General features: G+C 43.4%; 7 protein-coding genes and 2 pseudogenes across 24 annotated transcripts; 7 read left to right on the forward strand and 2 right to left on the reverse strand.

Moving 5' to 3' along the window:
* Positions 1-21,744: 21,744 nt before the first annotated feature.
* On the forward strand, positions 21,745-22,683 carry LOC308642590 (olfactory receptor 13J1-like; the record flags this gene model as incomplete). Its single annotated transcript, XM_081281712.1, has 1 exon — positions 21,745-22,683. One exon carries the CDS (start codon positions 21,745-21,747, stop codon positions 22,681-22,683), a length of 939 nt encoding a protein of 312 aa, XP_081137838.1.
* Positions 22,684-30,575: 7,892 nt separating this feature from the next.
* Positions 30,576-31,634, forward strand: LOC308642594 (olfactory receptor 13C7-like; the record flags this gene model as incomplete). Its single annotated transcript, XM_081281716.1, has 1 exon — positions 30,576-31,634. One exon carries the CDS (start codon positions 30,576-30,578, stop codon positions 31,560-31,562), a length of 987 nt encoding a protein of 328 aa, XP_081137842.1. The 3' UTR covers positions 31,563-31,634.
* A 9,244-nt stretch (positions 31,635-40,878) lies between these two features.
* LOC308642836 (olfactory receptor 13C7-like) lies at positions 40,879-42,021 on the forward strand (annotated as a pseudogene). Its single transcript has one exon. The product of its transcript is annotated as an olfactory receptor 13C7-like (transcript).
* Positions 42,022-51,636: 9,615 nt separating this feature from the next.
* LOC308641212 (olfactory receptor 13C8-like) lies at positions 51,637-54,815 on the forward strand (annotated as a pseudogene). Its single transcript has one exon. The product of its transcript is annotated as an olfactory receptor 13C8-like (transcript).
* Positions 54,816-55,511: 696 nt separating this feature from the next.
* TMEM8B (transmembrane protein 8B) lies at positions 55,512-91,969 on the reverse strand. Of its 13 annotated transcripts, none has more exons than XM_081279578.1 (14): positions 91,930-91,969; positions 91,518-91,661; positions 74,287-74,476; positions 73,705-73,912; positions 67,316-67,449; positions 66,724-66,992; positions 65,780-66,105; positions 64,510-64,603; positions 64,196-64,319; positions 63,980-64,122; positions 63,628-63,806; positions 58,324-58,470; positions 58,042-58,158; positions 57,319-57,790 (listed from the first exon to the last, which is right to left on the reverse strand). In XM_081279578.1, exons 1-14 carry the CDS (start codon positions 91,934-91,936, stop codon positions 57,455-57,457), a joined length of 2,418 nt encoding a protein of 805 aa, XP_081135704.1. In that variant the 5' UTR covers positions 91,937-91,969; the 3' UTR covers positions 57,319-57,454. The 13 variants fall into 13 exon arrangements, with proteins under 13 accessions (XP_081135702.1, XP_081135704.1, XP_081135708.1 ...); XM_081279582.1 differs by lacking the exons at positions 91,518-91,661; positions 91,930-91,969 and adding exons at positions 79,131-79,209; positions 79,797-79,869 and having other exon boundaries at positions 74,287-74,406; XM_081279581.1 differs by lacking the exons at positions 91,518-91,661; positions 91,930-91,969 and adding exons at positions 79,131-79,209; positions 79,725-79,788.
* FAM221B (family with sequence similarity 221 member B) lies at positions 82,738-90,829 on the forward strand (the record flags this gene model as incomplete). The annotated part of the gene is made up of 6 exons (XM_081268291.1): positions 82,738-83,350; positions 83,506-83,649; positions 87,719-87,829; positions 88,029-88,226; positions 88,423-88,542; positions 88,686-90,829. 6 exons carry the CDS (start codon positions 82,738-82,740, stop codon positions 88,856-88,858), a joined length of 1,359 nt encoding a protein of 452 aa, XP_081124417.1. The 3' UTR covers positions 88,859-90,829.
* A 569-nt stretch (positions 91,970-92,538) lies between the features above and the next one.
* On the forward strand, positions 92,539-94,923 carry HINT2 (histidine triad nucleotide binding protein 2). The gene is made up of 5 exons (XM_081279587.1): positions 92,539-92,750; positions 94,123-94,263; positions 94,350-94,454; positions 94,560-94,632; positions 94,746-94,923. The coding sequence occupies exons 1-5, from the start codon at positions 92,670-92,672 to the stop codon at positions 94,835-94,837; spliced, it is 492 nt and encodes a 163-aa protein (XP_081135713.1). The 5' UTR covers positions 92,539-92,669; the 3' UTR covers positions 94,838-94,923.
* A 753-nt stretch (positions 94,924-95,676) lies between these two features.
* On the forward strand, positions 95,677-98,184 carry SPAG8 (sperm associated antigen 8). Of its 2 annotated transcripts, XM_081279586.1 has the most exons (7): positions 95,677-95,781; positions 95,883-96,891; positions 97,013-97,187; positions 97,386-97,431; positions 97,514-97,628; positions 97,748-97,810; positions 97,914-98,184. In XM_081279586.1, exons 1-7 carry the CDS (start codon positions 95,744-95,746, stop codon positions 98,106-98,108), a joined length of 1,641 nt encoding a protein of 546 aa, XP_081135712.1. In that variant the 5' UTR covers positions 95,677-95,743; the 3' UTR covers positions 98,109-98,184. The 2 variants fall into 2 exon arrangements, with proteins under 2 accessions (XP_081135712.1, XP_081135711.1); XM_081279585.1 differs by having other exon boundaries at positions 97,013-97,431; positions 97,748-98,056.
* A 142-nt stretch (positions 98,185-98,326) lies between these two features.
* Positions 98,327-117,028, reverse strand: NPR2 (natriuretic peptide receptor 2). Of its 3 annotated transcripts, XM_081279570.1 has the most exons (22): positions 115,476-117,026; positions 114,437-114,642; positions 107,833-107,946; positions 107,392-107,527; positions 107,062-107,156; positions 106,714-106,846; positions 106,399-106,483; positions 105,786-105,906; positions 105,549-105,623; positions 105,264-105,341; positions 104,946-105,050; positions 104,719-104,790; positions 102,642-102,801; positions 102,330-102,485; positions 102,083-102,251; positions 101,790-101,936; positions 101,207-101,330; positions 100,937-101,005; positions 99,327-99,501; positions 99,156-99,254; positions 98,796-98,887; positions 98,327-98,666 (listed from the first exon to the last, which is right to left on the reverse strand). In XM_081279570.1, the coding sequence occupies exons 1-22, from the start codon at positions 116,140-116,142 to the stop codon at positions 98,601-98,603; spliced, it is 3,144 nt and encodes a 1,047-aa protein (XP_081135696.1). In that variant the 5' UTR covers positions 116,143-117,026; the 3' UTR covers positions 98,327-98,600. The 3 variants fall into 3 exon arrangements, with proteins under 3 accessions (XP_081135696.1, XP_081135695.1, XP_081135697.1); XM_081279569.1 differs by having other exon boundaries at positions 99,156-99,501; positions 115,476-117,028; XM_081279571.1 differs by lacking the exon at positions 105,549-105,623 and having other exon boundaries at positions 99,156-99,501; positions 115,476-117,028.
* Between the last annotated feature and the right edge of the window lie 21,404 nt (positions 117,029-138,432).

A 138,432-nucleotide genomic window follows, 5' to 3' on the forward strand; every position in this document is an offset into this window, starting at 1 on the left:
ATCATGGAAGAGCCTCCCATATAGGGTGTTGGCATCATGGCAGAGCAAGGAAGACCCGGGAGAACCAGGAGAGGTGGGTTCACCACCCCTGCCAGAGAAGGGGCTGAGAATGGAGTAAGAGGTGTCTTTCCTTGTAAAATGCAGCAGTGATTTTGTCCATCACACTCTGAGTGAAGCCTACTTTTTAAAAAAGAAATAAGGATAAAGAGTCAGGCACAGTGGCACACACTTGTAATCCCAGAGGCTTGTGAGGCTAAGGCAGGAGGATCGCGAGTTCAAAGCCAGCCTCAGAAAAAGCGAGAAGCTAAGCAACTCAGTAAGACCCTGTCTCTAAATAAAATACAAAATAGGGCTGGTGGAATGCCTCTGAGTACAATCCCCAGTACCATTAAAAAACAAAAACAAAAAATAAAAATAAAAAAACAGCTTAAGCTATTTCAAAGAATTTTTTTAAATTCCTTTTTAAAAATTTATATAATTTACCTAATAAAATTAGCAAAATCCAAAATCCAAACCTAACAATCATTGCACAAAGCACTACACACAAATCTCAAAATTCTAATAATTACTTTATGTATATCCCTAACAGAATGTAAGAGACGAGTATTCCACAAACAAGTAAAGTTTATTCTAAAAATATGAGGGTGGTTTGATATTTTTTAAAAGCTATTATAATTAATTCTAAAAATGGAAGAAAAAAATTTTAAATGTGATCATCTCAACAGATGGCCAAAAGATATTTGATAAAATTCACTGCGTTCCTGATAAATATTTCAAATGAACAAAAACAATGAAAGTATAACATGATTCCATGGAAAAATGTCTTAAATCAGTAGTGGACATCCTGATCAATGGTTTAAATAAAATAGGCATTTCCATTAAAACCAAGAACAAACTAGAATACTTACTCTATTTTTACCTGATTTCATATCAGTTAAACACCGCACATTTAAAAAAAAGCAGAAATATTGGAGATAATATGATTGCATACCTAGAAAACTTAAAGAATATGCTGGGAAACTATTAACACTAAGTGTTAGATCATTTAAAAATAAAAATACAATGATTTTCTTCCATCACAGTAATGAGTTAAAAAATGTAACAAAATAAAGACATCATTAAAATTCACAACAAAAATAGAAAACTTATAACAATCAACTTAACCAAAGATGCAGAAGACCAATAGGGGAGGAGCAAAATATTTTCCTGAGAACCACAAAGAAACATTTTAATAATTGGAGTAGCACCATCCAGAGCCAGCTTCACACTTCAGGGAGCACTAATCATATGAAACTAGCAAACAGCTGCCCCAAACACCTGTTCAATGGGTTGTTTGTGTGATAAAAGTAACGTTTTAAAAGAGATTCATGTAATTTTTAAAATTTGACTTCCCAGATGTCATTTAGTCCCTTCACAAGGGACCAGAGCATCTGTCTTGAGAGGAGTTGAACTATCGCAGAAAGAATGCAAAGGGAAGGATTCCTCTTTGACCTTCAAAATAGTCCTTGGCCTTGTAAATCAAGCCATTTTCTTGAAAGGATTATCTCCATTCTTTTTTCTCTCCCTTTCAACATGCTGAATAAAGAACCAAGCAGAGGATCCAGCCTCTGAAGTTCTCCCACTGTGTAGAAAGCCACCACCCCACTGGGATAGGCAAGTGGCAGAAGTATGAAGCTCTAAGATAGATAGAGGTCGTCATAATGTCCTTCTGGCCCCAAGAGATGACAGAGAGAAAAGAAAGAGGAATGAAGTGTAAAATGTGTCCAAAAAATTAATGTAGAGACTGCGGAGGATGGGGGGAAAGATGAATAAAGGGAGACATGATATTGTTTGGATGGGGAGTATTGTCTACAAAATCTGAGTATTCATGAAACTGACCTCGTTCATACATACAGGGTGGTTAGTGCTGGGAAATCTCATATAACAAATATAAACGTGCATAGACAAAGTTTGGACAGCCAGACAATGCAAGAACAGTGCTTCTTTTCAAATGGTGAGGTTTCAGAGGATTGTTTTTTAAATTTGGCACTTTTATATTTCTAAAACTTGCAACAGTGAGCACTTTTCTTGCTTAATACTGAGAGCAACAAAATTTACAGCATCTTTAAGAAAATATTCAGAAACCATGCCTACCCAAAATAGGTCTGAATCCTAGCCAGGTGATCTGATTCATTCACCAAAGATGAGAGCAGCCAGACCCCCCAAAATAAACTTGATTGATGTCATCTTAAAAATACCAAGTGGAAGAAGTGTCCCAGACTAGCTGTCCTCAGGGATGTGTGGAACTGATTAACCCAAAGGGACTGCTTATTCCCATCTCCCCTAAATGGCTTGCCCATGGGTTTCTAGAATGTGCAAATGCAGTAAAGATAGTAAACTTTCTTAATCCTCAATTTCCCCTCATCCACAATGAGGGAAAGACAAGATAAATTTAATTTGTGCAGTGTAAGTTTCCTTGTTCTCTGACTTTCCAAGCCTTCCTTCCTTCCTTCCTTCCTTCCTTCCTTCCTTCCTTCCTTCCTTCCTTCCTTCCTTCAGTGCTAGGGATTGAACTCAGGGCTTCTAGCATACTAGACAAGTGCTCTCCCACTGAGCCACAACCCTAACCCTTTTGTTTTGTTTTGTTTTGTTTTGTTTTGAGTCAGGGTCTCACTAAGTTGCTGAGGCTGGCCTTGACTTATGATCCTCCTGAGAGGATGGACTTTTGTCCTAAATTTTAAAAACTCTTCATGAAGTTTTTGTAGAACAATGTTTAAAGAGATAATAAATAGTTTCATGAGTGGTTTTCCAACCTACCCTAAACACACACACACACACACACACACACACACACACACACGAGAAAAAAAAAAGATCTTCTCAAAAGAAGGCACTAATTGAAAAAAAATATGGATAGATAGATAAGACAGATTAATATGAGATAAAGCAAATGTCTTAAGTGGTTAACAATTGTAGAGACTAGGATTAAGTATATGACTATTCATCATACAGAATTCTTTCAACCTTTCTATTAAAAAAAAAAAAAACCAAACAAACACACAGACACAGTTGAAAGGGGAGGAGGGCAATAGTTGGGGGAAAGTGCAGGTGAACAGTCTTCTCATGCCATCCAATATGGCAGCCACTGGCCACAAAACTATTGAGCATTTGAAATGTGGCTAGAGATGCTCTGCAAGTATACTATACACTCCAGGTTTCAAAGACTAGTTTATGAAAGAATGTAAAATAGGTCATTAATAACCTTTTTATCTTGTTTACATGTTGAAATAATATTTTGATATATTGTGTTAAATAAAATATATTATTGAAATTCATTTCACCTATTTCTTTTTACTTCTTCACTATGGCTACTAAAAAAATTTTTAATTACATATGTGGCTGTCATTGTATTTCTACAGGACAGCACCATACCTCACACCAGGTGCTCAGGACCAAGCCCTGTGCTGGGGAAAGCAAAGATGAATCCAACACAGTCACTGACCTCAAAGAGCTGACAGTCTAGAGACAGACCCAAAAACATCAGGTGATTTCAGCACCTGGAAATCTCAGTGACTTCCTTGCTTGAGGATGTACCCTCTGTGCCTTTGGATCAGGTATGGGCATAACCACCTTCCTAGAGAACACTTGGAACTATACGGGGGAATTTGGAGTTGGAGTTGTCAGGATGACTAAGCCAGCATTTAATGTGCAGGGGCCAGGGATGGTAAATATCCTGCAATGAGGGTGACTGTACTGCAGAAGGAAGACTGGCCCTGTCCAAACACCTGTGGTGCACCTGTTGCGAAACCTAAAAGTGGAGGAAAGCTAACACACCTGTTTCTGTCCTCTGGTTGAGGACTCTGAGACCTGTTCTCCAACGTACACTGAGGTGACACCATAATTTATGAGGGTAAGAACAAGGAAGTTCCTGAGTTATTGATTCACATAATCCAATTCCATACCTCTATAAGGATAGAAAAAACTCCTGGGACAATCAGGAACACCCAAGGGCTTGGCTCCCAGCAGGAAACCTTTCTGATTATGAAGATTACCAATAGCAGGGTTTAATTATCCCAGCCTAATTAACCTTCTGGGATGCTGTCCCCAGAGCTCAGCATACCAGTCTCTAATATCAGGCCCTGAAATGCCACAGCCACAGAGCATCTGTGGGAGTGGTTCCCAATGGAAATGAGTATTTCCCTAGTTTAATCTTAGGGACTGGAGCTATGGGAGCAGGAAAGTGTGAATGGGTGTCTATGAAACTCAGGTTGACGAACTTGGAAGTCCCCGAACTCAGATGATCCCAGAAAGCCTCAGCTAAGGAACAGGTAAGGATGTGAAGACTCAGAAGGATGTGGATCTCTGCCAGCTTGTGGTAGGATGGGAAATCCTGTCCTAGAAGGTCCAGGGGTCCAGGTGAGACATGATGGATGCCCACGTCACAGTAGAAGCAGGGAGAGGAGCAGGTGGAACAGATGTAAAATATGTTTTTGAGATGAAATTAAGAGGACAGAGTCATTTGATCTGGAAAATTGAGGAGAAGGAGGAGCCAAGCATAACTCATGTGTATCTATATGGAACAATGGAGTGATAGAACAGCCAGGAGAAACTTTCTGAGAAACCTGTCAGTAAAAGGAAAGGGAGAGATGAAGCAACGGGTGCAGGAGGACATTGCATAAAAGGAGGTTTTACTTAAAAGTTTAAGAACTTTTATATTGTTGGGAAAGAGGACTGGGACTCATGGAACGAGGTCGCTAAGGGATGAGGGTCAGGGGCAGAGATGAGCTGGGATGTTTTGAGATTAAGTCTCTGTCCTAGTGCCTGACATCGTGAGCCTCCCATTTGCTACAGCTTTTACAAGTGACCCTACCTGGGCCTCATTGTTTTGTTGGAAGAATTACTTTTAAGCTATGTGCTGTTTGTTAGAAAAATTTAAAACATAAGGTTTCAGAAAGTTGAAAGCAAATGGTTTCAAAAGATATGTAAAACAACTACTAACCAAAAGGCAGATGGTATGATTACATTAATAATAGACAAAATAAGTTTTAAGGCACAAAGCATTACTCAAGATAAAGAGGAAGGGTCTCCATATAAACGGAAAAAATAATTTTCACTAGGAAGGTATACTAGCATCAATATTATGTCTTACATATACCTAATAACATAGTTTCAAAATATGACACAAAATTTTGTAGAACTATAAGGATACTTTGACAAATTCATAAAAAAAAGAAAAAATATTCTAACATATCTTGAAGTCATTGTGAGACCAAAAATCAGTAAAGATTTAGATTCAAACAAGATAATTATGAAGTTTGCTAAAATGGACATATGTAGAAACACTACCCTCAACAGAGAAGCAACTATTTTCAAGTATGTCTTCAAGTACACAGAAGATATTTGTGAAAAAAAAACCAACAACAACAACAGAGTAGGTCATAAAGCAAAATTCAACAAGTTTTAATGAGTAAACATCATACAAACCATTTTCTCTGACCACAATTAAATTATATTAAAAATCAAGCTGTATTTAATTTTAAAAAATAAAAGGTTTAGCCTCCAAATCTCCACTTGTTTGAAATTAAGAAGTACCCTTCTAAAATAATTAGGAGAAATAATAGAAATGAGAAAGTATTTAGAACCAAACAGAAACAAAACCACCATATATCAAAGCTTATGGGATGAAATAAAAAGAGCATTTACATTAGAAAAAAAAGGTCTGGAATTTAATGAGCTTTATATTTGAGAAAAGACAATAGAATAAATGTAGAAAAATAGAAGGAAGGAAATAATTAAAATAAGAGCAGTTAACAAAGCCCTAAGGTTGGAAAGAATTAAGAAAGCTCTGAAAAGATTTCTCAAGGAACAAATAGACACCATATCTTTATTATATTTAATAATTTTTTAAAAATTTAAAGACTACTACTACAGGTACTGTAGAATTTTAAAACTAATAAAAAGATCTTGTAGCAAGATGATGAAAGGAAATAATAAAGATTAGAGATTAAATTGAGAATAAAAAGCCCATAGAAAAATCAACAGAACTACAAGATTTTTTTTGAAATGATAAAATTTTATAATTTTAGCTCAACTGACCAAGATAAAAAGAAAGAAGACTCAAATTGCTGGAATCAGAAATGAAGAAAGAGACATTATTACTGACTTTACAAAAACAAAAAGGTTTATAAAGGAATACTATAAAAATTATATGCCATAGAAAAAAATAAAATCCTGCAATTTGTAATACTATAGATGAACCTAGAGGTTATTACACTAAGCGAAATAAGACAGGCACAGAAAGACAAATATCACATGATCTCATTCATATGTAGAATCTAAAAAAGTTGATCTAATAGAAGCAGAGAGTGTAATGGTGATTGCCAGAGGCTCAGGTAGGAGGAGATGGGGGATGGGGGATGGGGAGATGTTAGTCAAAGAATTCTACAGGTCAGTGGAAAGAATAAATTTCAAGAAATATACTGTATAGCAAAGTGACTATAGCTAATGACAATGTATTATAGAAAACGTGAAGAGAATGGAAGTTATGTGCTATCACAAGACTATGTGAGAAAATGCATGTATTAGTCAAGTTTAACTATCCTACTGTGTATATACATATTTCATAACAACATTTGCTAATGAGCTGTTTAACCATGCTACAGTGTGTGTGTACAGACAGACCATAACATCATATTGTTCAAGATAAAATATACAATGATATATTTCAATTAAAAAATAAATTTTAAAAGTTATATGCCTAAGCTGCAGTTATGGCTCAGTGGTAGAGCACTTGCCTCCTCACACATGTAAGGCACTGGGTTCGATCCTCAGCACCACATAAAATAATATATGTATAATAAAGATATTGTGTCTATTTACAACAAAAAAAATATTTTTAAAAAAGTTGTATAACAGGGGCTGGGGATATAGCTCAGCTGGTAGAGTGCTTGCCTCACATGCACAAGGCCCTGGGTTCAATCCCAAACACACACACACAAAAAAAAAAAAAAAAAAAAAAAGTTGTATACCAGAAAATTAGATAACTTAATCACTGGACAACCATCTAGAAAGACAAAAACTATCAAAGTGACTCAAGAAGAAATAAAAACTCTGAATAGACCTATAATAAGAGATTGAATGAGTAATCAAAAAATTATCCACAGAGAAAAACACAGGCCCAGATTGCTTTGCTGATGAATTTTACCAAAAACTTAAAGAATTAATATCAATTCTTCACGGACTCTTCTAAAGGTTAGAAGAAGGTGCCAAAAGCATTTAAGGGAAAAGAAGAGTCCTTTCAACAAATAATGCTGGGACAATTGAATGTCCACAAGCAAAGAAGGAAGTTGGATCCTTACCTCACACTAAATACAAAATAGATCAAAGACATAAATGTTAGAGGTAAAACTAAAAATTCTGAGAATAAAACATATGAATAAATTTTTGTGACTTTAGATTTAGCAATGGAGTTTTAAATCCAACCCAAATGCACAAGCAACAAAAGAAAAACAGTTAAATTGTACTTCATCAAAAATAAGGTTTTGTGTTCCAAAACTATCATTTAAATTGTGAAAACAATCCACAAAATGGAAGAAAATATTTGCAAATAATATATCTGATAAGGGACTATTAGCTATAGAAAGAACTCTTTTTTTTATTCGGTTTTCTAAAAAATATATACAAAACAGTAGAATGTATTTAGACATATTATGCATACATGGGAGTATAATTTCCCATTCTTGTGGTTGTACATGATGGGGATTACACTGGTTGTGTATTCATATATGAACACAGGAAAGTCATGTCTGATTCATTCTACTGTCTTTCCTATTCCTCCCTTATGTTCATTTCCTTTTGTCTAATCCAGTGAACTTCTATTCTTCCCCTCCTCACCCTCCCTTGTTGTAGGTTAGCATCTACATATCAGAGAGAACATTCAGCCTTTGGATTTTTGGGACTGACTTATTTCACTTAGCATAATATTCTCCAGTTCCATCCATTTACCAGCAAATGACATAAGTTTATTCTTATTTATGACTGAGTAATATTCCATGTGTATATATGCCACATTTTCTTTATCATTGGCACCTAGGTTGGCTCCACAGTTTGGCTATGGTAAATAAACACATTAACAGAAAGATGAAAAATCTAATTTTTAAATAGGCAAAGAATTATTTCTTTAAAGAAGATATAGAAATTATCAATAACCACATGAAAAGATATACAATGCTATTAGTCATTAGGATGCAAATCTAAACCATAATGAGATACCATTTTACAACCATTAGTGTTGACCAAAATTTAAAAGTTAGATAGTAGTAAGTACTGACAAAGATATGAAGAAAACAGAAATACATTGTGGTGGGATGAAAAATTGTGCAACTGCTTTGGAAAACAGTCTGGCAATTCCTCAAAAAGTTAAATATAGAGTTACTATATGACCCAGCAATTCTACTCCTAGGTGGGAGCCCAAGAAAAATAAAAACATTAAGTCTATACAACAACTTGAACATAAATATTCATAACAGCATTAATCATAAAAAACTAAAAGGTGATTACTATCCAAATATCCATCAACTGATGAATGGATAAGATGGAGTATATACATATTATTTAGCCATAAAAAAGGAATGAAGTACTGATACATAGTACCACACAGGTGAAACTTAAAAATATTATTCTAAGTTAAAAAGCCTTAATTGTGAAAGATGACATATTATACAATTCCATTGATAAGAAATGTGACAAATAGACAAATCTATAGAGACAAAAAGTAATGTTTGCTTAGGAATTGGAGGACGGGGGCTCAGGAGAATCTCTGAAGTGTATTGAATTTCTTTTTGGAGTGATGAAAGCATTCTAAAATTGACTACAGTGATGGCTGCACAATTGTGAATGTACTAAAAACCATTGAAATGCACATTGTAAATGATTGCATTGTATATGAATTATTTTTCAATAAAACTATTTCCCCCAAAATTAAAATATTTCAAATAAACTTGAAAACTCAGATGAAGCAGATAAAGTCCCCATGCAATCTACCTAAAGTTATTTGTGATGAAATAGAAAACTTATAACCATTTTAAAAACTAAGTCAATAGCTAAAGTCTTCATATAAAGTAAACTCTAAATGCAAATAATTTCAACTTGCACAAACTCTTCCAGTGTGGAAAAATATTATAAGCTAGCATAATCTTGAAACCATAACCTAATAAGACCCTGTTTAAAAGGAAAATTATGAACATGACTTATGAATACAGTTCTAAAAAAATCTGAAAAACATATTAGCAAATTAAATCCAGAAGCGTATGGAAAATTTTATAAATCATGCCAAAGCTTAATGTCTTCCAGTAATAACAAGATGATTTACCACTAGGAAATCAATTAATGTAATTAATGTAATTAATATTAACAAAATAAAGAAGAAAAATCACATTATCATCTCAACAAATGCATACAAAATACTGGATAAAATTCAACATCCATTCATGATTTTTAAAACTTTTAGAGAAAAAAAAATCAAGTAATAACATATATGTCTTCATTTGGGTGGGAAAAATAAAAGGAGAATGTGCGCATGCGTGTCTGAGTAGAACGTCTCCAATGACTGTTACCATAGTGTGCCCAGGAGGGGAAGTAGGTTATAAAGTGACGTGAGCAGGAGGAAGACTTCGTCTGTATATCCTTTTCTACCTTTTAAATATTATACCACAAAATAAACTGCTTATTAAAAATAAATTTTAATTTAACAAGCAGTTAAATTTGTTAAAATTCTTAGCAAATTAGAAACAGAATCTTTCTTAACAAAGAATACCTAAAATCGCAAGTCATTCTAAATTTGATATTGGAGAGGATTCTGAAAGAGCAAAAGCCTGAAAAAGGAGGCTGGTCTTGCCATTTCTTTTCAACATTATTCTCAAAGATCTTAGCCAGTTGAGGAAGCAAGATAAAATGTATACCAAAAAATAAAGATTGCAAAAGAAGAAACAAACTTGTCATTATTTGCAGATGATGTTATTATCCATAGGAAATTCCAAAATAAACTGTAAATTATTGCAATTAATAAGACACTGTAATAATATCTTTTACCTTAGAATCAATAAATAAAAATTAGTTATATTCCAATAAAACAGTAATAAACAGCAAAAATCTAATTTCTAAAAATAGTTCCCTTTCCAATTTCAAATCACTGAAATACATTTAAATAAAACAAAAACAAATGAAGCAATATGCCATGTTCATAGACTCAATCTCATAAAGATATCAGCTATTCCCAAACTGATTTATAGTCAATGCAATTCTAATCAAAACTATAAGAAGTCTTTTAAAGTTTCAAGCTGATTCCAAAATATATATGAAATCAAGTCTCTCATAAAAAGAGAATAAAAAGTGAGGGTACTTTTTCTTGCCAAATATCAAGAATTATTCTAAAGCTCTTGTAATCGAGGTGGTACAATAATGTTGCAATAATAGAGCACAATAAAGATCTCAAAAAAGATCCACACTGTCAAGAAAAGTTGATTTAGAGCTAGCATTGCAAATTATCAAGAAGGGGTGAGATTCTTAACAAATCTACTAGGAAACTTGGTTTTGCATATAGAAAAATGTACTGTGAACATCTTCCTGATGTGTGCAATAACTTTTGAGCTGAGATCTGAAAGAAGAGTCAGCCAAGGAAATACCTAGAGTCAGAGGTGAGGGTTCCAGGAGTTTTCCAAGTAGAAGGGGCAATTTTTTTTTTTTTTTAACTACGAATGAGCTTGGCTTGTCGTCAGGCAGAAGAGAGGGACTACATGTTAGAGGAAGAGAGTGTCATGAAGTACACAAGGGAAAGATGGAGGGAGATGATCACCACCAGTCAGGTGGTCTGGGATGGATGACATTGGGTGGGACTGGGTGGTAATGAAAAAGGAGAAAAACAGGCAGAGTCAGCAACATGGTTTGCTGGTACAGTCTGTAAGGCATGTCAATGGAGTAACTGGAAGGATAAGGGAAAGAGAGATCAGCATAATTACTAGGATTATAGCTGGAGGCTACACTGAGCTCTGGAGAGGCGGGAGATTGGGGAGAAACAATAGTTTATTTTCAGTCAAGTTAAATTTCAATTCTAATAGCTATCCAAGTGGATATGTCTGTCTGTCTCTCTCTCTCTCTCTCTCTCTCTCTCTCTCTCAAAAAAAAAAAAATAAAGATAAAAATAAAAAAGAAAAGTCTGAAATTGATGATTCTTGATCCTTTGTAAGATATTTGTTTCCCTACCTCACTCCCCCACACCCCCCACCCCACCCCACCCCATCACCCCTGGAGTCCTTTGGGAATTTTCTATAACAGAGCTCTGAAATGTGTCTAGGTGTGAGTGATTCAGAGGTTTTATTCATTGTTTTTTTTTTTTTCTTCAATCTGTGTGGAGGGCTTTTTAAGTCTGAAGAGTAGCATATTCCTTCAGCCCTGGTACCTTTTCTTCTACAGAGAGAAAGAGAATCCCTGTCCCCAACCCTTATTCTTGCCATTCTATTCAACTTGAGTTTATCTTTCATATCATTTGATATTTCTTTCCACACATTTTCCTTTTTACACTGTGTTTAGGCATATTTTGTACTGCCTTTGACCCTCTGGCTGGAGAGAGAATCTGCTCACCAAATATGTTCATGCACTCAGCAAATTCACTGAGATTGTTTGTCTTCATTTCAGCAATCAACAGAATCTTTAATTGGTTTTCATTTCATATTAAGTTACTGCTCCATGGATGAAAACTCCATGCTTGTCCCTCTGATGGTATTAGTTACACATCTTTAACAGCCTTCTGCATTTCTCAGGGCTATTTCCTCTTTATTGGTTTGACTTCTCTTTCAGGGCTTATTTTTCTTAAGTGTGTGCTTATTCTTTTTTTTTAAATTGGTTGTTCACAACATTACAAAGCTCTTGACATATCATATTTCATACATTAGATTCAAGTGGGTTATGAACTCCCAATTTTTACCCCAAATGCAGATTGCAGAATCACATCGGTTACACATCCACAATTTTACATAATGCCCTATTAGTAATTGTTGTATTCTGATACCTTTCCTATCCCCTACTATCCCCCCTCCCCTTCCCTCCCATCTTCTCTCTCTACCCCATCTACTGTAATTCATTTCTCTCCTTGTTTATTTTCCCATTCCCCTCACAACCTCTTATATGTAATTTTGTATAGCAATGAGGGTCTCCCTTCATTTCCATGAAATTCCCCTTTTCTCTCCCTTTCCCTCCCATCTCATGTCTCTGTTTAATGTTAATCTTTTCTTCCTGCTCTTCCTGCCTGCTCTGTTCATAGTTGCTCTCATTATATCAAAGAAGACATTCAGCATTTGTTTTTTAGGGATTGGCTAGCTTCACTAAGCATAATCTGCTCTAGTGCCTCCATTTCCCTGGTGTGCTTATTCTTGTTGGTAGTTTTATCTTCTTACTGAAGATTCCCTATTGAACTGTCTGGGACTGCAGTTTCCATGTTTTGTATCCCAGAATTATGATGGAGGGCCGGAGGAATTGTGGGGGGATAGCGTCGCTGCTGTTTACTCCTCCAAGGACTTCTCTGAGCCTCAGGAAGCATTAATGATGATACACTCCGTTTAAGGGGAAATATCTCCGATGCCCACTACTTCCTGCTGCCTACTTGCTACAAATTAGAGTTCCTGATCTGTCATCTGATAGGTTCCTCACGCCATTCCTCCTGTTCCTTGTAACTGCTAGCCTGAGCTGGAAATGCCCCCCAAACTGCTCTCCTCATTGCAGTAATCCCCTCCTTTTTTTCCTGTTTATTTTTTTATTTGTTTTAATTAGTTACACATGACAGTACAATGATCTTGACATATCATACATTTGAATCAGATGGGATATAATTTCTCATTTTTCTGAGTGTACAGATTGCAGAATTACATTGATCATGCAGTCATGAACATACCCACAGCAATAATAATGTCTATTTTACGCTGCTGTCCTAGTAATCCCCTCCTTAATTTGCCTGCGGTTTGCCCCTCCACTCCATCAATCCAATCTCATCTGCTTACCATTTTTCAGGAATCCCTCAACATTGCTGGTTGGCTGGTAGCACTTTCTCTTGTTTTTCAGGGCCATTAAGAATTTGTTTTTATTTAAGCCTATACACATTCTATCTTTTACCACTTTCCAGGAAGATCTCCAAATAACTGTGAAGCTTCCCAACTGAGCTGGTGCCAGCAACTCAAGATCCTACTTTCTGTAACAAGTTTGGGACATAGTTTCCTGATTTGCAAGTTTGCTGATATAAAAAGCTAAATTCATGAAATGAAACTATATTTGAGGGTTTGCTCTTGTTGAAACAGACATAAATATCATGATTAAGCTTAGAGAAGAGGGCCTATCACTGAATGGACTGTTGGATTCTGGAAAGAGTGGATTATTTTAACACGGATCACAGATATAGTCCCTTCCCCCAGGATTTTCTAGCAGTGAGAAGCTAACAGATCCCAAGAAGGCCTACATAGCTGGTAGCACCTAGACTCTGTGTCTACCAGATTCCTAGATCTGTGATCCTGCTGACATAGTGATACACTAGAGCTTTGGAGTCCAGAATTTCACAGCAATTCCAATCCCCATTCCCAAAGGTTGCAAGAAGTGACCCAATGTCCACCAGGGGGAACCCAGGAGCTAGTCAGGTCATCTCAAGTCAATCCTGCACCCATGGACAAGACTACACATGCACCCCCAAAACACAAAAAGAATCCAACATTAGGAAAAAATATATATGCTTAGGTAAATCACTTCATTAACATATTAGAAGAAGAACCACATGATCAGGATATGGCAAAAGGCCTGGATTAGTGGAGAGATAATTTTGTTGGAGAGAAAATTTGATTTTGTAAAAATGTCATTGCTGTGTCTCAAATTAGCCTAGAAATTAAAGGCAAAATCCCAGATGAATTTTTTTATGAAATATGACAGGTTGATTGCAAAATTTATCTGGAAAAGAAAATGTGCAAGAATAGCCAAGAAATTATTGAAAACAGGCTGGCAAGAGGGGATTTAGACTAGTAGATAACAACAAAAAACTATAAATCACAATAAAATGTTTCTGGAAATTGAAACAGTGTGAGATGAGGACAGCAAGAAAAAATAAAATTTCTTCAGAACATATCAGTGGGTGCAGAAAGAGACTCATAAATACCTGTGAAATTATCTCACAGTAAAGGTGGTGTTTTCAAATCAGTGAGAAAACAGTGACCTTTATAACCAAATTTGCTGTCAAAAGTAAATAAGCTCATCCTACCTCAGTGCGTAAATAAATAAGTTCCAGATAAAATAAGAGTCAAATTGAAAAATGAAGAATGAGAATATATTTAAAATCTTGGGAACATGAAGCAAGAGACAAAAAGAAAAAGAAATTTGACTACCCCAAATAGTAAAGCTTCTATAAAACAAAAGATATAAAACAAATGAACAAGGCAAATGACATAAAATGTTTGTCACAGAGATAATAAACAGAAGAATACTATGGAGAATATACAAAGGACTTCTGAATATCAATATTTTCAAAATTGGTGGGAGAAAGGCAAAAAACATGAAGAGATAATAAACAATTTTTTCATAGCAAAAAACATAGCCCATGGATATATGCTTAGTGTTCTTGTAATCAAAAAATGTAAAAATAAAACAATTATATTTTTATTTTCATCCATTATAATGCAAAATTTAAAAGACTAATAATACCCAGAACAGTTAAGGTATGGAGAAGTGGGTACTGCTGTACCCTTGATGGAAAGTTAAATTAAGATATTTTTGAGGGTTATTTGATGACACTTGTAAAAAATTTAAGTAAACATACCTTTGATCTAGCAATTCTCTATCAAGATAGCTAGCCTAGGGAGTATTTGATTTGGTTTTTTGTTGTTGTTTTGGTACTGAGATTGAACCCAGTAGCCTTTACCACAATGCTACATCCTCAGTCCTTTATAAAATTATTATTATTTTGACACAGGGTCTCACTAAGTTATTAATGGTCTTTCTAAGCTGCTGAGATTGGCCTCAAACTTTCAATCTTTTTGCCTTGGCCTCCCAAGTTGCTGGCATTACAGGCATACAGCACCACTCCTGGCTAGAGAGGTATTTGGACATGTGTCAAAGAGTTGGGTGAATTCTTTGCAGCATTATTTGCGTGAAAAAAGAAAAATACTGTCTATACCCTAAATGTCTACCAACAGAAAATGCTTAAATAAGCTATAGTATATTCATACAATAAATTATTATGTATTACTTTCTAAAAAACAAGTAATTATATAGAACTGTCTGAAAGCACATTATGATTTATTAAAAGCAAGTCTCACATATTAAGGAAAGACATAGAAGATTATACAAGACCCAAATAGAACTTTTAAAGATAAAAAAAATACAATTTTTGAGATAAAAATTACATTAGATGACTAAATGCAATATGTTGTCCTGGATTACCTCCAGGAAACAGAAAAAGGATATTAATGGATAAAATGGTAGAATCTAAATAAAGTCTGTAGTTTAGTTAATGTACTGATCGTAGTTAATTATGACAAGGTTAATAATTTTGATAAATGTACCATGGTTATATAAGATGTTCACATTAAGAGAAATGAAATGAAAAGAATACAGGAAATCTATGTGCTATCTTTAGAACTCTCCTGCAAACCTAAACTTTTTTAAAAAATAAAAAAGTTGTCTAAAAAGTACATTGGATAGAATCGATAGCAGATTAGAATCTACAGGAGAAAATGTTAATAAACTTGGTGGCCCAACAAAAGTCCCTATCAGGTGCTAAGAGATAGCTCAGTGCATGTGCAAGGTCCTGGGTTTGATTCCCTGCAGTGAAAACAACAAACTCTTACAACTCAGTAATACAAAGACAGAAAACCCAATTTGAAAGTGGGCAAATGATCTGAACACATACTTTCCCAAAGAAAGATTCACAAATGACCATTATGTACATAAAAGATGCTCAGCCTTGTTGGTCATTAGGGAAATGCAAATCAAAACCACAAGATACCACCACACTATAACTAGAATGGCTATTTTTTAAAAAAGAAGAAGATGATGATAATATTAATTGGTGAGGGTGTGGAGAAGTTGAAACTCTCATAGATTGTTAATGGGAATGTAAAAGGAAGTAGCCATTTTAGAAAACAGTTTGGCAATTTCTCAAAAGGTCACTTATTGAGTTACCATCTTATCCAGCAATTCTGCTCCTAGGAAAATATTCAAAAGAAATGAAAACACATGTTCACCCACAAAATCTCATCATAGTGGTCTTATTCAAGCAGCCCAAAAGAAGAAACAACACAATGTCCATCAAAATGTGGAATATCTCTGCAATTGAATATTACTTAGCAATAAACAGTATACTAAATCAAAGAAAGTAGTCACAAATGGACACATATTTTAGGATTCTATTTATTTTAAATGTCCAGAATAGGCAATTTAAGAGAGACAGTAGATTGGTGATTTCCTGAGATTGAAGAAGGTTTGAGGGTTAAAGCAGAAAGACAACTGATGGGTATGGGGTTTCATTTGGAAGTAATAAAAATGTTCTAAAATTGGTCAGGTACAGTGACACCTACCTGTAATCCCCAGCTACTTGGGAGTCTAAGGCAGTATACCAGCTTCAGCAACTTAGCAAGACCCTGTCTCAAATGAAAAACTAAAAACGACTGGGATATAGGTCAGTGTTAGGGCACCCCTGAGTTCAATACTCACTACTGAAAAAAAAAGTTCTAAACTTGATTGTGATGATGGTTGCACAACTATGTGAATATACTAAAATCTATTGAATTGTACACTTTAATTGGATTTATGATATTTTAGTTATAGCTAAATAAAGATACTTTTTTAAAAGAACTATTTAAAAATGTAAGGTGGATGACTCAAAATAATTATGCTGATGCAAAAAAGCTATATACATGTGTATATATACACACATAAGCACACACATATATATACATACATATTTTTTTGTTGTTGTTGTACTGAGACAACCCAGGCACACCACTGAATTATATGCCTAGCCCTTCTTATTTTGATTTTGAGACAAGTGCAAGTTCCTGAAGCTGGACTTGAACTTACTGGTCTTCCTGCTTCAGCCTCACAAGTAGCTGGGATTGCTCTTAATTAAACTAGATTTGGAAAAGAGTACATGCTGCATAATTTCATTTACGTAAAATACTAGAAAATACAAGTAATCTACAGTTACAGAAATCAGATCAGTGGTTGCTTTTTGGAGCCAAGAGGAATGGACTAGCAAGGGCACAAGAAAACTTTATGGAATGATAGGTAAGTTTATTATCTAAATGGTGGTCATGATTTCATGGCTATATACATATATTAAAACTCATCTAATTATATGATATGAATATGTGCAGTTGTACATTCCTTAATAAAGCTGCAGCCAAAAAAAGCATACTAAAAAAGTACATATGATCACAAAATCTATTTCTATGTATAGATCTACATATGCAAATGACTAAAAAAATGTGTATGTGGGTGTGGGTGGGTGTGCATTTTATAACACTGGTTACATTTAAGGAAGGGGGCTGTAGGGAATGGAAAGCAAGTGTCACTTTTATATTACATACTTCTGTATTTAAATTTTTTACAAGAATGGTTTATATGTATTACTTTTGTAAGTAAATAAAAAACTAATAAAATTACTTGTTTTTAAATAATTAAATAAAACTTAACAATAACAACACCCAGTTACAAAATAAAACGATGCTATTTTTATTTTATTTTTGCAGTTCCAGGGAACAAGCCCAGGCCTGAGATCATGCCAGGCAAGCATTCTAGCACCACCGAGCCACATCCCCAGTCCTATGATATCGTTTTAAAGAGGCCCTGAAGCCTGCAAAATCATGGACTCTGTAAACTAGAAGGAACTTCCTGAAGGAACCATCAGGATGGATGTTTTGAACACAAGGAAGTGGAAGCTGCTGAGGAAGGGGGAAAACAGTCACTGGCTCCCAAGGGCAGACCAGCTCTGCATTGGCTGAGGGACATAAGGTTCAAGAGTGGACAAATGGGGCTGGGGATGTGGCTCAAGCGGTAGCGCGCTGGCCTGGCATGCGTGTGGCCCGGGTTCGATCCTCAGCACCACATACCAACAAAGATGTTGTGTCCGCCGAAAACAAAAAATAAATAAATATTTTAAAAAAATCTCTCTCTCTCTCTCTCTCTCTCTCTCTCTTTCTCTCTCTCTCTCTCACTCTCTCACTCTCTCACTCTCTTTTTTTTTAAAAAAAAAAGAGTAGACAAATGGGGGGCGGGGGCGGGACTGGGGCTGTGGCTCAGCAGTAAACGCACTCGCCTAGCACATGAGAGGCCATGGGTTCAATCCTCACAGAGAAATAAATAAAATCAAGGTATTGTGTCCAACTACAACTAAAAAATAAAGATTAAAAATCAGCGTCAGAATGAACAGTACTTCTGCCTCATTGATGATGCTGAGCTGGTTCCTGCACCTCTCAAGGGCAGTCTTTGGTTTGTACAGTGAATATCAGACAGGATGGCCTTTAGGGATGTCCTGCTCTGATATTATAGAATTCTGTCTGTGTCTCTTCATTCTGGTCACTCCCTGACTCACTCTATCCAGATTTTGCACTTTTTTAAGATCCTTATGGGAGCTGGACCATCCCCCTGACTCCCAGGAAAGCAACTCTGCCTATCATTTGTTCACTTACTCATTCATTTATTTTTAAATTTGTTCATAGAGAATTGCTTCTGCATTCATTTAATTGATCATTTATCCATTATGTATTCATTCTGTAAACACTCCTGGACCAGCACTGACTGGGGACTGACCTGTGAGGATGGATCCCTGGTCGTGAGCCACTTTCTCCAACTTTTCCACGCCAATTAAAATCTCTAAGTAGATTGTGTAATTGGGTCTTTGGGACATCATCCCTGAAGCACCCCAAAAGTTTCTAAACTGGGCACATTTCTGCTTCTCCTCATAAATTGCCTTGAGAATTGAGCAGTCCCTTGGTACAAAGAGAGCTTTGAAAAGTGCCACCTCCATTTGGCCTGCCTGCTCCCCCACGCTGTCCGTTAGCCAGGATGGAGCTGGAAGCTGCCCAGGCCAGGGACTTCCTGCTTCCTACAGAAACTATTGCAGACTGTTCAGCCCTGAGCCCACCAGAGTTCTACTGTATCTGACACACTTCAGAGAATACCACCAAATTCTAAGCACTTGGAATAATTCTGCTCAATTCTAAAAGCTTCACTTAATTAAATCCACTTTCAAATGCTTCACTGAATTTCATGAGAGTAAATTTTCTGTTTTGGAATCTTGGCTGAAGTATACCCACCATAATCCTCTGCACAGAAGAGGCTCAGGCCAATTTCATTGACCTGTGACCCTCTAGGGCTAGTCAGAGACTCTAATCTCAAACCTTCAGAAACATCTTCCAGGTAACCAGGGACACAGACCCAAAAGAGCCTGAAGGTAAGTGGGAAATGGAGAAGTGCAGGTAGAGGAAGCAGTCAGGATTCTGAGGAATAACTGGGACCTTGGCTTCCATTCCCACTCACTGTGTTACTCTGTGTAAGCACCTTCCCCTCTCTGGGCCTGGGTCTTCATGTACAACAAGGGGGTAGTTCAGCTAATTCATACAACCCCTCCCAGCTTTGCCATAGGGTCATCCAAGCTGGGAGAAACCCATGTTTGGAAGCCACCTACCCATTCAGTTTACCCCAGTCCCTGGAAGTCATTACAAGACAGGAAGAAATTGGCTGTGGCCAAGCTGGTGCCCTCAATGTGGCCTCTAGAACCTGAAAGAGGAGAAGAAGGAGATGACAGCCCAGTGGGCTGGTAGGAGTGGGCAACAGGCAGAAAGAGAGTGAGAGAGGCAAGCATCAGCCTAAAAGTACAAATGCAAGACCATGGAGCCCAAAGGAGAGGGAGGACTCCTTATTGGGTCTCAGAGTGACCTCCCAGTTCACACTCCCCCTGACAACTCTAGACACAGTCTGGTTGAGGCCAGACCTTCCACCTGAGGCCCAGGACTAGATCAAGATCTCTTTTGCTGCAGAAATGGCCCTTAATCCCCAAAGGTAAGGTTCAGGGTATAGGGATACATTCTGAACCTGGTGACTTATCATGTGAGAGGAAGGAGTATTCACGGGGGCCACCTTGCCTGGTCACCTGACAGGCAGGAGAGTCCCACTGTACCCTTCAGGTGGTGTGTTAGCAAAAGAAAAGAAGAAATGGGCTTCCCATTACTAGGGGTGTGCAAAAAGAAGCAGGGTGAGGCCAAACCTGGGAAAACAGAGGGAATTTCTTCCTGGGAAGTATTTGGATTCAGTGACCTGGGAGAATACTTGTCCTGACTTATCCCCTAATGCCTGGCACATAATAGTTCATCAGTTACTTCTTGATTTTGGAATGAATAAACAAGGGAAGAATGAAAATAGGAAAACATTGCACGCAAGTGAGGCAGAGCAGAACCTCCCCGCCCAAGGCTTTGGCCAAGGGTCTCATAGGGTCAAAGGCACCATGCCAGGTGCTCTGAAACATTGAGGAGAGATTGAGTAATGCTGCTTAGCAGGTGAGAAGATTGTGGGGAGGACATTGGAGAAGGACCATCATCTAGAACCATAGGCTTTTGGGGTTTGATGGGAGCAACTGTCCCCTCTAAACATGGTGTTGTGGTCATAATGTTGGGAGGGCTGTATTTGAGATTCACTTCACCAGAGACCAACCGTACAACCTCAGTTTCCCGACCTATACCAGGGAGAGCCAAGTTGACCTCTCAGGGTATTTCCATGGGGACATCCTCAGAGTACACACAGACAAGCAGCCCTGGCTCTGGCCTAGAGGAAATAGGGATTTGGGGGTAGGTCAGGAGGTCTTGTTAAATTTTAGCTAAAAAGCCCACAATGAAGGCAGATTCTGAAGGGCTAACACATACAAAGTAAATGACAAAGCAGGCCCTGTGGGGACAGGTGGATGTGTCCACTGATAGACTTAGAGGCCAGCAGCCCCACTGAAGCAAGTCACAATGTACAATTTGTACATGGAAACCTCAGTACCTGAAGACTAGACCCACTGCTGCAACTGAGGGATAAAGGACGTTGCAGACCATAGGAACAGTGTAAGCAATGGCTCAGAGGTTGCCTGAAAACCAAGAGGACCTTCAGAGACCATCTAGCCAAGGGGTTGTCAAGTGTGGTACCTGTGCCAGCAGCATCGCTCACACCTACTCAGTCAGAACCTCTGGAAGGGAGTGGTGTCAACAACGTGTATTTTAACAAACTTTCCAGGTGATTCTAGTGTTCCTTCAAGTTGCAGCCCCTTGGTTCCCAAAGTATGTTCACAAACACTTATCTACAGCAGATTAAGGAGTGTTTTGAAATGGGTATCCAGGGTCAAATCAGCTTGGAGAGCACAAGTTCTACACTGCATTTGGAGGATACTGAATTACATTAGCATATCAAAGGTTTCCTATAAAGAACTTTGTTTGTTTTCATTAATCCAGCCTGACCTCAAGGTGATTTTTAAGATTGCCCACCCCCACTTCCATTAACACTCTCTTAGGGAATCACTGTTCTGAATCCTCATTTTTCATATAGGTAAACTGAGGTCTACAGAGGGTGGGGGGATTGCCCTAAAGTCACAGAGATTGTATCTGAGAGCAGAAGACCCTAGCAATCCACCCCATCCCACAACAGGCTCCATGAGCTCCCATCACATGTACCCTCTCTCCTTCCATCCCAGCTGTGTGCCCTACCCACATGGAGTCTGTCAACAGGACCATGGTCTCTCAGTTCTTCCTGAAGGGATTTTCTGGCTACCCAGTACTGGAGCATCTGCTCTTCCCACTCTGCTTAGCCATGTACCTGGTGACCCTGCTGGGGAACACAGCCATTGTGGCAGTGAGCATCCTCGACGCCCGCCTGCACACACCCATGTACTTCTTCCTGGACAACCTCTCCATCCTGGACATCTGCTACACATCCACCTTTGTGCCTCTGATGCTGGTTCACCTCCTGTCATCTCAGAAGACCATCTCCTTTATTGGCTGTGCCATCCAGATGTGTCTGAGCCTGTCCACGGGCTCCACAGAGTGCCTGCTGCTTGCCATCATGGCCTATGACCGCTGTCTGGCCATTTGCCGACCACTCAGGTACCCCGTGCTCATGAGCCCCCGGCTCTGCTTGCTGCTGGCGGGAGCTGCCTGGGTGCTCTGCCTCCTCAAGTCAGTGACTGAAACAGTCATCGCCATGAGGCTGCCATTCTGTGGCCACCACATAGTGAGTCACTTCACCTGTGAGATCCTGGCAGTGCTGAAGTTGGCCTGTGGTGACACATCAGTCAGCGAGGCCTTCCTGCTAGTGGGTGCCATCCTGCTGCTGCCTGTGCCCCTCACCTTTATCTGCCTGTCCTACATGCTAATCCTGGCCACCATCTTGAGGGTACCCTCAGCTGCTGGCCGCCGCAAAGCCTTCTCCACCTGCTCAGCACACCTGACTGTGGTGTTGCTTTTCTATGGCACTGTCATCTTCATGTACATGAAACCCAAGAGCAAGGAGGCCCGCATCTCTGATGAGGTCTTCACAGTCCTCTACGCCGTGGTCACACCCATGCTGAACCCCGTCATCTACAGCCTACGGAACAAGGAGGTGAAGGAGGCTGTCAGGACAGTGTGGGGCAGGAGAAAGGCCTGTAGGTGAGAAAGGGAAGGGCTCTGTGTGGCCGAGGGGCTCGGTGTCATGGTGAGGTTACTGTATACCAATGGCAATGTGGGGCAGGGCACAGGGTTACATGTACCTTCATCCTAGGATGGAAGTACCAAGTCCCACTAATCCTGCCACAGAATAGCTCACAAATCACCCTTTGCTCCTCGCCTTGCTATGGTCCCAGGCTTTCACTCAGCCTTTACAACCTACTGTCTGTCTTAAGACTTTTGTCTTATTCCTCCTATAATCTGTCCTCATATGGGCATCCAGAGAGCAAATGGGATCATATCACTCTTCTGATGGACACCTGGGATAGGCCTTCAGGACACTGGGGGTGCTCTTCAAGGCCCTCACAGCTGACCCCACCTGATGTAGCTCCCTAGCCTTGCACCCCACAGTCTCCCACCTCACAGCCATACACCAGGCAAATGTGAGCCTCGCCCTTCCTTGCTCTCCCCAACTCGGAGCTCTTTTTGGGTTCTCCCCATAAGGCAGCCTCCCCCAGCACACACTACACATATAAATGGACTGCCTGGCCCTTCAGGCTCAGCCTCATGCCACCTTAACCAGGAAGCCACCCCGCTCTGTTCCTTTCACTGTGACTCTCCTGTGCTCTTGGTTTCCCGTAATTACTCCAAAACCAGCGAGTGTCTGATACCACCTTGTCCCAGAGTCCAGTCTTGCCTGACCCCAGGCCCCTCACAAGTTTTCTAAATATATAAATGAGCACAGGTGTAGCCATTATATTGGCAGAGCCTGAGTCCTCAAGGATAAGCAGAGCTGAGATGGAGTTGGATGACAGGCAAGGCCTAGCCCCTCTGGGAAGGCACAGTAGATGCAGCAATGATGCCTCAAGTCCAACATCCCCAAACATGTCTGACCCTGGGACACTAACCACCCAGAGCTTCCCCAGCTGGAACTGTGAACTTCCCACTTTAGTAGCATCAGCAGCAGCCCCCGTTTTCAGTACTCCTACCTAGAAACATCACCTGGCTCTAAGGGAACTTGCTCTTCATCAATCACCTACCCCTGGGACCTGGACTGAAGTGGACTGTCTCCTTCCAGGATTGGATATATGTATCCTATTCTTCATGCCCAACCACAGAAGTGTGTTTAAATAAATTCTGGTGAAGGTTCAGTGATGAAATGTGATATAGTCGCTAGGAAACCTATTTTGTGAAGAATTTGATGATGAAATGTTCACAATACAATAGAAAAAAAAAGCAGATCACAAGACATCATATTTAATACATTCCTGATTTTATTTTTTAAAAGTATCTTTCATAAACCGATGCAAAAAAAAAAGTATGTAGAAAATTCTGGAAAACTATGAAAAAATAGTAAGAGATAATTCCTCTAGGTGATAGGATTACAGATAAGTATTGTTACCTTATTCTTTTCAATATCATCCAATATTTCTGAAATGAATATGACTTTAGACTTAAAAAACATTATTTCTTGCAATAATATTACAAGAAGGAAGGAAGATGATATGTTCGAAGATAGCCCAGGCAACTTAATAACATGCTGTCTCAAAGTAAAATATGAAAGAAGAACTGGGAATGTAGCTCAAAGATAGAGGGTCCCTGGTGGTGGGGGGTAGTGGGGAGAATGAAGAAAGGGAGGGAGAGAGAGACAGAAAGGAAAAAGAAAGTAATTAAGAAATCTATTTTAAGAAATGGGAGATCTTCTTGCTCTATAAAAGAGGACAAAGGATAGGGCCTGAGCCAAGGGCTGGGAATTGAGGAAGACATAGCAGTTTCCAGACACTTGATGAGGCTGAACCAGGCAGACAATGAAGCAGACAGGGTGGGGCTGAGAAATATGTGGAGGATGTTGACATATATATTATATATGTGCAATGATATTTGGGAAATAGAGATTTAATACATGACAAAATATATTATATATACAATCTCTGGGATTACAGATATGGGTGAGGGAGAGTGAGGACTGTGGGCTGATGCCAGTTTCAGGCTTGACTGTGGGCATTGACTTGCCACCACTGAACCCTGAGATAGGGAAGATGAGCTGAGCAGGAGGGGACAAAAGAGACAGAATGAGTCTGTTGAACTCAAGTGTCCACAGGGCAATCAAAGAGCACTGTTCTGTGAACAGATGGAATAAGTGCGAATAGTCTTCCAATTGTTTACCTTGACCTGTGCTCCTGATAAAATTCCAGAGCACAAATCATAATATAATGTGACAACAGATACCTTCTGCTGTTTATTAAAGTCTGCTTTTCAGTATCTGAATTGTGTGAATTTGTTTACCCTTATGGTGAAAGGACAGGAAGAAGGGGGGCAAGGAAGAAAGAAACCTGTACACACCCACGAGCCTGAGTAGGTCCTGGCTAGAAAAGCTCCCTCTCACACACTCTTGGTCTCCACATGATGAAGCAATAGATTCTCTTTCGGTTTGAATAAACTCAGGTCCTGCAGCAATCCTGGAAGGAGACAGCCCACTTCAGTCCAGGTGACCAGGCCTAGTGAAGGAGAGAGCCACTCTCAGAATCTGTAATATCCAGGGGGCTGGACTGCAATGAGACCATCATGAGATTCTCTGTCCAGTCTCTTTGCTGTGGCCACTTCACCCCAGCAAGCCACTCAAGGGACAGTGAAAGGAACTTAGGTCCCTCAGATACCCAACCTGCAACTTTGTGTCATTACAGAGTTTGAACTTTAAATTGGGCAGGGACTACCAGGTCCCTGAGAGCAAAATGCAAGCAGGCTGTCTGCATGGCAGGGGACCAGGACGCTAGTCCTTGGGGCCCCTCAGCCTGGCCTACCCCAGCACAGTGCACCTGCTGGTAATGAACTCATCAATTCGTCCATGGCTCCCCCAAGCCTCAGGTCATCTTACCTGGCTCCAGCTCTCTGCATACAATTCTGCCACAGGCCAGTGGTTAGGAGGAGCAGTCATCTGGTCTGTGAGTCTCACAAAAGCTTTTTAAAACATTTCAAAGCCAGAATATTTGCTTGGAGAAGGAGACACAATAATAATAATAATATCATCCACCACTTGCTGCATATTGACCCCAGGCCAGGCTCTGCAGGAAGAGCTCTACTTCAGCTCACTGGATCCTCAGTTGACACTCACCCAACAAGGAAATGCCACTACCTCCTGTTATAGGTAAGGAACTGAATTGAGAAAACTGTAAACAAGTGACAGGGATGGGACCTCCAATCAGTGTGACTCCAACGCCCACCCCAACACCTCTGACACACAAGAGGAAGTGGTGACGCAGGAACCCCAGATCCAGGCATTACAAAATCTGGACCTGTGCTGGGCAGGCATTGCACACCTGTAATCTGCACAATCCAGAGGCTGAGGCAGGAGGACCCTAATTGTAAAGCACAGCAACTAAGGGTGGCTCTAAGCAACTTAGTGAGACCCTCTCAAAATAAAATTTTAAAAATAATAAAAATGGCTGGGGATGTGGCTCAGTGGTAAAGTGCCTCTGTATTCAAACCCAAGTACCAATTAAAAAATAAATAAATAAAAAGCTGGACCTAAAGCTTCCTGCCTGTGATGCCTTTTCCTTTATTTTAAAATGATCTGTGAAGCCTAAAATAAGCATTAAGTGGGTAAAGTTAGATTTACCAGCCATTGAGATTCATGTGATATTTACCTTACAAAGGAACCCTAGTTTCTCTGACCTCAGGTTTGGAGGATTCTAGAGAGTCTGATTAAATGTTTGCAAGGTTACAGAGTCCAGAGGTCACCTAACTGACCAGCTCATATCTCAGAAAGAGGAGCTGGATCCAGTCAGACTGCAGAACAGGAACAAAGGCCAACAATCAAACCTGGGCTCCATTCACCCACTCTAGGGCTCATTTCATGCTCACCCCACCATTCAAGAGGTGTAAAATTGTGAAGTGAACTGAGACCATTACTTTCAGAGCCATTCATGTCCTATCATTCTGTGAATCTTGTCTTCTGGAAGATGACATAGTGTGTGACATTGGCTGAGAGATGCCCTGGAATATATGGTAAAACAACATGGCATCCAAAGGCAGAGGGGCTGCTCAGCAATAGCAATGGCTTCCTTCTTTCTAGGCATGTGTTAAGAATACTTTGGGCCAGGGTATTGTGGGCAGGTGTGAAATGTGTCACAGCATTTCACTGCTGGTGGAAGATGCTCCAGGTGTCATTCCCTGGCCATAATAACTGGTAAAACTTTTGATGTTGGAGCCTCCATCCACCAGGGTCTCTGAGGATAGGCCCCTGAAACCCACAGCAGACATACAGCATGAGAAGGCAAGAAACCTCTGTCATGTTGAGTCATAAAAAATATGAACCTGTGCATTGGCACAGCATAACCGAGCCATCCTAACCTGTTCTCCCCAAAGTCCTATCCTTTGCCTGGGTTGTAGCCAAAGCTGTTGGGCACCTGAAACATTGGCTTTTCTTTGGGCTGCTTTTATTTGCCAGGAATGTGCCATACTCTGACCCTTAAGCTGCAAGGAAACTCACCATGCCCCTGATGTAGCTCTCCAGAAAGAGCAACTCTTCCCACAGGCAGGAACCTGGATCACAAGGCTCATCTTCCAGCAATCAAAATGGTGGCATCATTCTATTGAAGAGTGTGATGGACAGGGAAGCAGGTAAGGAAGGAGTGTTAGTCTCAAGGTGAGACATTGGGATGAGATTTTGGGACGAATAGCAGCTCTGGATTTCAATGAATGCTTAGTTCCATTAGAATGGCAATCACTGATACTCCTGGGCAGGGCACTTGGAGGGTGACAGTGATGAACCAGACACAGCGCTTTTGCTTCAATTGCTCATTATTCAACAGTCTAGTCAGAGAGAATCAGCAATCTAGCCAGAATTCAAGGCACAATGAAATTAATCTGTGTTAATGCAGGGCAACCATCCTGTAGTTCGGGTGGACAGTCCTTCAGAGCCATCAGAGTGAGCTGCATGCAGAAAGTGCAGGGTGAACTCAGCCTATAAGAATAAGTTGACAACAAAGGACCATCTAGCAGCCTTTCTCCCAGCAATGGCAGTAGTCTGGCCAAGCAGGTGTGTGTGAAGGGTGGTGTGGAAGTGAGGCAAGAGGGCAGGCCACAGTCTGTTGCCAGAAGCCTCAAATGCCTGCACCTCTCCCTCTTGGGTCTTTGGTAAGAGACCAGGGTGAGGAGAGAGATGCAGACTCAGGGAATTACCACCTTCCCCTGCCTGAAAAAATATGTCAGAATTTGAAATGAACATAGGTCTGTTGTAAGTGCACACAGAGCTGAGACAGAGCCCTCCCAGGGCTTCTTTCCAGATTTCAGATTTGACAATTGTCTTTATACCCCAGACTCATGGACAATACTGGAGGTCTAAAGCAAAGGAGGAAAGAGATGTGTCCAAGGTTGCTGGGACCCAGAAAGTGAATAAATGAATATAAACTCCAGGAGGGTAGAAGACATGACTATTTCTGCTGTATTCTCAGTACCTGGTACAGGCACCTGCTCGTAGTACTTGCCCAGTGACTATTCTCAAGTAGGAAATGAAGGACACAGCACACTGGGCATTTCTTTATCTTTGTGCCAATCTAAGCCCAAGGATCTCTGCCTTCAAATGTTCATATGGATAATTTAAGGGGAATTACTGACCCAGATTGAGCAACTGCCATGTAAATTGCAGATTACAGAAACTGTCCCTTAACAAGCACCTTAATTCAGGTTAAAGAAAGGAAAACCTGCATCAGCCCTCCACGGAGCCCTTGTCTTGAGAGGTGACAAGTACAGACCAAGAAGGTGCCTGTGGTTGAAGTTTCAATCTTCCATCTGGAGCCCCAGTAATATGTGGCTGTACCACCCTGGGTGGCTTACAAGCATGTCCATGTGTGTCTCCTCTGTGCTGCACAGATCTCCGATTTTCAAAGGGAAAGCAGTTTCAGAGGCAGTGAGTCTTGGTTAATATCATACAGCTACTACGTGCCGAAACAAGGAGACCATCTGGGGGATTTCTTAAACAGGCATTCAAACCTATTGAGTGCCTGCTCTTGGCAGCACCAGGTATGGGTAGTGCAGGAAGGAAGGGCATATTGTTCTGCCCTTAAGGTGTGCTAGGGAAGGCAGGCAAATCACCTGCCACATAGTAATATAAAAGGATGGCTATGAGACAACAAGAAGGCAGCAGGTAACTCTGCAAGGAACAGAGGAAAGAAGAAAGAGGAGATCCAGAGCTGGTCTCTGAAAAATGAGCAGGGAGACCCCCACTGGCAAGAAGGGAGGACATGCCTCAGCCTTGGGCAAAGTAATATAGAGTTGGGAAAGACATGGTTCACTGGAGCATGGGGCCCATACAAACGGCAGATATGATTAAGCAGGAGCAATGAGAAAATATTCCAGCCCAAAATGAAAGACGGGCTCTATCTCTGTCCTAGTTTGTCTGACTTTACAGACAAACCAAGAGTGGGGGGGGGTGCGTTACATCTACTGAACAATCAAAGTTCAACCTCACCTCCTATTTCTCCTTCACACCAGGGGCCACCTGATCCATAAGACAGTTTTTCTGTCCTAACGACACTATTATGCTTTGGGGACACATAGGCTCCCTCCTATGAATATTGACTCTGTCCTTTCCCAAGGAGAGCTTGACACCAAGCTTGGCATAGCAGTGAATGCTGCCTAGCAGCAAGCAGTCCCTGCCCACAACTCCCTTTTCTAATGCTAGTCAACAACTGGCCACACCAAGGCCAGATTAGCTCCTGTGTCCCCTGCTTGCCTGACATCTCTGCCAATCTCACTTATCCTAAAAAGTAATATGGATGCTGTGGTGCAGAGGCTCTGACCCAGGAAACAAAGTTCTGGGCTCGGCAGGTGGAACAATTTACAAGATGCAAAGCCTTCTGCCTCCATCTTCAGTTTCAGCCCTCATTTTGCCCCCTGAACCCCCAAGTCTTTTCCATAGGCCTTTTATATGAAGGACAGATAAAGAAAGCACACTGCCAAGAGGCTACCTAAGGGGGCACATGGACACAAATTAAGGTTTATGACTTTGAGTATACAAGCAAAATCAGAATGTTTCTAGCATCGACTAAACATAAAATTGCCAGTTCCCAGCCCTGGAAATCTCAGCAAGAGGGCCCAAAAACAGCCATTTTGGGCTTGCCCCAACAGAGACACAAAAGTGAGTCACTTGTATCTCATGACCAAGGTTAAATCCTGTGACCAGCAGCTCCACTGGGGTATATATGTTTATGTATGTCTTTTAAAAAAAAAACACAATAAATGGTTTATGATTCCTTAAGGAGACAGGACCATTATCGGATTTACACATCCTATGAAGGCAAAATGTACCATCCTCAGGGCCCAGAGGGACACCTGCATGATCATCTATCACACACCTGCTTCTCAGAGATAATCTCACCTCAGTCAAAGAAGACAGCCAGCAAGAGGGATGGGATAGAATTTATTGATCTTATTTTTCTTACTGATGTAGACTCAGCACCTGAAACAATACCTAGCACACACTGAATGAATCAGCAAATGAAGAAATCCGTAATGCTGAGGACATAATTCAGACATAAGAAGTCATAACAAAAAAAAATGCTTACTTTAAAAGGTTAGAATACTTTGGATTAAAAACCACAAAATATGTCAAAGATTCTCCTCTGAGAGCTTCAGACAAGAACAGCCAGTAAGTAGTCCAGGAGGCTGAGATGCACCACATGGCCCCCTAGATAAGGTGGGAAGAACTTCTAGCTGGAAGGACCAGCTGCAGGCCTGAAGGCCAGCCACTCTCTCCTTGTACAGATGATAAAACTCGGTTCCATAGAGGGAGGCTGACACACTGCAAGTCACACATCTACCACCCTTGCTCCCCACACCAGCAAGAGCTTCTTTCCAAAAGCTCTGTGGTCCAGATTGTTAAAGAGCAAAGACGATGATATGGAGGAAACAAATCAGACAGCCGTGATGGACTATGTCCTGCTAGGGCTCCATGGGCACCATGACCTAGAGATGGTCCTGTTTGTGCTTTGCCTGGGCATCTACTGCATGAATCTGCTGGGGAACTCCCTCCTCATGGTGCTGATCATGCTGGACCCCCACCTGCACAACCCCATGTACTTCTTTCTCAGCAACCTCTCCCTCATAGACATCTGTGCCACCTCCTCCTTCATGCCTCTCATGCTCACCAACTTCCTACAAACCAGAAGTACCATCTCCTTCCCAGCCTGTGCCCTACAGATGTTTTTGACCCTGGCTTTGGGCACTACAGAGTGCCTTCTCCTGGCTGCGATGGCCTATGACCGTTATGTGGCCATCTGCCACCCACTCAGGTACACAGAGCTCATGACTCCACAGATGTGCATGCAGATGGCAGCGCTGAGCTGGGGGACAGGCTTTGTCAACTCACTGCTACAGTCCATCCTGATCTGGCGCCTCCCCTTCTGTGGCCACAATGTCATCAACCACTTCTTCTGTGAGATCTTAGCAGTGCTGAAACTCGCCTGTGGGGACATCTCCCTTAATGCCCTGGTATTGATGGTGGCTACAACCATCCTGACAGTGACCCCTCTCCTGCTCATCTGCCTCTCCTACATTTTCATCCTGGCTGCCATCTTTCGGGTTCCCTCTGCTTCAGGCCGGCGCAAAGCCTTCTCTACCTGCTCTGCACACCTCACAGTGGTGGTGATTTTCTATGGGACCATCTCCTTCATGTACCTCAAGCCTAAGGCAAAGAATCCCAATGTGGATAAGATTATCACACTGTTTTATGCCGCCGTGACACCCTCACTGAACCCCATCATCTACAGCCTAAGAAATGCAGAGGTGAAAGCAGCTGTCACAGCTCTGCTTGGGGGAGGTCTGCTCACTAGAAAATTCTCCCACGTTTACTGTTGCCCTCCAACTCTGTCAGTCAACATGAGCTAGCCTATCTTGTGGTAATGCAATCATTAATTAAGTGGCTTAAAACCAACAGATTTCTCGCTTATGCCCCAGGTCCATAAGGGCTTGGCTGGGGTTCTGCTCTGCTTCCTTTTATCCACCCCTCACCCCCACCACAGGACCCATGATGACAAAGTAGTTACCATCTGTAACATGGCTGGGCACCATTACAAAACGAGAAGAGAAGGTGTTCTTTCTCTCCCTTCACACCCACCTTCTTCAAGACTATCACTCCAGGGTCGTGGAGCACCTTCAGGCCCACCACAAGACACAGAGGTACCAGCTTTCATTGTTGTCTCCAGCTGCTCCCAAGGCTCTGTCCCTCTAGTCTCTAAAAGAAATTCCTCACATTCCTCATAGTGGTTCTGCCATTGAAGTCTAGCCCCAATTGATCCATCTCTCTTTTGATCGAGACCCTTCATGGCTCCCCATCACCACAGCATTAAGTCCAAATCCTTGCTGAGTCTTCAAGGCCCCCAGAGTCTGGCAGCACCTGCTTCTTCGGCCTGACTTCCACATCCCCCTCCACACAGCCTGGCCCATCACTACATCCTCTGCACTGCCCCCACCTTCAGCTCTTTGCTCCTGCTGTTCTCAGTCACACTGGGATGAGTTTTCAAAGCCAGCTCAGACACCATCTCTTTCATGCATTCTTCTCTGATGCACTTTGAGATTGTCCCCTTTATATCCTACAGCACCTTTCACTTGATACCTGTCTCATCCTGACTTGTGACATTTCCTCATCATCAGAGCTCCTTGGGGGCAGCATGCCACCAGGTCTCACCTACTGCTGTAGCTCTGGGAGGGCTTTCTCTACAGCAGATTTCCTGAACTGACTTGTTACCCAGAAGCTTTGAGCACTGAGCCCAGTGGTGCTGAGTATCTCCAAGCAGTGGCAGGTGGACAGGGGTCCTGGCGTGGCTATGTACAGATAGGTGAAGGGAACAGCAGCACTGCTGGCCACAGTCTTGTCCTCGATGCAGGCAGGGCTGCTCTGGACCTTGGGCTGTCTCCTGTGAGACAAGTCAGGAGACAGCCAAGGGCTGCTGACCTGCTTGGCTCTGTCTTATGGTGGTATTCTTCCCACCAGGGAACCCAGGCACTTCACACTCAACATGTCCAAATCGGAAATCATCCCCAACCCCCAAGTGATGGCACCATCTTCAGGAATGGCACCATCCTAAAACAGTACAGAAGACATCACTTATTCTCTGCTTCAAAGACCAGACACAAGTACTACAGTCCACTAAGTTACCCAGAATTCATTTAGGATTTCGGGTGTTTTTTCAAACATTTCACCTTTCAGGTTTAATGAGGCACTTGCTCCTAAACCATACTTTCAAGTGTATAGAAGGAAGGAAATGACCAAATTTTCTGGAAAAGGGACTTGTATTAAATCCTTCTATCTTTGATAAGGCAGGATACAGAGCATGGGGGAAGGGACACAAAGCCGAATCAGCAAATATTGAAGACACACCCAGGGGAATCACTGAGAACTGACTTTCTCCTATGAAACACTCTATGCTGAACAAAGACTGTGGGAAAATCTAATTTTTGTCTCTGGAGTGTGGAGATTTGGAGAAATCATCTAACTGATAGTCTATGACTGATAGTGTTCTCCAAAAAAATTCTAAAATGTCAGTGATTTTTTAAGGTAGTAAAAATCCACACTGGTATAGTTCATTTAAATTGCTCTATGAGGCAACTGTTCCCCTGAAACATATGAAATAATTTTTAGGTTGGTATTTGTTTTGTCAACAAGAAAAAGAGGGCTGAGTTGTGACTTAGTGGTAGAGGACTTTCCTAGAATGTGTGAGGCACTGGGTTTGATTCTCAGTACTATATATGAGTCAATGAGTAAAATAAAGGTCCATCAACAACTGAAAATAATATTAAGAAAGAGAAGTGTTAGAAATAGCACAAAAATTTAACAAAAGAAATTTCCAATAAATTGGATTCTATTACTAAAATTCTAATCTAATTAATCACTTTCCCAGCTTTGGAATTGTTTTCTCTACAGAATTTGATATTTTAATAATATAACTACATAATTCATTTAATGCTCCTAAATGAACAAGCCAGGCATCAGAGCATGTCCATACTCAAAATGCAAACTTTGAAATCTGCACTGAAGATTTAGTGGAACTACTATCACTCTCTTATCTTTGGTTTCCTAATCCATTTATTCTTATGAATATTTTTGGTAAGGGTCACTGAGAAATACATGTGATGGGATGACAACAGAAAGAGTAATGAAAAGGAGAGTTTTCAGCCAGGATGTCAGCAATCAGCAAGACTGCACAGCCCAGAATGTGGGTTCTAACTGGGCCTTTGGAGTTTGCACAAGTGCCATGCTGGGATTTTTATGTTTGGTTTGGTTATATTTTTGATCTCCTGATTGGCTCTTATCTTTTAAGAATTTGGGGAGAGCTGGGAATGTGTCTCAGTGGTAGAGCACTTGCTTAGCATGCAAGAAGCACAAGGTTACATCTCCAGCACAAAAACAGAGGGGGGAAAACGATGCAAGAATTTGGGAAGAACCTCTAACTTAAGGTGATGTGTTTCCATACTCCAACACTTCTGAAACACTGCAGTTATAATGGAAATATATCAACACCAACTCACTGCTGTGGGTGTGAGGGGAACAACCTAGTTTGAGGGACCTGGAGTCAGGGTGAGTGAGAATCTAAGCTCTACCATTCACATTTTCCCTTAGGCAAACTACATAATTTTCCTTAATCTACAAAAAAAATGATAAGAATAAAACTGCCTACATTTTATTACAGGATTTGTGATAGTAAATCTGAGTGTCCTCTTGCTTAGATGAGAGATGATTAGTTAACTAGTAAAGCATATCTCCAACAGAGTCAGCGAGGGTGTTTCCAGAGACAACTGGCATGGGGGACAGCAAGCTGAAAGTGAGCAGCATGGTCCTACAGACCAGGGCCCCAGATGGAACAAAAGCAGAAGAGGAAGCCACGCAGTACCTGCAGGCTCTCTTCTATGAGAGCAGGTGTGTCTGTTGCTTTGCCCATCGCCCATGGACGTCAGACTGGCTTCTTCAGCCTTTCATCCTGGAATCACCTCCAGTGACCCTTCAGGAGGCTTCCAAGTGTTCAGCATAGAGCCATGACTACATTGTTGGTCTCGCTTACCCTGAGACTCCAGCTTCTTGGCCAGAGGGATTCAGATCCTTCTTGGTTTCTCTGGCTCTCCAGCTTACAGACAGTCATTGTGGGACAATACAACCTTGATGATGTGAGCCAAACTAATAAATCCACCTTTAAATTTACACACACACACACACACACACACACACACATATAAATATACAAATATATATCATATATTCATATATATACATATATATACACACACACTCTTTATATATAAATATATTACATTTAATATATATAATATATATTCTATGGATCCTATTCCTTTAGAGAACCCAAATACAGTGTTAATATGAGGACTAAATTAGCAGTGTCTGACACAGCACATGTTCAGTAGACATCATTTTGCTGTTATCATTATTCAAAACCTTTGGCTATACACAAAATCAACTGTAAGTTTTTGCCTGTTTAGGAGTTTTTCAACGAGTTTTATGTTTGTAAGCACTGAATTATAAACCTGCTATCTCTTCCTTGGCCCTGGATAGGAACCTGTTTACCAGTCCCAGGAATCCAGTGTCCTACATTTTAAGACAGGGAACCTGAATGTCAGCTACTGTCTTGGTACTGTCAACTGCAACATGACCAATGCCTCCTCAAATAAACACAGCTGCAGAATAAAACAAGTCTAAATTCCTGAAAGAATTGGAAAGGAGAGACTATAGGGAACCTGCCCTGGAAACCGGATAACTAGGACCTCTCATTTTGGCCCATGTAATAAAAGAACAGGAGTCAGAGAAGGATTCCAGCCAACACCTAAAGCCAGAAGTTCTTCCTTACTCTCTTGCTTCTTGCTGGTTTGAGAAAGTAGGAGCTCTCTTTGTGGTACCAGGCACTGGAGGCTCCCCTAGCACTCCTACTAGGGAGAAGGTCTTTTGTTTTCAAGTCAATATGCCATTATATCCAGAAAAGGACGTGTCAGCCAGCCTAGAACACTCTGGACCCAATGCCCAGGATGCTCTTGCCAAGTCCAGGTGACTGAATATGCTCTCCCCACACACTCCAGGTTCCTGACACACTGAAGCACTCATACTAGTTGTGAATCACATTCCACCTGCATGTAGCCAGGAGTTCGCTGGTGGAACACCTGTTGCTACAGGATTTGGTGAGCAACAGTATGGAGGGCATCTGGCAATGAGAAAGGGAGACAGTGTCTAATATAAAAATAGAGTGAGCCACTATCAGAGCAGGCCTGAAAAGGGACCCAACTAAGAAAAACTGGGCTATGTTCTTCACATGCAGTTTAAAGGGTCAAGGTCTGCCTGTGCAGTATGGTTGTAGCCCACGCTTCCTAAACCAGGGAACAGCATGGGGGGTCAAGGGGTAGGACTCTCAGTTTCAGCACATTGGTCCTTTACTTTCTCCAAGATAACAAGAAGGTTTTTGTAATGTGGACATATGTCTGATCTAGTAATGCTGGACACCAGGGAGGCACCAGTGGCTTCTGTGGTACCCTTGTTGCCAAGACATGAGGACAGTCTGAATCCCTCTAAGATTCCTGTAGTACCCATGGGCAGGCACTCTATGTCACAAGATGCCAAGAACAGATGAGATGACATGTTAGAGTCTGTAAACAAGTCAGGATGGCGCCTGGCATTTTGCCAGGGGGAGTGGTTTGAGAAGTAACGCCAGCGAGCCATTAAGTGTGGAGATTCCTTATTGGTTGACTGCTGTATCTAGTTTATGTTAATTAGATAAGCTGTGTGGAATGTATAAATACCCCTCCGGTCCTACAATAAACGGCTCCCACTCCTGCTGAATCAATGTGCACAAGTTGTTCGTCACTCACTGGATATTTTGCTGCAGCTGGACTGCAGCAATGACAAGATCCCTAGATGTAGAATCTTGGTGGGGCAGAAAGCCTACTTGCGGGGAAATCGTATTAATAGACTCACTTTTCTACTTTTCCTGATATCCAAGATGCTGATTCACCAATAAAAATTATGGAAAAAAACTATAATATCTAATGCTTGTGTGTGAACATTTCTGTATAAGGAGGAGTAGGAAAATTCAGGAGAGGAATCATGGAAATTCCACAATGAGAGTTCAGGGGATTCCAACATAAATCTTGCTGAGTATGGTGGCACACAGTAACCCAAGCTACTCAGGTTAAAGCAGCAAGATCTTATGATCTCAGGAATTCCAGATCAGTCTGCATAACATAGTGAGGACAGCCTCAGCAACTTAAGGAGATCCTGTCTCAAAATTTTAAGGAATGGAATGGACTGGGGAGGTCACTCTGATAAATCATCCCTGGATTCAAGTACTAGTCCAGAAAGAAGAACAAACGAATGAAGGAACAAAGGAATAAAGGAAGATTGCCCATGCCTGTGCTCTCCTAGTGTCTCTCCTGTGCCCACTCAATCCAGCAAGGCACTCCAGAGATAGCAAAATGGACCTGAGTTTCTGAAGCCCAGGCCCCTGAGTTGCCTAACCTGAAATTTTGTTATAGTTGGAGAGTTTGAACTTTAAATTGGGCAGGGACTACCAGGTCCCTGGGAGCAAGAGATAAGCAGGCTGTCTGTGTGTCAGGGGACTAGGTCTCTAGTCCTTGGGGCCCCTCAGCCTGGCCCACACCAGCCTAGTGAACCTGCTGGTAATGAATTCAGCACTTCTTCCATGGCTCTCTCGAACCTCAGAGCAGTTCACCTGGCTCCAGCTCCCTGCACACAATTCTGTCACAAGCCAGTGAGTAGGACAAAAGGAGCTGTCAGTCTGGTGTGTGAGACTCACAAAAGCTTTTTGAAATATCTCAAAGTCAGAATATTTGCTTGGAGAAGGAGACACAAGAATAATAATAATATCATCCACCACTGGCTCCACATTGACCCCAGGCCAGACTCTGCAATAAGAGCTCTACTTAAGCTCACTGATCCCCACTGATAACTCGCCCAACAAGGAAATACCACCACCTCCTGTTACAGGTAAGGAACATGGGTGGAGAACCTGTTAGCAAGTGACAGGGTCTGGACACCCAGTCAGTTTGAATTCAAGCCCATGCCAACTCCTCTGCCATACAACATGACATGGTGATCCAGGAAGCCCAGATCCAGGCATTTCAAAAGCTGGACCTGAAGCTTCCTGTCTGTGATGCTCCTTCCTCTTTTAAGATATCTATGCAGCATAAAATAAGCATGAAGTGGGTAAAGTTAGGTTTACCAGCCAATGAGAATCATGTGATATCAACTTACAAAGGAACTCTAGTCTCTTTGACCGCAGAGTTGAAGGATTCTAGAAAGATATAGAGAAAATGTTTGCAAGACCACAGAGTCCACAGGTCACATAATTGACCTACTCATTTCTCAGGAAGAGGAGCTCGATCAATCTAACCTGGTTAATCCAACCTCGATCAATCTAACCTGAATCTAAGCTGGTCTCCACCTTCCCACTCCAGGGATCCTTCCATGCATCACCCAATACAAAGAGGTTATAAAATTGTGAAGTGAAACTAGACCATTACTTTCAGAGCCACTCAGTGTTTTATTGCTCTGAGAATCTGATACAGGGACATGATAGACTGTGTGACATTGGCAGAGAGATGCTAGAATAGCATTTGGAATGTGCTGGGAAATAAAATATCACCCAAACAGAGAGGGGCTGCTCAGTAATAGTGATGGCTTCCTTCATTCTGGACATATGTTACAAATAGTCAGGGTTAGTGTGTTGTGGGCACATGTGAAGTGTGTCACTTCTGTGTCAGAGCATTTCACTGTTGGTGGAAGATATTCCAGGTGTCATTCCCTGGCCACATAACTGTAAAGCCCACATTGTAGAGCCTCCATCCACCAGGGACTATGTGGACAGGCCCCTGAAACCCACAGTGGACATGCATCATGAGAAGACAAGAAACCTCTTCATGTTAATTTATAAACATTATGCATCTCTGGGGGCTGGGGCTGTAGCTCAGTGGCAGAGCACTTGCCTAGAATGTGTGAGGCACTGGGTTAGATCCTTAGCACTGCATAAAAATGAAAAAAAAATAAAGGCATGCTGTCAATTACAACTACAAAAAAATAATTTTTAAAAAAATATTCATCTTTGCATTACTGCGGCAAAACCAAGACCATCCTTAATGGTTCTCCTGAAAGTCGTATCCTTTGCCCTCATAATGGTCAAAGCTGTTGCTCATCTGAAAAGTATCACATTTTCTATACACACACTCCTTCTTTATGGCTGTTTCTACTAGACAGGAATGTGCTATGACCTGACCCTTAAGTTGCTAGGAAACCGACCATGCTCCCGATCTAGTGCTCCAGAAACAAAGACTGTCCCTCCAGGTGGAACTGGCCCCCAGAGCGTTTCTTCCAAAAGTTCGTATTTTTCTTTTGGGGGTAGAATGAAGATGGAGGGGGGTGATCTCAAGATGAGACGCTAGGATCAAGATTTTAGGCAGAATGGCAGCACTAGAGCTTAGTTGGTCACTTGCATTAGAATGGCAACCACTGACACTCCTGGGTACAGGGCATTTGGAGGGTGACAGTGATAAACCAAACATAGCACTTTCTCTCCAATTGTTCAATATTCAACAATCTAGTCAGACAGAGGGAATCAGCAATCTTGCCAGAATTCAAGGCACAATGAAATTAATCTGTGCTAAAACTGGACAACCATCAACTGATGGCATGGTCAGTTCTTCCCTGTGCCATCAGAGGGGGTAGCACACAAACGCACAGTATGAACTCAGCCTGGAAGAATAAGTGGACAACAAAGGACAGTCCAGCAGCCTTTGGCCCAGCAATAGCACTAGTTTGATCAGGTTGGAACAGGTGTTCATGAGGTGTGGTGTGGAAGTGAGACAAGAGGGTAGGCCTAGAGCCTGGTGCCAGAAGCCTCAAATGCCTGCACCTCTCCTTCTGGGTCTTTGAACAGAGGCCAGGGTGAGGAGAGAGAGGCACACCCAGTGGTTTCCACTATCCCCTGTCTGAAAACATGTGTCAGAATTTGAAATGAACATAGGTCATGTTGTAAGCACACATGGAGCAGAGACATCGCCCTCCCAGGACTTCTTACCAGATTTCAGGTTTGACAGTGATCTTTACACCCCAGACTCATGAACAATGTCAGAGGTCTAAAGCCAGGGAAGGAATGGATGGTTGCTGGAATCCAGAGAATGAGTGCATGAGTGTAAGCTCCAGGAAGGCAGAAGACAAGACTGTGTCTGGCGTACTCTCAGCACCAGGCACAGGCACCAACTTGTAGTAGCCACCTGACCCCTAAAACAGCTTTCCTGTGCTAATGGCACTATTGGGCTTTGGGGACATGAGAGCTCCCTCCTGTGAATTTTAACACTGTCCTATTCCAAGAAGGCCTTGAGACCAGCTTGGCACAGCAATGGAGGCTGCTGGGAACAAACCTCAGCCTCCTTCCTGCCTTTCTAAAGCTAGTCAACAACCGGCCACGCCAAGGCCAGATGAGCTCCAGGTGTGCCTACTTGCCTGGCATCCCTGCCAATCTCACTTATCCCAAAAAGCAACTAGGAAGCCCACTAGTGAGTCACTTGGCTCTCTTGACCAGGACTAAATCCTGTGACCAGCAATTCTATTGTACCTCTATATCTACCTCCATCGGGGTACAAATGTTCATGTGTGTTCTTTTGAAAAAGCAATGAATGGTTTCTGATTCCTTAAGGAGAAATGACCATAATTCAGAATTACACACCAAAGTGTTCCATCCCCAAGGCCCAGAGGGACACTGGGTAAGATCAGCCATCATACACCTGCTTCCCAGAATGTCACCTCAGTCAAGGAAGTGAGGGTACAACAGAGACAGTGTGGAATCTTTTTGTTTTCTTATTTTTCTTACTGGTATAGCCCCAGCACCTGAAACAATACCTACCACAGGGTATGAATGAATCACTGAATGAAAGAATCTGAAATACAGTGGGCATTAATAGGCATAGGAAGTCATAACTGAGAAAAAATGGTTCCTTTGAATGGTAGGAACTCTTTTTTTTAAAAAAAGAAAACATGTCACATATATTTCATATTCTACTGTCCCCTCTGAAATCCCCTGGAAAGAACAACCAAGAGTATAGAGAGCCAGGATGTTGCAATTCCCCTCAAAGTCCATAGAACAGCAGAGCTGGGAGGGCCAGATGCAGGCCTGAAGGCTTCTCTCTCCTTGTACAGATGATAAAACTCGGTTCCAGAGAGGGAGGCTGATACACTGCAAGTCACACATCCAGCACCCTTGGTCCCCACACCATCAAGAGCTTCTTTCTAAAAGCTCTGTGGTCCAGATTGTTAAAGAGCAAAGACGATGATATGGAGGAAACAAACCAGACAGTCGTGATGGACTATGTCCTGCTGGGGCTCCATGGGCACCATGACCTAGAGATGGTCCTGTTTGTGCTTTGCCTGGGCATATACTGCATGAATCTGCTGGGGAACTCCTTCCTCATGGTGCTGATCATGCTGGACCCCCACCTGCACAACCCCATGTACTTCTTTCTCAGCAACCTCTCCCTCATAGAAATCTGTGGCACCTCCTCCTTCATGCCTCTCATGCTCACCAACTTCCTACAAACCAGAAGTACCATCTCCTTCCCAGCCTGTGCCCTACAGATGTACTTGACCCTGGCTTTGGGTGCTACAGAATGCTTGCTCCTGGCTGCGATGGCCTATGACCGTTATGTGGCCATCTGCCACCCACTCAGGTACACAGAGCTCATGACTCCACAGATGTGCATGCAGATGGCAGTGCTGAGCTGGGGGACAGGCTTTGTCAACTCACTGCTACAGTCCATCCTGATCTGGCGCCTCCCCTTCTGTGGCCACAATGTCATCAACCACTTCTTCTGTGAGATCTTAGCAGTGCTGAAACTCGCCTGTGGGGACATCTCCCTTAATGCCCTGGTATTGATGGTGGCTACAACCATCCTGACAGTGACCCCTCTCCTGCTCATCTGCCTCTCCTACATTTTCATCCTGGCTGCCATCTTTCGGGTTCCCTCTGCTTCAGGCCGGCGCAAAGCCTTCTCTACCTGCTCTGCACACCTCACAGTGGTGGTGATTTTCTATGGGACCATCTCCTTCATGTACCTCAAGCCTAAGGCAAAGAATCCCAATGTGGATAAGATTATCACACTGTTTTATGCCGCCGTGACACCCTCACTGAACCCCATCATCTACAGCCTAAGAAATGCAGAGGTGAAAGCAGCTGTCACAGCTCTGCTTGGGGGAGGTCTGCTCACTAGAAAATTCTCCCACGTTTACTGTTGCCCTCCAACTCTGTCAGTCAACATGAGCTAGCCTATCTTGTGGTAATGCAATCATTAATTAAGTGGCTTAAAACCAACAGATTTCTCGCTTATGCCCCAGGTCCATAAGGGCTTGGCTGGGGTTCTGCTCTGCTTCCTTTTATCCACCCCTCACCCCCACCACAGGACCCATGATGACAAAGTAGTTACCATCTGTAACATGGCTGGGCACCATTACAAAATGAGAAGAGAAGGTGTTCTTTCTCTCCCTTCACACCCACCTTCTTTAAGACTATCACTCCAGGGTCGTGGAGCACCTTCAGGCCCACCACAAGGCACAGAGGTACCAGCTTTCATTGTTGTCTCCAGCTGCTCCCAAGGCTCTGTCCCTCTAGTCTCTAAAAGAAATTCCTCACATTCCTCATAGTGGTTCTGCCATTGAAGTCTAGCCCCAATTGATCCATCTCTCTTTTGATCGAGACCCTTCATGGCTCCCCATCACCACAGCATTAAGTCCAAATCCTTGCTGAGTCTTCAAGGCCCCCAGAGTCTGGCAGCACCTGCTTCTTCGGCCTGACTTCCACATCCCCCTCCACACAGCCTGGCCCATCACTACATCCTCTGCACTGCCCCCACCTTCAGCTCTTTGCTCCTGCTGTTCTCAGTCACACTGGGATGAGTTTTCAAAGCCAGCTCAGACACCATCTCTTTCATGCATTCTTCTCTGATGCACTTTGAGATTGTCCCCTTTATATCCTACAGCACCTTTCACTTGATACCTGTCTCATCCTGACTTGTGACATTTCCTCATCATCAGAGCTCCTTGGGGGCAGCATGCCACCAGGTCTCACCTACTGCTGTAGCTCTGGGAGGGCTTTCTCTACAGCAGATTTCCTGAACTGACTTGTTACCCAGAAGCTTTGAGCACTGAGCCCAGTGGTGCTGAGTATCTCCAAGCAGTGGCAGGTGGACAGGGGTCCTGGCGTGGCTATGTACAGATAGGTGAAGGGAACAGCAGCACTGCTGGCCACAGTCTTGTCCTCGATGCAGGCAGGGCTGCTCTGGACCTTGGGCTGTCTCCTGTGAGACAAGTCAGGAGACAGCCAAGGGCTGCTGACCTGCTTGGCTCTGTCTTATGGTGGTATTCTTCCCACCAGGGAACCCAGGCACTTCACACTCAACATGTCCAAATCGGAAATCATCCCCAACCCCCAAGTGATGGCACCATCTTCAGGAATGGCACCATCCTAAAACAGTACAGAAGACATCACTTATTCTCTGCTTCAAAGACCAGACACAAGTACTACAGTCCACTAAGTTACCCAGAATTCATTTAGGATTTCGGGTGTTTTTTCAAACATTTCACCTTTCAGGTTTAATGAGGCACTTGCTCCTAAACCATACTTTCAAGTGTATAGAAGGAAGGAAATGACCAAATTTTCTGGAAAAGGGACTTGTATTAAATCCTTCTATCTTTGATAAGGCAGGATACAGAGCATGGGGGAAGGGACACAAAGCCGAATCAGCAAATATTGAAGACACACCCAGGGGAATCACTGAGAACTGACTTTCTCCTATGAAACACTCTATGCTGAACAAAGACTGTGGGAAAATCTAGATATTGTTTCTGGAGTGTGGAGATTTGGGGAAATCATCTGATCGTCTACTTAACATTCTCAATGTTATGTAGGATTTAGAGCATAAGAAGGGATAGATAGCAACGACAGAAATGTAGGTAACACCCCCAAGCTTTTAGCCCACCTAATACACTGTCTGAATCACTTTTCTTTGAAGGAAAACTGGGTCATATTGCAACTAATGGAGGAAGCTAGATGGCCACAAGGGGGAATTCAAGCCCCTAATGTGAAAGTTCCAGATCTTGGTTGTGTATGTGCAATAATCTGAGGGACTGACCTAAAATTCACCTGTTGCTAGTTAACATATTATTAGTATTGTGGTTTGTTCCCCCCTGTGTGCATTTCCCAAGGAAAAATAAATTTACACATGGCCAGTAAAGAAAAAATTACACTAAACTGTCAATCAAGGTTCCAATCAACCCCAATCCACCCAGGGAAAAAGGATTAGGTAAAATTATCATAGCCCAATAAAAGTGAACTCCACTGTTGAGTCAGAACCTTGAGCTACTTTGCAGCTCAGCCCACTTTGTTCTCCCAGAGTGTATGCTTTTACTTCCAATAAACCTTTGTTTTGCTTGTCAACTTCATAGGTCTTGATCAATTCTTTGTTTGAACATCAAGAACCTGGGCCCAGAAATTTCTGGGGATCCCTGTACCCATGCCAGTAATATCTGGAGTAGAGAGAATTGTGAGATTCTTCTCATTAATATTCTATAGTCGATCATCCTCTAAGCATATTAAAAAGTCAAAGTGATTGTTGAAGGTCATAGAAAATCCACAGGGGTAGAGTTCATTAAAATTGCCATTCAAGGAAATTGTTTTACTGGATTGTGTGGGTTAATTTTTAGACTGGTATTTCTCTTGTCAACAACAATGAAGAGAATTGACAGAAATGAAACAGAAAATTTGGGGAATTTAACAAAAGAAATTTTCACTCCAAGCTGGATTATGTTAATATAATTCTAATCCAAATCGTTCACCTTCTTTGGAATTGTTTTTTCCTTTCCCCCTGAGGAAATTTACAGTTTTATAATGTAACTACATAGGTCATCTGAGGACCCAAAATTAGGTATCCAGGCACCAGAGAATGTCAAAATTAAAATGCAAATCTATTTAAACCATGCAAACCTTGATATATTCACACTAAGGGTAAAATGGAACTTAATGTCACTCTCTTATATTTTGTTTCCTCATTCCATTTTCTTTGGAAACACTTTTGGGATTTGTTAAGGGTCACTGAGAATTATTCTTGATGCTTTGAGGAACAGAACAGGTAATAAGAAGGTGGGCTTGCTTCCAGTATGTCAGCAAACAGCAAAAAAGTGTGCACAGCCCAGAATGTGGGCTCTAATTGGGCCTTCTCAGATGTGATTATAAGGACTGGAGTAGCATTGTGAAGTATCGGACATTATAAGCATTGCATGACGGCATGGTTGGGTATCCCCTTCCTGATGGATTTTTATATTTGGTGTGGTTATATGTTTGATCTCCTGATTGGCTCTTTTAAGAATTTTGGGGAGAGCTGGGAATGTGTCTCAGTGGTGGAGAGAGCACTTGCTTACCATGCAGGAAGCCCAAGGTTTCTAGCACCACAAAAAGGGGGGAAAACTATGCAAGAATTTGGGGAGAACCTCTAACGTAAGGTAATGTGTTTCCATACTCCAACACTTCTGAAAAACTACAGTCATAATAGAAATTGATCAACACTCACTACTGTGGGAATATCATAGTTTGAGGGACATGGAGTCAGGCTAAGTAAGAATCTAAGCTCTACCATTCACTTCTTCCCTTAGGCAAACTATATAACATTCTTTAATCTACAAAAAAATTATAAGAATATAACTTTATACATTTTATTACAGGATTTGTGATAGTAAATCTGAGTATCCTCCTGATTAGATGGAGAGATGATTAGTTAACTAATAAAGCATATTTCCAACACAGTCAGCGAGGGTGTTTCCAGAGACAACTGGCATGGGGGACAGCAAGCTGAAAGTGAGCAGCATGGTCCTACAGACCAGGGTCCCAGATGGAACAAAAGCAGAAGAGGAAGCCACGCAGTACCTGCAGGCTCTCTTCTATGACAGCAGGTGTGTCTTGCTTTGCCCATCACCCATGGACATCAGACTGGCTTCTTCAGCCTTTCATCCTGGAATCACCTCCAGTGACCCTTCAGGAGGCTTCCAAGTGTTCAGCATAGAGCCATGACTACATTGTTGGTCTCGCTTACCCTGAGACTCCAGCTTCTTGGCCAGAGGGATTCAGATCCTTCTTGGTTTCTCTGGCTCTCCAGCTTACAGACAGTCATTGTGGAACAATACAACCTTGATGATGTGAGCCAAACTAATAAATCCACCTTTAAATTCATATATATATATATGCATATATATACACATATATATGCATAAATATGTATGTATATACACACACTCTCTTTATATATTCATATATTACATTTCATATATATAATATATATTCTATGTATCCTATTCCTTCAGAGAACCCAAATACAGTGTTAATATGAAGACTAAATTAGAAATTTCTGACACAGCACATGTTCAGTAGACATCATTTTGCTGTTATCATTATTCAAACCCTTTGGCTATACACAAAATCAACTGCAAACTTGTGGACCGTTTAGGAGTTTTTCAACATGTTTTATGTTTGTAAGCACTGAATTATAAACCTGCTGTCGTCCCTTGGCCCTGGATAGAAACCTGTTTACCAGTCCAAGAAGTCCAGGGTCCTAGATTTTAAGACAGGGACCCTGACTGTCAGCTTCTGCCCTGGTACTGTCAATGCAACAGGACCAATGCTTCCTCAAATAAACACAGCTGCAGAATAAAACAAGTCTAAACTCCTGAAAGAATGGGAAAGGAGAGACTATAGAGAACCTTCCCTGGAAACTGGATGACTAGGACCTCTCATTTTGGCCCATGTAATAAAAGAACAGGAGTCAGAGAAGGACTCCAGCCAACACCTAAAGCCAGAAGTTCTTCCTTACTCTCTTGCTTCTTGCCTGATTTGAGAAAGTAGGAGCTCTCTTTGTGGTGCTAGGCACTACAGTCTCTTCCAGCACTCCAACTAGAGAGAAGGTCTTTTGTTTTCAAGTCAATATGCCATTGTATCCAGAAAAGGAAGTGTCAGCCAGCCTAGAACACTCTGGACCCAATGCCCAGGATGCTTGTGCCAAGTCCAGGGGACTGAATATGCTCTCCCCACACACTCCACGCTCCTGACACACTGAAGCACTCATACTAGTTGTGAATCACATTCCACCTGCATGTAGCCAAGAGTGGGCTGGTGGAACAGCTGTTGCTACAGGATTTGTGAGCAACAGTATGGAGGGCATCTGGCAATGAGAAAGGGAGACAGTGTCTAATATAAAATTAGAGTGAGCCACTATCAGAGCAGGCCTGAAAAGGGACCCAACCAAGAAAAACTGGGCTATGTTCTTCACATGCAGTTTAAAGGGTCAAGGTCTGCCTGTGCAGCATGGTGGTAGCCCATGCTTCCTCAACCAGGGACCAGCCTGGGGAGTCAGGGGGTAGGACTCTCAGTTTCAGCACATTGGTCCTCTACTTTCTCCCAGATGACAAGTAGGTTTTTGTAATGTGGACATACGTCTGATCTAGTAATGCTGGACACCAGGGAGGCACCAGTGGTTTCTGTAGTATCCTTGTTGCCAAGACATGAGGACAGTCTGAATCCCTTTAAGATTCCTGCAGTACTCATGGGCAGGCACTCTATGTCAAAAGATGCCAAGAACAGATGAGATGACAAGATCCCTAGATGCAGAATCTTGGTGGGGCAGAAAGCCTACTTGGGGGAAATCACATTAGTATATTCACTTTTGTTATTTCCTGATATCCAAGATGCTAATTCACCAATCAAAATTATGGAAAAATTATAATATCTAAGATGCTTGTGTATGATATGAACATTTCTGGGTAAGGAGGAGTGGGAAAACTCAGGAAAGGAATCATGGAAATTCCACAATGAGAGTTCAGGGGATTCCAACACAAATCTTGCTTAAGTGTGGTGGCACACAGGAACCCCAGCTACTTAGAAGGTTAAAGCAGGAAGATCTTTTGATCTCAGGAATTCCAGATCAGTCTGCATAACATAGTGAGACTCCAATCTCAAATCAACAACAACAAAACATCTAGAAATCTCTTTCAAAATGTACCCCTTTGAGCTGGGATTTTATATTACATTGCCATGTCCCATGATGCCTCAGAACCAAGTATCTCAGGACCCTGAGATCCAGACTTACCCACACTTTGTCCAGAGACAAAGAGAGATCCCTTCTGCCTTCCAAAATTTCCTGTGAGAATACAAGAGCATGCAGGTGCAGTCGTACATGACTCCAATCCCAGAGACTTCTGAAGCAGGAGGACAGCCTCAGCAACTTAAGGAGATCCTGTCTCAAATTTTTAAGAAATAGAATGGACTGGGAAGGTCACTCTGATTAATCATCCCTGGGTTCAAGTCCTAGTCCAGAAAGAAGAACAAACGAATGAAGGAACAAAGGAGTAAAGGAAGATTGCCCATGCCTGTGCTCTCCTAGTGTCTCTCCTGTGCCCACTCAATCCAGCAAGGCACTCCAGAGATAGCAAAATGGACCTGAGTTTCTGAAGTTGCCTAACCTGAAATTTTGTTATAGTTGGACAGTTTGAACTTTAAATTGGGCAGGGACTACCAGGTCCCTGGGAGCAAGAGATAAGCAGGCTGTCTGTCAGGGGACTAGGTGTCTAGTCCTTGAGGCCCCTCAGCCTGGCCCACACCAGCCTAGTGAACCTGCTGGTAATGAATTCAGCACTTCTTCCATGGCTCTCTCGAACCTCAGAGCAGTTTACCTGACTCCAGCTCTCTGTACACAATTCTGTCACAAGCCAGTGAGTAGGACAAAAAGCTTTTTGAAATATCTCAAAGTCAGAATATTTGCTTGTAGAAGGAGATACAAGAATAATAATAATAATAATAATAATAATAATAATAATAATAATATCATCCACCACTGGTTCCACATTGACCACAGGCCAGACTCTGCAGTAAGAGCTCTACTTAAGCTCACGGATCCCCAGCTGATACTCGCCCAACAAGGAAATACCACTACCTCCTGTTATAGGTAAGGAACATGGGTGGAGAACCTGTTAGCAAATGACAAAGTCTGAATTCAAGCCCATGCCAACTCCTCTGCCATACAACACGACATGGTGATCCAGGAACCCCAGATCCAGGCATTTCGAAAGCTGAACCTGAAGCTTCCTGTTTGTAATGCCCCTTCCTCTATTTTGAGATATCTGTGAAGCCTAAAATAAGCATTAAATGGGTAAAGTTAGGTTTACCAGCCAATGAGAATCATGTGATATCACCTTACAAAGGAACCTTAGTCTCTTTGACCGCAGAGTTGAAGGACTCTAGAAAGATTCAGAAAAAAATGTTTGCAAGACTATAGAGTCCATAGGTCACATAATTGACCTACTCATTTCTAAGGAAGAGGAGCTCGATTAAGTCAGAAGCTAGAACAAAGACCAAGAATCTAACTTGGGCCCCACACTCCCACTCCAGGGCTCCTTCCATGCATCACCCAATACAAAGAGGTTATAAAATTGTGAAGTGAAACTAGACCATTACTTTCAGAGCCACTCAGTGTTCTATTGCTCTGTGAATCTGATTCAGGGACATGACAGAGTGTGTGACATTGGCAGAGAGATGCTAGAATAGCATTTGGAATGTGCTGGAAAAAAAAAAATCACCCAGAGAGGGGCTGCTCAGTAATAGTGATGGCTTCCTTCATTCTGGACATATGTTACAAATAGTCAGGGTTAGTGTGTTGTGGGCACATGTGAAGTGTGTCACTTCTGTGTCAGAGCATTTCACTGTTGGTGGAAGATATTCCAGGTGTCATTCCCTGGCCACATAACTGTAAAGCCCACATTGTAGAGCCTCCATCCACCAGGGACTATGTGGACAGGCCCCTGAAACCCACAGTGGACATGCAGCATGAGAAGGCAAGAGACCTCTTCATGTTAATTCGTAAACATTATGCATCTCTGGGGGCTGGGGCTGTAGCTCAGTGGAGGAGCACTTGCCTAGAATGTGTGAGGCACTGGGTTAGATACTTAGCACTGCATAAAAATGAAAAAATAAAGGCATGCTGTCAATCTACAACCACAAAAATAATTTTTTAAAAAATTATACATCTTTGCATTACTGCGGCAAAACTAAGACCATCCTTACTGGTTCTCCCACAAGTCGCATCCTTTGCCCATGTAATAATCAAAGCTGTTGCTCATCTGAAAAGCATCACATTTTCTATACACAAACTCCTTCTATATGGCTGTTTCTACTAGACAGGAATGTGCTATGACCTGACCCTTAAGTTGCTAGGAAACCCACCTTGCTCCTGATCTAGTGCTCCAGAAACAAAGACTGTCCCTCCAGGTAAAACTGGACCCCAAAGCATTTCTTCCAAATGTTTGTATTTATCTTTTGGGGTATGATGGATAGAGAAGGGGGTTTATCTCAAGGTGAGACACTGGGATCAAGATTTTTTGAATAATGGCAGCATTAGAGCTCAATAAATGGTCACTTGCATTAGAATGGCAACCACTGATACTCCTGGGTACAGGGCATTTGGAGGGTGACAGTGATAAACCAAACATAGCACTTTCTCTCCAATTGTTCAATATTCAACAATCTAGTCAGACAGAGGGAATCAGCAATCTTGCCAGAATTCAAGGCACAATGAAATTAATCTGTGCTAAAACTGGACAACCATCAACTGATGGCATGGTCAGTTCTTCCCTGTGCCATCAGAGGGGGTAGCACACAAACGCACAGTATGAACTCAGCCTGGAAGAATAAGTGGACAACAAAGGACAGTCCAGCAGCCTTTGGCCCAGCAATAGCACTAGTTTGACCAGGTTGGAACAGGTGTTCATGAGGTGTGGTGTGGAAGTGAGACAGGAGGGTAGGCCTAGAGCCTGGTGCCAGAGCCTCAAATGCCTGCACCTCTCCTTCTGGGTCTTTGAACAGAGGCCAGGGTGAGGAGAGAGAGGCACACCCAGTGGTTTCCACTATCCCCTGTCTGAAAACATGTGTCAGAATTTGAAATGAACATAGGTCATGTTGTAAGCACACATGGAGCAGAGACATCGCCCTCCCAGGACTTCTTACCAGATTTCAGGTTTGACAGTGATCTTTACACCCCAGACTCATGAACAATGTCAGAGGTCTAAAGCCAGGGAAGGAATGGATGGTTGCTGGAATCCAGAGAATGAGTGCATGAGTGTAAGCTCCAGGAAGGCAGAAGACAAGACTGTGTCTGGCGTACTCTCAGCACCAGGCACAGGCACCAACTTGTAGTAGCCACCTGACCCCTAAAACAGCTTTCCTGTGCTAATGGCACTATTGGGCTTTGGGGACATGAGAGCTCCCTCCTGTGAATTTTAACACTGTCCTATTCCAAGAAGGCCTTGAGACCAGCTTGGCACAGCAATGGAGGCTGCTGGGAACAAACCTCAGCCTCCTTCCTGCCTTTCTAAAGCTAGTCAACAACCGGCCACGCCAAGGCCAGATGAGCTCCAGGTGTGCCTACTTGCCTGGCATCCCTGCCAATCTCACTTATCCCAAAAAAGCAACTAGGAAGCCCACTAGTGAGTCACTTGGCTCTCTTGACCAGGGCTAAATCCTGTGACCAGCAATTCTATTGTACCTCTATATCTACCTCCATCGGGGTACAAATGTTCATGTGTGTTCTTTTGAAAAAGCAATGAATGGTTTCTGATTCCTTAAGGAGAAATGACCATAATTCAGAATTACACACCAAAGTGTTCCATCCCCAAGGCCCAGAGGGACACTGGGTAAGATCAGCCATCATACACCTGCTTCCCAGAATGTCACCTCAGTCAAGGAAGTGAGGGTACAACAGAGACAGTGTGGAATCTTTTTGTTTTCTTATTTTTCTTACTGGTATAGCCCCAGCACCTGAAACAATACCTACCACAGGGTATGAATGAATCACTGAATGAAAGAATCTGAAATACAGTGGGCATTAATAGGCATAGGAAGTCATAACTGAGAAAAAATGGTTCCTTTGAATGGTAGGAACTCTTTTTTTAAAAAAAAAAGAAAACATGTCACATATATTTCATATTCTACTGTCCCCTCTGAAATCCCCTGGATAGAACAGCCAAGAATCTAGAGAGCCAGGACGTTGCACATTCCCCTCAAAGTCCATAGAACAGCAGAGCTGGGAGGGTCAGATGCAGGTCTGAAGTCCTCTCTCTCCTTGTACAGATGGTAAAACTCGGTTCCAGAGAGGGAGGCTGATACACTGCAAGTCACATATCCAGCAGCACCCTTGGTCCCCACACCATCAAGAGCTTCTTTCTAAAAGCTCTGTGGTCCAAATGAAAGAGCAAAGAGGATGAGATGGAGGAGACACACCAGACAGCCGTGATGGACTATGTCCTGGTGGGGCTCCATGGGCATCATGACCTAGAGATGGTCCTGTTTGTGCTTTGCCTGGGCATCTACTGCATGAATCTGCTGGGGAACTCCTTCCTCATGGTGCTGATCATGCTGGACCCTCACCTGCACAACCCCATGTACTTCTCAGCTACCTCTTCCTCATAGACATCTGTGGCACCTCCTCCTTCATACCTCTCATGCTCACCAACTTCCTACAAATCAGAAGTGCCATCTCCTTCCCAGCCTGTGCCCTGCAGATATTCTTGACCCTGGCTTTGGGTGCTACAGAGTGCCTGCTCCTGGCTGCAATGACCTATGACCGTTATGTGGCTATCTGCCACCCACTCAGGTACACAGAGCTCATGACTGGACAGATGTGCATGCAGATGGCAGTGCTGAGCTGGGGGACAGGCTTTGTCAACTCACTGCTGCAGTCCATCCTGATCTGGTGCCTCCCCTTCTGTGGCCACAATGTCATCAACCACTTCTTCTGTGAGATCTTAGCAGTGCTGAAACTCGCCTGTGGGGACATCTCCCTTAATGCCCTGGTATTGATGGTGGCTACAACCATCCTGACAGTGACCCCTCTCCTGCTCATCTGCCTCTCCTACATTTTCATCCTGGCTGCCATCTTTCGGGTTCCCTCTGCTTCAGGCCGGCGCAAAGCCTTCTCTACCTGCTCTGCACACCTCACAGTGGTGGTGATATTTTATGGGACCATCTACTTTATGTACCTCAAGCCTAAGGCAAAGAATCCCAATGTGGATACGATTACCACACTGTTTTATGCAGTCATGACACCTTCACTGAACCCCATCATCTACAGCCTAAGAAATGCAGAGGTGAAAGCAGCTGTCACTTCTCTGCTTGGGAAAGTTCTGCACACCAGGAAATTAGCCAACTTTTACCGCTGCCCTCTGTCAGGATAAACTAACCTATCTTGTGGTAATGGCCTCATATTTCAGTGGCTTAAAACCAATCAATTTCTCGTTTATGCCCCAAGTCCATAAGGACTTATTTGGGGTTCTGCTCTGAATCCTTATCTTCTCCTTTCTGGTACCATAATGACAAAGCAGTTACCATCTGTAACATGGCTAGGCATCACAACAAAAGGAGGAGAAGGTAACAAAGCCTGAACTGACCTTAGTTCCCACTCAAAAGTGACACATGCTACTTCCACTCACACTCCTTTGATCAACACCAGGCTCATGGCCACATCTAACATCAAGGACAGGAGATTCACATGGAGAATGTGTGTGATAGGACAAGAGGACTGAGAGGTTTGTGAGTACCCAATGACCATATGCTATGCTGCAGATCCTATCCAAGTGCTCGTAGAGATTTGGTTTCCTTTTCCTTCATGGTGTTTCCTTCACAGGCTGCTGCCTGATCAATCATCTCAAGAAAGCCCAGCTTAGCTCACTCATAGCTCTCCACTGGGTCATCCAAACTAGACTGGAAATGTGCTTCTTGGGATTTCCTTCCCTTATGGGTCGGCTGTGTTTGCCCATAAGAGAAATGCACATAGGGTGGAAGGCAAAGTTGAAGAGCACCAGGCCTTGGGGGACATTGTGTTACCAGTGCACTGGCTCTCCTAGTTCTGGCCATGTTTCCTCCTTCAGCTGTCCTCAGTCTGGGCCAGGTTCAGCTCCATGGCAAAAGGTGCCAGCTACTCCCTCAAGTCACCTATGTCAATGAATTTGAAGGCACTGAGAGCCAGACACTGGTCATCCTGGGTTCTCCGTTGCCCTTCCTCTCCCTCTTTCACACTCAATTTTCCTTTTGACTGCCAGCCAGGAGGCCTGGAGCAGCTTTATGTCCAACACCTAATGCAGAGGTACCAGTTTTCATTGGTTTCTCCAGCTGCTCCCATGACTATGTCCATCTAGTCTCTGAATGAAATTTCTTATATCTCTATTGCCATTTAATGTGAAATCCCAATTGATTTATCACTCTTGTGATCAACAATCTTTCGTGGTTCCCCATCACCACAGCATTAAGTTCAAATTCTTTTGCTTAGTCTTCAAGTTCCCCAGAATCTGGCTACATCTGCTTCTTTGGCCTGATTTCCTCTCCCCCTCCACACAGGCTGGCCCCTTACTACATCCTCTGTGCTTTCTCCACCTCCAGGTCTTTGCTCCTGCTGTTCTCAGTCACACTGGGATGAGATTTCAAAGCCAGCTCAGACACCATCTCTTTCATGCGATCTTCTCTGATGCACTTTGAGACTGTCCTCTTTACATCCTATGGCACCTTTCCCTTGGTACTTCATCCTTTCTTTTGTACAATTTCACCACCATTTGAGTTTCCTCAGGACTGGAAGTCAGCATATCTTACCAATTTCTATAGCCCTCAGGGCTTTCCCATGAGCAGTTTTTCTGAACTAAATGTTCACCCAGCAGCTCACCATTGGGGCTTGAGCTCAGTGGTGCTGAATATGCTACAGGCAGTTGCCAGTGGTCAGGAATTAAGAGTGTGGCTGTGTAAAGATATGTGAAATGAGCACTAACACAGCTGACCACAGCCCCATCCTTATAGAAGGCAGGGCTGGTCTGGTTCTTGGCCTGTCACCAACAAGACAAGCTAGGGGAGAGACAAGGGCTCTAGGCCTGGTTTGAGTGCTATACCCAGCCTGGTTTGAGTGCTAATCCCCTCCCCCCATGAACCTATAGGTACCTCAAACTCAAAATGTCCAAAATTGAATCATTTTCAACCTCAAGTGGTGGGACCATCTCAGTGGCACCACCATCCCAAGTAAGAAACATAGTGGTTATCCTAGACTTTCTCTCACACCTCATCACCTACATGTTTAATCAGTTATTAAGTCCTGCACCATCTATCTCCTAAGAGCTCTTAAAGTGGTCCCCTCCTTTCTACTGATGCCATATAAAGAAGTTTTTACTATTTCTCTATCAAATAGTGCAACAGGTGTATAACTGCACTCTCATCTTCCAAATTCTCCCTAAAACCTGTCCCCTGCACCAGCCAGTTCCTCATTTCCTATTGAGCAAAGACCAGAACCCACCTACCTGTCCAACCACATCACTGGCTGCATTCCAACAGCACCCCACTACACGCACGCACATATGCACATAGGCATACACAAACAAACATGGCCCATACACACTGCACTCTTCAGTTTTCTGATTAAATATCTTTCCTTCTTGCTTGTTTCTCACCCTCAGTCTCCCCCCACATCCCAATACTCCACGGTCTTTGACTAGCATATATTGGATACACGTCACACACTAGCCTAGGGAATATGCTTTGTTCTAAGTTTTTTACTGAAAGGGAACCAGATGGAATGATAGGAATCTCGTGGAAGGGATATAACATGGACTTGGCGACCTCAGAGAACACTCTCCCAACATCTTGGCATTATAGAAATTCATTTAATCCTCATTCAAGCCCCTCATTTCCAGAAGCCCCTTCCAACCCATCCTAGCAGAGTGAGGTGTGTCCTAGCTCAGTTGCCTATTCCAGTGTCTTCTGGATTCCACTAACTCTATCCTGAATCCCAGCTAATTGGGTTCAAGCATCCTAGTAACATGGCTCTATCCAAATGAGTGTTGAAATAAAATAAAATTTCTGATGTAAAAACAGACACCAAGGTCATATATCTTCATTCTCACAATTCATTTGGCCACATCATTCTCTACTAAGTAACTCCAAGGAAGAGATGCAATTGTAGGAGGAGAGGATAAAGGGAGATTTTCCTGGCATTTGAGGATCAAAAGCTTAGTCCCTAAAGGGAACAGAAAAAAACTTAAGGCACAGATAAAAGATTTGGGAGAAAACATGACAAGTAACAATAAGGCTTCCCCCATCCTCTCCTTAAGATTAACAAATGGAGGAAGAGAAAGGAAGAGGAAATGAAGTGATATCACTGCCACAAAAAGATCCCAAAGGGAGGGGCCCTGAGCCAAGCCCCTGGGTGGGTCTGCAGGATTTAAAAGAGCAACTTATGCCTTGTTTGTCAAGTAAAACTCAGAACAGGACCCCACAGTAGAAATGGCTTCATAGTGTCCACATAGCAAAGGCCTTAGACAATCTTGTAGGTCTTTGCATGTGGTACAGACCTTCAAACCAGAAGAGTTATATACATAGGAACAAGATCTCTCTCTCATCCAGATGACTTATCTGGAATGCTAACTGGGAACCAAATGGGATGATGGAAGTCTCAGTGGATGGGTGAGGCCATTCTCTCTGGAGGCCTGAGAGAATGCTCCTTTCAACATCAATATCTTGGCACTTTGTAAAACCCTCAGAACTCAGCTATGACCCTGATGGAAATTATTAAATCCCAATTAACAAAAGATTGTTTCTGGTACTCAGAAAAAAATGGAGGCTCAAAATAGAAGTGACATTCTTGTGATATTTCTTGCACAGCTGAACTTTGTACCTGTCACTTAATTTCCTGGCACCTCAGCTTCCTTCCTATGAGTGTGGGCTTATCATGAAGGAGGTCTGTCTCATTGATTTAAGCATCTCAGCATACACAAACACATGCATGCTTATATGTGACCACACACACACACACACCCACACACACCCCTCTCAATTACTATAATCTAGGTCCCACAGGAATTGAAAAGTAGGCACCAGGAACTGTTTAGAAATGAACACAGGGACCAGATGAGAGGGATGCAGGAGTGTACATGATAGGGCAGAAGCCTCATACAGTAGGCTCCCAGCAGCTCCTGTAGGCTGGGGTCCTATCACCCCTTCTATTACCTCAGGGACCCTCTCCTCCTCTTCTCCCCACTCCCTGAGCCCAGGGGAAAAAGGCAGCACAGAACCAGCACATACTTCATTGGAGACACTCCAGATCCCACCTGCATCAATTCAGGACGCCAGCCACCCAGCCCCAGTTCCAGTTATGTCTGTCCTACAATCCTCCCTTTCCAGCACAGCACAGGCCCAGATGCTGCTTCTGGGAAGGAAGTCTGAGGCCAGAGTTGCTGAGTCTCTGGGAAAATCTTAAGATTCAGTTTCCCCAAGATGGACTCCATTTCCTCTGGAACAATGCCACCTTCCTAACAGAGCAGTGTCTCCCTAGGAAGTAATTTTATATGTCTATATAGGAGGGCTCCATATCCTAGGGGCTCTATGCCCCTAGGAGGGACTCCTTGGTCCTGAGGGGGCTCTTTGCCCTGCATAGCTCCAGTCCTTAAGAAGGACTTCATGGTTGCAGAAGAACTCCAAGCCCTCAGGAAGTTCCCCATGTCCTTGGAAGGGCTCCAGGTCCCTGGAAGAGTTTGATGTCCTTGAGAAATGCTCCATGTCCTCAAGAAATACAACCATCTCTTGGTACCAGGAGGGTTCCACATTCCCAGGAAAATCCCTAGGAAGGATTCATAACCCCAGGGGCCTGGCCCAAAGCCCCACTCAGCTGGCACAGATGCTGCTGACAGTGGTCCCTCCGGAGCCCACAAGGCCCAGCTCCTCCTGCTCATTGATGCACAGTTGGTATCCACAGCCCCTGGCTCGGGCTCCAGACGGGACCCGGTGGTCAGTCTTGGCACGAGGAGGCAGTAAGAAACCCACGCTGCCAGCGATAAGCATATGCCAAATGCTATGAATGTAGAAGTAGTTGTCCCGGGTCTCCACAAAAGCGTACAGGAGGACAGCACTGCCTGCAATAAGGCTGCCTGGGCACAAGTAGAAAAGCCAGCGGCGCCACGTGGGTGGGTAGCAGTGCCGGCGGCGGACGCTGCGTACTGTCTAGGGGAGGCAGAGAAATGGGGGCTCAGAAATGTAAGGCCCTGGGACCCAAGCCAAAGCCAGTCATGCTCAGGCTTCCCATGAGCCCTAGCTGTGACCTAAAGGCACCTACCAAGACTACAGTGTACACTATGAACAGCAGGTGGTAACAAGAATCCATGCCCACCTTAAACTGAGAGCAGATGGCCAGGGCCCTACATCCAAGTCTTCCTCCCTTGCCTCCCAGCACACACAGCCCTCCCAGCCCTTACCCAGGCTGTGGCCAAGATTCCCAGAGCGAAGAGACTGGGTCCAAGCAGGTTCCAGAGTCCATGTCGGTCAAGCTGCAGAGCCATGGACAGCAGCATAGCCCCCAGTAAATACAGCACCTAAGGAAAGAGGACTCCAGGGCTGGGCTAATGCCAACTGACAGCACTCTAGGGACTGGGCCAGAATGGACAGAGGTACTTGGAAAATCCCCCAGGGAGAAGGCAGGAGTGGGTTTCAAGTAGATTTTGGCTATGGTTGTCCCCCAGGGCCCAATCCAGACTGACCTGCTTTACCACGGGCTGTAACCGAGCCATGGCAATGACAGTGACCCACACAGACATTAGGGAGCCCAGGAAATCACAGAACTGTAGCACATCGTAGTCCATGATGCAGAAAACCACAATGCCTGGCTGGTCACAGGCATGATAGAACTGGAGGAAGAAATGACAGTTGTTAAAGGAACTTGGGGCCAAGATCTAGGCTAGGTCTACAAAACTAGAGAAAGAGGCCACACAGGGGTGGTATACTGCTGTCAGAGAAGCAGAAGGTGAGAGGCCACAGGTGAGAAGAACCAGGAAATGCCCAACTCCCCACTCCTGAGAAGAATGTGGTAAGGAGGCCAGGTCTGCCTCATAAGCCATAAGCATCTGGAAGTTTTGACCTTGGTCCTCGCCTTCTAAATCTTTCCACTTCTGGAATATGCTGTGAAGCGTGCCAGGCCAGGAATAGGGGAGCACACATCTCTCAAGATGAGGTCAATCCCTTCCCTCTCTCCTCATGCTCATCATAGGTTCCATCAATAATCGCCATCCCTGGCCCATGCTTTGGGTCTAGCTCTGGCCTCTTTGAAAGCCTAGACCCGCCAATTCCCTTAAATGTTCCAGTTTCTCCTGATAGATTGATCAGATTATGAAATGGGCTTCACTTTCAGGATTTGCACACACTGGCTTTCTTCATCCCTTCCCAACCAGTGCCAAGGGGAGCACACAGTAGGCAAAAAGGCAGTCATCAAGGCCACGGAGAACAACATGCTGCTTCACACCACAGGGAACAATATGGGGAAGGGACAGTATTCACCTGTCATACACTGAGGAGAATTAATGTTTGACTATGCCTGAGATTTGTTTATTTTTCAGATTTTTCTCTTACACATGCTGATTAATTGTTGATTGATTTTGTTCTTAAACAAATCAACATTTTTATCTTTTTCTATTTTAGCTATAAAAAACTGATTATTCTCCACTTCTAAGACCAGATTGTAAGCACTACAGCCACCAAATTACCCAAACTATTTCACATTTTAGTGTTTTTTTTAAACATCTTTTTATATTTCAGGCTTAACTAAGCATTTGCTTCATATACATGACTTTCAAGTATATACAAAGGAATGTCCCAGAGTGTCTGGAAGAAGAACTTGTAATGAATCATTTGATCAAAAATAAAGGAAGATACAGATCAGCAGTGTTGAATTAACTAAATAGTGACTTTCTCTAGGAATTTCTATGCACTGAAAAAAAAGACTCAGGGGAATGCATATATTGTCTCTGGAGTAGAGATGTTTTAGAGAAATCATCTCACTGATATTCTGTGAATAGAATTCTCCTAATACAATAAAAAGTCATAGTGATTGTTTCAGGTTGTGGAAAATCCACAGGAGTAGAGTTAAATTAAATTGCCATGTGAGGGAATTGTTCCATTGAAATGTGTGGGTTTATTTTTAGATTGGTATTTTTTGTCAACAGCAATAAAAAGTGGTAGAAATGACACAGAAAAACAGGAATTTAAAATTTTCCATTACAAACTGGATTCTATTAAAATAATTCTAATCCAAATTAATCGACTTTCTCAGATTTGGATACTATATATGAGGATATTTGTATGTTTTATTTCTTAATTGGTACAGTTATACATAATAGTGGGATTCACTGTGACATATTTATACATGCACATAACATAATTTGGTCAATCTAATTCCTCTTTCACTCCTCTCCCCCTTTTATACTGGTCTCCCATCTATTTTCAAGAGTTTCGTGCCCCCATCCCACCTTCTTTCCTTTGTTCTCTCTAGTGTCCAAATCAACCCTTGATCTTATAAGTCAAACTTATTTTATTTAACATAATATTCTATCTGAAGTAAATTTGGGAAAATTATCCTAAATTCTTTTTTCTATACAATTTAACATTTTTATAGTATAGTTCATCTAATGCTCCAAAACAGGGTACTCAGGTATCATACATACCATGCACACATTGGGATACTTACACTAAGCATATACTGTAACTTAACTGTCACTCTCATTTTTTTGTTTCCTAAATTCATTTTCTCTTGGAAACACTTTTGGGATTTTGCTAAGGGCCAATGAGAATTACATGTGGCAGGTCAAGGAACTGAAGAGGTAATGAGAGGGTGGGCTTGCTGCCAGGATGTCAGCAATCAGCAAGGAAGGCTGCACAGCCCACGATGTGGGCTCTAACTGGGCCTTTTGGGATCTGATTATAAGTAGCACTGTGAAGGATCTGTGGCTTGCACCGAAGGGGTGAGCATTGCACAACTGCAGTGTTCTTCCTGGTTTGGTTTGGTATATCATTTAAGAACTGGAGAAGGGCTAGGGATGTGGTGCAGTGATACAGTACTCGCCTAGCATGTATGAAGTCCTGGGTTCAATCCCCAGCACTGAAAAAAAAATTTTAAAAAATTATCACACTGGGGCTGTAGCTTAGTGGCAGAGTACTTGCTTAGCATGCCTGAGGCACTGGGTTCTATCCTCAGCACCATATAAAAAAATAAATAAACAAATAAAATAAAGGCATTCTATCCATCTACAATTACAAATTTAAAAAAAACTATCACAAGAATGTGGGGAGAACTACTAATCTAAGGTCATGAGTTTATATATGCCAGGATATCAGAAGAACAGAAGTCAGATTAGAAATTTATGAATAACTTCACTGTCCAGGATATCAGAAGAGCAATATATCTCAGTGATTATTCGTAAGGGACCTGGAGTCAGGCTGAATGAGAATCTAGGCTCTACCATTCACCTTCTCTCAGACAAAGTATAAAACTTTCCTTCATCTACAAAAAGTTAAAATTAAAAAAGAATAAAAAGACCTACCTATTATATAGTTCTACTGTAAGGATTAAATTAGCAGAGTGTGACACAACACATATTCAGTACATATAGGTCTTTTTGCTGTTATTATCTGAACTGTTTGGCTACATACAAAATCAACAGCAATCTGTGGCCTGTTTTTCCCCCCATATTTCATATCTGTAAACTTTTGAATTATAAACCTGCTCTCTGCTTCTGTGTCCTGGTTAGGAACCCATGTAACAATCCCAGGAGTATAGTATCCTAGATTTTAAGACAAGGAACCTGATTGTCATCTACTGCCCTGGTACTGTCAACTGCAACATGACCAATGCCTCCTCAAATAAACACAGCTGCAGAATGAAACAAGTCTAGACTCCTGAAAGAATGGGAAAGGAGAGACTATAGGGAACCTTCCCTGGAAAATGGATGACCAGGACCTCTCATTTTGGCCCATGTAATAAAAGAATAGGAGTCAGAGAAAGACTCCAGCCAACACCTAAAGCCAGAAGTTCTTCCTTACTCTCTTGCTTCTTGCCTGGTTTGAGAAAGTGGGAGCTCTCTCTCTCAGCACTCCTACTCGGGAAAAGAAGGTCTTTTGTTCTCAAGTCAACATGTCATTGAATCCAGAAAAGGAAAGGTCAGCCAGCTTAGAACACTCTGGAGCCAATGCCCAGGATACTTGTGCCAAGTCCAGGGGACTGAATATGCTCTCCCCACACACTCCACGCTCCTGACACACTGAAGCACTCATACCAGTTGTGAATCACATTCCACCTGCATGAAGCCAAGAGTGGGCTGGTGGAACAGCTGTTGCTACAGGATTTGGTGAGCAACAGTATGGAGGGCATCTGGTAATGAGAAAGGGAGACAGTGTCTAATATAAAAATAGAGTGAGTCACTATCAGAGCAGGCCTGAAAAGGGACCCAACCAAGAAAAACTGGGTCATGTTCTTTTCATGCAGTTTAAAGGGTCAAGGTCTGTCTGTGCAGCATGGTTGTAGCCCATGCTTCCTCAACCAGGGACCAGCATTGGGGGTCAGGTGGTAGGACCCTCAGTTTCAGCACATTGGACCTTTACTTTCTCCCAGATGACAAGTAGGTTTTTGTAATGTGGACATACGTCTGATCTAGTAATGCTGGACACCAGGGAGGCACCAATGGTTTCTGTGGTACCCTTGTTGCCAAGACATGAGGATAGTCTGAATCCCTCTAAGATTCCTGCAGTACTCATACTCAGGACCAAGTATCTGAGACCCAGGCACTCTATGTCACAAGATGCCAAGAACAGATGAGATGACAAGATCTCTAGATGTAGAATCTTGATGGGGCAGAAAGTCTCCTTGGGGGAAAATCACATTAGTAGATTCACTTCTCTACATTCCCTAATAGTACCTGAAATTTTTGTTTGTGATATGAACTTTTATGGTTAAGAGAAGTAGAAAAATTCAGGGGAGGAATCATGGAGATTTCATTATTGAGAATGGAGGGACTCCAAACTACAAATCTTTCTAGGTATGGTGGCATACATCTGTAGCCCTTCACTACTCAAAAGGCTGAGGTGGGAGGATCACTTGAGCTCAGGAGTTCCAGACAAGCCTGGGTAACATTGTGAGACCCCATCTCAAAACAACAACAACAAAATTCTACAAATCTGTATCAAAATGCACTCCTTTGAGCTGGGATTTTAGATCACATTGCCATATCCCGCGATATCTCAGGACCAAGTATCTGAGACCCAGGCTTTCCTACCCATTGTCCAATAAAGAGATCTCCTCTGCCTTCCAAAAGTTCCTATGAGAAGTCAAGAAGCCCATGGTGACTGAATGGGAGACACATCTTCATGTCCTACAGATGAACATGCTAAAGATAATAGAAATTCCCCCAGGATGATTGAGAACATGAGCACAAAGGAGCTAGAGCTCATATCAAGAAAGAACATGAGGGGCTGGGGTTGTGGCTCAGTGGTAGAGCACTTGCCTCACACCATACAACCCTGGGTACAATCCTCAGCATCACATAAAAATAAATAAATAAAAAATAAAGATATTGTTTCCCTCTACAACTAAAAATTTTTTTAAAAAAAGAAAGAAAGAACATGATGGTGAAGACTCAATGCAGAGATATGGGTAAAAGCATAGATTTCCTGTCCCCACCCAGAAGAGATCAGAGTGAAGGTATAGACATACTTCTGTATTGTCTCCTGGTCAGTGTGCTAAATAGAGTTGTCCTTGGCCCTCCAGAAGGACAGAGTATGGGGCAGCTAGAGTCTCACCCTGTTGTATTCAGTTGCAAACAAACAACTTTGTTCATTTTTACCCCAAGATCTTTACCAAAACTATCACTTTCAATGCATGCCATGGGAGGTTGGAATACTACTATAAAAGCCATCCTAAAGGTATGCATCCCCCAGCCTGTAGAGAACATGATGGAAATGCAGACCCTCATGTATCACTATGGACAAGAACATGGTAAAGAGACAGATGCATCACATACCGTTGAGAAGAACATGGTGAAGGTGTAGACGGCAGCTTCTAGCACATACCGGCTCCGAATGGCCAGGACCACAGGTGGCAAAAACATGAGGTTGCTCAGGCAGAGTAGGAGCGTGGACAGCAGCTGGAATCCATAGGTGAGTGCATCGGCACTGTCAGTACAGCCCCAGCCCCGCCACCCTGTAGGTAGGGAGGGCACAGGGTAGAAAACAGGAGGTAGCCACAAGTTCAGCAGATACTTCTGCTGGCCCCCAGAGTCCTAAGCCCATGTTGGGGCAAAGCATTTCCCCACTCCAAGCCACCTCCCAGGGTCAGGAAGGCCAGCATGCCCACTCCCTTGCCAGCATGCTCACCAGCCTTGCACTCGCAGGCTGCATATAGGTAATTGTGTGTACGCAACAGCTTGCACTGGCCGTAGGGTCCACAATCATCCACACACGGGGACAGGAAAGTGCGCAGCCGCACTTCAGCAGTTGCGTTGTGACACCGCACAAACCTGTACACACAATGACTGTTACCTGGAGCCGGAGTCTTCCCCACTCCACCCCCATCCACGTTGCACTGCTCACCGAGACCCTACACCACACAAGGAGCGGAGAGTCAGGAACCAGGTCCCTGTCTGTGGAAATGGGATACGTAGCCTGGCCACTCTGGAGGTGGCACTGACTGAGAGGAGGAAGCCAGCCAGGGACTCTGAAGAGGGAAGGGAGAGGAAAGAAGGAAGAAGCATGAGAGACAGGGAGGAGGAGCAGTCAGCCTGGAGTCAGGATCCAGGAGACTTCTACCCACCTATACCCACTGCCCAGAGACCCTGTCCTTCCTCCACACCATCTCCCACCAAGCCCAGACATCAGCCTCCTCTCCCTCCTACTCCTCACCCCACCTTTGGAACAGGTCACTGCAGCATCCCCCAGGCTCAGAGGCACCTCATGAGTCAGGCATCCGAACACTGTCACATTTTCTTGGCGCACAGAGCTCTGTAGGAACAGGTATTGAGATGAGGTTGTCAGATTCTTCAGGTGGGTCCACCACCTCCCACCAGACTCCTACACCAGCCACCCTTCCAGACCTCACTGGACCTCACTTAATCTAAGGCAAGGTTTGCCTGCCACTTTGGTCAGACTACCTCAGATCATTTATTTCAGAGACAGGATGACCAGTAGAAGTATGACCAGAGAAGAAGTGGCAGATAAAGAGAGATCTGAATACTAGGGGCCCAAGGCACCAAGGTTGTTTCAACTTTGGGGAATCTAAAGGGAAACATCAGAGGGCTGTTCAAATACAATAGGGATATAGTGAACACACCTCACCAAGATCAGATGTCAGTAACAGGGAACACTGTGCAGACAGACAAGGGCATTGAACTGAGTACTTTCTGCTCACTCTATAAACTAAAACTGCACTAAAAAAGTAGTTTATTAATTTAATTTTATTTATTTATTTTGATGCCAGGGACTGAACTCAGGGGCGCTCAACCACTGAGCCATATCCCTAGCCCTATTTTGTATTTTATTTAGAGACAGGGTATCACTGAGTTGCTTCGCACCTTGCTTTTGCTGAGGCTAGCTTTGAACTCAAGATTCTCCTGCCTCAGCCTCCCAAGCCTCTGGGATTGCAGGCATGTGCCATTGTGCCTAGCACGTCTATTAATTTTTTTAAAAGGACAGGGATAGATTTACTAGCTATGACTTCTGGGCAAGACAAAGATAAAAAAAAAAATCTTGCAGGCAGACTTTGACGGAATGTTAGAAACATCACTGGCAAAAGGAGCTACCCAAACAAGGACTGCCTGAGCCCCTCTTTACGGAAGATATGCAAGAAAAAATGAACAATTACCACTGGAGAGGCCCTCTGCATAGGCAGTCAGCCTACAAAAATGGAAACTCAGACCACTCTGAGTTGCCCTGGCTGACCCAGCCTGTTCTCAGCATGGTCAATATGCAGAGCATGCTTTCTGACCAAAACTGGACTGAGACAAGTTCTCTTAAAATGGGAGCATGGTCTTGTTGGATAGGTGGAAGTGACCCATTCAATAGCTTAGGTGGAAGCAGTCTAGACTGGCTTTTTGGAGGAAGCAAGGCCCTCCACACTGCTGACACCTTCCCCCTTCAACTCCCCCACAGGACAACCACTCCATTCTACACAAAGAGTACCGCATTGAGCTGGAGCTCTAGGCTGAGGACACCTCCACTGTCCAGAACTGGCAATAGCCTCAGGGCAAACACAGCTGGGCGCTCAGGTGGAAGAGCCACACTGGGTCCAAAGAAGATGTAGAAGTGGACAGAGAAGGTGTCCAGCTCATTGCGCAGAGTCGGGCGCACCGGCCAGCAGTGCTCAGGTGGAGATGTGGCCTCAGGCCCCTCTGCAGGAGTCCTCAGGGATGGTGGCTCTGGAGGAAGTGGTTGGTTGCCCAGTGATTGAGGCATGTTCATAGCAGCTCCAGGGACCAGGGCACGGGACAGACTGGGCTGTGGGCACTCTGTAAAGCAGAAGAAACCAGAGCTGACACCTGTAGCCCTCACAGCCCTACAGCCACACCACAAACCAGAACTGAGCCAGACAGGAATTATCAAAGGATATGAGGGGTAAGAACTAAAATATGATATCTCTTGGGAGTGTAGGGCATCCAGCTTGCAGGACAGGGTCCAGGTTTTCCCAGTGGACACAGCTAATATAACATCATGTTGAAGGAATCAAGGTCATCTGTCCCTCCCCTAAGGGCAGTGAAACACTGTTGAAACAGGTAACTAAGTATGACAGACCATCTCACTGAATTGCATAGACTTTGGCAATGATAGTATCCCCAGAAGTCCTAGCTGTTCCTGCCTACCCCAGGAAATTGAAAGAGGTTTAAATCAAGAAAAATAATGAAGAGTCATCAGCTATCTCAAGTCAGGTGCAAAACAATGATCTCAATGCCATTAATGATTTGGAGGCCCAAATTGTGGGGGCTTCAGGGAATGTGAAGAAACCTGGTTGGGATGGGGGAGATTGTAGAGATATGGCAGAGGGTCACTGAACGCAGCAATCCAGATCATTTCCCAGTCATGGATGTTTGTACAGGCTGAGTGACTGGGGTACATGTGAGGGTTCTGACCTTGTAGCCACACACATAGCTGGAAGCGGATGGTCCTGCCAGGGCCCCGGTATGATGTCTCCACACGCACGTAGACCCAGTGCCCCCAGGGGGGCAGTGCCAGCTCCAGCTGGCATACTGAAGCACCTCCACAGGCCACGGAGCTTGAGTTGTGCAAGGGTGGGGCCTTGGGACGTAGGCGCAGTGTCAGAGGGCAGGCAGACACCCCTCGGCCCCCCACACACACCAGCTGCGCTGAAACCCTGTAAGTAAAGCTGGGCACAAAGACCCTGGGCAGAGGAGAGGTTGGGGGCAAGAAAGGACAGTGAGGTGAGAGGGACACCAGAAGGAGGGAAACATGAGGAAGAAGGGAACGGGAGGGGATAGGAAACACAGGAGCATAGGTGGCCTTTTCAAGTCTTGCCCTCTATGCTAGAAAAGAGGAGGCAGGAATCCAACCCACCCTGGGGGTTCTGGGTCACCCAGCCATCTAGTTTAGCCAGAGGATGAACAGGACCAGGCAGGTGGCTGAGAAACCAAAACAACCCTGCCATCTGCTTAAGATCCAACAAGGAAGTGAAAGGGGGCCCAGTATAGAGAGTATCTGACTTACTTGTACAGGGCTGAGCGATTGTGTGGAAAAAGGGTTTGCTCTGAGGGTCGGCCAGGAACCAGTACAGCCACGTCCAGCAAACGCCGGACAATCAGCTGTGGTTGAAGGAGATACTGACACTCATCCTGGAGACCCTGAGACAGAAGCAAGGGTGGCAGGAGCAGGAGAGACAGCAGGGGTGCTAGTAAACCAAAGCTAAGGAATCTGCTAAATAGATAGAGAGAACCCTCCCTGCCCATCCCCCTCCCCTGTCCACCTGATCCCAGGGCTCTGACTGTGGTCTTTCTAAGCTCTGGTCCTTCCTGCCTGAGCAGTCATTTCTGATCTCCTCTGTCCTACCTGGGTCTTCAAAGTCTGCTGTGATCCTCAGCACTGACAGATTTGGGGACTTAAGCCCAAACCCACCCAATAATCAGGCCCTTGTGCTTCTCCCAACCCAACCCTCTCTCTTGAGCATTCCTATCTAGCCCCAGGATGCTGTAATTTCAAACCACCCCATTCCCTGACCAGAACACTGGCTCTCTGGGGGTGGGGGTCAGGGGAAGCTCACTCAAGCCTTCCTAGCCAACTCCCACCACCACCACCACCACCATCTGAATCATTCACTGCTTTTATGTCCCACCTTGTTCCTTCCCTTGTCTAGTTTCTGCTTCGATACTCCCAGTGAGGGTTACTCATCACCTCTCAGGCAACCTCCAGACTTTTTGTAACTTGAATACAAGAACCTTTGTTTTATTTTGTTTTTGTTCCTTCAGATATAAGGCCAAATGTAGTATACAAAATACATAATAAATGTCTGTTTAATAAATGAATCAATAGGGGCTGGGGTTGTGGCTCAGCAGCAAAGCGCTTGCCTCGCACGTGAGGCACTGGGTTCAGTCTTCAGCACAACATGAAAATAAATAAACAAAATAAAAATAAATAAATGAATCAATAGTGAAACATACCAGCTTGGGGCAGCTCGAACATTTTTGAAGCCAAAACTTATCATCCTTGAATCCCCTTCCCACCTCTCTGCCCTTGAGACCCACAGTTACACCTGTCTCCTCAGCCTGAGACTATTTATTCTGAAACTGGAGGACAACATCTCCCCCAGCTTATCTTGTCCTGGACAATTTACCTAGCCCATTCTTCTCTACTGCACTGACACCACCCCAGCCAACTGGGCCCCATTACTCCAGTGAACACAGTCCCATTTGTTATGGTTCCTCTTCTCCAGCATTTTCAGATACATAATTCTAAAAACCTAACAGTTAAGGGACAGAGTGGTCTCCTAATTTGTTTCCTATAATCTTCTGGAAAAATGGTCTTCTGCTGGCCCAAGAAAGTAAGGCCATGACCCACTTATGTGGTTATTCTGACCAGAACATACCTCCCAACCTTGTTCTGAAATAAAATTTCCAGGCCCTGACATTCCATTGAGTTTCATGCCATGGAATAACCTAGTCAAGATACTGACTCCCTGCCAAGTTCCATGAGGTTGGAAGGAAGCCTTGAGAGATGATAGCCAGAAGATCTCACTATCCTCTTCCTGGAACACAGAATGACATCCCCAGTGCCTAGCATGGATCTGGCATACACAGGGTGCTGAAGAAAAACAGCCATCAAATTGAAATAATAGCCATCAAGTAAGTTAAGTGTCAAAAGAGGGTTCTTCCAAAGAGCTACTGAACCAATCTAGTTGCTTCACAAATTTCCCTCTCTGATATACAAAGCACATGTCTGTCATTTATGGTGTCACACCCTAAGGATCAGAAATACTCTCAACAAGGCATTTCAGATGCCCCACCTCCAAAGTTGGAAATCACCACAAAAATCTTTCCGTGAGTGAGTCCTGAGGGTGGGGCTCATGCTCAGGAAGTAGCCCATTTCCTTGCTAGACAGTTCAGGGATATAAACACTGCTCCACATTTTGTTTGCTATTTGCTGTGGGCTTCAGTAAGGATCAGATGACATGACTTCTCTAGTTAAACCGGGCTCCTTCCTTCAACTGTAAAACATGCATGTCCAGCCCCTTCCCTCAATGTGGAATAGAAAACAAGAGAAGTTACAGGGCAGAGAAAGGGCCCAGAAGTCAGGTCCTCAAGAACTGACAAGGCAGAAACCATGTAAGAGAATTCAAACTAAATCAACAGACCAAGCCAACATTAACAGCCATGGAAGGAACAGGTTCAAAGCAAAGAAGCTCAAGAAACCAGAGAGTCAAAAATTAGAAGTATATGAGAAACAATCTGAAAGATCCTGGTGTGGAAGACAAGGTAGATGGATTCTGGAATGTCTTTGTATGGGTGAGCTGCATTTCTTTAAAAGATGGAAGATGCCCAAAGAAACTTGGCCTTCTCTGTGGAAATAGCCTATTATTGGCCCAGCTCCCTTGCCCACAGTTGTCAGCACCAATCAACAGGAAAGTAAATGATGGCCAGAGAGACTGCAAGGGGCAGAAGCAGAAGCAGGGAGACCATTTAGGAGTTTAACATGGTGACCCAGGAGAAAGCTAAGAGAAGGTACACTAAGAGTGGAAATGGAGAAAAATGGAAATGAAACACTTCAGAAGTTGAAAAAATTTTTTTCTTTATGGATTGGTTATGGAGAAAATAAGAATCAAGACAGTGACGTTTACTAAGAAGATAGCTGGAAAAAGAAGAGGCTTGGATTGTAAGAAGTGAAATGGGAATCAAAGAGTTTTTTACCTTTAACTTTGCTTTGATTTGTACATAGTAAGCTTGAAACATTTCTTGGACATCCAATTGCAGATGCCAAATAAGCAGTTGAAAATTGAGTTTGAGATTCAAAGAAATTAGGACTGGCTGCCTACTCTTAAAAGGCATTAAACTCATAGATGATATTTTAAACAATTGTGCTGGTTACACCAAGCAAGAGAATAAAAAAAACTAAAAAGGAGGTGTTCTAGGACCATTTATTGGGTCACTACAGTACATACAGATCAAGCAGAGAAGCAGCCAGGAAAAGAGAAAGAGAGGGGGTCGGGGGTAGTGGGAAGGAGAACAAGGACAGTGCTATAATGTTACGAAGGTCAAGAGGAGAAAGTACTTCAAGAAGGAAAGAGTAATATAAGAAACTAGTTAACAGCTGATTACAAGTTAACTCTGAGGAGAGAAACTGGGAACTGGGAGGAGGAAAAGGGAAGACTTACTTTTCACTGTACACCTTTTGTACCATTTGAATGTTATACCAGATGCATATATTACCTATTTGAAATATATAAATACAATAACTTAGAAGGAGGAGGAAAAACAGCAAAGGTACTATTAGTAGACTTGAACCACTTCAGGTGAGATTGAGTCATACTTAGTCCTAGTTAGTGGATCGAACAGGTTCTTTTCCTTCTTTGCTTTCTTTTTGGTTGTTTTCTTTATTTCACCTTTTATTTAGTTTCAAATTTTAGACCCAGAAGAGGAAGGCTTTGAGGAGAACCTACACCCATCCATGTAGGAGAACTTTCTCTTTATGAAGTATCCTTATGAGTCATTTGGGTGCCAGCTGAAATCTACAAGCCAAAGGCCAGCCTCTCCAGGCAGGCTGGCAACTAGGCACTGTAGAACGAACACATTCTTCAAGACAGGAAAGGCAAGGAGATTGGGAACAGAGGGACAAGACAGAAGTGGTTGATATGAAGAAGGCAACAAGGGAAGGAGGAGAAATGAAGTCAGTTTGGGATATAAGAGTTTGAGAAGGTGGTAGGAGGGCAAAAAAAATTGCCAAGGCTCCACCATGGATCAGACAATGTGCTGGGTACTAGTAATAAATAATGCAGATATGGGCTCTAGCAGAATGTGGGACTGGAGCTCAGAAGAGCAGCCTATACCAGATAAGTTACTTCCCTCTTATAACCTTTCCAGGCTCCTTGACAGTCTCAGGATACAGTTCAAACTTCTAGGCCCTTCAAGAGATGACTTCCATTAACCCCTCCACCTTCCTCACCCAACCTAACACCCGGCCCACACTGAACTACTCCAGTTCTCCCTTCTGAACTTTGGCCTATGTTACTCCCATTATATGGAATGCCTTCCCTCCTCATCCTTAGGCCTTACTTCCTCTAACATTTGCCAAATATCACCTCCAACAAACTCTCAAACTGAATTAGCCATTTCTCCTTTGTCCTCTTAAAAACACTTCCTGTATCTCACCAAAATATATCTTATTTACCCCAGTGTTCCCAGCACCCAACACAAGGCCTAGTACAAGCAGGTGCAAAAGGACTAAGGAATAAAGGCTATCTGAGCTTATCCCCAGAGTTGAGGAAGATCCTAGAAACAACACTGCCTTTTCATTGTTGGAACTCTTTAGCTCTCACCTAAGTCTATTCCTGATTCCCCATAACTTCCTGTGTTTGATGAGTCTCACAGGAAGTCAGAACAACCATGGTACAAGGACTACACAAGTAGAGAGGATGGAGGAATGTTCTGGGCATAAACCCATGGGTTTGAGTGTGGAAAACTAGCCATGGTATGGAGAGCTTGGAGGTGCATATAAGAGTTCAGATGGCAATCAAATTCTTAGAAGGATCACACACAACTAACCTCTAGAGCAGGACTGGCTAAAGAGTTACATCTTCTTAGTGTCTAAACTTTTTGCCACCTCATGAGCAAGAGCTGTGCCCTTTCCCCCTAGTCACATTGCAGCCTGGGAGCCCTGCTGGCTGAGGCTCCAGCTACAGTAGCAAGGACTTGTTCTAAATAGAAGTAAATAAGCATGGCAGACCTGGTTCTTTTCTTATTACCCAGCTCCCTTTAATCTGAGCACTTTGAATCATGCTTTAGGTTTAGAGCAGCCTTTCTCTGTACTACTATCTCTGATTCCCCATTTTCCCAATTTGGCAGCCATAAGAAACCCTGTCCACTTCTACTCAGGCCACAGCTGCCATAATCCCAGCCCAGGACTAAGCCCCAGGATCCTCTGCTCATTTAGGAAGATTATGGATAATTAGAGAAGGGATTGAAGAGTCTCCCCATCAGTTCTCAAAAAGCAAGTCAAGGATCAGAGTTGGGATTAGGAGCAGATTCTTTGAGATTTGGCCAAAGACCCATGAAGACATTCCTCCCTGGTTCTGATATAGCTCAAGGCCTACCTAGAGCCCAGAGCCTTTTCCAGGTAAGCTTCCAGCCTGAACTCATTCAGAAGGCTCCCAGGCTCTCTTCCTCATCACTCTTAGGAAAACTAGGCCTATTATCGAGGCCTCCAGAGGCTACCTCATTCCTAGTTCATGTCTCTGCCAACAACAGAGCCAGTGTACTTGTCCCTGTGCAATTCACAGCTCATTCAAAGGCATTATTAACACATGTTCTTAATGCTGGACTCCAACAGGAAGTGAAGAGGTGAGTCTGACACAATCACTGTCTCATTCCTCAAGAAACTTATCCTGGAGAGATATATCAAAGTCAAATATTGACCTGGGTGGAAATTTCTTCCCCTCCCAATTATCAGTGACCAAATTCCACCAGCTTTCTTATTCTATAATGTCCTGTTCTTTAAATATTTGCTCTGCTCATGCTTTGACCTTTGCCCTTACTAACAGCCCCACACATATGGCTATCCCACTCTGACAATGTCCAAATCATCATGCCCTCCCCCCTTCTCCAACAAACAGGAGTAGGAAACTTACAACTCTCCTTACAACTGCGAGGAAGCCCAGCCAAACACATGAGAGTGGCAGGAAAACTCTGTGACGTTTCCTTCCTCTCCCAACCAGAGAAGCACCCTGACCTTTAACCTGCCCTTTAGACTTTAATAATCTCTGCTTTGTAAAATCAGTGCTGATATTTAAATGAAATGAAAGCCAAGTCATAATGGACACTGGCCACCCAAAATCTCCTTTTAACAAAAGAGGGCTTCTCTTATGGTTTCCACAGGGTGAGGAGTGCTGTCTGAAACTATGATGGATGAGCAACATACTCCCTCTTATTCTAGAGATTAGGCTGTGAACTAAGAGAGACTTCAGGGATCTCACCAGCCAAAATGTAAACAAGATCCTAGAAACAACACTGCTAAATTTATACAGCAGATTTGACCAGTGCTGAATTTGTACAGCAGATTTGACTGGTCTCTTGTTGACTTCTGGTCACCTTGATTAACCCTAGTGAGTTCCAATAGGAAGGGACACTACACCCCAGTGCCAGAACCTCTAATTCCAGGTTATGGACTTTGTCTTCATTTTCCTGGAACCACTATATCTCCCTAAGGCTCCCAAGTTGTATCCTACAGACTATCTCACCAAATGACCTGCTGGCCTGAAGCCATGCTCTACCACAACCACCCTTGTGCTGCTGCCCACCCTGGCTTAAGATTAGTGACTGGTAGCCCATGCAATAAATTCAGCAGAGATGGAGAGGCAACTCTGATCCCTCCAGCCCTGGGCAATATACACCCACCTTGACAGAGATGTGGCCATGCGCCTGGGGAAGGTGGGCAGCCAAGAACCAGTCCCCAGGTAACGGGCTGCTGACGTTAAAGATGCCTGAGGTGCGGTTGGGCAGTGTCCAGCTGAGGGTCAGTGAGAAAACCCCGGGCACGGCTGTGTCCCCTGGGAAGTGTGTATGCAGGGGATTGATGACAGGGGGTGCCCCGGACCGGAAGTACCTGAGAGACCAGAATTAGGAGAGAAGGAAAGCAGACAAGGGAATAGGAGATAGGAAATGGGGGAAAGAAAGGAGAACTGTAACTCATCATCAGAAAAACAAATGGATTCCCTATACTGACCCATATAATAAAGTGGTTCCAGGTTAGAAGTTCAGGCTATAAGGGGAAAAGGGTCAGCTCAGTTGCTCACACTATTATACAGTAGTCAGGAAGTAGTTAGATGACAGAGTTCACGGCCCTCAGTCACACTCCAATATGGATAAGGGTCAAGATCAGGGTCAAGAGATCAGTTTACATACTCATAAAGTCACATTTTAGTTTGGAAAGTGTTCTGGATTTAGAAGGGGAAGTGGGAGGGCAACCCAGACACTTACACAGTCACACTTTGATCTGGGCAGTGATCCCCAAAGGTTCCTCCCTGCTCCTTGAATATGATGAGGTTCCAAACTGCCAGGAATGTGTCTTCAGGAACATGGAAGTGGAAGAGCTCGGTGCTGGCAAAGGAGCGAAAAGGACTCAGCTTTCGGGGTGAGCAGGTAGAGTAATCAGTCAGGAAAAGGCCTCCTAGGAAGTAGGAGAAAGAGAAAAGAGCAGAACAGAACAGAGGGCATTTCCATTAGGCATGCCAGTCACCCTAACCATAGCACCAAATCAATAAATGCTCTCCTCCAAGCCAGGAAGTAGATCTCACGATGCCCTAGTAAGCATTTGGTATAATCCTTACAGGGACCTTGTTAAGAAGGAAAAAGAAAAAATATCTTATTTTACAAATAAGGAAACTGAGGCTCCTACCTAGACCAAACTGAGGATTTAAAACCAAGGCCCTTTAGATAATCTACAGCTGCCCCCTTACTTAGGAGCCATTGTTTTCTTCTTACCAAACCTAACAACCTAACAAAACAGAGGTATAGAAGGGGTGTGTGTGTGTGTGTGTGTGTGTGTGTGTGTGTGTGTATGTGTGTTGGCGTGGGCTCTTAAGCCACTGAGCAGGCTAAAACTCCACCTGTGGGGCCTGGGAGTCAGCATGGAACTGTGTAACTTCCTTGTTTATTTTCTGCCCCTTTCTGTTCCCTGGTGGTTAGGAGCAGAAAAATCCCTCAGAAGCTTCACAAGAGCTGTCTGTATACTAGCTCAGAGCAGGAGAAGGGAGGGGAAGGTGCGGTGAGGCTGCAAGGGGGCCTGCTTGGGTGGCAGAGGCAAGAACAGGAGCTGGCAGACCACCAGCAGAGTGCCCAGGAAAAGAGAGTCATCAGGCCCTCTAGGGTTAGAGTAAGCAGCCAGGGGTGTTTACCCTGAGGGAGGCCCTGTGAGGCAGTCATTTGGTGACCCAGTGGAATCTCAAACCACTTGGGAATATTCAGAGCAGACCAGGCTGGGAGGTGGGGAGGAAGTGGTCATCTCTAGCTGAAATACCGAGATACCTGATCATAGTTGTCAGGAGCAGAGCCAAGGTGAGCAGGAACGTGGTGTCAGCACCATCCAAGCCAACATGTGGGGACTAGGACTGCTGTGGTGATGAAGATAACCCAGCAGTTTATCTGGATAGAAAAAGAGGGTTCTCAAAGACAGGCAAGGTCTTCCAGAGTAAAGCTCTAGGGAGTTTGACCACTCTGGAGACTTCCAGACCAGTCCCCATAGAAGCCGAGTAGCATGTCTTAATGACAAGTGAGAAGGTGGGGAAGTCAAGCATTTTCAGGACAGAACAGGGGTTAGGGTGGGGAGTTTCTGGAAGGGAGTTTTCAGGCAAGCAGGAAATATCAAAAGGGTGTAAATCTGACAGTCTCTAAAGACAGGAGACACAAATTCCCAAAATGTTATTTCCTTGAAATAATAAAGAAAAAGGCATCTAGAAAAGCATGGCTACTGAAGGAGGGAACATGGTAAAGGTTGGCCCCACTAAACTGAGGCAACTTTAAAAGAGTCACAGACACTCCAGAGAGTTTCCCTATATAGGTAGAGGCCACTGCTCTAAATTGGTCTGTGCTCATCCTCAAAGGTAATGGTTACACTCAAGCACTACTCTTTCCAGTTCCAACAGTATCATCAGTTTCAACTATCAGCAAAGATCTGTCACCTTGCAAGCTGAGCACTGCCCAGGAACCCAGAAAGGCTCACAGCATAGCACTCAGAGAGCAATGGAGATGTATCCAAGAGTGATAAAGGGCATCAGGACCAACTGATGGGGAAGGCAGGTTTTCTAGGAGCCCTGGTTGTGACAACTGTGAAACAGAAGGCCTACAGCTGAAGAGCCTGGATTCTGTTTCAAAAAATAAGAGCTCTAGAGCACCCTCTGCTGGGTTTAGGGAAGGGCTGCTCCTGCTCAAAGCTGGTAGGGGAGCCTTTGCTACTCTTGTTGGTCAGTCCCTCAGACAGCTAGTGTAAACAGCAGCTTGTGACTTTTAGCAAACATGGATAGATGAGCACAAAGAGTCCTGGGATTTGAAAGATAGTAGTATGACCTGAAGAATTGGGGAACTAGTAAGCCATCCTCAAAGTGATTAGGGGCTGTGGAGGTCACAGAATAGGCCGGTGGCAAAAAAGAGTGAGCAGCAGCTGAGAATGCTGGGAGGAACCTTGAAGTAGTTCTGGAGACACATCCTTGAGAAAGGGTCCACAGCTCCATTCACCCCAAGCTTTTATATGGGGCTTGAACAGGGCCTACCAGAGCTGTGCCAAAGAAGAAACATAAGTAAGGCCTTAGCCAAGATCAGATGATCCTGTCCTGATGTCCCAGTACTTTTATGATGAAGCTAAGGAGATTTACCACTACTGACCCCTGCACATACACTCACATATGTGCACATGCATGCATACACACACATACACATACATGGAGGCTGACACTGCTCCTAACAGCACTAGGTAGAACAAAATAGAATTTTAATGTTTATATTATATACTTATATACATACATACACACTTACATGCTGGAGATTGAACCCAGGGGTGCTCTACCACTGAGCTACATCCCCAACCCTTTTCTATTTTGAGACAGGATCCCTCCAAGTTGCTGAGACTGGCCTCATACTTGCAATCCTCCGGCCCCAGCCTCCCAAGTCACTAGAATTACAGGCATGTACTACTACACCTCACCAAAAGATCATTTCTCAAAATGACAAAGCATGCCCAGGTTATCAACCAGAGTCAGCTAAACCCAAGGAATGACCCAAAGATCAGAGACAGAATCAGAAGATCCAGAAAGTAACTTCCATTCCTGAAATGAGATTGAAGTCAACAATAAGCATTTGTGCAGTCCTATACTATGATGATCCTATGACACTGACAGTTTCTCTTCAAACAAAGCCCATCACCACCACTAGGTCACAGAGCACCCATGAATGCCAGGTCACAATTGTCAAGGCACTGGCTAATAACAGTACTAAGGGAAGCCCCACCTGCTGTTGGGCCTATTTGGAATTCTTTCCCAGTTTCATTATAATTCTCCCCAAAGCAGTGAACCTGCTTCTAGGCAATCATATTTTTATCCACAACTTTCAGTCCTGTACACTGTGGCTTGCAGTCGCCCTCCTCCCCTAGCCAGCCCAGTGGGCTCATGAACAAAGAAACCCTGGTGGCAGGGATAGAAGCTATGGATTAGGCTAACTAACCAGTATGGGTTCCCTCATCAAAACTGAAAAGCTGACGGGCTGCTGACTCTGCTGAGTGCCCAACTTGCCAAATGTAACAATCAACACTGAACCCCATCTTCCTCAATGATTCCTTCCTTCTAGGAGATGAGCTGGAGACCAGTGGATTAGTTCTATATATTGTGAACACTGTCTTCAACCTAGGAACCATCTACTTCTAAAGGTAACACTTCAGTGATAAGTCTGTACAAGCAGCAGATAGAGATGAAGAGGTTTATGCATGAACCACATGTCCCCTCATGCTCACACAAAAACATAGGCACTCTGAGGACACTTGGGTTACGCCTACCCCACAAAAACCTGTGCTTATACTCATCAACACACAAACATATACAAACACTGCACATGCCAATATTCTTACAAATCCCTCAGTTAACACACAGCATATAAATGTGCAGGCATCTCTGCAGGGTCTGTGACCTTTGGCTTGCATTGATCTCCTCAGGTCTATACACTAAACCAGACTCACAGAGCTCAATGAAACCCACCTTTACCCACAGCTGTTCTGTTAGCTGTTATTGCCAAAGACTCCACTAGGCACATCTCCATGTGATCTAGAGTGCCATCATCCAGCAGAGGTAGTTAGAAGTTGAGGCCATGAAGACTACAGTCATTTCATTATGGAGCCACTGATATGGCAAATCCCCTAGGCCAGGACCCCTTCTTCCTCCCTCATTCCACCCACTAAGAAGCTGGACCTCTTAGTAGCCAAGTTACTTTCTGGGCTAGATGGTGGCCCCAGGTTGAAAGTTGATAAATAATAAACAGTTCACTGATGAAGCCCCTTTGTAGGCAGACTGGGGAGAAGAGAGGTTGTACTTTGAACCTTTCCTTACTTCATCTTGTTTCCTATTCAGTGTACATTGCAATGGGGTGAGAAGGGGGAAACACTAGTAAGGACAGGATTTAGGAAATCTTTTTCTAGCCCCAGCACCATTTATAAATGATATGACCTTTAACAAATTGCTCCCTCACTGAGCCTCAGTTTCCCCATCTGTAAAACAGCCTCTGGGTTTCAACCATGCTCTAAAACTATCAAGAATTATTCCTAGGCAAATCAAGCTTGTTTGGAAAAAGACTCACTACAAGAAGAAAGCTCATTATATTGGCAACTAATCTAGGTCCATCTATTTGCTACATGTTATCTTTAATACTCTGCACTGAGTACATCCAATATCTCAAAGGTTTAGGCCATATCTTCTCAGAGTGGACTAGAGGCTTCTGATACAAGGTTATGTCTTCCCCTATCAAACTTTGACAGAAGGAGGAGCAAAGCCCTCAAGACTTCCCTGGGAAAGTCAGAATCAAGGGGGGTCAAGATGGACACCAGCAGAGAAAACCTTTAAGTCTCTGTTCTAGGGACTCTTAGCCACTTGCTGAGTCTCAAACCCAGTTCCACTCTTAATGCTGCCAATTCCTCTGTTGTATAAACCCTCTCTCCTCCCTATTTCTCCCCACTTCTTCCCCAGAGATCTAGCTCCCCAGGTCCCATCTCTCCTGAATCTCTCCCAGCCCACCCAGCCCTACTGGAACCCCATCCTTGCCTCAATTTTTCCTGCTTCCGCACTCACCAGCCCCTGGACCAAGGACAGAGAACAGCAACAACAGCAATAGGGCTGGCGGCAGCTGGAGCCCAGACCTGAGTCGAGGCTGGGAGAGGGGCAGAGTATGAGAGGGGCGGGGGGCCAGCGGGAGAGACTTGGGTAAACACAGAGATGAGGGCAAAGGCTGAGATAATGGATTGGGCTGAGCTGAGCACTGGGGCTTGAATAAGGGCAGGGGGTGTGATGGAAGGTGGGACTGTGCTGGGGACCTGAGCAAGGGCCGAGGTTGGGTCAGGGACTTAAGCGAACCCTGGGAATGGGGTGGGGGCAAAGGCTGGGCTAGAATTTGTGACAGATTGTGAAACAAGAGCCGAGGCCGGGATGAGAGCCAGGCCAGGGACAAGGACTGGGACTGGAGGGGGGCCCTCGATTGGGACCCGGACCTTGGCATTCGCTGGGACCCAGACCCGGGTTGGGACAGATTTGGGAAATGGGGCGAGGGCGGGGCCGGAGGCCAAGACTGGGATTGGGATAGGATGAGGGGCCGGGATAAGGGCTGGGCCATGGCCCGGGGCGGGGGCGGGGCCGGACTGGCCAAGGCGGGACGCTCGCAGAGCTGACCCGCGGCTCCGCTCCCCACCCCCTAGGGGTGGCCTCCGGTGTCCTCGAGGGCCTGGGGCCGGGGTCTGGGACCTGGGTAGGAGTTCAGGCCTGGGCGACTCCGGGCTGCGCTGAACCGGCGATAACCAGGCCCCGCGGCGGCGGCCTGGGCCTGACGTCGTATGACGCTCCGCCCCTGTCCCAGTCCGATTGGTCTCTCTCAATAAAGCCCGCCCCCTGACCAATTCTACTGGTCTTTAACTTAGTCCTGCTGGGTTTCGAGAACAGACTCCGCCCAGCCCAATTCACCTGAGACCTTTCCCTTCTCGCTCCTACAACTGAGCCCGTTGACCCCCCAGATCGTCACAGCCCCCACTGAACACCTCACAGATTCTCACAGGAACCCTAGAGGGACCCTCACAAATCCAGACTCCCCACGGATGTACCCACAATATCGACACATCCTACCTAGAGACTCGCTGAAAACCCCCTTAGCAGGTCCAATGTAGTCCCCTCAGGAAACCGCAGCCTCGAGAAAGATGTTTAGACTGCCATTTGGCATGGAGAATACTGGGCGTTCTGGTTGTCCTGGTGACCGATCCCTCCTCTCCCGGCCCGGATTCTAGGGGTTTCAGTCAATCCCCTCCCTCCTTGACCCTGGACCCGCTCTTCCTTATCGCCACTCCCCAGGTAAGGCAAGAGTCCCTTTGCGAAGGTCTGCGGATGTTCAAGTCTCCCCAAACAATACACTTTCAAGCAAGGCCTTTCACTTTTCACCTCCTGCAGTCGGGCTCATCCACAACCAAGATCCTCTCTTGGGATCGACACTTTCCTCTTCAATCTACCATAATTTCCTGATCTAAGGACAACAACCAAGCCAAAGCCCAAAGGTATGTAGTTTCTCCAATGGTTCTTCCCACCCAAACCTTCAACCTGTTCCCCTCCTAATACCTGTCCTGCCACCTTCTACTTTTCATCCTTCTCCTCCCCATCCCTCAGTCCCTCCTCCCCCTCTGGTTCCCTTTCCTTTCCTCCCATTCTTTAGTTCTCCAGCCTCCGGTTACTTTTCCTTCTAAGTGACTTTGAGCCTCTTCCCACTTATCACCCTACCTCTGTCACTACTTCCCGTCCCAAACTTTCCTTTGGAAAGGCTCTGATGGATTATGGGTTTTTTGTTGTTGTGTTGTTGTTTGTTTTTGTTTTGTTTTTTGTCTTTTGGTACTGAGGATTGAACCAAGGGGTGTTTAACCACTAAGCCACATCCCCAGCCCTTTTTTTTATTGTATTTAGAAACAGGGTGTCTCTGAATTACTTAGGGCCTCTCTAAGTTGCTGAGGCTGGCTTTCAACTCACAATTCTCCTGCCTCAGCCTCCCAAACTCCTGGGATTACAGTCATGTGCCACTGCACCCAGCTTCTAATGAGTTTAAGAAGTGATATATCTAGTGTCTCTGGAGCAAGGCAAAAAGTAGAGAGCAGAGAAAGTAAAGGCAGGAATGCTCAGTAGTGTTGCAAATGATAACAGACCTTGAATGGCACGGCAAAGAAATTTGGACTTAATCCAAATTTAAACTGAGTCATTGAATGCTTTTAAGCAAGGCAAGGCTAATGTTGGGTTTGTGTTGATTGGGTCAGGAAGAAGGACTACCTATCTGGGGCCTCCTTCCAGGAGGAATTAGGCAGCCCCATAGCATCCTATACTTACCCCAGCACAATATCAATTATTCCTTGTCATTGTTAGTTGACTTGTCTCTCCCAAACTCAGCTGAATCCAAGGCTTAGCACAGTGCTTGAGTAAAAGCATAAGATCAGGCTCTTTGCAAAAAGTGTAAGTTACATAAATGAATAAAATAATGGGTGAATGAATTAATATGCTGGGGGTGGCAGTACAGAGGCAAAGTTATTACACAATTCAGGCAGAAAATAATGAGAACTTGAACAAAATTGGAGGAATAGGAAAGGAGAGAATGTGTATCAAGACTTTTTAGAAAATAGAAATGCAGTTCTCATTGCCGATTTGAAAATTGGACTTAGCGAAAAGAAGACTAGGATAATTTTCAGAGTTCAATTTGATGTCTCTGGGACATCCATTTAGAAATGTCCCATGGGCAGTTGGGTGAGTGTGAAATACAAGAGTCTAAAGAGGGTCTACACTGGAAATATGGACTTAGAAGTCAGCAGCACACAGCTAGAAGTAGTTGAATCCTTAAATATGAATGACATCATCAAGAGAGGGTATATGTGGTCCCTAAACAAAACCAGACTACAGACAGGGCCTCCCTGCCTTAGGCATCATGGCATACTCTTCACTCTTGAGAGCCAACCCCAACTTTGGCCTGATATTCTCAATCTCTGGAATGCCATAGCTTGACCTCCAGGGGCCAAAGACATACCTAGGACCCAGCTCTTGGACTGGCCAAATAGCTATGTTCAGGCTCCCTCCTAGGGCATGGTCCTCTGCTACCATCTACTGATGGGATTCTGACTACTTCGGCCTTTCTTTTTTTTTTTTTTTTAAGTATTTATTTTTTTAGTTTTTTATGTGGATACAATATCTTTATTTTTATGTGGTGCTGAGAATTGAACCCAGTGCCTCACATATGCTAGGTGAATGCACTACCACTTGAGCCACATCCCCAACCCTACTTCGGCCTCTCAAACTTTTAAGTTCCAGCTCCCTAACCTCCCATTAGCAGCATGCCACATCATGTCTGCCACATGAGTGAACCTCCTGGCATTATACCTGGAGACACTCTTTTTTTTTTTTTTAATTAGCTACACATGACATTACAATGATCTTGGCAATTTATACATTTGAATCAATTGGGATTGGAGACACTCTTTTTGTTTTCTTCTTGTGTCTCACATGTACTGAGAATCTTCTCCTAATTCTATAACACCCCCGCCCCCAACCCTGTGAACCCTATGCTCTCTGTCCTGACTTGTAGACCCTCCAGTCTCAAACTAACAAAGCCTGTACCTTATTCTATCATTAGATGGAAGCAGACAAGGTCACAGAAGAGCCTCATACCACCATGGATGCCAAGAAACACCCCTCTTCCAAGGACCCCTCTACTGAAGATTTACAGGAGCCCCCCATCTCTGAAACTACCTTGGAGCCTTCCATCTCTCAGACCCCTTTAGAGGCCCAGGCCTCTGGGAGCCTTTTAGAGCATTCTGTCTCTGAACCCCCTTTAGATAAATCTACTTTCAAGACCCTTTTAGAGCCCCACACCTCTGAAAATCCTTTGGAGCCTTCTATCTATGTAACCTCTTTAAAAGAGTCAGCCTCCGTGGTCCCTTTGGAAGCCCCTACCTCTGAGACTCACAATTCTGAAGTACCAGAGAAGCATATTGCTTTTCAGTCCTCACCAGTAAACCAGCTCTCTTCCTCTGATACATTGAGCGATGATGACCTCTCTGAGTCTTCTTCCAGTGAGGTCTCATGGTCAAGGACATCCTCCCAGGAGCTTTTTCCAAAGCACTTCATTTCAGGCCCTTCAGCCCAGGACCACATGGACACATCTACTAAGCAGAAGGAAGATTCAGGGGAGAACAAGGAGGGAATGGATACCAGTGACATCACTGCTCAGACAGCGCATCCTGAACAACAGCTGGGCAAGAAAAAGGAGAAGAAAGGAGTTAGCCGTAATTGCTCCTGCCCTTTCCCCTGTTCTCATCACTGTCTACTGTCCTTGACCTACTCCAGAAGGAGAGGACTGTGTTCCTCTTGGACATGGCCCTTCCTCTTAATTTTAGGGACTTCTCACTTCCCCCTAGTTACTCATCCCCTCCCTTCCCAGGTTACACAGGCAGCCCAGTGGTCCCTGCTAAGCAATCAGAGCTGATGGACCTGACTAAGGAAATGGAGAGGGAGAAGTCTGGTGCTCAGTTGAATCATCTTTTCCAATGGGAGAAGGATGCAACTCTGAATGCTATCCAGACAGGTGAGCCTAGGTGGCCTTTCAGAGGCCTGTAAGGGGGCCCATGGATATCTTCCAATCCAATAGGATCTGCCCATTCAATAGATAGCTGCCCCTTATGGAAACAGCCATGTCATTCTGCCTGGAATCTGGAAGGAGAGCAAGCGGGTAGGCCAAGAAATAGTAGTGTGGGTCTGACAAAAGATGAGAATATTCATACAAAGTCCAGGTAGGCACAGATGGCCCATAATAATTTTAATAAATTTATTAAAAACAGAAGGGCCAGAGGCCAGCCCAAGATCTAGGGCCCAGATCCAGGTAGCCTGTACCAGACAGATCCTAAGGCAGACATGGCCCAGGACCATGGTCAGTCTCCAGGAGACTTGTTGTTCTGATATGGCAAAAACCATTGGCCTCTTTGGTGCAACTCAATTAAAAAAGCTGTCATCCCACTGAGTGTGGTGGCTTATGATTATAATTCAGCAGCTCAGGAGGTTAAGGCAGGAAGATCACAGGTTCAAAGTCAGACTCAACTTAGTGTGGCTGTAAACAACACAGAAAGATAAGACCCTGTCTCAAAATAAAACATAAAAAGGGCTGGGAGGCTGGGCACATGGCACATGCCTGTGATCCCAGCGGCTCAGGAGGCTGAGGCAGGAAGATCATGAGTTAAAAGCCAGCCCCAGCAAAAGCAAGGTGCTAAGCAACTCAGTGAGACCCTGTCTCTAAGTAAAATACAAAATAGGGATGGGGATGTAGCTCAGTGATTGAGTGCCCCTGAGTTCAATCCCAGATACCCCCCAAAAAGGGAGGGAGCTATGGATGTGGGTCTGGGATTAAGCACCCCTGGGTTCAATCCCTGGTACAAAAAAAAAAAGCTGCCATCCCTGCTTGTAAAATTCATGATAACTTGTATATCCAAAAGTTTTGAGTCTCCCCACCGAAGAGGAGAGCTATGTCCTCTAGCCCTGTTGAATCTAAGTCTCAGTCCAGAGCTAGTACCTTTAACTGTGCTGTTAGCAGCATGCTCTGAGTATCTCTGTAATGGGTGTGCAGACGAGCTGTGTAAACACATATCATCCTGTGTTTAACAATGTCTACCTGTATTATTGAACTTCATATCTATAGGGATTACTGACTTCAGTAAGAGGGCCACCCTGACCTGATGAGAAGATTCTGAGATTTCTAGAATAAATTTATATATGTCATTACATTTATGTTGGTCTTTTTTTTTTAAAGAGAGAGTGAGAGAGAGAGGAGAGAGAGAGAGAGAATTTTTAATATTTATTTCTTAGTTCTCGGCGGACACAACATCTTTGTTGGTATGTGGTGCTGAGGATCGAACCCGGGCCGCACGCATGCCAGGCAAGCGCGCTACCGCCTGAGCCACATCCCCAGCCCTATGTTGGTCTTTCATACTTCCTTTCTACTTAAGATGGAAATAAGGCTTAAGATATAAAGATAACCAGGAAATTCCATATCCTTATCTCTTTTCTGTATAATTTACTTTCCCCATTCCCATGCAGGGTCCCTCCCCATTCTACCTCTAGCCAATGAAGTCACAATGATCTGTTTCTCAGTTTATTTCAGGCATTGAGACAGGTTTTTTTTTGTTTTTTGTTTTTTGCTTATTTTAATATCTGCTGTTACTCTTGCTTATTTTCTTGCAAATACAGGATTTGTTAGTTTCCCTTCTTAGATGCTCTTATCTACTACCTTCTTATTTCTTCTTCTGAATTGAATGCCTTCATTTTCCTATTGAAACAGGAAGTGTAATTTAATCCTGATCAAAGATATTTGGGGCCCCCTTTTAATACTGGGTATCTTCAGTCCCTAGAGAGTAATGACTACATGACAGTACATGTAACATGTTGATAAATGTCAAATGTAAGCTTTTTTAAATTATTTCAACAAATATTTGTGCACTGTGTGCCAGTACGAGCCTAGTTGTAGAGGTGGTAGGACTATAAAAGTTTCAAAAAAAAAAAATTCCTCATTAGAGTCCAAAAAACTAATTTGCACTCTAATAAGTGACACCAATAAGGACAATTATGATTCACTTTAATAATTTCTATTCCAAGAATGCTGCAGGGGCAGAGAAGAGGGACACCCAATCTTGGGTAGTAAAGGAACAATGTCTTACAAGGAAAGATTTCTCAATTAATATCTGTAAGATAGTAAGAAGAGGCGGACAAGTCAAGAAAAGAGTAAGGTGAGACATGACAAGGCAGCTTAGGGAACAGCAGTACATTATACCTGGCAAATAGTGTTTTTGAGGGGGAGTAACCCAGCTCAGCTTTGGAAAGTAAGAATTGTGCAGGCATTTCTGTGCCCAGCTAAAGAGTTGGAATTATATCCTGAGGGCAATTCAGAATCACTAAAAGTCTTTCATACTTCCTTTCCACTTAAGATGGAAATAAGGCCTAACATATAAAGATAACCAGGTAATTCCATATCTCAGGCCAAGCCTTGTTCTGTACTTCTGTACATCACCTGCTTATCCACTGTGTCCTGTTACTCCAGACAGGGTTCAGGATTCCTCTGGTGGAATCCTGGCTCCCACCCATTTCCATTGTGACACTGCCTCAACCAAGCTTTCTTGGTGTAATAGGGCATTGGCACTACAAGCTGTCAGCATCAAGACAGAATCAGTCAAGCCAAAAGACGCATCTGAACAAGTTTTAGGTCCTAAGAAGCTATGGGTAAGACTAGGAAACCTGGCCTGAGGCACAAATTTATGGATTGTGACCCTGGCCAGAGTTAAAAACAAAGCATGCCAATTCTTTTTCCTTGTGGAACTTCAGGTTTATGCCTAGAATTGCTCACACAGTCAGGCAGTCTGTGTTCTCTGAGCACTTATTTCAAGCCAGGCCCTGTGCTAGGAATAGAGATGTGTATGAAAAGACAGGTATTACCCTTGAGGAGCTCACACACTAATGGGAATAGAAGTGAACAGTCCATTACAATGCATCATGGTAGGAATAACGCAAGAAGCTGTGGAATGGGTCCTAGACAGACAAGGGAAATCAGGGGCAACTTTTTGGAAGAGGTGAAATTTCAGTTGAAACTTCAAATGGGAATAAGAGTCCTGCAGCCTCAAGTCCTACTCCATGGGGACTCAGGCAGAATTCTTGGTTAGAAGAACAAAGGATGAGAAAATCTGAGTGGGAGGTGCTCTCTGGTTCTCCTACCATGTTGACATAGCACCACTCTTGCCTCATGGTGAGACTGGCCATGAAGCCAGAAAGCTTCAGATCCCACTGCTGAAACCAGGCTCTCAAAGATTGTAGTCTTCTGCTGGTGCCTGCTCTTAGGGATATTTATTAAGCTTGCTTTCCTTTCCATGCCTCCTTTCCTAGTCTCAGAACATATTCTTGGTCTTCAACAGCCATAACTTCTGGCCTACCCCCTTTTCCTGGGCCTTGGAGAGCAACAGGCAGCCCTTCTCAGGCTCAAAGAGGGTATTAGTTCCTTAACACTAGGAACACAGAAGAGACATATGAAGGAGCCAATCTAGAGAGGATAGGGGAAGTCCTCCTTCTATCTCCTGGCACCAAGGGTGCCCAACCGCCTCCTCTTTTTCAGGGTCTGTCACTAACCATTCTCCTTAGGAACCAATCCCTATCACATACTGTATATCTGGCCACGTTTCCTCTTCCTCACCTCTAAGAGTCTAACACTTCAAAGGAACAAAGCAAAGCTGGGTTCTAATGTGGAGAGAAGAAAAGAAACCCCACAGTCACAAAGAACTCAGTGAAATTCATGTTCACCTTCAAACAAAATTTTACCTGTAATCTTCCTGCTCAGAAACTGAAGATTCTTCAGTCATCTCTGGCGGACTCATATAGAATTGATCCTGGGATAGGAAGGGAATTGAAGACATGGGATGATCAGAAAACCTTGAGGGAAAAAGTCAATGGGGTAGCTGTGAGGAATGTGGGGTGGAGATAAACATACCTGGGGTAGAGGTGAAGCTCCACCTTGACCCCACGAAATAGGTCAAAATACCTGGGAGAGCTTAGGATTTTTTTTCTTTCTCACTTTTCCATATTATTCATTCCTTCCACAATTCTCTATTATTCACCATTTATAGGTCTCTACATTGGTTGGCGCTGTCCCCATTACCTATGGGACTGCTTCCGGATTGGGGATGAGTCCAAGTGCTTTTGTGGACATTTACTGAGAGAGCACCACATTATCTCAGGTAGGGGAGAAGTGACCAGCCTTTGTCAGGTATGGAGGGACAACTCTGTCATCATGTCTTGGGATATGTGAATCTGTGTGTGTGTGTGTGTGTGTGTGTGTGTGTGTGTGTGTGTGTTCATATGGGGGAGGATTTGGCATGAGCAGGCCAGGCCTTGTCACATGCTCATCCAACCCTACCACCCATCCTTGTCCCATAGACATAACTGTGCCCTGCAATGTGAGTCAGTGCCGCTGCCTCATGTTCTGCTTCATCCCATCATGCCCAGAAGAGGTGGGTGAATTCTGGCTCAAGAGACGAGCCACTTTTGATCCCAAGGCCTGGAGGGCTCAATGTCGCTGCAAACATAGCCATGAAGAGCATGCAGCCACTGGAACTCATCCCTGCAGGCATCGTGGTAACTTCTAATGCAGGGGAGTATTGGGTGGGAAGAAGTGGGTATAGGATGCAAATAGTTTGGGGAGGAGAGTGGGGAGCTGATAAAAAAGATACTTGTTTGGTGTTTGGTAGGTAAGGAAGAGATGAGAATGTAGTCAGCCCATGGAGATGCCTCTCCATTCTCTATATTCTCCTGGGCTGTCCTTTTGTCTCAGGTTGTGGCTGCAACAATTTTGAGTCTAATTTCCTCTGTGCCGCTTGTGACCGGCGCTGGGAGGAACATGAGACTTTCTTTGAGACCCAGGAGACACGCCGACGAGGAGGGAGACCTCATGGTAAGGGTGCAATCTGGGACAGGGGGCCAGCCCAGCATCTGTAGTCAGGAGGCTGGGCAGAAAGGAACCTTAACTGTCCCCTCCAGGACTACTGTATTTTCTCACTCCTCAAATCCAATCCCTGTACTGGTTTCTACCCCCAGGAGCAGAATATGTGACATTTGCAGACATGCCTGTCCTCCAAGAAACCATCCTGAACAGCTCTGACTTCGAGGCCCTCCAGATGCAAAGGCTCCCTTGTCATCCCAGTCCCCACCCTAGTTCCCCTAGCCCACACAGACTCCAGCATGGTCCCCCATCTGACCGCCATACCTGACCCTTTAAACATTTACTCTCCTATCCTCCAGGGACATATACTTCAACAAACTGCATAGGCCCTTCTGAGCCTGACCCAGATCAGCAATAAAATGGAAGCCACTAGAATCTGACGTAGTCCTATATGGGGCAGTAGAGCCAAAAGCTAACCAAAAGTCATTAGATTTGGCACTGTCTGGGGGCAAGAGACAGCACCAAGCAGGATAAAGGCTGGATCCAGCTATCTGCCCCACATCATGCCCACATTCAAGCTTCTGGCTGTGACATCACAAGCAGAGTGATTTCAAGAAAGCCAAGAAGGGAGGAAATTTCAAGAAGGATAAAGTGGGCAATGATTTAAGATGTAGTTAGGGCTTCTGTAAGATAAAGACTAAATAGTGCCCATTGGGTTTTACAATCAGAAAGTGTTTGGGGACTTCAGAGAGTACAGTTTCATACTGGTAGAGGGAGAAACAAAACAGCTATAGTTTGAAAGGGACTCTTCCAGAAGCTTGGATGAAAAATGCAGGGAAAACGTCAGACAATATCCAGAAGGAGATATGGAGTCAAGGAAGCAGTTTTTTAGGAAGGAAAAGGGGAAGAGACCAGTAGATAAGAAAGATACAGAAGAAAGATACAGAAGAAAGAGGAAAGATTCCTAGTGAGACAAGATCCCAGAAAAAAAGAAATGGGATGAGATCAAGGCAGAGGTGAAGGGATATGCTCTAAATAAAAGGAACATCACTTCCTGAGACCAAGAGGAGGAAAGAAAGTTTGGAGCCTTCACTGAGCTTCAGGAAACATTAGAGAATTTCCCTTCTGATAGCTTCTCCATGAAGTAGGATAAGAGTGAGGGGGTATTAGGAGACAAGAAGGGAAAGGTGAGAGTTTGGACAGGCTAATGTTGGGGAATTGGAGAAAATCCTGATCAAAAACTGAGTAGTTTAGGATTCAGGTACAGTTGGAAGTGAAAAACCTAAGAAAAATGTTTAGATTACTGGATAGATGGAGATGGGAGGGTGTCAGGGAGGATTATCAGGAAAATGAGGCAAAAGGAATTGGCATAAAGATGTGGAGGGTGTGGATGATACAAATAGGGAAAGTGATTCCAGGAATCAACTGATGAGTTGAAAGGGAATAAAAGTCTCCAATGAGGTCCAGTAGCAGTTGTAGTGGCATGGACTGAATTAAGGAGACAACAATCACAGCCTGCAAAGCATTACAGCTTTCACATGAGAACAGCTTTGATAACAAGGACTTGGAATAGAGAAAACTGTGAAAAAAAACAGTGAGTTTGGGGGAGTAACAAGGAAGTCCATAGGTAATTCTTCCAGGAGTTGGAAAGCCTGACACTGATAGAGCTCTGTGCCTCTAGAGAAGAACTTCCCCACTTTGGGCCTTGGTTTCTGGGTCTGTAAAACAGGATTAACCAGTGTTGTTCTCTGTGAAAACCCAAGGAAATAACCAGTTTTAACGAGCTTTGTATTCACTATCCCTCCAGGCTGGTTTCCTTCCTCTTCTAGATCTCAGTTCCACTTACCTCTTGCCTTCTCCAGGGAGTTTTAAGGTCTTCAGGTGTCCCAGAGGCATAGAGAAAGGAAGCCTCTGGGATACAGAGAAGAGGTCATCCTACATTTCCTCACATTTAGGGAGGTCGTCTGTCCTACCAAGGGAAGGAATACAGCCTAGACTACTAAGACCCCTAGAGAACATCACAGGATCAAATGTCTGCCCTGGGGCTGGGGATGTGGCTCAAGCATAGCCTGCTCGCCTGGGACGCCTGGCATGTGAGGGCGCTGGGTTCGATCCTCAGCACCACATAAAAATAAAATAAAGATGTTGTGTTCACCGAAAACTAAAAAATAAATTTAAAAAAAATGTCTGCCCTTTGGAGAACAATGTACTTTCTAACAATAATATAGTTATATAAAAGAGATCGGGTAGCATTAGGGATGTAGTTCAGTGATTGAGCCTTGTGTAGCAGGCATAAGGCCCCAGCACCACAACTTAAAAAAAAAAAAAAAAAAAAAGGAGACTGTACTAACTCTAGAAGAATTTTCCAATACTGATAACCATTCATCTAAAACTAATTCATTTAAAAGTCAGCTACAGAGTGCTATGGTAAACTCATTAAGGAAATAGTATGCAGCCCCATTACCTGATATATTGACATAGCCTATGTAATAATTTTAAAAATTGATGGGAGAATAATATGCCATATATTATAAAAGAAAATGTAACACCAAATTTGATTAATTCAACAGTTATTAAGCTCCTGTATGTGGCAGGTCATGTGCTTTTTTAAAAAACAGTGGAGATTTATCCTGTGTTAAACTTCAGACTAAATTCACCCTGTGTCTTGAGTATTTTCATGACACAATGTTTCTTATATCAAAAGTATAAACCCCAGCAGAGTGAACCTGCCTCCCTGAAAACTCCTGAGCTAACTATCATACTCCTGATTAGAAAGGAACATTAGATGCATATTCCTTTGCTTTTTGGTGCAGTAAAGGTAGGACGTTCCCATCTTCGCCAGATTAAAAAATACACACACACACACACACACATACATACACACACACACATACACACACACACACACGCGCGCGCGCGCGCACACACACACACACTCTACTGTCATATATATATATCTAAAAACAAATTTAAAAAAAAAAACTGACCTGGAAGTAATTTATGGTGTGAATGTGTTAATGAGAACACAAGAATGAATTGCCTTTTAAAATCTTCCAAATGGTTCCTGCGCGGTGACCCAAGCCTGTGATCTTGGAAGGCTGAAGCAGGAGGATCCCAAGTTTGAGGACAGCCTAGGGAATTTAGCAAGATCCAGTCTCAAAATTTGAAAATAATAATTATCCCCAAAAGGTGAGGGGGGCTGGGGACGTACTTCAGTGGTAGAGCGCACGCGTAGTGTGCCTGAGGCTCTGGGTGCAATCCCAGTACCACACACACAAAAAAAATCTCTGAAATGGTCAAGTGACTGAAACCGCCCTTGTGGAGAAAATGCTGGGTATCAACACCACCAATTAGAAAGACCCTGGGCTGGGGATGTGGCTCAAGCGGTAGCGCGCTTGCCTGGCATGCTTGCGGCCCTGGTTCGATCCTCAGCACCACATACAAACAAAGATGTTATGTCCGCTGAAAACTAATATATATATATTCCCTCTCTCTAAAAAAAAAAAAAAAAAATAGAAAGACCCCCTTCCGGTTCATCTTTAGCCCCACCCATTTGATTCCTGGAACCACATGAACCTAAAGCCCTCAGAACCTTGCCCGCCGCCTAGCCAAAGCAGTGAAAGGATCCAAAGTACGTTTAGACCTTGGTGCAGCAACTGACGGAGCCCGCCCACTTCCTCCAGCCCACCAGTAGGGGCCAGAACTGAGAAGGACCAGCCGGGAACGTGAAAGCCCGGGAGCCCTAACCTAAACAGAGCCATGGCTGTGAGTCAGAGCCAACTAGGTGAAAAATTACACCTCCAAGTTTCTTAATCCTTGGAAAATTTATCTCGTAGCGAAATCAGTCAGAGACAACACTCAAGAAGGAACTTTTACGCTAAAAGACGAAGCCAATGGAGTGGGAATTGGCCCTGCGTTGGAAGATGCAGCCAATTGGACGAAAAGATTCCGCCTCTAAAGTGGCGGCGGAGCCAATGGCTTGAGTAGCGCCCGGAACCGCGATCCAATGGAGGTGGCCGGGCCCGCCCCCGGCCGCGGAAGGGGCCAATGACCCCAGCTCTCCCGCTCCGACTGCCCACCTTCGGTAGGCCGCAGAGTTAAGTGCGGGACGAGTGAGCTGTTCCCGCAGCTCCGGGAGGATGGCTGCTGCGATGGTGCTAGCTGCCAGCTTGCGCGCGGCGAGCAGAGCCTTGGCGGCCTCTGGGCCCCGGGGGGTGCAGGTGAGAAGTGTCCGTGGGAACCAGGAGGGGCTTCCTCAGTTTCTGACGCCCTCTGTGGCGGGAGCCGCGGCGCAAGCAACCCAGCAGCCTTGCAGAGCCACTGCCCCTTCCGAGGATCAAGCTCTAGGATTGTGCAGTGAGGTCGAACTTGATGACTGCGGGTGTAGCGAACTAGCGATCACCGCCTCCCCGCACAGGCCCTGGCGCCGAGGTCAGGACGGGGTCAATGCAGCAGCTGCTGCCCTCCGTTGTCTGAAGCCCAGCTGGCCGGTCACCTCAGTTCCCTCTGTAGAAAGTAAGGTCTCTCAGAGCAAGTCCTCTGCCTTCTCCCTTGGGCCTTCTAATAAGCAAAGGTGTTAACCTTTGATCTTCCCCACTTTTCAGTAGCAACTCGGGAGTCAAGAGCCTAATTCGTCCAGTTCTTTTCTCCCCCATTATGACGCACTGACTTTATTTTTCTCTGAGTCCATGGGAAACATGGGTATATCTCTTCCTCCTGGATAACTGGGGGAGGACTGAGTTCATTGAGCTGATTTATTTATTTATTATTTTATTTATTTATTTTTGGTACTGGGGAATGAACCATCCAGGGACACTCAACCACTGAGCCACATCCCAGCCCTTTTTTGTATTTTATTTAGAGACAGGGTCTCACTAAGTTGCTAAATTGCTAAGGCTGGCTTAGAACTCGCAATCCTCCTGCCTCAGCCTCCCAAGCCGCTGGGATTACATGTGTGCACCACTGCCTGGCTAAATTAACATGTAATTCCACTGATGTAAGTTACTAGAGTTAAAATCCACGTAAGAGATCAGACATGACACCCAAATGAGGAAGAGCTAGAGTCAAACAGGTCTTATGCATTAAAACTTAAATAAACAGGTAACCAAGCTTAAATATCAGAAAACAAGTAATGGAAATAAGTGAACACATACTAACAAGGTGGGAGTATACAGACCTTCAAGCTGTGTTGAGATAATACACAGAAATTTTTGTGAGGTAATTCAGTGGTAGAATAGGAACTGAGACATAAATCTTGAAACTCCCATTTTGGATTCTTTTCCCTGCACATGTTAGATTTTATACACACATTAGCAGGAATCAATTGTACTCCTGAACCTTGCATAATATTGCCAGTTATGTCCCAGTGTCTCATAGTCATATATATACACACACACACATATACATATATATACACATATATACATATATATATACATACATTCATACACACACACACACACACCCCACATATGGAATACCAGCATGTAATGGGTTGATAACTAATCAGAGCACAACTCTGCCAGCTCCAGCTGAGTACATGGAAGAGTTATTGCCAGTTCCCTCCCTTGGGTGTATCTGACTCTCCTGCAGGTCCGAGGAGCTGCAGGTGTGATAAATGGGAATGAAGTGGCTAAGGCCCAGCAGGCAGCTCCTGGAGGAGCAGCTCCAACCATCTTTTCCCGGATCCTGGACAGAAGCCTTCCAGCTGACATTCTATATGAGGACCAACAGGTGGGACCCAAACCTCTTAGGAATTTCATAGATACAGCTAGCTTGATAAACTAATGTGATTGTCTCTGGCCTGTCATTGCTCCCAGTGTCTGGTGTTCCGTGATGTGGCCCCTCAGGCTCCTGTGCATTTTCTGGTCATTCCTAAGAAGCCCATTCCTCGTATTAGCCAGGCTGAAGAAGAAGACCAGCAGGTGGGAAGAACAAGGCCAGGAGTTGTTGTGGGAAGTGCCCTGGTAAAGCTAGAGGTTTTGCCCTCTGTGAATAAAGACAACTATGTCCCTCCCTTCTCCCTATAGCTTCTAGGACACCTTCTCCTTGTAGCCAAGAAAACAGCAAAGGCTGAGGGCCTGGGAGATGGATACCGACTTGGTGAGTGACTTGGCCCATGGGTCCCTCATTTATGAATTCCTGCTCCTCAATATGATCTTCATTCTTTGATCTCTCCCATAATCCTGACCCCCTAACTTCAAGCTCTATTTCAGTGATCAATGATGGAAAGCTGGGAGCTCAATCTGTATATCATCTTCACATTCACGTACTTGGGGGCCGGCAGCTCCAGTGGCCTCCAGGTTGAACCTACCAACTGACCCAAGAAACTCAGATCTGGATGTTTGGATGGGAAAAGGAACCCTGCCATGCTAATAAACCTATTCTCCCTCACTTTTGCATGCCTGTCTTTAATAAAAAGGATTTATACCACAAAGGGAAAGAAGAGTGATTCTGCTATGTGCTCCTTTGACAATGATCAAAGTAAGAGACACTGAGGAGGCCCACTGTGTGGCCAAAAGAAGCACCTGCCTATAGATATGCCTCATGACTAGTAATCTCCCTGGGTCAAACTTTAGAAAAGTAGCAGTAGGAATGAGCCTGAATGAGTAGAAAGAGTGTAAGACTAGCTGCATCCTGGACTTCATTCAGAGGCCAAACCAGGTTCAAAAGGGAATTGGGAGGAAGGTAGTCAATATAAGGGCCTAATATTCGAAAAGTAGTAACATACACACACGAACACACCAGCTGTTAGCTATATGCTGCTCCATATGTTCTCTGTTTTGCTCTTTAGCTGTTTTATATATTTTCATCCTTAAAAACAATTTTAAAGCCTCCTCACTCCTCACTTTTGAGAATGAACCAAGCAAATTAAGAGGAAGCTACTACTGGTCCCCCACAACACATCAACTAGGCGTTTGTCCGATGCCACGGTCCTATACCAGTCTCCAAGGTATCCCCATAAAGAATCACCTTAGCCGCAAAGAATCAGGCTTGAACAGGGAAGTCGAGGTCTCAGGCCAATGGAACCTTAAAACCGCGTCTGAGGCAGCATGGCGTGGGGACCAGAAAACGGAGAGCGCACCCAGCTTAAGACTTCCGCCCCGCAGAGGACTTGCCTCCACCTCTTCCCTCCACTTCCGCCCAGCTTTAGTTATGCGCAGTCTCGGAATTTTTGCTGTCTCTATGGCAACCGTGTAGCTGGAGCCTGAAGATGGAGCCCAACGAATCTACAGAGGGATCGCCGTCGCGGTGAGAGCCACAGCTCTGGCTGCAAGCGAAAAGGGACAAGAAAGGTCAGCGGACTTCCTCTGCTGGGCTTTTGATACCTTGACGCTTTTGTTTTCTTTTAGATCTTTAGACGTACAACCCTGCGCCGAAGAACTAGGGACTGTTTCGGAACCGTTTCTTTCTTCACATGGCCATGCATCAGCCCTGGCATCCGCAACCACTGCAGCTGCATCAGCTGCCGCAGCCGCCAGAGCAGCTGCATTATTTACAGAGACCCCAGCGCCCTATTCTAGGTTCACAGAGCCCTCCTCTGACAATTTTCTTGGGGCAGTCTATGCTGGAACCCCACAAATAGGCCGTGAAAGTCTTGGCTTTGACCCTGACTATGTTTCCTCTACTGCTAGGCATCCCTATACTACAACTGACCTTAGCTCTAGCGCTGCTCCTGTTCCTGGCTTCAGCTCTGACCCTTTAACTGGTTCCAGCTCCAGCCCTGTCCCCTGTCCTGGCTTCCGTGGCTATAGTTCTTTCCCTGGCTCCAGTTCTGTTCCTGACCATGGTTTAGTCCCTAGTTCTGGCACTGGTCCTGGAAGTGGCTCTAGCCCCGGCTTCCTCACTAGTCCTGGCCCTGGAACTATCCCTCCCTCTGGCCCTGGCACAATCCTTCCCTCTGGCCCTGGCACTATCCCTCCCTCTGGCCCTGGCTCTATTCCTCCCTCTGGCCCTGCCACTATCCCTCCCTCTGGCCTTGCCACTATCCCTCCCTCTGGCCTTGCCACTATCCCTCGTTCTAACACTGGTCGTGGCCATACCTCTGACCAAGGCTTTGGTCCTGCCTCAGGTACTGATCCTGCCTCTGGAGCTGGTCCAGGTTCTAGCTCTGGCCCTGAGCCCAGGCCCAGAACTCCTCAAAAGTTCAAAAACCTTAGGTCAGATATTTTTCCTAATTATACCTCTTGGAATCAATACTGCCACTGGGATCCTCAGAAACAACCAGCTTGGGAATCTTTGCAAGTCTCAGAACCTGGTGCCCGAGGGCTGTGGAAAACCCGAGAAGATGAAGGGAAGCCTAAGTTTCTCTATGAAACAATGCCACGGGGCCAGTGCCTCCTCTACAACTGGGAGGAAGAGGTATTAAGTTTTGACCTTCTTTTCTTTTTTGAAGGCTTACCCAAGTTTCTAGGGGAGCCAGTAGTTTGTGATGAGGGTAGATAACAAGGGATATCACAGTCATTCAACTTACGGCCCACAGAGAGCTACAAACCACCTGGATCAAGTTCCAAACTGGCAGGATATCTCTGAGAGTTTCTTCTTCCGACATGGACACCAGGGACTGCTGACCACCCAACCACCTTCACCCATGCCCTCGAGTACCACCCAGAAGGATTCATACCAGCCCCCAAGAAACCTTTCTCAGCCTCTTCAAGGTGTGAAGCATGACAGCCAGAATGAGCCCATCAGGCAGAGAAAAAAAGAGGAAGGAATTTCTGGTGGGACTGTGGATTGTGTGATGGATATAAGGGCAAAATCTAAGATTCCTGTTCCTTTTCCCAAATTTGTTTCTTTTTCTTTTTTAATTTTTGGGGCCTGCTTTGTAATCACACTCCCACTTCACCCTCCCACAGGGAAGCGTGAAGCCATGGTAGAGATGCTCCTGCACCACCAGATCTGGTGAGAAACTAGGGGAGGGGGAGGGGGAGGGGGAAGAGCAAAACTGGGGAGAATGGCCTTGACATCTCCCAGGGCTACATAGTAAAGAGGTACAGGCAGATCTGGAACCCATAAAGAAGCCCTTTAAGGCGGAGTCAGTGACACACCATGACTACAGAATGGCGCTGATGCAAGGAGGGCCTCCTGCCCCAACGAAGGTGAGAACCCATCCTACCCCACTTGCACAGCAGGGCTCTGATAGGTGGTGGGAAAGTTCCTAGTCCAGAAGTTGAGAGAAAGGGCCAAAGTCCAATTATTGAGTATTTCTCCCTCACAGCCTCATGATTATCGTCGGGAACAGCCTGAAAGCTTCTGGATTCAGAGGGCACCGCAGTTACCGGTGTGTGAGAGTGACTAGGTGTGGGGGGATGGAGAAGAGAAGGCAGGGAAGAGTATGTCTATTCTGGGGAGAGGGGCCTGTCCTCATGTTGGCATTGCTCCAGGGTGTCAGTAACATCAGGACACTGGACACACCGTTCCGGAAGAACTGCAGCTTCTCAACACCAGTGCCCTTGTCTCTGGGACAGTCTTTGCCCTATGAACTTGAGAATTATCCCCACCAATTAGGGGAAATGTCTTCCCTTGCCTGTCAGAGAGAAGGGCAGGGGCATCCAGGGGGCAGAATGGGTCCTGTGTAAAAGTTGAAGGGGGAAGTTGGATATGGAATTTGGAATCTGTTTCTGCTTATATCAGAGAGGTGAGCAGAAGGAAGTTAATTCCCTCTGTACTTGATGAAGGAGCTTTACATAAAGGTTCTTCATCCTGAGACTGCTAATTGACTGATTCTGTGAGTCACTGTGTGCATATCCCATAACCTTTCCTTGGAGTTACCTACCCCAGACTATGACACCATGACTACCACTACTTGTTATTTTATATTTGGCCAAAATATTCTGGTTTAGATATATATATTTACAGGAGGTAGGGAAGAAGGGGACCAAACCAGAGAAGGACAGATATATGTACAAAACTGAGCTGCAGAGGGCTATGACTTCCATATAAGGTGGGGGTTTTGTGCACATTTTCCATCTCATGTGACAATGTCTGTTTCTGGTATATGGAGAGATGGTGGCTACTGCTCATCCAGGTGCCAGAAGCAGGAGATTGTCAGGCTTGGGAAGATGTAGGGTTTACAGCAGTCCAGGAGGTCCTTTTCGCTCTCCTATGAGCCAATAAGTTCGCATCTTTCCTTTTCCCTGGAAACAGAGGGAGTAAACATGGTTCAGACTCTTCTGTTAGCCCTTGATCTCCCTCTCTTCACCCCCAGCCACATAATCATTTTCATTCTCCCTTTCCATGACCCCCTCCCCATGGCCTGCCATCACCTTCATCTCCACATCACCCCGAAGCTCTAGCTGGAAACATCCTAGCTCATCCAGGGCATCCTTGGTGGTAGAGGAGACATGGATCTTCAGGGCTGGGGTAGCATAGGTATGATAGGGGAAAAAAAGTCAAAGAAAAAGGAAATAGAAGAATTGACAGTGCTGAAGAGCACCTTACCCAACCAACCACCCCCCAGGAGGCTCCCAGTCCTCCCAGCACACACATTCACTAGAACCAAAATGTGCACAATGATGGGCCACTTAGGAATTGTGGTCTCTTGTATTGAAGATTTGGAGGAGCTCTGAAAAGAAGAGAGCAAGACAGAGTGAGACTGAGGCTGGGGTTGAAGGCTAATGTCTCACCTTGACCATTAGACTCCATTCGGGAAGCAGTATTCACTGTATCTCCAAAAAGACAATAGCGGGGCATCTTCAGGCCAACAACCCCAGCACAGACTGGCCCTATGAAAAGAAACAGGTTGGGGAGAGCCTGGGAAACATGGCATCTAGGGTTGGAGTGAGAGTCAGTCTTACCAGTATGAACCCCTATGCGTAGCCTCAGCTGGTCATGGGGTCGGTGGCGGATACGGAAGGAAGAAACTGCATCTAGTAACGCTAGGGCCATCCGGGCAATTTCTGGTGCATGGCGTTGACCATTTCGGCCTGGGAGGCCAGATACCACCATGTAGGCATCCCCAATCGTCTCCACCTGATTTAGAGGGAGATTAAAACATCACTTCTCTCTGTATCAGTGGGAATGAGAAAAAGTACCTGTAGACAAGCTAGACAGTATCAGGCACCATCCTGACCATCTGGGAGGCCCAAACTTCAACTAAAAAATAAAAGCTGTAGTCCTGAGAATCTGGGAAGAAGGGCAGTCAAGAAACCCTGGCAAATACTGAGTAAGCATTTGCTGAATGGTTGGACACCCTATCCACAACAGGACATGGACAGAGAGGCCCTGGTGTCAGGAATGGGAAGCAAGAAAACGAGCTAACCTGAAGAGCACAAAGGCTGGCAAGAAGGTAAAGCAGACCAATGACATGGGCCAGACCACCCAAACTGTCAGACAGTGAGAAAGCAGGCACTTGATTTTAGTAATTGTACCAAAGTTATACAAGAGAATGGTCTTAATTTTTAGGAAATGTGCCGTGAAATTTTTAGGATATACACACTAAGAATTTAGGGATAAACTGGTCCTCTATCTGAAACTTACTCTTGGTTTAGAAAATAATTATATAAATAGATTTTTTAATAAAATAAATAGAGGAAAATAGAAACAATTTATAGAATAATTAATGTATCTGATGGGAGTTCTTTGTTACAGAAACAATAGATCAGTAAACCCAAAGGGAAGGGGCAGGAATGGATATTATCTACCATGCAATACACAGTGCTAGGCACTTCCCATACAATCTCTTATTCCTTTGTTTTTTTCCTTGATACTGGAGACTGAACCCAGGATCCAAGGTCCTCTATCACTAAGCTATATCCCAGTCCTTTTATTTTATTCTTTTTATTTTGAAACAGGGTCTCACTAAGTTGCCCAGGCTGGCCTTGAACTTGTGATCCTTCTGCCTCAACCTCCCAGTCAGAATTACAAGTGTGCACTGCTGCACTCAGTTTATTATTCCCATCTTAAAACCACCAAGGATCAGGGAGGTGCTGTTACTTACCTAAGATCACACAGCTAGCTACAAAACCAATATTTAAATATAGCTCATTTGTACTCCCAAGGACAATAAATCTCTCTGCCAAGTCAGTGACTTCAACTAAAAGCCTTACAACATTATTCATACCTTGCCCCTCACCCCACTGAATCAATTTGTACCCATATCCTGTAGGGATTGTTCCATGTCTGGAGGAGAAAAGAGAAGATGGGTAGGCAGTATTTATACACTCAGAGAGATAGGGACTAAAGTCTGTGATGGTTCTGATTAAAGAAGCTTAAGGGTTCACAAGTTATTAGACCTGAATGTACAATTAGAATCCTGGAGCCACATCCACGTACAAAGTGCACTCCAGCATTGCACTCTAGAGACCTTAGAATGAAAACTGACCATGGAGTGGGTAATCTATGTGGGGAGGTTCCAGGAGCCTGGATCTTAAAGGGGTCTCAGTAGGAAGGCAACCCCAACTCTCACCTTGTAGACATCAAAGTTGTCAATTATGGCATCAAAACAGGTATACAGGTCATTAAGAAGTGTCACCACCTAAATTAAAATAATTTAAAAAGTGTCACCACCTAAGAAGATAGAAAAGCAGAGGCTCTGAAGCTCGTGCCCAACTTTCTAAGCATTCTCAAGCTACAAACTCTTAACAAAATATGGGAACTCCAGAATGAACTAGTCTTCCCTATTAGTGAAGCTCCCAGGTCCCTATCCTACACACTACCTCTCACACACGGCTCTTACCTGCATAGGGGTGCTCTCAGCTGACAACGCTGTGAAGCCAACGATGTCACTGAAGTAGATGGTAACACTGTCAAAGGCCTCAGCCTGTACAGTCTCTCCTCGTTTTAACTGCTCTGCCACTGAACTAGAGAACAAGGGTGTAGTGTGAGCCAAATTCCAAGAAAGATGTGGGAGAGGGAAAGAGGAAAGCAATATGTGGCTGCAGCAGACAGAGCTAAGTTGTAATGGGAAAGCTGGGGTTGGTGAAGGAAAAGGAAAGTGGTTGAGAAGACATTGTCTAGCACATAGTAAGGTGCATAAGTAGTGGGGACACAGTGTTTCAATTTGGGATTATTTTACATATGCTTGCTGAAGCAGAGGCGAGGTAGAACAGTGTCCTAAGGAGGAAGGATGAGAAACCAGAAAGAGCCCAGCTCATTTGGAGACAGAATGAAAGCAATTAGTCTATAACCAGGAGGGCTCACTGTGGCAAGATATAACAAAACAGGTTTGGAGGCTTGGGAAGTGGGCTTTCAGGAGACTGAGACAGAATTCAACAGCTGAATCCGAAAGGAAAGTTCAGGAAGGGGGACAAAGTTCTCACTGGGGCAGAATTTGGTAGAGTAGAGCTTCAGCCTTGCGTTTTTCCTCTAGATAAGCCTGTGTGCGTTCCTCCACCAGTTTCTCCAGGTTATTGGCATACTGTTCCATGCGTAGCAAGAGGTTGTCCAATATACTGGTGCCACCTTCCCTGCAGGGAGGCCAGGATATGTCACCTGCTCCAAGATTCTCAAGACTCCCCAGACTTTCTATCCAACCCACCAGCCCCATTTCATCCATGAAGAACTGATGAGGCTACTATCCCTATGGAGCCCTTGCCCTTTAGTGTCTTCTCACTTGTTAAAGCGGCGAATGAAACCCTTGATCTGTCCAAAGTCCGGTCGCTCAGCTGAATCCTGGGCCCAACATCTCTCCATCAGCAAAACTAGCTCTTCATTCAGTTGGGTTCTGTCAATGCTTGGCCGGAAATATGGCCGCTGACTATTTCGTACCTTCTGGACAATCTCTGAGGGTGATAAAAGGTTGGATGAAGAACAGAGTCCCCCAAGGAAGAAAAGGCTATGGATAGCAGATCAACTCTCACCTTTGGGGCTGAGGTCTAGGCCCTCCAAGTAGAATGGACCACTGCGAAGTGCTATCTCCTGAAGGATGATCCCGAAGCTGTAGACATCAGCCTTTTGCATGCCTGTGGTTGGCAAGGAGTTCCCACTGAGCAGTTCTGGGGCAGTCCACAGCTTCTCTGAAAAGAGGAAACAAGCTAGCCAGGTCCCCAAAATAGGGTACCCCCACCCACTCATTTATTACTGTAACTTGTCTCCCTCTCCCACCCTCCCTAAGTGGAACTGATCAAGGCCAGAGGAGCAGTATAAAAAGTGCATTATGGGGCAGGCCTCACTGGCATAGAGGGCGTGGCTATCATCAGGTTCAGCAGTTGATCGGAAGCTGGCCAAGCCATAGTCTGTGATTTTGAGCACAAAACGACTATCCACCACACAGTTGGAGGACTTGAGACTTCCATGAGATGAAATAATGCTGTTGTGGAGAAAAGCCATGCCCTGCAGGATAGGATACAGATCAAGTATCTGGATCATAACTGATTTTAACTATACCCTTTCCAACAGATGGGCACTAGGTTAGCTACCTAAAGATCTTGGGACCATAAAAACAATAACCTGATTTTGGAAGGCATCCCTTAAATAGTTTCTATACAAGGAAGCAGGAAGAATAGGAGAGTCATTCCTTCCTGGTAATATGAATATATATAGGTACCCAGCTATATAAAAAATGCTTAAGAGTGGGAATAAGAGGAGCTACCACTTACTATCCTGGAAAAGGCAGTCAATTTTCTGAATAGTGAAAAGAAAAGAATTATAAAGGAGAACTCCAAGAATAATATGCAATCATGGTGGCCTCTAATGCCTAATTAGGCTACTAATAGGAAGACACACTTGAGACCCTGTTACAAGAGTAGCTAGATGCACCAAAGACTAACCAGTTGTAAACATAACCATGTATATATAGACATGTGGGTCAGGATGGAGGATGAATATGCTCTACTAGAGGGGATGCTGGACCAGCAGAAAGTGGAGAAAGTAGTAAATTAGAAAAACTTGGAAAATGGGCAAAAGTAGAAGACAACTGTCAGGCCAATGCAGAAGCCTGAGGCTGCTGGCTCCACAGGCCCAGAGATGAGAGAAACTTTGCTTCCAAAAACTAAAAGGTCTTAAGAGGACAGGGCTGTGCTTCCCTAAAACAAAACTCTGGGAGCCACCCAAGTCAGTGCCAGTAGGACCGTGAGGCACTGTGGTGCATGCCTACAATCCCAGCAACTCGGAAGACAAGCAGGAGAATCACAAATTAGAGGCTAGCCTGGGCAACTCAGTGAAAACTTGTCTCAAAATAAAAAGATTAAAAAGGACTGAAGATGCATCTTTCAGATACAATATCTCTGGGTTCAATCCTCAGTAATATACACACACAAAGGATATAAGTTCTATATGCTATCACAAAATACCTCTGCTAAATGTTTAGCTCTGGACTTGCACAACTCAAAACTAGTCCCTGTGAACTCTTCCTTTCTATTCTTTTTTCTAGCCATAAAACTTCAGGAATTTCCCAATTTCTGAATTTACTTGTGTGGAAACTGCAAGGATATTTTCCAAAACCACTTTTCCATCAAATCATTGTTCTCTCAAAAGAGTCATGTTTTCTTATATGTATCAACTTTACCTAATATTTTTCTCTCTCATTTGATGGCAAACTTTCACACACACACAAAAAAAATTTTTTTAAACTACTTCATGAGATTTTAGCAGAAAACCAAAGCCAGCTTCAGGTACAATGCAGTGTGAGCTACTAGACTTGCTTTTAAACACCTGTCTAACCCATGCAGGATTCAATTTTATGCCTCCACAATTCCTTGGCCTCTGGGTATTTCAAAATAGCTGAAACCTAGTGTACTGGAAGAATAATAAAGTACAATCTTCCTTGGTTTTTCTTAGTCTAACCAGTAAATGTTCTTTTTAAAATTTTGGTTTCTGAACATGAGATGAAATAATGAGATGAACAACAAAAAAAAATAGGTGTGCCAAATATTGGTCAGAGAGTAAAAATGATGAGAGTAAAAACAGGAGGTAAATGCACTTGGATATTTCACTTATCTTTTCCCTGTGTAGGGATTTTAATATGATATTTTGGCTATTAAAAAGATACTGGAGAAACATCTGAGATATCTAGGGCAGAAAGACAAAAATTCTCTCCAAGTATAGGACTCCTTGTGGCCTATAAATCTCACTCCCCCAAATATAAACCCCAGAATCTTTGCTTATCCACTATCACCCAATGACAGGAATAAGAGGAGATGGAGAGAACAGGACTTTCAGAGGACTAGGAAGAGAGACAGATCATAGCAAAGACTGAATGATGGAGGTATTTTAAAGAGGATAAGCTCTTAAGGAGTGGGAAAGACTCACCTTAACAAGGTCATTAATAAGTGAATAACGAAACATCCAGTCCAAGTTGATGCTGTCATTTTCTAGAATATCCTGGTAAGTGACATGGAATAGATAATGTGTCTGTCCCAGTCCCAGTGGCTATCATTTGGCACAAAGTCAAAGTAACTTTGGGGAATCACACACACACACACACACACACACACACACACACACACACACCATTTTCCCCTACACCTATCCTTCACCTGTAGACTCCCACGAGGACAGTACTCAGTGACAATACAAATGTTGGGAGGGTCTATGCATGCTCCAATGAAGCGAGTAAGATGGTTGAACTGGACGTCTCTCATCTAGAAAAAATGGGAAGGAGAATTGAAAGAGCTAAAAATCAGATATAGAAACCTCCCACTATAAGAGGACCTTTCTCAGTTATACCTACAACTTAAAATCAACTATAAATAAACCCCTTGTCCTTCTAGGCAATGTTAGTATTCCATAGTCTCCCCCCATCCTTTTCCCCTCCCTTTTTACCCCTCACCCTCAACCCATTCGCCATTACATACATGTTTGAGTTCAAACAGAACCTGCCGCGTCAGCTCAATGCGCTTCTTATTCACGTGTTTGATGGCGACAACATTTCCCTGATAGTGAGGGTGGAAAGTGAAAAGGAAAGTAAGTATCAAAAAGAGTTTCTTGGTGCTAGGAAATACTGAAGAACTGTGAGAGCATCCAGGAGACCAGCTGGGTTTAGAAGGGGTTATGAGGGGAAGAGGTTAAGGGACAGAGGTAGCAGATGGGATGAGACAGGATGAAATGGTTGGGACCAGAACAAGCAGATGACTGTTCACCTTGAAGTGACCGGTGTTGGCAAAGATCTGGTATTTCCCATGGGCTGTCATGAGCGAGCCGTAACTGGATCCCCGCTGGGGCCAAGGGCAACATGGAGGCGGAAGGATGAAAGGAACATTAGATGATGGTGGTAGTGCAGGAGCTATCATTACAGGCCAATGTGCTGGGAAAGGTCCAGGGTGGAAAGGACAGGAACTCAGAGGGAGGCAGCAGGAACAACAGAGACAAGGACTTACCAGTGACAGTGTGAGGCGACTGCCTGCACCTTTATGATAACGCTCTGAGTTGCCAAACTGCAGTTCTTCCCAGCGAATGCGCCACAGCATGCTAGCCAGCTCCTTCTCCAGCATTAGTTTTCTGTAAGGACTGTACACTCAGTTGACTGGCAAGCCCGATCCTGTGCCCCCCAAGCCAACAGTAGGGTTGCAGGGGCTTCCCTGCAGCTCCTAAAGCTACAGTTGTTACACTAGGGACACAGAACAGGACTAGAAATAAGTACATATTCTCTACAAGTCTGGCACATGCCTATATGTACTCACAAACTTAGAAGTTGGAGATGCAAGTTCGTTCTTAAAATGGTACCATCCATAGAAAAGTCATCTTTGACCTTAACCCCACTCAAAATCACTACTTAGTAACCCAGGCTAGAACCAAAAGTAGAACAAACACCTAGGCTGAAAGACAACCAAAGAGAAAGGTAAAAGAGGAAGATGTCACTAAGTCTGAGACAATCATCAGATTAGATGATCTGCTGCCCCTAACTCACGTTACAGGAACCCCTGGCCTCAGCCAGAGACCCTGTGGCAATGGGGAGGTAAGAAATAGGTCAGTGGAAAGCCCAGAACTCACCGGAAAATTAGGAAGCTGGAAACACCAAACATGATGAAGGTGATTCCTGTGCCCAGAGCCACAATTGCCAGAGTAGAAAGTGGAGCTGAAGGGGAGAGAGAGACCCTGAGAAAGACTGGGTGGGAGGCTGTAAGAATGGGGAAGGGAGAGGCACAGGTACAAGGAGTAAACAGATTTCCTGAGGGAGAGGTAAGGAGGTAGGGCAACGGATATAGAGATAAAATTAGAGCTAAGAGCAGGGAGTCAGCAAGGGTGGAAGTAAAGAATGGAAAGTAAAGGGAGGAAGAATTGCTCCCAGTCCCTGCACACACCCACTTTTATCACAGGATGGGTCGTCCAAGTCAAAGGCACAGGGGGGATTGTCCAAGGGGGGGGCCCCCTTCACCCAGGGAATAGGCCGTCCTGTCCACCAAATCTGCTTCTCAGCTCCTGAGTAGTGGGCTGCAGGCTGTGAGGAAGCAGAACACTGGGCCCACAGGCCTGCTCCTGCCAGCCTCCTCCCCCAGACCCCAGCTATTTTGCTGCTTCTCTCCCAGCCAGGGTGCAGCTCTGGCAGCAAAAAATAAGTCCCTGCCCCTAGGACCTTTGATTCTGCCCCCACCAAACACTTGAAAGCTGGATTTTACAGGACTATACTCTCTTCCTTGCCCCCTCCTCCATCACCTGAAAGTCCCCAGAATCCAAGTCTCCCATGGCCCACAGGACAAAATCAGTCTCCCGGTCATTGTTCTTGTCCATAACAACCAGTCCAGTGACACCTAGGATAAAAAAGAGTACCTCTCACTTTGAGATCTACCCTAGGCCCCTATCCTACCCCCCAACTCTGCCCTGCTGCTGCAGAGTCTGTGCCTGCCCCTGTTCTTGAAGTGTGTCTACCTCAGCCAAGATCCCAAACCCTACTGACTCCCTGTGGAGCCTGATGTGTTTCTTCTGCCCACTCCTCTCCTGAGCCTGCTATCAACCCTCAGTCCTCCATCTGCCCCTTTTTATTACCGTGATATCTTCGTCCCTGCATCTTCTCCACAATTCGAAGTCCATCTTTTCGGGTGCCTCCTTCCTGTATTGTCTCGTTCAGGACTTCAGCATAGAGCAGGATCCCATCATAGAAGCAGCCAGCAATGAGGTTCATCTGGGGGTGGCAACTTCAGCAGTGCTCTCCAAGTGTCCTGCAAGGGCCCTTTCCCAGCCACCTTTCCCAGCCCTGGAATCTCCTTCTACCTTTTCTCCCTTCTGGTTTACTTTCTTCCCTCCTCTCATTCCTAAAGTGCCATCCCTACCTAACTGGTCCCTATGGCAAAAAGAAATATCTTGGATAGACGTGGATAGCCCCCAAGTGCGGCTTGCTCCATGGCCAAGACTTGATGCTGAGTTAAGGAGGGAGCCCTTTCTCCCAGTCTGCCTGACTCTCAAGGAGAGAGAGATCTATCTACTTACCAGGGATGGAGCCAGCTCCACACCGAAATCTTCCCGGGCTCTGATCAGCAGCCGATTCTGGAATTCCTGATATTCAGGATTTGGGGGTTCTCGATATGTAATCACCAATACAGTCTACCAGCAGCACACAGGAAAGAGTATACAGGATTCAAAGTGAGCATGAGGGGAAGAGGGAAGCAGAATAGGGAAACTTGGTAAAATACACAATATTAAATATACACAGGAGAGTGCAAAGGCTAAAAAGGGCACGAAACTATGTGGAGGTGAGGTATGGGTGAGGGGAGTGGCACCCCTCCATGAAAGGCAGACAAGGATGGGAAAGTAATACTGGGAAGCAACAGAAGGAGCCAACTCCATTCCCAAACTCCCTACCACCACCAGGCCTCCCAGGCTGGGCTACCACAGCTCTCACAAAAGGCCTCAATCCCATCTTTTCCAAGTACCTATATCTATCAAGGACAACACTCATCAACAGCTCCTCTCCAAAGTGTTAATTACTGTTTAATGTTATTGGTTCTAAGTTGACATTTTCATGTGGGTCACTTGCACACAGTGCCTTCACACAATGAATTAAAGAGATTTCAACCCCTATGGCAACTGTGGGAAATACTTTGAGACAGAAATTCTACCTGTGAAAAGTTGTGAGTTCAGTCATTCCACATGTATGGAACACCTACCATAAGCAGCATTGTCCTGCTTACTAAATAAATAGCAGACGTGTCACAGGGACAAACTCACAAGTCACATGCCCACACACATTGCATAGATAAGCTAATGATACGTGAAGCCTTGCCCACACAGGCACATGACTCAAAGGTGTCTCTTCATGCTCACCTGCTAGGCTCCCTTTAACCCATGAAGTGCATGCCTGGCTCCCTAAACTTCACGTTTCCCCTTCTTTAGCTGCTGGACCTCTCAGATTCAGGTCATACTGTCACTGAGACTGGCCTCTGCTCAGACAGGAAATAGGTCTTACAACTTCAAGGGAAGACTTCAATATATTTTATGAACCTAGCTTTGTGAAATGATAGATTAAAATCTAGTTATTAAAAGTTTTGTTCAGGGACTAGGGTTGTGGCTCAGTGGTAGAACACTTATCTCATATGTGTGAGGCCCTGGGTTCGATCCTCAGCACCATATAAAAAATAAATAAAAGTATTGTGTCCATCTACAACTAAAAATATTTTTTAAAAAGTTTTGTTCATTTGGGGGATGAGGTTGTAGTCCAGTGGTTAAGCACTTGTCTAGCACATGTGAGGCCCTGGGTTCAATCCTCAATGCTGCATAAAAATATATAAATAAAATAAAGGTATTGTGGGCTGGGGTTGTGGCTCAGAGGTAGAGCGTTTGCCTAGTATGCGTGAGGCACTGGGTTCAATCCTCAGCACCACATAAAAATAAAATAAAGATGATATTGTGTCCACCTACAACTTAAAAAATAAATGTTTAAAAAATTTGTATTGTGTCCATCTACAATTAATTTTTTTTAAGTTCTATTCATTCTTGTAGAAAGTACATGTGGATCACAGAGGTACTAGATATATCACATATGATCTACAATCCATAAATTCACTCCAGGTAGGAAATGATGAAGTCAATTTCTTTCTTTCTTTCTTTACCACTGAGCTATATCCCCAGCCCTTTTCATTTTTTCATTTTTGAGACAAGATCTCACTAAGTTGTTTGGGGACTGGCTAAGTTGCTGAGGCTGGCCTTGAACTTGCAATCCTGCCTCAGCCTCCTACATCACTGGGATTATATAAGGCATATACCACCATTCCTGACTGAAGCCAACTTCTAATATGCATTCACTATATTAACTTGGAGTTTGCTTCAAGATGTAATTATTCTTAAAAAACATAATATTAAAAAGCCAAACAAGAAAGAAAAAAAAAACAGAGAAGAAAGAGTCAAGTTTCTTGCTTACTTGCTTGCTTTCATAAAGAAAGGAAGCAATAAAAAAGGAATGAAGAAAGAATGAGAGAAGGAAAAAAAGATGTAATTATTTTTGTTAAAGAAGTTAGATGCTCTAATATTCTCCCACTCAGGAATAATAATAATAATAATAATAATAATAATAATAATAATATGGCAGGGGAATGGGGTTCATTCATTAACAATTGTTCCAAGAATAAAAGAACAATAAAGAGGTAGGACATTATTGATAAATAATATTAAAAAAAAGAAGGAAAAGACCAGGTTTACACAATTTATATTTCAATAAAGGCCATGAGAGGTTTTTAACACTTTTTTTTTTAACACTTAGTAATTCTCTAGGTTGGTTTGTTTGCTAGGCTAGCAATAATTGAAATTTTTGGTCTCAGCATGCCTTTATAGTCTTAAAAATTATGATCCCAGGGATGGGGTTGTGGCTTAGCGGTAGAGTGCTCACCTAGCACGTGCAAGGCCCTGAGTTCAATCCTCTGCACCACATAAGAATAAATAAATAACAGTATTGTGTCCAACTACAAATAAAAAATAAATAGTTTTTAAAACTATTTTTTAAAAACAGGCTGTGGCTGGGGCTCAGTGATAGCGCACTTGCCTGGCTCATGTGCGTCACTGGGTTCAATTCTCAGCACCACGTGTAAGTAAATAAACATCTATCAATAACTAAAAATATAAAATTAAAAATTAAAAAATTATGATCCCAAAGAACTTCATATCTATCAGTATTTTCCATATTAGAAATTAAACTGATAGATTTTGAAGACATAAGAATGCAGAAGCATGCCTTCCATGGCTGTCAGAAACATGATGTCATCACAAGTTGGAAAACTCCACTGTACAACCAGACTGTGAGTGACAAAGGCAAATAACATCTTAGTATTATTTTATAAATAGTTTTAACCTCATGGTTCCCCTAAAAGGATTTCAGGGCCCCCCAGGATCCCAAAGACCACACTTTGAAAACGACTATGTTAGACTGTTTTGCTGTGGTCACTAACTAGCTTCTAAAAAAAAAACAACTCCAGTTTCTGTGCTTGCTCAGGGGCTAGAGAGAAGGTGAAGGTAGGTAAATGAGTCCCATTTCACAGTGGACCCCAGGTGGAAAAAAACAAGCAAAGGTGGCCAAACATGGGTTCAGTGGTGAGTGGTAGCCAGAAGTGCACATTGCACCTAGGAAATGTGCATGGCCAGAGGTGCCTGCCTCCGCCTGTGCCACCCACTCTGTTACCTGCTCTGGCCACAGCAGGAGGTTCTGTCAACAGTAGCCTGAGGAGACAACAAATGGTCTCCAAGAAGATGGTCTGCTTTAACTGTTGATTTAGTGCTTTCCTCCATTCTTGCTTGCAGGTATTCCCCATCTGTAAATCAGTCTCAGGCTGGTCAAACCATTCTCTGCTTGGGTTTCTTTTTTTTTTTTTTAATTATTTTTTGGTTGTAAATGAATGCAATACCTTTATTTTATTTATTTATTTTTATGTGATGCTGAGGATTCAACCCAGTGCCTCACACGTGCTAGGCAAGCGCTCTACCACTGAGCTACACCCCCCAGCCCCTCTGCCTGGGTATCTAACCCTGTCGTCCCCACTTGTCTAGCCTGGGCCTCTGGATCCTCAGACCCTACTCATTTGCTTATTTAGTTTTGCTCATCTACTTTTCTTCCCTCTCCTGGTTGATCACCTTGGTTTATAGTGCCAAGTTCTACTCCTTTCTGAACCAATTCTTAGTCTCATCCCTGCCCCGAAACACACACTTTAATTCAATTCAACAAATATGTATTAAATGCCCATTACATACTAGACATGTGGAATGCAAATATGAGTGTGATCTCTGACCATGAACTGCTATGACTAAATGGGAGAAAAAAAAATCATATCAACATATTTAATCTCAGAGCCCTCTCCCCCAGTGGCTGGTATCCAGTCTGTGCTGGCACTTTGTCTTAAGTATGATACCATCCTGAAAAGGCTTCAGACACTTACACCAGGGCCACCTTGCCTCACCTATCATCTTTTCCAGGCCAGCCTGGACTAGGACTCCAGTAGGCCAGTGACTCTGGAAGAAGGGCTCTGTTTTTTCATCCTTGGCTGGAGCTGGCCACCCAACTTCCCTGTTCTCTGTTCTGTGTAAGCACTGGGAAAGAATTGAAAGAAGCTTTGCCAGAGGGAACCTCACCACCCCTCAACCCATCCTACCCTATGCCACACCTTGGATTTCCCCTGAGCATATTCTTTGGTTTTGTTTTGGTTTGATTTGGTTAACAGAGGGTCTTGCTAAGTTGCCAGAGCTGGCCTCGAACTCATGATTCCTCCTGTCTCAGCCTACCAAGAACCTGGGATTACAGGAGCACATCACTATACCCTGATTTCCCTCAGCATATTCTTCACCACCTACTTCCCTTCTCTTTTTGTTGTAGCAAAATATTCCTCTATTTTCCTATTTCAATAAGACCTGAATTGAGGGGAGAACAGAGGATTGATTGATATAATTGATTGTTAGTTGATTAGGTCCCTATTCTAAGTGCTGGGAACTCTTAGCTGGCAGAAATTCTCATACAAGAAAGAGGTTTTTCTTCCACAAAAAGAACACAGCTCATCTGGGAGAGTAACAGAACTTCCTTGACCATAATCCCCTCATTGTTCTCTTCTCATACCATCTATTATCTTCCTTTTTTTTTTCTTATCCACCCACCTCCCCACCTGGCAACACTAATCACAATATGTTCCTATATTTGCTTATATTTGTGTCTGTCTCTCCTATTAAATGTAAACTCCCAAAAGACCAAAAATATATCTATTATGTTCTCTACCAAATACCAGTACAATCGCTGGGGCATAAAAGACGCTCAGTAATACTAGTAAAATGAGTCAGTCTTCAAACAAATCACAGAAAAATTTCTATGATAGAGTTAAGCAAAGGGTAGGAAGCCTGAAGATTCAAAGATTGTTTCCTAGAAAGGAAAAAAAAATGGTCTGAGTCTTAAAAAATATGGAAGCGTTATCCAGACACAAAAGGTGAGAAGGCTGTTTTAGGAAAAAAATTATAGCATAAATAAAACCTGTCTGTCATTGCCATGTTCAAGTGTGACAGTCACAGACTCCTACTCAGGCATGCAAACAGATATGTCATTCACAGTCAGACACTCGTCAGTCACAACCAAATATATAATCACAGCCACATAAAATCTTACTCACTGGAGAAGAATGGCCACCCAGGTCCAGCCCTTATACATGTCTACTTAGAACCAAAGAATCTCAGGGTTGAAAAGGACCTCAAGGTATCCCATAAACCACCTCAAATTCTTTTGGGGAAAAACAAGGGATATGGATAAATAAATATGAAACACTTATGTAAATGATTCAGAGAAAAAATTAGTGAGGGAACCAGAGAAAGATTTATGGGTCTGAGGATTCATGGGTATGTTTTTTTTTAATATTTATTTTTTAGTTTTAGGTGGACACAATATCTTTATTTTACATTTATGTGGTTCTAAGGATCGAACCCAGTGCCTCATGTGTACTAGGCAAGCGCTCTACCACTGAACCACAACCCCGGCCCCCCCTACTCCCACCACCACCCCCACCCCACCCCTGCATGGTTTTGCAAGGAAGAGATTTGGGATGAAGGAAAGAGCACAACTACTCAGCTGAAGTTCTGGGCCTGAGGACAAGGGAGGTGAGTAGAAACAGTGGGTTAAGAACATACTATATATGTTCTGATGTCATGATGAGCAGTCAGGATTTTATTCTGAGGTAACAAGTCATTGAGAGTTTGGAGCTGAGGAGAGAAATGAACTGTCACGTGAACCTTCTCTACAAATTCTTAAATTCCTTTTTTTCCATTCCTACTATCATCATCCTTGTTCAATCACCTCATTCCTTTCTAACCTGGTCTCACTGCCTGGCCTCCTTCTCATCGAATGCAACCTGAATTCTGTCACTATATTTAACTTCACAGACAAATGTCAAAGACCCCAAATTCAAGCCCTACTGCTTAAGGTTTAGAGCCCTGTTTAATCTGATTATACTTTTGCAACTTTATTTCCTATTTCTGCTTTAAGTAAGCCCTTCTTTCTTGCTGATAAGAAGAATATTCCAGTATTTTCCAGGTCCCCTAAACATACCCATGCCTATCTTTCTTTTTGCCCAGGCAGCCTGGATCCCCTTTTCCACTCTGTAAACATAGCATCTATCATTAAAATCACAATGAAGTTTCACTTCCATTATAAAAAGCCTTCCCTAAACCCTGCCCACATTGAACCACGGAAGCTCTCATTGTCTGTTTCAGGCACATACTCATACCCTTTTTTGAATTTTTTTCTAACAGTTTACAAGTATACATTGCCTCTCCAGAAAGAGTGGAAGGCCTCCTGGGGGTTTGGCTCAGATCTTTTTCTGAACTTTTCTCCCCCACAGTGTAGCCTACTACTGGCACTTAGAAAAATCAGTGTTCTGGGATCTTTTACAGACACAACAAAAGTCACAAAGCTGGGGAAGGAGGAAAGACAGATACTAGACTTTGCAAGCCTGTTCCTTTCACTTCCGTAGCTCAGAACTTGTGCTCTGCTTCTGGAGTTTCTGTGGGGTCGTGTGAGAAACAGATAATCCCCATCCAAGCACCTCTTCCCCTCCTCCTTCAGATAGGGCTCAAATGATACCTGAAAGGCCTGTCTGAGGGCCTGGGCCTGTTCCTGGGTGCGATTGTCCTGCCAGGGCCGGCCTGTAGAGCGTGTGGGGCCCGCACGGAGACTCTCCCCAAAGACATCCACGTAAAAGAAGACATAGTCCCCATTGGTCAGGTTCTCTCTCTGGGCCTGAAGCAGGATCTCATGCAGCATCTCCAGAGGGCCACAGATATACACAACTGGGAGCAGGCATATGACAGAGGAGCACCCTGAGAAAGCATTCAGTTCCCCACACGACCCCCTCTCTCAATCATCAGCAAGTCCCTCTTTAGCAAGAGAGTGCCCTACCTATTGACCACCCAGCAGATGTTCCCCATCTTCCCCCATGAAGCCCATGTCATAAGTGCCCTGAGGCCATATGGACCATCTGGCAGAAGTCAGAGCCTGACTCCAGTCCCTAGAAAAAAGGAGTGATCACTCAACCCAGACCTTTCCCCAGAGCCTTGCCTGCTGCTCCTCTTCCCTGCCTTCCCTAGGCTTGAAGGTGCTGGCTGCTCAGAATTTCTCAAAGTGAGATTTATCTGCCTTTCCCAACCATATCTGCTGAGCCCTGAATCCATTTAAGGAGTTCTCTCTATTTGTACACCACCAAAGGGTCCCAGAGCCCCAGTCTGGTAGGGAAAGGGGGGTGTGCAGTCTGTGTTCACAAAGAGGCACAGGCTGCAGAGTGGTCATCAACCACATCCACTACTCTAGGACCCCCTCATTGCTTCCCCAAACTCAACATCCCCCAGTCCCACATTCTACCAAGACAAGCTTCACTTTTTTGTGCTCCTATTCTTTGTTTACATCTGCCTATAATGACCATGAACCTCTCTGCCTATGACAACTAGGAATCTCTCTTCTAACTCTGGAGCCCTCTCCCAGGTGCTCTGTCCACAATCATTTCTCCATTCCAACCATCACACATAGCTTCTCGATGCCTAGTTCCATCTTCAGCTTCCCAGTGCTGAGCTTCACAAACACAGTGACCCTCCTCCCCTGACCCTAAAACAGCCCGGGCCACACTCACTGCGCCCGTTGGCCCGGATGAAGTGGGTGGCCTGCTCAGGGCCCCCTGGCTCCCGGGCATACACCTGGTGCTGCACACTGAGGTTGCTGCCCAGCAGGGCCTCAAAGACGCCCTCGATGGTGAAGTAGTGAGGCCGGTCATCTGTGCGGGCATCCAGATACAGCAAGGCGGCACGGGCAGTCCAATTGAAGTGCCCGTGTAGTGTCAGTACGAACTCACCCAGTTTGGGAGCAGAGGGGCCAGTGCGAACCAGGGTACGATAATGCTCATTCTTAGCCGCAAAACCAGAGGCCACTGCACCAGCAGTCAGCAGGGGAAGGCGCCAGTGTGAGGCAAAGCGGGCCACAGAGGCAGCGGGGTACACACAACCAGGGCCCAACAGAAGGTCAGGGTCATGGTACAGCTTAAGGTCCACAGCGCTCAGAGGTGCCAGGTACTCAGAGCAGGCGCCATCTAGTTCAGAGCTGACAAATCGCAGGTCCACGGGCAGTGCCCGGCCCAGCGCCTCCACAGCTAGTGCAACAGCAGGACCCACCCGTGGCCAGGCCCAAGCATAGCTCAGGTTGTGTTCTGGCAGCACCACCGCTAGCGTCAGGTTCCGAGCCCCAGGAGGACGCACCCCACCTGCCAGGGCTGCCACCACCAGCAGCAATGATGGCAGTGCCATGGGGATAAAGCAGCAGCCCCACCGCCCCCAGAACCTGGGGCCACTCTGGCCTACCGGGCAGGCACAAGCGCCACCCAGCCTGGCGCCTGGGAAAGAGGTCCAGGAAGAGAAACAGGGGCAAGCTAAGTCGGTCTGGATACACAAATTGCTGGGGACCGGGAGAGAAGATGGGAGAAAGCCTCGGGGTGGGGAAGGAGTGGGCTACCAGCCTAGGGGAAGGACCTAAGACTAAGGGTAGGGTGGCAGGAGGAGAGAGGGACCAAGGGGGCCTGCGACCGGGATGGGGACAGTGAGGGTGAAGTGGCCTGACGAATCCAAAGCCGAGAAAGAGAAGGGGATCTGAGCTTGGGATGGGGTGGGGAGTGGGGGGAAGGGGGTACAAAGAAACGGCCTGGGGGCACCTCACAGTTTAAGGGGCTGGGAGGGCAGGGAGCTGCGAAAAACAGGACCAAGGGGCTGAGGTGGGAGGGCGCCCGCGCCGCGGAAGGACTGGGACATGGGCAGGCGGGCAGCGAAGCGAGGCCTGGGCCGGAGGGGAGGGAAAGGCAGGGGTAAATCTCCCTGTGAAGGCTTCTCCAGAAGCTCCTGCTTGGACTAACGGGCCCGGACGCTGGTCCCATCCGGAGCTGCGGCGGCCCCGCCCGTGTCCCCGCTCCTCTCCGCTCCGCTTCTCCTGGGCCCCGGCGGCCGGCGCTGCCCCGCGCTTCCTCCCGCCCCCCGCCTGGGCCCCCGCGCGCGCCGCTCGTCCAGGTCAGGTCGCCTCGGCCCGGCGCGTCTCCGCTCGCTGCGCCGGCAGCGGCGGCCGAGTGTGACTCCCCGGGCAGGCCGCCTGCCCCCGCCCCGCCGCCCCTCCCCCGCCCGGCCCCACCCTCCGGCGCCTGCTGTCTCCCCCCACCCCCCACCCGGCGCCCAGGGACCTCCCAGTTCTCCAACCCACCCAGTGAGCGCTTGGGGGCTCAGCACCAGCGCCTCTCAGGCCGGCGAGGTTCCCGGGCGTCCCCATACTCTAAGGGCCTCCCGCAAGCCCCCGTCCACCCTGCCGCTCTCTTTCCATCTCACGGGCGACCCCATGGCCGTCTTGCCCCTCCTCTCTTACCTTGCTCTTCTTAAGGTCCCTTCTCTTTAACTCTCTGAGTCCCTCGCTCGCTACAATCTGCAGGAAGCAGTCAAGAATCCCCAAACTTACCGTATCCTCGCCAGTCCCCTTTGTAGAAAACCATACCACCTTCCTAATGACAGAGACCTGTCATTCCTTCAATAGGAAGACAAGCCTGCTCCCTGGAAGACAGGTCCCTCAGCACCAAGGGGCTCTCACCTTCCGTTCTTCATGAGACCTTATGAAGCCCATGAGTCTCCTTCTTGGGGATTCAACCCTCCACTCACCCTCTTCCTGACACCACGGTCCCTATTGTGCCCTCCACATGTCCTCAGAGGTCAGCCATAGCCCACCAGCTTCCACTAGCCATCTGCTCTGAGGCCTCTTCTTTCTTTTGTCTCCCGGTACAGCAGAGGCTAACACCTGATGGATGCTTATAGAATGTCTAAGCCCAGCTGGCCCCAGCAAAGAAGTCCATTGTACCCCTCCTTCTCCCGCCCTGCCCCCCTCAAGCTTCCAACCTAGAAAGTTCACCTAAGTACCCACATCTGGAGAGCTGATCCCATCCTGAGGAACAGCTTGTGAGAGATGACATCATGGTTGCAGAGGGAACTGCTATGGGACCTTGGGGAGCTTTCTCTAACTGTCACAAAGGAAATGCACATAAGCCCATTCTTTTCCCTGCTGAGAGCCACCGTTTCTCTCCTGCTTCAAGCCACTTCAGAAATCACAGTGCCAAGAAGCTAAGAGCTCCTGAACAGAGGGAGGGGTGGGAGTGTAAACTGAGGAGGGGCAGTTTCTCTGAGATGAAGGCGACACCTAGTGGTGTGGGGAAGGATATTAAGGACAATGCCATTTTATTCTTTGATATTATATTTATTTATTGAACTCTGGAAACTGTGCACAATCTGTAGGGGTGAATATAAAGAAAGCAGAATGATACAACCTTTTCCTTTGAGGAACATACTGTTGGAGTCTTTAGGGCGCAGAAATCAAAGGCAAGCCCCCAATGACAATGTCTGCTGCCTCAAACCCAGGAGAAAAGGAAGCCATAGAACAGCACATACAAAGTGTGAGAAAATAGACTCTACTGGCCTAAGAAACACCCAGCTAGGGTCCCAGCATCCTTTCTGTAGGGTCATTATGGTTTCCTACAATCCACAGGTATCACCTGTAATGTCTTCTGGACAGAGTCAACCCAAACACTGATTCATATTTCTGGATTGGTTCTGATCCATAACCAAACTGCAGAGCATCAAATTGCCTAGTTGTTAGAAGTTGTTGTAGTTTCTAAGCTGCCATATTCTTTAGCAGAAAGAAATCCTAATCCCAGTCACACTCAGGCCAAAGGAGCCTCAAGACTTTAGCAGACTTCTGGAACCACCATGGGATTCAGGCTCATATTAATCTTCTCCATGGTAGGTTGTCCCTGATGCCCCAAACTGACAGCAGTGAACAGTTTTATAACTGACCTGATTTCACAACTAAATCTGGATCCTTGGGTTTACTCTGCACCAGACTGTGCCTCCCATCCCCGCAGGATTCCAGAGAAACAAAACATCCTCCAGTCTTGTCTCCACTTGATCAGTTAGACCTACAGAAAAAGACTTTAACTATATACAGTTGCCCTCATCACACAGGTGTGTGAGAGAATAAAACAGACAGGTCCAAGAGAACCTACCAACAGAGGGCAGAGAATAGCCATGAAAAGTAAGATCAAATAAGTCATGAAAGGTACATTTTACATGACACATTTCATTAAGGAAAAGGAGGCAGCAGTGTGAAAAGAGAAGATCAGTAAAGTGTAGAGAAGGCAAGGAAAGATATTATAATTTTATATTACTGTATTTCTCTCCCTTGCCCCAGCGAGGGAGAAAGGGAATCCTGAAAGCAGGTCAAACCATCGCAGTTCCTGCACCACTATCCTCCACTTCCTGCTCCCTTCCAGAACCACATAGCACACAGATCTTGGGTCCACTTCACCTTCCCAACACCCTCAAAGAGCTGCTATGATTGTAAAGGCACCAAGGGTTTTTACTCTGAATTCATACATCTCTTTCTTTGGGGGAGCTAAAAAAGTTTTTAAGGGCTTGGGGGTGCAATGCAAGCTTAGCATGTGCAAGACCCTCAATTCAATCCCCAGCACCACCAAAAAAGAAAGAAGTTTTTAAATTCAAAATATTTTCAAATCAGTTTCCACCTTACCTGTCTACATATGTGTAATAAAAGATGAACGGGGGCCAGAAACATCGGCTTTATTAAAAACACACTCCAGATGAGTGGTTTTCCAGTGGAAAATGCATCATAGAGTGTCAATGACTCTTTCGAGAGGAATTTAAGAATTGTCAGGAGGAGAAACAATATACACATATATTCTTGATGATTCAACCTCCAGGTGAATGGTATTCTGCCTGTCTATTTATCCAGGCTGGACCAACATCTCTGTGAGTGTTCCAATGGCTTTTCTTCCCAAGTTCATAGACTGCTTCCCTGTGTTCCCACTGTCACCCTTCACCATCATTAGCAACCCCAGTATTTATTTGTCACCCCTGAGGAACATCTGATAGTATAAAATCTCTAATGTAATATTCTCTGTTATAGTCTCTGCTCTACTCCACTTAAAATTCCACTTTCTTCGAAAAATCTTTCCCTGAGAAGTGTCGAGAGGGAAGTGCCAATGGGTTCCCTCACCTTATAAGTCCTGACAAATTTTCAAATAACTCACCAAAAAAGGTAAACAAGGTACCTACAGCTTCCAAAGAATGGAAAAGTATCCATCACTATTTTTTTAAAATATATATGTATTTTTAGTTGTTGATAGACCTTTATTTATTTATATGTGCTGCTAAGAATCAAACCCAGTGCCTCACACATGCCAGGCAAGTGTACCACTGAGCACCAGCCCCAGCCCCCATCCATCACTATTTTAACCTTCTATTTTGCTTGGAATTTTCTAGAGAAGATGAAAACTGAGGAGAGGGAAAGAAATCTGAAGCAAAATTTTGACAAAACAAAACTATTTCTGTGTGTGCTGTAATATCATGAAAAATAGAGTAGTTATGCAACTGCAACGAGGGACTGATTGGCAGGTAAACTGAAAGCAGGAAGAAGAGGTAAGAGTTACTAGAGAAATCTAATCATGAAATAGTGCCTAATGTAGGCTGATGGGGTGGAAATAGAGGAAGAAACAAAACTCAAATAACTTAAAGGAAGAAATGAGCCTTGGTGATAGATCACATCTGCAAGATGAAGAGCAAGGAATCAAAGATTACTTTAAGGCAGGGGTCCCAAAGGTAAAGGACAGGGACAAGGTCCTCAGGAACTAGGCAAATGGAGAGGCCACTGGGTGGGAATTGGCAATCCCAGAAGCCCCTGCTCCATCTAAAGTAGATGGAGCCCAGAGTTGCCAGTTTTGATAATTTTTCCTTTGGACCATTTCAAGTCTCTGGATATCCAGTTTGCCTCCCTCCTAGCCTCCACAATGTGTTCAGATGTCAAAGTGACCTTTTCAAACAAAAACCTAATTATGTCACTTTCTTGCTTAAAATCCTTAAATGGTTCCCAATGGAAGCTGTGTTTTTCACACTTATTTTTAGCAGCAGAGCCCTTCCTTCAAATAAAAAGTTTAAATGTGAAACAGAATTTAGGAGGAGGGGGACGAGTAGATGACAATGACTGAAAAGAAAAAAATGCCCTTCTGGAAGAAAAAAATGCTTCTGCTCCAGATGAAGCAGTAGGAATGGTCCTGAGATCCCTTTCTCTTTCCCCCTTCTTGGAGAGCCTCTGAGGCACCTTCAAGAAACCTCTAGGCAGTGGCCATCAAACAGGGGTAGCCCAAAAAGGTTTTCCAAGGGATATATATACAGAAATGGTTCCATATCCTCAACTTTCATACATACGTACCTTTCCTAAAACTGATCTGCCTGAGTATGACCTGTGCTGACATCAGTCCTTGTCCCACTTTACAAAAGAAAGACATATCCTTCACCCATGCCAAGTCTTATTGTGACTCATTGTCCTAGGGTGTAAGAACTTCCAAAGTACCCAGCAAAAGGATATTTAAACGAAAGCATTGGCCTAGAGAAAATTTTAAAGATTAACCAAGATGCCTTAAACTATGTGTTTTCTGGCCTTTCCCCATTGTATTCATATTCTTTGAAGGGTAAAGCCTGGCATTAGAAATGGGGTGTTATATGATTCCCAGCCCCATCAAATAAATAAAATAAAATAGAAATGGGGTGCTTTAGCCAATGTTATAATTCTCTATAACCAGTACAGCCAAAGGAAAATATGTTAGTGACACATTTTTTAAATGTACACTAATTATTCAGAATAATAGTTTTCATTGTGGCATATTTATACATGCATATAACATACTTTGATCATTTCCATCCCCTCAACCCCTCTTCTTCCCTCTCTCCTTCCCCTCTAATATTCTCCCTTCTGATTTCACATCCTCTTTTTTCCCCTAGATTTCACATTTGAGGGAGAATATGATACTTGTCTTTTTGAGTCTGACTTACTTTGCTTAACATAATGATCTCCAGTTCTATCCATTTTCCTGCAAATGACATGATTTCATTCTTCTTTATGACTAAATAATATTTCATTAATATATACCACATTTTCTTTATTCATTCATCTCTTGATGTGTATCTAGCCTGATTCCATAACTTAAATATTGAGAATAATCATGCAATAAACATGGTGGGCAGGCATCTCTGTAGCATTTTTTTATATATTTATTTTTTAGTTGGAGGTGGACATGATATCTTTATTTCATTTTTATGGAGTGCTAAGGATGGAACCCAGTGCCTCACGGGTGCTAGGGGAGTGCTCTACCACTGAGCCACAACCCCAGCCCCAAGTGTTCTGACTTTAATTCCTTCAAGTATATACAGAGGAGTGGTATAGCTGGATCACGTGGTAATCCTATTTTTAGTTTTTTGAGGAAACCTCCATGCTGATTTCCATAGTGTTACTAATTTACATTCCCACCAACAGAATATAAGGGTTCCTTTTTTTTTTTCTGTGTCCTTACCAGCACTTATTTTGTTTTCCTGATGACAACCATTCTAACTGGGGTGAAACTGAATCTCAATGTAGTTTTGATTTACATTTTCCTGATAGCTAAAGTCATTGAGCATTTTTCATATAATTACCAGTTACTTGTACTTCTTTTGAGAAGTGTCTGTTCAATTCGTGTGCCCATTTATTAATTGGGTTATTTGGGGTTTTGGTATTAAGGTTTTTTAGTACTTTATATATCCTGGATATTAATTCTCTGTCAGAAGAGTAGCTGGCAGAGTTTCTCCCTTTCTGTAGGCTCTGTCTTCACCCCGTTGATTGTATCCTTTGCTGTGCAAAAAGCTTTTTACTTTGATGCAATCCATTTGTCAATTTTTGCTATTATTTCCTGAGCTACTGGAATCCTATTCAGGAAGTCATTGCCCCGTGCCTGTATTTTGAAATGTTTCCCCTACATTTTCTTCTAGCAGTTTCAAAGTTTCAGATTTTACACTTAGGTCTTTGATCCATTTTGAATTGATTTTTGTACAAGGTGAAAGAGAAAGACCAAATTCCAATCAGCTACCTATGGATACCCAGTTTTCCCCAGCACCATTTCTTAAAGAGGCTGTCTTTTCTCCAATGTAAGTGTTTAGCACCTTTGGCAAGAATCAGATGGCGGTAGCTTTTTGTACTCATTATATAGAAAAGTTCTCTTCTGGGTTGAGAGTAGGGCTCAATGTGATAGGGCACCTGCCTAGTAGGCATAGGACCCTAGGTTCAATCCCCAGCATAGCAAAAATAAATAAATAGCTCTATTCTATCCCTCTAGTCTACACATCCATTTTTATGCCAGTACCGTGTTGTTTTTGTTACTATGACTCTTGTAGTATGAAATCTGATATTGTGATGTCTCCAGTGTTGCCCTTTCTGCTCAGGATTGTTTTGGCTATTTAGGGTCTTTTTTGTTTCCATATGGATTTTCTGATTGTTTTTTCTAGTTTTGCAAAGAATATCATTGGTATTTTGATGGGTATTGAATTAAATCTATAGATTGTTTTCAGTAATTGGGTCATTTTAATAATATTAATTCCACCAATCTATGAACATGAAAGGTCTTTCCATCTTCTAATTCTTCAATTTCTTTCTTCAGTGTTCTGTGATTTTTATTGTAGAAGTCTTTCACTTTCTTGGTTAATTTTATTCCTAGTTTTTTAAAAACGCTATAGTAAATCGGAATTATTTTCCTGATTTCTCAGCAGGTTCATTATTTATGCATAGAAAAGCTATTGATTTTTATATGTTGATTTTATATCCTGCTACTTTGTTAAATTTATTTATCAGATCTTAAAGTCCTCTGATAGAGCCTTTAGGTATAGATCATACATATCATCTGCAAATAGGAATAAATTGACTTCTTCCTTTCCTATTTGTATCCCTTTTATTTATTTCCCTTGCCTAATTGCTCTAAAAATTCAAATATTACATTGAATGGTGAAAATGAACATCCTTATCTTAGACCTATATTAGAGGAAAAAGTTTTCCCCCAATTAGTATAATGTTGGCCATTTGTTTTTCATATATAGCTTTGGTTATGTTGAGGTAAGATCCTTCTGTATCTCATTTCTTCAGGGCTTTTATCATGATGGGATGTTAGATTTTGTCAAAGGCTTTTTCACATCTATTGAGATGATTATGTGATTTTATCATTGATTCTACTTATGTGGTATATTATATTTATTGACTTGAACTCATTGAACCATCCTTGTATCCCTGGAATAAAACCAACTTGATCATGGAGTATGAACTTTTTAGTGTGCTATTGAATTCAATTTACAAGTATTTCATTGAGGATTTTTTTCACCTGTGTTCATCAAGGATATTGGTTTGTAATTTTCTTCTTCTGTTGTTGTTAGTAGTGTGACACATCTTTTAAAGATCTAGAATACACCTAAAAAGTTGAATTTTACTATACAAAAATTTAATAACCTATATAAAACAAACAGAAAAATGCAACTGGAAAGTTTTGCAAGCCACCAAAAAATTTTAGGTACACTCAATAAAACCCATGAATTAAAAAAATACTCAGTGACTTATTTCATAATTGGTGTGCTTTATTCAATAAAATAGTTAAAAGTCTGATTTATTAAATCATCACAAAATATAATTCTCAGTTTATTTGATTTATGATTAATAATTTCTATCTCCTATTCACAATGTGTAAATTTAAACTTGTGTTAATAAGTGTTAGATTTCAACTTAAAACTGTGTGAGGGAATTATTATTTTTAAAAATTCATAAACAAAAATATTTGAGCTCTGAAATTCAAAATAACACCAAAAATTAATGGCTACATAGTGACCCCTGATGCTATCAAAACTAAGTCTTCCTGCCAGGCACAATGGCACATACCTATAATCCCAGCAACTCAGGAGCCTGAGGGAGGAGGACCACAAGTTCAAAGCCAACTTCAACAACTTCAAAGCATTAAGCAACTCAGTGAGACCCCGTCTCTAAGTAAAATACAAAATAGAGCTACCCACCCCCCAAAAAAGACTGTCTTCCCTCTTCCAATAAATATTTTGTAAATGAGGCTTTATTAACCCAAAATGAAATTAATAGATGATGCAACCAACATATACACGCAATTTCAAAGCATCAACAAAATATTCTAACTATAATATAAACAAGAAATAAAATACAATAGTTTATTATAAAATAATAGGTATTTCAATATGCAAATGGTTGGATAACTATGTATAGAAGAGATAAGGAAGCTGGGCATGGTGGTATGACACCATATGACACCACAAATAAAATCTACAACTCAGGACACTGAGGCAGGAGGATCACAAATTCAAAGTCAGCCTCAGCAACTTAGGGAGGCCCTAAGCAACTTAGCAAGACCCTGTCTCAAAATAAAACATAAAAAGGACTGGGGATGTGCTCAGTGGTTAAGTGTCTCTAGATTCGATCCCAGGTATCAAAAAAAAAAAAAAAAAGAAGAAGAAGAAGGAGGAGGAGGAGGAGGAGGAGGAGGAGGAGGAGGAGGAGGAAAAAAAAAAGACTTAAGGAAGTACTCAGATGCTCCCACCTAATTACAGTAATGAGTAAGTCAGAATTTAAAATAAATAAAATCTGTCATGAAAATCTAAGGGAGATCAATAGAGTAGAGTAAAGAGATCAGGGGAAGGAGGAAGGGAGGAAAGGGGGAATTACTGGGAAATGATATTGACCAGATTATGTTTTTTTGCATGCATGTATTAATATGTAACTACAAATCCCACCATTATGCACAACTCTAATGCACCAATAAAAAACACAGAGAAAAAGTGATAAATAAGGTCAGAAGCCATTCCATAAAGAAAGATAATACATTAAACACCAGTGTTAGGATAACAAACAAGATTTTTTTAATATATACCCTACACAACTATTCAGTGGAACATACAAAGATCTTGCAGAACTCAAAATATCTAAATCATGCAGACTTCAGGACATTTTTTTTTACATTTAAAGTGTATTATCAGCATCTAGATACAAAAATTAAGACAAAATTCCTTCTTTCATATACATTCTTGGTTATGTGGAACTGTTCTCACATTGCAGCGTCTAGCATCTATGGTCCCCAACTACTAAAATGCCAGTAGCCCCCACCCCTCATCACAACTAAGAATGCCCATGATTTCTAAAATGCCTTTCCAGGGGAAGTCCTACTACTATTTAGAGTCACTAGCCTACAGAATACAGAATAAGAACCCTCACCCACAGGATCTCTAGCTTTCTCTGAAGCCATGTATGTCTTCTAAACCCACAAACCTATGTATAATTTCCTAAATGGTCTGCCTAATTTCATGCCTATGTGTTGTCCATCATCCTGAAATATCCTTTTTAAAGATATTTTCCCCTTAGTTGTTGATAGATCTTTATTTTATTTATTTATATGCGCTGCCGAGAATCAAACCCAGTGCCTCACACATGCAAGGCAGGTGCGCTACCGCTGAGCCACAGTCCCAGCTCACCTGAAATACCTTTTCTCCTACCTTGTAACTACTCTTCTTTAAGACCTTCCCAGACCATCTTTCATAATCTCTTACTTAGTGCTTTGATTTTAAACTAGGTTGTTACTCTCCATCTTCTCCATTAGGTGGTACATTCCATGACAGAAGGAATTTTACCATGTTTCATCTTTGTATGTCAACACTGGCAATATATTTTAGATGTCAAAGAAATGTTTTATCATTGGTAAACAAGAGTATAGATGGAGAAATTCACATTAAAGGAAAAAAAATAATTCCCCTGAGACTTCAAGGAAAGACTGGAAAATGGATTCAGAGATGGATTTAGTGATAGATAAATTTAAATATGGATTTAGTGATAGGTAAATATAATGTATGTCAGTTGGATATAGACTTCAGTTGTTTTGTTTTTTGGCAATTCTGCAGATTGAACCCAGGACCTCCTACATACCAGATAAGCACTCCCACCTAGCTACATCCCCAGACTTTTAAAATTTTTAGACAGTATCTAAGTTGCCAAGGCTGGCCTTAAATTTGCAATCCTCTTGCCTTGCCTCCCAAGTAGCCAGGATTACAAGTATGTGCTACCACTCCCAGATTTACCACAGACTTCAACTATGCCATGACAAACACCTTATATGCATTTCTTCACAACATTATGGACAGGGTCCATAACACTCTGTACCCTTTTGGCTACCTACAAACTCAGCCCATCCTAGTTTAAAACACCAGTCTCAGATCCAGTGAAGAGCTAGCTAGTCTCCTCCCTTCTTCCATCCCAGACTTGAGCGGTGGCATAAAGAACCTGAAGCGGGGAGGAGAGTAAGGTCCCTTCTAATGCTTCTCCTCTTCTTTCTAATCCTCTGGAAGTTTCTCTAGATGGGTTCTAGTTCTTCAGTGGTTGAGAACTGGGAGGAAAGCAGGAAGGAAAGGGACAACTGTCTATTTAATGGTGGCAACTGCAAACTACCTTTCACTGTTCACAGATGTCAAGATGCTAGCTCCAATATGGGACATTTGTGCATTCTTCAGAAGGTCCTTTGGGGCCTCTCAACTGAGTTATGTTCTAACGTAGACAATTCTACTCCAAGTCATCTCTTTTTTTCTGGGGGAGGGGGGTACCAGATATTGAACTCAGGAGCCTCAACCACTGAGCCACATCCCCAGCTCTATTTTGTATTTTATTTAGAGACAGGGTCTCACTGAGTTGCTTAACGCCTCACTTTTGTTGAGGCTGGCTTTGAATTTGTGATCTTCCTGCCTCAGCCTCCAGAGTCACTGGGATTACAGGCATGCATCATCTCTTAATCCTCCTAGCTTCTGTTCAGCAAGCAACTTTTGAATGGGTTATCAGCAAGATGACTCAAGTTCAGCTATCTTCCTCAGTTTCCCTTACATCATAGAAACTTGCATATCCTTGCTAAGCCAAGCAGAAGGAGTACAGATAATTCCCTCACTCTGCCCTTCCACCTCTCTCTAATTGCCTTTCTTCTCAGCTAGGTACAGCACTTGAGCAACTGCACTATCTAAACAGTCTAACCAAGGAACACAAAGTCAGCCTCCCCTTCATGTAGATTCTCTTTGATATCCACTTGCTTTGTTTGGGAGGGAAAGAAGGGGAACACACTCCTGGCAGGCTCCTGACTCCCTCCCTTAAAGTCATATCTTAGATAGGTTGGGAATGGAGGTTGGGTGTAAGGGACGGGTTGGATCAGTGATTGGAAGTAGCAGGGCCAGTTCTGCTACTTCTTCATAAGCCTTAGAAAGTTATCTGATCTAATTATTAGCAACCATCTCTAAAATGTGTACTTTGTGCTTCCTTGGCCCCAGTTTTTGCCCCCAATTTCAGAGAATTAGGAAAAAAAATCTCATTTAATATCTTCTACAATACATTGAAACAAAGGAAGGGTCATATGAAATAAGGATGTCAACTATATTCCTAATGAGGAGGTAAAGTCATCTTCTGAGTGAGAAAAAAATACAGGTATTGCCAGACAAAGAAAGAAGACAGATTGAGGGTAGAATATCAAATAAAAGCTTTCTTTTTGGTACTGGAAATTGAACTTGGGCCACACTTAATAACTGAGCTATATCCCCAATCCTTTCTATTTTTCTCTTTTGAAATAGGGTCTCACTAAGTTGCCCAGGATGACCTTGAACATGATCCTCCTGCCTCAGCCTCTGAGTCACTGGGATTACAGCTGTGCAACATGGCTCCCAACAACAGCATTTTGTTTAGTTGTAGATGAACACAATACTTTTATTTATTTTTGTGTGGTGCTGAAGATCGAAACCAGTGTCTCACATGCTAGGCAAGAGCTCTACCACTAAGCCACAACCCAGCCCAACAATGGCATTTTTTAATTTAAAGGCAGGTATACAAAGATCCAGGATCATCTGACATTCTCAAAGAGGCCAAAGGACCCCACATTAACAAGTTCTTGGGCTAAAAGTAAGCAAGCAGGAAGTTGACAGTTCATTATTTGTATAACTCAGGGAGGTCAAGTATTGAGGCAGGCAAAGCACATGCGTGGCATGGGGGTCAGACATCTAGGAGCTTGAATACATCCAGAAGCAGTGCATGCCAATTTTCTAAATGCAATGTTCTAATATAAAAGTATTCTGGTGGGGCTGGGGCTGGGGCTAGGTGGCAGATTGTTTGCCTAGCACACATGAGCACTGGGTTTGATCCTTAGCACCACATACAAAAAAAAAAAAAAAAAAAAGCAAATAAAATAAAGGCATGCTGTCCATCTACAACTACAAAAAAAAAAATAATGTTTAGAAGTATTCTGGGGCTGGGGCTGTAGCTCAGTGGTAGAGCACTCGCCTAGCACGAGTGAAGCCCTGGGTTCAATCCTCAGCACCACATAAAGATAAATAAATAAATTAAATTAAATTAAGGTGATGTATCCATCTACAACTACCAAAAAATTTTTTAAAGTATTCTGTGTCTTCAATTTATTTTTCAATATTAAGCCATGATATATTCTACTACATAGTAAAATATGATTAATAATTGAGGGACTTCAGAAAAGGGGCCAGAAATTGATTATGCCTTACAAAATAGATGTTGGATTTGAAATTGCTAATATTGATAGCCTACCTAAAAGGGAATGAGGTATATGAGGGACAAGATGCAAAGGAATTTTTTTTATTATTTATCTTTTTATATTTCTTTAATTTTGTAACATGTGCAAGTATTACCTTTCAATGTTTAAAAATAATATTTTCATTATTTTTATCAGGTTAATTTTTTAACCTGCCTCTCCAAATTTTAAGTTAAACTAATATTAATCATAAATAAGAAAATATAAAAAGATACCTTCAATAGAGGATGCTTGCTATTTTGAATGTCTTAAAGGAAGACAATGGGACCTCAAAGGAAATTATGTCCTTACATAGATAAACCCACGTGATAAATCCCTCATAGTGAAATGAAAGAAATCCTGAATAAACCCTCTCACTTCACTTGCTATTAGTTACTTGCTTTTACTTGACGTTAAAAATCACTAATTTTGGAGGGAATACAGCTGAACAATGTATTATTAGTCTTCCACTAGCTTTGCTGTAAATGACATCTCTGACATGTGCATTATGATGATAACAGTTGCCCAGGTTACTTTTCAGAAACTTGTAGGCGTTTTTTTCTTCTTTTCTTTTTTTTTTTTTTGGTCTGGGGATTGAACACAGAAGTGCTTAACCACTGAGCCACATTCCCAGCCCTTTTTATTTTTAGACAGGAACCTGCTAAGTTGCTTAGGGCCTCACTAACTTGGTGAGGCTGGCTTTGAACTTGCAATCATCCTGCCTCATCATGCCGAGTTGCTGGGATTACAGGCACACACCACAGCACACCCAGCATGTAGGCTATTTTTGTTGAAACCACCAACTCTTCACTTGGGTCTGCATGGGTATACGGTAGGTGGCCTTTTGGTGTCAGGAGGTTGAAATCGCCTTCAGATCGTGCTAATGCCACCATTTCTGAATATGCATCACAAGAAGAGCCACAAAGATTAATTATGCACATGCCTACAACTAATATTCCTCTCCAATCACCTTTCCCCTTGCTGCTGCTGCTTCTTCTTCTTCTTCTTCTTCTTCTTCTTCTTCTTCTTCTTCTTCTTCTTCTTCTTCTTCTTCTTCTTCTTTTTGTACCAGGAATTGAACTCAGGAACTCAGGGGCACTCAACTACTGAGCCACATCCCCAACCCAATTTTGTATTTTATTTAGAGACAAGTCTCACATCTCACTGAGTTGCTTAGCACCTTGCTTCTGCTGAGTCTGGCTTTGAACTCACAATCCTCCTGCCTCAGCTTCCTCTGGGATTCCAGGCTGCGCCACTGTACCCGGCTTACTCTGCTTCTTTATCCCACAAATATCTCCAAAACTGCAACGGGGGAGACAGATTTGGTGCCTTTCAAATTAACAATTTCTGTTTTATAAAACTCAAAGTTTTAGTGATTATCATACTGTGCAGTGGATAAAATGGGCCATCATAGAGATTAAAAACATCAGGGGGGAAGAATGGTGATATCAGAACTAAAAGGGCTTTTCTGAAAGCCAATAATCTGGAGCCAAAAGTCAATAATGAAGTATTATAGAAAGTGTAGTCCAACATTAATAGATATAAAGAAAAGCATTATGACTAAAACATCTTACAAGAAATAAGTATTGCTGAGTACAGTGGCTCATGCCCATAATCCTCAATTTTGGAAGTTGAGGCAGGAAGATCACAAGTTCAAAGCCAGCCTCAGAAATTCATCGAGACCCTGTCTCTAAATAAAATATTTTTAAAAAGGGCTGGGGCGGTGGCTCAGTGGTTAAGCACACCTGAGTTAAATCCCTGGTACCAAAAAAAGGCACAAAACATGATTTAAATAATTTCATGTATAATGTCATAAAAATAAAGCTAAACAAGATGTGATGGCACACATTGTAACTGGGGCAACTGAGGCAGGAGGCTCACAAATTTAAGGTCAGCCCAGGCAAGTTAGTGAGACTCAGCTGTGGTACATACCTATAATCCCAGTAGCTCAGGAGGCTGAGGCAGGAGGAGGAGAGTTCAAAGCCAGCCTCAGCAAAAGTGAGGCCCTAAGCAATTCAATGAGAACCTGTCTCTAAATAAAATACAAAATAGGGCTAGGGATGTGGCTCAGTAGTTGAGTGCTCCTGATTTCATACCTAGTACCCTCCCCCACCAAAAAAAGTTAGTGAGACTCTGTCTCAAATTTTTAAAAATTATAAAAGGAAAAGAGCTGGGAATGTAGCCCAGAGACAGAGCATCCCTGGGTTCAATCCCTGCTACCAAACAAACAAACAAAAACAAAAACAAAACTGAGATTGGTTGGGTCTTTCTGGCCCTAGAACTGTTTTGATTTTCCATGAAACAAATCTGGATCAAACACCAGACAAGATGAACTACAAGACTTGATGTATACTCTTCCTTGAGAACCACAAATGATAATCTAAAAATAAAACATGTGTTTAGATGAGAATAGGATTCTAAAAACAACAGGCATTATCTATATGGCTGCATAAACACCATGTGAGCAGTAGGGTATTCAGTCATTGTCCACAATACTCGCTACATCACTGGGAAGGAAAAAAGTGGTAATGTGATACTGGCCTCTCCCACAAGTGACAGCTGAGAACACTCCTGTCAGCTTTGGAGAGTAACTCAACTGCTAACAAAAAGTTCAAAAAAGTCTACCCATCACCTGTGGATCACAAGAAAAAAAAATCAAAATAACCTTCATGTTTTCTTTTCAAATCTAAGCTTTAAACTAACTTCATAAAAGTAAAAAAAAAAAAAAAAAAAAAAAACAGATTCCAGGATCCCCAGAGTAAGACCTATTTATACTGAAAATAAATATTAAAGAAACTTGTGTGCTGTAAGACATTATGTAAATGTTAACTATTATGGTAATTTTAAAGGGTCTTTCCTATCCAAAGTGAACTAAATCCCAGTCCTCAGGATAACATGGGAAGGGGGCTGATGACAAAGAACAGAACATGATTGACAACCCTTAAACATTGGGATGAGTCAGAGAAGAGATCAATCTTACATAAAAACTCCAAATAATACCTGTAATCCCGATTACTCAGGAGGCTGAGGCAGGAAGACAACAAATTGGAGGCCAGCCTGGGCAACTTAGTGAGATCATGTCTCAAAATAAAAATTTAAAAAGGGCTGAGATGTAGCTTGATGGCAGAGAGTCCCTGAATTCAATCCCTAGTGTCAAAAAGAAAAAAAAAATTCTAGATCTCTCCTAATTTTTCATTATTATAAACAGTATATTATTTCCTAAAAGTCTTTTTTATAGGTGAAAAATAACATCCATTGTTACTTCATCTTTAAAAATATGCATTTATTGGTAACAAATAATTATTCTCTGAAGACAAATTTTATTTAAAAAGCCAAAAATTGCTGGGCATGGTGGCACATTCCTATAATCTCAGTGACTCATAGATTATAGGAGGCTGAGGCAGGAGAATCCCAAGTTCAAAGCCAGCCTCAGCAATTTAGCAAGACCTTGTCTCAAAATAAAAAATAAAGGGCTGGGGATGTGGCTCAGTGTTTAAGGGTCCCAGTACCAAAATAAATTAATAAACAAAATAAATAAAAATAAAAGCCAGAAATTATTCTAAATTACTTGAATGAAATAAATGATTAATAAGGGTAAAGTTGTTTTTTGACTCTGAAATGGTAATATCCCAGTTTTGTCACATACTAACTTGTCTTATATTTCACCACCTACAGATACTGTATAAATTTTTATGCCTGTATATTAAAATCTAAGCAACCCATTAAATATTTTTTCAGAGATATATCAAAGACTTTACCATACATCATTAAAACAGAAGGTTGAAAATGTACAGAATGTTCACTTTCACCTAAAATATACATACACATAAATCAAAATATTAAGAGTGGTTATCTCTTGGGGATATCAGAGGCTAACATCCCCCCCCACACACACACACATATTATGGATTTTCAATGATTATTATTACTTTTGTAATGAAAATGTCTGAGAGTTTTCTTTTAAAGATACCACAAGGAGGGCTGGGGATGTGGCTCAAGTGGTAGCGCGCTCACCTGGCATGTGTGCGGCCAGGGTTCGAGCCTTAGCACCACATACAAACAAAGATGTTGTATCTGCCGAAAACTAAAAAATAAATATTAAAATTCTCTCTCTCTCTCTCTCTTTATAAAAAAAAAATGTTCTCTCCTTTAAAAAAAAAAAAAAAGATACCACAAGGAGGGGCTGTGATTATGGCTCAGTGGTAGAGTGCTTGCCTAGCATGTGAGGCACTGGGTTCAATTCTCAACACTGCATAAAAATAAATGAATAAAATAAAGGTCCATCAACATCTAAAAAAATTTTTTTAAAAAAAGATTCCATAAGGATGAAAGAATAAAGAGTTATTTTAAACATCACTGAAATAAGTTCATTTAACAAATATACCAATGCTCTGGTTTGAATATGTCACCCAAAGTTCATGTGTTGGAAATTGAATCTTCAATGCAACAGAATTGAGAGGTAGGCCCTTTAAGAGGTGATTAGGTCCTGAGGACTTGTCCCTTCGTGGATGGATCAAGATTATCATCACAGAAGTGGATTCCTAACTAAAGAATAAGTTTGGGCTGGGGATGTGGCTCAAGCGGTAGCGCGCTCGCCTGGCATGTGTGCGGCCTGGGTTGGATCCTCAGCACCACATACAAACAAAGATGTTGTGTCTGCCGAAAACTAAAAAATAAATATTAAAAAAAAAACAAACTAACTCTCTCTCTCTCTCTCTCTCTTAAAAAAAAAAAAGAATAATAAGTTTGACCTCTCTCTCCCTCTTTCTCTCCCCCCACCCTTCTACTTTCCACATAGGGAATGATGCAGCAAGGCCCTCGCCAGCAAGACCCCTGGACCTGGAAGAAATGGATCTGTATGAATCAGTTCTTTATAAATTTCCTACTCTTGAGCATTGTCACAGCAGCACAAAATGAACTAAAGCAATCATTAAAAATTGATAGAGCTTTCATGTATAAATGATCAGTATACTCGTCTACAAAGAAGTATAATTGGACTGGGGATGTGGCTCAGTGGTAGAGTGCTAGCCTGGCATGTGTAGGCCCTGGGTTCAATCCCCAGCACTGCAAAGAACAAAAGGAGAGAGAGCCAGAAAGAGACAACACCTCCACAGCTTGCATTTAGCTCAATAATAAATACTTGTTATAGAGTTGAATAGTCAAGTGTCAAATTTTAGTAAATGATCTAAATGAGGAAGAACATAGTAAAGTTACTAGTTTACAGGTAACATCATGTCCCTCCAGTGACACCTCAATCATTTGACACTGGTGATTGTCACTTCCTTCCAAAATCTCTTAAAATAGTTTCTACAACAACCCAGACTCCTACTCATCCTCCTCTCTCAAGGTCCAAAAATTTCTCACCATGAAGAGCCTCTTCATCCTCTGAACTATAGGCTTTTCCCCTGAGCTCCTGTCCTCCAGCTTCTACATCCTTCTTCCCAGACTTCCTTGGTGAGTTCATTCACAATCATGGTATCACCTACCACACACACGAGTTCCATAGGAAATGACTTTGCTTCTTTGGGTGTGGGCATGTGTGCTGCTGATGCTACATATATAAGGTATTTTGACATTGTGTAATAGTAATGATTAGAATTTTATGGGACAACTCCCCAAGGAAAAGACTGTTTGAAAGATTTGAGAGAGTTGACCTTAATGGCAGTAAACTTCCCTCCTGCTCCATGAAACAAACTATATAAAAATAATACATAAATAGAAAAAAGAAGTCAGCAAAGTATATATTTAAAATTCTTAGGTTAATGTTGTTAGTGTTCTTCCTTCCCCTGTTTGGGGAAGGAAGAAACTAATTAAATGCAATAATTGGCCAAAGGAAGTAAGAAATTAGGCTCGACCAGAATTTTAAAACTTCTGCTCTTCAAAAGACACCATATAAAGAAAATAAAAAGGCAAGCCACCAACTGGGAGCAAATATTTTTAATTCACATACTCACAAAGGAGTTGTATCAAAAATAAAGTACATTTAAGACTCAATAAAATGAAACCAAACATTCTACTTTTTTAAAAAATAGGCAAGTGATTTGAGTAGACTCCACCAAATATGAGATAATGATGGCAGATAAGCACATGAAAAGATGTTCAATATCATTAATCATCAGGAAAATGCACAATGAGACACCCATCACCACACACTTACTAGAATTATTCTTTTAAAAACTAAAAATACTAAGTGCTAATGAGGCTGAAGAGTAACTGGAACTCTCACACAATGCTGGTAAGTGTAAAATTGTCCAGGCACTTTGGAAAACAGTTAAGCAGCTCATTCTATATCAAGTACATTCACTTACCACAGGATCTAATGTCTCATTCACAGGTATTTATCCAAGAAAAATACAAATATATTTCCACAAAAAGACTTGTCTGTAAATTTTCATAGCAGCTTCCAAAAAGTGGAAATTAGCCCAAATACCCATAAACAGATGAATGGATAAATAAACTGTGGTATAGGACACCCCATGAAACACTGTTCTACAATACTTTATGTTTGATATACACAGACACATGAACAACAACAACAAAAACAACAACAACAACAAAAAACAGTGTGCTGAATTAAAGAAGCCAAACACAGGATACACACTCTGTGCTTCTGTTTATAAAGCCCTACAATAGGCAAAAAAAAAAAAAAAAAAAAAAAAAAAAACCACCAAAAACCTACAGGAATAGAAATCAGATGACTGGGTGAGGGAAAATGATGTGAAAGGTAATGGGGTAGGCACAGTAGCAAGCACCTGTAGTGCTAGTTACTCAGGAGGCTGAGGCAGAAGAATTTCTTGAGCTCAGGAGTTCAAGGCCAGCCTGGACAACATAGTGAGACCATTTCTCCAAAAGAATAAAAAATAGGGGCTGGGGATGTAGCTCAGTGGTAGAAAACTTACCTAGCACACATGCAGCAATGGGTTCTATCCTCAGCAGCACATGAATATAAATAAAGGTGTTGTGTCCATCTATAACTAAAATTTTAAACAAAAAATAATAATAATAATGAGGGGATGATAAGGGGTTCTATACCTTGACTGGGGAGATAACTACACAGGTATCCACCATATCTGTGAAAACTCACTGAATCATACATTTACCATAGGACCTAATATGGTCCTTAAATATTTGTGTACCTTTTCATGTGTAAATTTTATTTTAAAAAATGGAAAACATAACTATTTTTAGACAGTTAAGGAGTTACTTACAAGTCTTTTTTGTGCTGTAATCCCAGCAACTAGGGAAGCTGGGGCAGGAGGATCACAAGTTCAAGGTCAGCCTCAGCAATTTAGTGAGGCTCCAAGCAACTACTGAGACCTGTCTCAAAAACAAAAATAAAAAAGACTGGGGATGTGTCTCAGTGGTTAAGTGCCCCTACGTTCAATCCCTAATACTAAAAGATAAAAGAGAGAGAAAAAAATGTCTTTTTTGTTATCAATGGTAGCTGTCTAACAAATCATAACAGAGGTTAATTAGTTCATTGGCAGCATAGGATTATCCTTGCTCTTTTAGCCTTCTGAAACATGCCAGAGTAATGGATGTGTCTATCTAGTGGAAATGGAATGGGTTAGGGAATTTGTTTTCCCATCCAAAGAACTCATAGTGTAAATTTGCATACCCTTTCATGATTAACTCAAATTTAAAAATCAGCCCCAAGCTATGAAAAGGATTGAAATGAGCCATTTTTTATCAAAAGGTCAATAGTTCATAAGAATCCTTGCTGTAGGAAAAACAGAACACTGTTACATAACCAGCTTAGAGCCTGGATCTTCTCAAGATGGCAGAGAATCATCTAGCAGGACACTACCACCACTCCACACACAAGCACAGGAGATGGTCAGAGATGCCCCTTTGGCCACTCTGATATGGCATAGCAAAGAATGGCTCCACCATCAGAGATGTAGGTTGTTAGAAAAGCTAGATGAATACTTTTTTTAAATTTGTAATTCAACTTACAAAGTTTAAGTATCAGGCACCAAAAAGGCTTTTTGGCACAGGCACAGGAAGGGAATCAAAACAAATGTGAACCCTAACTGCTCTACCTGCCCATTTTGCATTTCTCCTCTCTCCTGACCCCTTAACACATGGTCTGTCAATCTTCAGGAAGTGTTAAAATCATACCAGAAGGCTTGGGTTGGGTCAAGGGTAAAAAAAGTCCCAGGATCAAGGTATAGATAAAAAGTGTGTGTGAAGGGAGTGGATTTAGTGGACTGGAAATTTGTCATTTTTAGCTTCCAGCATCCATGTTCTTCCTCTGAGTATTCTGGTGTTCTTTCAAGCAATTAACTTACCACCTCTGTTGTACAGCCTTTGTTGGAAGATTAAAATCAAGTGTTTTCCCTCCTTTAACAGAAACCAAGGAGTTCCCTAGGAACTCTTTCCCTTAGATTCTTTCTCTGTGCATCTTGATAGAACAATGGATGGCACTTGACCAACCAAATTATCTGTTGGGATTTTACTTACTTCTTTAGCAATAATACAATAACCAAAGAAATAGTGAGCAATGGAGCCAGGCAAATCAGTCGAGCAGTTTCTGCTACCAAGCTCTTCTCCATCAGTTCTAAGATGGGTTCTTTCAGTTTCCCTCCTATCCTGGGAAGCTTCATCTTGGTAGAGAAATATATATTTCAATTTTCCCCTTCCTCACCTGCCCACTCCCCATCTGTTCTCAACCTCTTTCATCAGAATTAATGTCAATAGGTTTATGTGTTTTCTTCCAATTTCTATGCAAGCACGCTATAAATAGGATTATACATGTTGTTATGAAACTGCTTTGTACTAGCTGTGATTTTTTTTATCTTCTCATCACATCTGATTAAAACTATATATATGAAAGCCAAGCATGGTGGCACATGCCTGTATACAACTCTAATGTTGAATGACTCAGGGGGCAAACTTGGCAGAAATGCCTAAAAAAATAGTAATAACTTGAACAGTGATTTGGGAGGCTAAGGCAGGAGGATCACAGTTTGAGGTCAGCCTCAGCAACTTAGCGAGACCCTGTCTCAAAATAAAAAAAATTAAAATGGCTGGGGATGTGGCTCAGTGGTAAAGCACCCCGGGGTTTAATTCCTGTTAA

The sequence above is a fragment of the Spermophilus citellus genome, assembly GCF_964194105.1.
Source record: "Spermophilus citellus genome assembly, chromosome: 2".
Classification (NCBI taxonomy): domain Eukaryota; kingdom Metazoa; phylum Chordata; class Mammalia; order Rodentia; family Sciuridae; genus Spermophilus; species Spermophilus citellus.

What these genes read in the sequence shown, in the direction of transcription:
- TMEM8B (XM_081279572.1), bottom strand. Translation starts at nt 79,668, where the DNA reads ATGGCCCAGCCCTTATCCCGGCCCCTCATCCTATCCCAATCCCAGTCT. An exon ending in CCAGATCAAAGTGTGACTGT is followed by an intron (nt 73,913 to 74,286) that starts GTAAGTGTCTGG and finishes CTGGTCTCTCAG; the next exon opens with GTACTTCCGGTCCGGGGCAC. An exon ending in ATGGCCACATCTCTGTCAAG is followed by an intron (nt 67,450 to 73,704) that starts GTGGGTGTATAT and finishes CTTCTGTCTCAG; the next exon opens with GGTCTCCAGGATGAGTGTCA.
- HINT2 (XM_081279587.1), top strand. Translation starts at nt 92,670, where the DNA reads ATGGCTGCTGCGATGGTGCTAGCTGCCAGCTTGCGCGCGGCGAGCAGA. An exon ending in CTGGGCCCCGGGGGGTGCAG is followed by an intron (nt 92,751 to 94,122) that starts GTGAGAAGTGTC and finishes ACTCTCCTGCAG; the next exon opens with GTCCGAGGAGCTGCAGGTGT. An exon ending in GGGAGATGGATACCGACTTG is followed by an intron (nt 94,633 to 94,745) that starts GTGAGTGACTTG and finishes GCTCTATTTCAG; the next exon opens with TGATCAATGATGGAAAGCTG.
- SPAG8 (XM_081279585.1), top strand. Translation starts at nt 95,744, where the DNA reads ATGGAGCCCAACGAATCTACAGAGGGATCGCCGTCGCG. An exon ending in ACAGAGGGATCGCCGTCGCG is followed by an intron (nt 95,782 to 95,882) that starts GTGAGAGCCACA and finishes GTTTTCTTTTAG; the next exon opens with ATCTTTAGACGTACAACCCT. An exon ending in TCTACAACTGGGAGGAAGAG is followed by an intron (nt 96,892 to 97,012) that starts GTATTAAGTTTT and finishes TACGGCCCACAG; the next exon opens with AGAGCTACAAACCACCTGGA.
- NPR2 (XM_081279569.1), bottom strand. Translation starts at nt 116,142, where the DNA reads ATGGCACTGCCATCATTGCTGCTGGTGGTGGCAGCCCTGGCAGGTGGG. An exon ending in CATCCGGGCCAACGGGCGCA is followed by an intron (nt 114,643 to 115,475) that starts GTGAGTGTGGCC and finishes GCCTGCTCCCAG; the next exon opens with TTGTGTATATCTGTGGCCCT. An exon ending in ACAACTTTGATGTCTACAAG is followed by an intron (nt 99,502 to 100,936) that starts GTGAGAGTTGGG and finishes CCTCTAAATCAG; the next exon opens with GTGGAGACGATTGGGGATGC.